The sequence below is a fragment of the Oculina patagonica genome, chromosome 8, assembly GCF_052425735.1.
Source record: "Oculina patagonica isolate OP01 chromosome 8, crgOcupat, whole genome shotgun sequence".
Lineage (NCBI taxonomy): Eukaryota > Metazoa > Cnidaria > Anthozoa > Scleractinia > Oculinidae > Oculina > Oculina patagonica.
In genome coordinates this window covers 24933919-25055814 of record NC_135765.1, presented here as the reverse complement: position 1 = coordinate 25055814, position 121896 = coordinate 24933919, and the positions used below count along the sequence as shown (strand labels likewise).

At 39.3% G+C, this 121896-nt stretch overlaps 12 protein-coding genes and 1 pseudogene across 15 annotated transcripts; 9 read left to right on the top strand and 4 right to left on the bottom strand.

Annotated features, from left to right (window-relative positions):
• Window positions 1-2378: 2378 nt before the first annotated feature.
• LOC144663539 (uncharacterized) lies at window positions 2379-15486 on the bottom strand. Of its 3 annotated transcripts, none has more exons than XM_078524520.1 (8): window positions 15405-15486; window positions 10567-11234; window positions 8492-8665; window positions 4846-7094; window positions 4392-4440; window positions 3972-4211; window positions 3729-3806; window positions 2379-3432 (listed from the first exon to the last, which is right to left on the bottom strand). In XM_078524520.1, the coding sequence occupies exons 2-8, from the start codon at window positions 11180-11182 to the stop codon at window positions 3239-3241; spliced, it is 3600 nt and encodes a 1199-aa protein (XP_078380646.1). In that variant the 5' UTR covers window positions 11183-11234; window positions 15405-15486; the 3' UTR covers window positions 2379-3238. The 3 variants fall into 3 exon arrangements, with proteins under 3 accessions (XP_078380646.1, XP_078380647.1, XP_078380648.1); XM_078524521.1 differs by having other exon boundaries at window positions 4392-4437; XM_078524522.1 differs by lacking the exons at window positions 2379-3432; window positions 3729-3806 and having other exon boundaries at window positions 4026-4211; window positions 4392-4433; window positions 4837-7094.
• Window positions 15487-23761: 8275 nt separating this feature from the next.
• Window positions 23762-25982, top strand: LOC144662263 (uncharacterized). The gene has a single exon (XM_078523033.1). It carries the CDS (start codon window positions 24075-24077, stop codon window positions 25140-25142), a length of 1068 nt encoding a protein of 355 aa, XP_078379159.1. The 5' UTR covers window positions 23762-24074; the 3' UTR covers window positions 25143-25982.
• Window positions 25983-27638: 1656 nt separating this feature from the next.
• Window positions 27639-53525, bottom strand: LOC144663542 (uncharacterized). The gene is made up of 21 exons (XM_078524524.1): window positions 53198-53525; window positions 49969-50100; window positions 49261-49395; window positions 48245-48538; window positions 47360-47662; window positions 45530-45805; window positions 43642-43920; window positions 41960-42058; window positions 40233-40349; window positions 38900-39202; window positions 36327-36458; window positions 35085-35139; window positions 34232-34410; window positions 33513-33629; window positions 32751-32938; window positions 31062-31190; window positions 30618-30706; window positions 30216-30256; window positions 29626-29725; window positions 28888-28984; window positions 27639-27935 (listed from the first exon to the last, which is right to left on the bottom strand). Exons 1-21 carry the CDS (start codon window positions 53289-53291, stop codon window positions 27768-27770), a joined length of 3327 nt encoding a protein of 1108 aa, XP_078380650.1. The 5' UTR covers window positions 53292-53525; the 3' UTR covers window positions 27639-27767.
• Window positions 51324-52390, top strand: LOC144663528 (uncharacterized). Its single transcript, XM_078524499.1, has one exon. The coding sequence runs from the start codon at window positions 51332-51334 to the stop codon at window positions 52196-52198; it is 867 nt and encodes a 288-aa protein (XP_078380625.1). The 5' UTR covers window positions 51324-51331; the 3' UTR covers window positions 52199-52390.
• A 12873-nt stretch (window positions 53526-66398) lies between the features above and the next one.
• Window positions 66399-76670, top strand: LOC144662771 (cytochrome P450 3A2-like). Its single transcript, XM_078523672.1, has 5 exons — window positions 66399-66858; window positions 71918-72123; window positions 72788-73070; window positions 73964-74252; window positions 74869-76670. Exons 1-5 carry the CDS (start codon window positions 66517-66519, stop codon window positions 75252-75254), a joined length of 1506 nt encoding a protein of 501 aa, XP_078379798.1. The 5' UTR covers window positions 66399-66516; the 3' UTR covers window positions 75255-76670.
• A 7893-nt stretch (window positions 76671-84563) lies between these two features.
• On the bottom strand, window positions 84564-86672 carry LOC144664392 (uncharacterized). Its single transcript, XM_078525503.1, has one exon. The coding sequence runs from the start codon at window positions 86502-86504 to the stop codon at window positions 84573-84575; it is 1932 nt and encodes a 643-aa protein (XP_078381629.1). The 5' UTR covers window positions 86505-86672; the 3' UTR covers window positions 84564-84572.
• A 4441-nt stretch (window positions 86673-91113) lies between these two features.
• Window positions 91114-96269, bottom strand: LOC144663519 (metabotropic glutamate receptor 3-like). Its single transcript, XM_078524489.1, has 2 exons — window positions 96235-96269; window positions 91114-93812 (listed from the first exon to the last, which is right to left on the bottom strand). Exon 2 carries the CDS (start codon window positions 93799-93801, stop codon window positions 91114-91116), a length of 2688 nt encoding a protein of 895 aa, XP_078380615.1. The 5' UTR covers window positions 93802-93812; window positions 96235-96269.
• Window positions 96270-98294: 2025 nt separating this feature from the next.
• LOC144664240 (histamine N-methyltransferase-like) lies at window positions 98295-99197 on the top strand. The gene has a single exon (XM_078525346.1). The coding sequence runs from the start codon at window positions 98295-98297 to the stop codon at window positions 99195-99197; it is 903 nt and encodes a 300-aa protein (XP_078381472.1).
• Window positions 99198-107089: 7892 nt separating this feature from the next.
• Window positions 107090-111928, top strand: LOC144664239 (uncharacterized). The gene is given in 3 exon segments (XM_078525345.1): window positions 107090-107813; window positions 107816-108360; window positions 108407-111928. Coding segments are annotated over 3 exon segments (4791 nt in total).
• Window positions 111929-112002: 74 nt separating this feature from the next.
• On the top strand, window positions 112003-112578 carry LOC144664238 (uncharacterized). Its single transcript, XM_078525344.1, has one exon. It carries the CDS (start codon window positions 112003-112005, stop codon window positions 112576-112578), a length of 576 nt encoding a protein of 191 aa, XP_078381470.1.
• Window positions 112579-113747: 1169 nt separating this feature from the next.
• Window positions 113748-114651, top strand: LOC144664237 (histamine N-methyltransferase-like). The gene is made up of 2 exons (XM_078525343.1): window positions 113748-113850; window positions 113933-114651. Exons 1-2 carry the CDS (start codon window positions 113748-113750, stop codon window positions 114649-114651), a joined length of 822 nt encoding a protein of 273 aa, XP_078381469.1.
• Window positions 114652-117176: 2525 nt separating this feature from the next.
• Window positions 117177-117641, top strand: LOC144664236 (histamine N-methyltransferase-like). The gene has a single exon (XM_078525341.1). It carries the CDS (start codon window positions 117177-117179, stop codon window positions 117639-117641), a length of 465 nt encoding a protein of 154 aa, XP_078381467.1.
• Window positions 117642-118020: 379 nt separating this feature from the next.
• LOC144663607 (histamine N-methyltransferase-like) lies at window positions 118021-120265 on the top strand (annotated as a pseudogene). The gene is made up of 2 exons (XR_013572631.1): window positions 118021-119934; window positions 120176-120265. The product of XR_013572631.1 is annotated as a histamine N-methyltransferase-like (transcript).
• The last annotated feature ends 1631 nt before the right edge of the window (window positions 120266-121896 follow it).

Below are 121896 nucleotides of genomic sequence, written 5' to 3'. Positions count from 1 at the left end.
CTCAGACCAAAATGCAGGAATTGCCAAAAATTTAACCAACCGTGTGCGTTGTCAGTGTTGGTGAAGTCAGCGGTTGATTTTTAACAGGAACGTGTGCTATGCTGCTATTAGGTGAGCACTCGAATGTACTTACCAACGTATAATCCGCTGCAGGAAACTGTGGAGAAGGGAGGGGATGACAAAGACGTACCAAGTCGATGAAGTGGTCGCTTCGATATTTATAAACCAGTTTAGATAAAAAAATTAACTTAGCTTCAAGGCTTGGAGAATTATTTTTTTCATCTGTCAACCTTGTATTTGATGTGATATCTTTAAATAGTCAATTTCCCGAACCTCAGAGTTAAGTTAGAAGTTGGCTTATAAGTTAGGTATTGTTTTGGCTCAAAACGCAACGGCCCAAAATCTAAAAGCTTGCAAATGTGCTTCAGTCTTATCAAAACAACGAGTTATAATGATCTCGCGAGTCTACGCTTTTTCCCGTGATTTAGAATCTTGCTTTGTGATCTTAAGCAATGCCAGGCCAATACTTGACTTTTAAATTACTGCTACAGCTGCTTCTGATATAAAGACCAAAGCGTTTTTCTTTTTAATTTTGACAAATATATAAAACAACAGGTTCTTCTAACTGTTTCAGCTTCAAACAAAACTAAATATAATTCTTTCATCAATCTCCTAGTTGCCGAATATCAAATGGTTTCTGTTTAGCTGCTAGTAACATTAACATTGCTACCAATATGTAAAACTTCTAAGCGATTGTGAAATTGCTATATTCGCTATTAAAATTAAGTAGTTGCCATAAAGAGTTACTTCGATAGTTACCAAGCCGCTGGAAAATTGGGTCTAGCTCTCGCGTCTTATTGGCAAAAATGCCACCGCCAATAGAGAATGGTGGGATTTATATAGTCGGTAAAGCCCCCCTCCCCCCTCCCCCCAATACAAAAAAAAAAACAGTAAAAACTGCACGAGAGGAAAAACCTTTATTTATCCTCAGTTCATTATCGATTATCAAAATATCTTAAATGTATCAAAATGTAACCAGGAAACATCAATGCTTTATCTTTAAAAAATAATGATAATAAAAATAGCGGTAGATTTCTATATTACTGATAGCCAGTCAACCTCGTTCCCAGGGCTTTTCCCTTTCAAATCACAAAGGGAAAAACCCTGGGAACGAGGTTGATAGCCAGTCAAATTTAATGTTCTGATTGGCCGTTTTTCTATCTACTAATCTATTTTATATTCTAAACTTTACAAAAATACTCGGATGGTTCTCGACCAGCTTTGTTTATCCTCCAAAAAAATTTTAATGGTTTTGCTGAACTTCCATATGTTAATAAAATTGTAATAAGGAACGGGAATTTGCAAAGGAAATTCTTCACTTTTTGAAGGATTTTTGGACAAAGTCCTACAAAAGGTTTCTAACCGTTAGACAGCTGATAATAATGTTTTCCTTTGACGTTATCAAATCTGTAAACCGCTTCAACTCCAAACCGTTCATTTAACGGCTTAAATTATCAGTAATGTAAAAGCTAAAAAATTGATATGAAAAGTTTCATGCCTATACACAACTGCTGCTTAGGGATACAGCAATTTGTAAATTCATAACTAGCTAGTTCGAAGCTAAGTTAATCATCTGGGCTGTAGCCAGACGAAAACTCTTACCGAGGTAATATCAGAAAAAGAGAAACACTTCTTTCATATTTAACTACTTACTAGTAATGCTTTCTCTAACAAGAAAATGAAAAAAATAATATTAAAAAGTCGAGATTTTAACCGAGGAAAGTGTCTCAGTTCGTCTGTGACTAGGCACGGCCCTGACTTAACAACAAACTTTCATATTTTTTTTTTGTTTTCACTTTTTTTATGACCGCGCGACAGTTCATTTGCCTAAAATAGCCCAGCAAATTGATATTTACAATCTATTAATGGGCTCTTATACCACTTAGCATCTTGTTCGAAATTCCGTACGCATTTAAAACTAATAAAATTAAGCAAAAGCTGCTATATATTTCTCGACCTTCTGGTCCCGTACTTATTCGATTAAGCGCCCTGGGCGTTTATTAAATTTTTGGACCTTGAGACTGGGCGCTTATTCGAGGTGGGCGCTAATTAAATTTTCACCATTTTTAGCAAGTAGTACATTTATTTTGCAAGAAAACAATATATAATAACTAAATGTGAAGATGTACCAAAGCTGAATTTTAACTGTTCATTAAAAAAAAATCGGCCTTCAGGGTAGTCTTAAGTAGTACTTACTCAATTTCAATCTTAACTTCAAAAATAATCAAAATTCTTCTTGTGCCCTCTTTTAAGGGAAGTGGGGGTGGGCGCTTATTCGAGGCTGGGCGCTTATTAACTTTTCCAACCCACAGGGTGGGCGCTTATACGAGGTGGGCGCTTATACGAGGTGGGCGCTTATTCGAGTTTGGGCGCTTAATCGAATAAATACAGTACACAGTAATTGTAGAAAGTAATGACGCCAACACCAGGCGTTTCACTGTCACAAAACTATCGCCATTCTAGAACACGAGAGGAATGTAGAAACCTTGATCCGTCGAGGTAGTCTTACTGTCTTTTTCGACTTCGATGGTTCTCAATTGACCGCAGTTCCAGACCCAATGCAAATATGGCCTCCGGTACTTTTTGGTCCCCAGAAGAAACATTTGTCAACAGAATTAAATTACTTTACCGTAAAGATCAAGTCAAAGTGGATTAGTGTATGAAGTTTTAGGCTAGACAGACCAAAGGTGGCTTTTTCTATACAGTTCTTTTACATTTAAACGAGTCAAAACTTTTTTCAGAGTGGCATAATATTAAATTTTTCTTCAATTTTCAAATCAGACTAAACAAAAGAAGGCAGTGAAGGCCGTTTTTGCATGAAGACTTAGACTACACAGCCGAGTCTTGTTCTTACTACACAAACCTCCCTAGCCTAGACTGTTCACAGCCCTCTATTTTTTCGATCGAATGAGCGTGGGGAAAGAACGGCGAGAGAACTGGACGCCAGCGCAAAACGGGAGGCGCGAGGGGGTGGGGGGCGGGTAACGAAAAAAAAAAAGCTTTCCTTCGCTCGCTTCGCTCGCTCCTGCCCCCTCCCCCTTCCCGCGCTTCGTGCTCACGCTCGCTTGGCTCGCCGATTCTCTCGCTCTTTTTTGCGCTGAAAAATAGAGAGGCTGTGGGCAGTCTACCCTAGTCGGGTTCGTTCAGCGTGTTCATTAACACGTTACATGTCTTTTCTTTACAGCAGGTCGGCCAACATTTCCAGTCCACACTCGACTAGTGCATTGTACAGCGTATCCACGTTTATAAAACGTTGATGTCGAATGTGAGACAGAGCCTCTAAGCATGGATTCAGTGTCCGGTTGTCAAGGTAACGGATCTCGGCTGGAGTCAAGCCTAGTTTGTCCGCCAGTAGCATCCATTCGTCACCACCTGAAGAAAACAAACAATCTAGCCTAAGTATGAAGTCAAGATAAAATGTGTTCACTCCACATTGAATGCAAATACTTCTTTCTTAAATTATGCATTGAAGGATTACAGACAATTTCCGAGTTCTCTAAATTGCCTCAGTGTCAAAACGAGTCCTCTAAACAAAACAAAAAAGTTTTACCTGCAGGGTCATTTTCATGGAAACCAAACTCACTTTCCTATGAATAGTTTTGCTCGAGGCCTCTTTTTGAAACAGAGACAAAACACAACTCGACAGTGGCCTATTTACTGGGACTTACCACACAAGCTGAACGTAAGCACTTTCAGTTGGGGCAGGGGAATCTTCTTGACATCAAAACATTCAGGCAACAATGGACCTACAAGGAAAAGAAAGGGCTAACAAGTAAAATACATATAATCTCACAACCCAAAAACTGACCTTCACAGTCATTAGTATTCCCAAAGATTGCCGCTTCATAGGGAAAATAGCAAAAAACAAACAAAAAAAAACAAACAAACAAACAAACAAAATAAACAAACACCTGTGGTCCCAGCTGGAGTTATTTCTCTCAAATGCTTCACTACGTCGAGTCGGTTTTCACTCTTGGCTATCACAGCAAGGGAACGGATCACCCGCTTGGTTTCAGGTTCTGGATCTGCAAAAGCATCTTGGTTTAACTCCAAACTCTCCTGTAGCTGAGCGACAACACTAGACGCTTCACTAATCGACCGAAGGGACTCTAGAACCCCAGTAGAGAGAACAAGGGCCTTTGCTTCTTTCTCTATAGATAAAAAACCAACAAAAACGACATTGTCACAAACCCGAATGAACAGGAACAAATACACAACACCAGAAGAGAAACACATGTTAAAAACTATGGGTAAAAGTGTGAAATTGAACAAAATGTATAGCGATTAGGGATTTAATTGCAGGATAAGTAATAACTGATCCATAAACTTACCTTCAGTAGAAAGCAACTCTTTCGCAGCGCACCCATCAATAACTTGCTGCTAATGACAGAGCAAAATACACGTTTTAAAACACCTACATTGAATCTCTTATGACTTTCCTTACAGTTATAGAAAACAATGCGCACAAAATTAAAATAAAATGGCAAGTCAGCGCAATAATAATTATAAATTATTCACGCATCCAAGTAATTGTATTCTCAAGTAAGTCTTTGACATCCATGTACAATGAAAACAATTCAGGTAAAATAGGCCTATACACTCATAACAATGGACACGGCGTTAATTGAAATTCTTTTGTAAAGGAACACCAATATGGAGGCTGTGACGTCATTGTTGTAGGGAACTCTTAGAGTAAACTTTCTTGTAGACAGAAACATTGCGCCACAAACTTAGGGTTCATTTTTTGGACTGTACTGTAATTGTCTTTTTTTTAACTGAACTGACCTGTTCCTCCAAAAAGGCGAACCATGGTGCAATCTGCTGGAGGTTTAGTCTGGGATCTCCAGCAATGGCAGACCTGCCACAGAACTGCTGACCGCTCTGCAACTCAGCTTCTGACCAGAAGTGCAGGCACTGCTCTTGTTTGCAATCTTTGACAGCATGATCCTGACAGTAGTGTACAGAGCCTCCAGGGCAACACACTGAGCAAAGAACCTTCATCTCGCATTCCATGTTCTTTAACCAAACGAACTCCTTTGGCATACATTTCAACATCAACCCCACCTGCCTATGAACAGCACGGGCAACAATCACGTGGGGAGTGCGATCACTGAGAGTGGAAGACAGTTCTGCCATTGTCTGTAGCCTTTCAGAAAGATTAAGGACGTCATCATTTGGCCTGTGAACAACGATCTCGATGAAGGAAGAATGACATAGTAATATCACAGAACAACCTGAATCTGGGTCGATGTAAAATCTGGCAAAATTCTGGTAGAATTTTGGTTCGGATGAGGTGGGCCATTCTTTGGAACACCATTGATAAAACTGCAGCACCATTCTAGGAAACAAACCAATGGGCACTTGACTGGAATTAAATGTGAGATACAATGAGGGGACTTGGGAAGATTTTACCAGTCGGATGATGTCCTCTTCGGGATGTGTCATCAACATGGATGGGACAAGGTATTGTTTCCTCTCTTCTGAAGATGGCCAACTACACAACAGGCTGAATCTCTCCATGATTTCGATCAGGCTTTCAGAGGTTTCTTTCTGGTCATATATGGGGCCCCATACATGCTGAAGGAGTTTTTCGTCCAGAATACCCGTTTTCTCCAGTTTGAGCCACAGGTCTTTGTACTGCTTCGCTTTTCCGTCATACGGCTCAATGGTTATTACCTTCTTGAATACGTCAACTAGCCACTGAATGTCCAGAACAACCATTTTGTTTAGGCTTGGATTGTCATCGAAGTGAACAATGATCCGCTGGTCGTGCAACAACCTCACCAGTGTCATGAACTCTTCTTCGTCCGAAATTTGGCACACTTCAATGGCAACTTGCCTTGCTTCTTCCAAGGAGATCCATTTGTAACCCTCTTTAACCTTGGCTTGTACTTCCTTTTCAAACTTTAGCCATTTCAATGGAATTTCCTCGTTCACATGTGGTAGCTCTTTTGCAACAGCAAGTATTTCATTTCTCAAACGTACAACTTCTGGACACTCGACCCCACTACCCGACTTTGTGTTGTCTACGGCAAAGACACCATCGAATAGGTGCATGCTGTATGACTTTCCTTGCAGAGAGCCAAATATCTCGGCAGCTACTGTGGCAGGATCTTGACCACCATAGGGACGATCAGCATTGGTACACACTAAGAAGACTGGTGGAAGTTTCTTTGGTAGCTTCTCAGACAGATGACCAATTTGAACATAATCATCATCATCGTGACTCACTAGTGAAGCGACAGACGACATCCAGGAATCCAGGTAATCTAGGTTACTCTTCGTGGTAAAGCTGTCTTCTAATTCCTTGAAAAGCCCTCGCTTTTGAACAGGAATGGCCTTGTCATTGGGATTCCGGCTTAGGTCATAAGTCAAAAGATAGATGGCTCGAGGTGTGAGGAAGAGAGGATGTGTGACATAATAGACAGATTGTCCACCAAAATCCCACAAAATTGAATAAATTTCATCTTCTTCGCCGAGCTCGATATCTTTGGCGATGAACTTTTGGGTCAAATTTGCTAGGTCTTCTGGTATTTGGGGATTCTCATGCTCTTGTTCCAGTCTTGTGACCCTACTTGCTGTTTCGGTGCACTGACTTGAAAAAGATTGCATCATCTTAGGCTGTGCATCATTTGTTTTTTGAGTGGACTCTCCATTTTTAGCCTTGCACTTTGAGCATTTTAACATTGTTGCTACATTCTTCAAGTTACATGAAATCATTTGTGCTGCATGATGATCAAATGACAAGGCTGAGTCGGAACCCGCTGTTTGACTAGATTTTCCCTGTCTCCAAATTTCGGTTGTCACTTCAAAGTGGGAAGGGTCCACCTCTATTCCTCTGGTACTCTCTTCATTAGCATCAAACCGTTCTCCCTTTAGCGACTTTTTTAAACTGGTCTTCCCCACTCGTTCCTGTCCCACCATCATGATTGGCAACCTCCTTACAATTGTCTTTCCCTCTTTAAGAGCCTTGTTATAAATTTTCAAGGCCAGAGGACCACGAGCACGAATTTCGTGAGGGGCTTTAGTGTCACCTAAAATTACACCAAAAAAGAAACATTACTGAAACAGCTAAATCACATTTAGGAAGACTATGCATAGCCTTTCTAAAACACGGTTAAAAGTGCACGTCTTCATGAATCTAACCATGTATCAGAACTAGCTGATCTCAGTTCCGTAAAATATGGTATAATTAATAATCACTGTCGAACATTATGGCAAAGTCTGTGCCAATATTCACAAACAAGAACTGCAGTGGCTGACAATGAGTATAAGCAAACGAAAAAGCCCAAGAAAAATCATGATTGTGAAGAGATAAACAAAGGACGAGCTACCTTCCATTAGTATATACACACTCAGTGATCTTGGTGTTTCAAGCAATCTGATTGGTTCGCTATCTCGGGCTAATGAGCATTATTCACTCCCTACGGAGTGAATAATGCTTGATCCAAACTGAAACAAAATGGCCGGCGTAAACTCGCGTTTCGCCGGCGTTTCTGAATCGCAAATACTAAGAATACAAGAAGATGCTGAACCAGAAAAGACAAAAAAAGGCTAAGAAATTTGGCCTGATGGTTTTCAAAGTAAGAGAAGACTACATATTTCGCAATTTGCAGCACAATGTCCACACAACTCGAGTACTAAAACGATAAACAATTGCTTACCGTCAGTCGCTCTTCGCCCGGCATCGGCAGAAATGAATACCGCAGATTTATCGGCAGCAACATCAAGTGTTATTCAACCAAGATCCTCCACAAATATTCAGGAAAAAGTCTTTGTGCAAGAAAACATCCAGTTTTCACCACAGTTCTGCAGACATTCAGTAAGCTTATAATCCAAACTTTCAGGTGGATCCTTCGCCAACTGCTCTTTCAATTTTCAATTCAAGTGAACTTCAAAAGCTTTGATTCAACGGTCAAAATGTTTTGCAAGCAGGTTTTTGATCAGATTGCAGGTTTGAGTGGTGTTAAAGGACCATTTTGCTAGATTGTGACAAGGATTTTATCGAAGATTAACTAGATTTGCCATGTTTGAAGATTCTGTAAACTGTTTCGCGCATGTCGGTTAGTGCCGCTTATATGTACGTTTTCCACGCATGAATTGAGAGGTCAATTAAATCGACTTTAAATGGTTTCCTTCTGAAAACTTTAAGATCGCTTGTTGTTGAAATCACTTCGTGTGTATATACTAAAACAATTATTCTTTGAAATCTCGGTGAATAGCGGCAGAATATTCACCTCGATTTCAAAGAATAATTGTTAATTATTTACAGTGGCTATTGCAACTTTTTACCTTATTTTAAAGTTTTCGAATATGAATAGAGAAAGTCTGTTAAATACTCTTCTGGGTTTTAAAGATGACATAATATGGCCAACAGGGTAAGTGAGCCAAAGTAGTATAAAAGCAACAAAGCAAATAGACAAATAAACACCTGTTATTGCAGCAAAAACGTTGAGTGCCGGAACAAAACTTGCCACAGAACTTGCCAGGAAGGCCGCAGGACCTCCCACAGTAACTCCTACAACAGCACCTGCCACAGCAGCTGCAGCAACACTTGTCACAATATACCAAGGAAACCAAGGCGCAGGCGTTCCAATCCATTCATCTGTGGACAGAAAGAAGATGAAACATCTATAGATTGAGACAAAAAAAAGGGTTTAACTAAAATACCGTTTTAATAGATTAAACGCCCCCTCTGGCATTTATTTCGAACTTAGCCTGGTGGTCCGTTGTTTATTTGACTCCTAGAGTTTATTTAAGTCCGTTGCTTATTAAGCAAGGGTTTCATACAAAACATATAAACATATATCTGGCTAATATACCTACAGCTTAATTTATTTCAAGCTGCGTGCACCTAAAAACTTCATACGAAAATTTCTCGAAAACGTTCTTATAGAAATTCTTCAAATTTCACAGACCTTGTGAAAACTATGTCAAGTCCAAGATCTAGAAGCCTTTTTCAAAATAATCCCTCTATTACAAGAAAATCGGTCTTTTGTAAAATGGGAGACGTCATTATGCTGCTATGGTTACTCCGATTTCGATGAAACTTATATCATTTGAAGCATTCATCTTGCTTTAGTACAGCTGTATTAATTGATTTTCAGTTGTATTGTTTACGGTGGCATACAAGTCGCTCAAAGTTGAAAGGTATCGTCACTCAAAAAACCCATTGAGCCACCTTAAACACCTAAAGGGCCTATTTTAAACTCCACCTTGGAGACCCAACGTTTATTCGATACCCGGCGTTTAATTAAGAAAATACGGACATGTAGGTACGATATTAGCACTATTTTAGCGTCCTCGCGACAGCTGAGGTAAATACATCAACACAGGGATAATATTATGAAGCTAACTTCGACAATCAGCTGTGTAACAATTTCTATGCAACCGATTCTGTGGAAACGTTCTCGCAAGTCTTGAAGTCTACGAACTTATTCAACATAACCTATCGGGGCTTGGAGATTTTTTAACAAAGCGAACTTTTTGGACAGTTTTGAGGTTTCTGGTCAGTTATGAGCTAAATCTGCTCTAAACTACTCAAAACGGTGTCTACAACATAAAAGCATGTCTTTCTTTCCACCAGCATCGAATTTTCGGACATTTTTTTGTTCGGCATGGGCATAAACCGCTTAGGCCTTTGCTTTTGTTCTGTTTTTACAAATTCGCTTTACATTTTTTTCTTTTTTGCTACGGTTGTTGGCCTTTCACCGGGTTTGTTTTCAGTTCAAGCATTCCAGAGAAAACATCATTCAAACAGGAAATTTTTCCCATGGAACAGCCAAGCGTGCTTTTAAAATAAGGAAAATTTTCCTTCGAGTTTTTCACTGAAATTTCTAAGCATTTCCGTGTGTATTTTAAGTTCAATTAACCTAGTCATTATGATCTGGGATCATTGGAAAGATCTTTTCCTTATGCAGAGATTGAGCATAAGTGATGCCCTTTTTTGGTCAAAGATGATAACGTCAGAAGTGAAACGAAGGGGAATGTTCGTCATGGCTGGTTTTGGCCAGCACATGCGCCAATGGGATTATTAAAACAAAATAATAATACTTTCTCGTCCAATAAAAATATTCACTTTAAAGTTTCGAATTCTTTATTTTTAACTTTAAAAAAAATTACCAGAAACTACGCAAATCGGTTAGTGCCTACACGTACTGTAATAACAAAATCAACTTTTATTGATATATAGGCAGCTTCTTCTCCACTAAAAATTGTCATTCGAATGCAACCTTTGACAGCTGTAATTATCAAACCTTTCCTGTAGTTGACTTTATTCCTATGCATAACAAAGACCAAACCCAATATTGTTAGTTATACCAATTGCCATTTATTGCATGTACAGAAATACATTCCTGGACCTTTACTTGAAGAAATGGGAAACAAATTCCAGGCCTTTACCAGAACCCTGCAAGTTAATTGCAAAAAAAAATCCAGGAATTCACAGCCAACAATTCAAACACTTTCATCTAAAATGCATGTTTATATCTTTTTTTTTCTACTTACCCCAGTTTTTATAAATAATAATAACCATATCAGAAGTTCTTCTTCTTATCCAGAAGCAGTGTTCATTGACATAATTATCCACCTCTGGGACTTTTATTGGGTCTTGGAAAAGCTCATCAATGAAAATCTTCCACTGGCTCCTCTTTTCAGGGCTGATGCTTGCAGCAATTCTCAAGAAAGCCTCACTAATTTCTCTCCAAAGGTAGTTAAACCTTGCATCTGTCATTTCCTTGTCACAAAAAGATGTGCAATAACATTCTATTCGAGCTAAAACTTCTTCAAAACTTTCACCATGAGGCATATTATACCAACCAGTATCGGGAGGAGTTAGGCCACAAATTGTCCTTAACAGGTTAGAAATTAACCACAGGTAAACATCTCCAGAACTTATATGTTTTGCAAGTTTCAGTGAGTCTTGCAAGTTTAGTAATTTTAACAGCTTGGTTCTGATGTCAGGATCGTTTAATATCCATGCAAGATCTTCCGGCTCGTAAATAGAATCAAACTTTTCCCATAGGAGCTCTGTGCCTTTGTATATCAGAAGTCGAGCTAAACACTGACGTGTTTCAGCACGTGTTTTTAAGGATGTCCTTTGTGTGCCTGAGGAGGACTGCATGGCAGTTGTTTTAAATTATGTGAGTGTGAAGATAGTACAGGGGCTGCTCTATCTGTAAAAAGAAAAAAATTAAAATAAATAGAATAAATAAATAAATAAATAAATAAAAAAATAATATTCTGATGCTAAGTCCAGGGCTTTTTCTTTATTCTACAGGCGTTTTGGTGAGGTTATTTTCTGGGGGGGGGGGGGGGGGGGGGAGGCATATAACCAGAATTAACGAGAATTTCGCATTTGAAAAATGTTTGCCTTACATCTGAAAGGGCTGTGGAATGTGAAAAATATATCGGATACATACTACTAATAATGGAGCTATGCCACACTGCAAAACTCTTTAAACAAAATTTCCACATGCAGTTGTTACTAAATGGACATCACAAATCCACATAAAATGCAAACAAGCTTCCAATAGATGGCTTATAATCAGATGAAGTAATATCTTGGTAAAATCTAATTATTATATAGGCCAACAGGCAACAGGCTAAAATGTAAATTTGGACGTGTGGGAGATGCAAGGAGCTAATCTTTACAGAGGGGACTACAGTACAATACTAGTCAGTACATTTATTTACACTGTACACAATACTATAACTACCTTGTTATGGTCACACAAAAACACAATATAAGCAAAGTACAGATTGAGATTAAAGTGAATATGGTACAAAACCTTGACCCCTGTTTTGAAAGTTGTCCATGGGCTACAGTCAACTCCCTCTAAGACAGACATCATTGGGTCCTGCTCCAACTGTAATGTCCATCTTAGAGAGGTTACCAGCTTATAGTGAGTCTAGGAAACGTGACACCAGACATTCTGAGATAATTTAGTTAAACCTATATGCACAATAAACACATGTCTGCATTGAGTCTGTTTAAAAGTTGTTTACTTAAGCAAGACCTACAAACATGAATGAAAAAAATTATTTACTGGCTTTTCAATAGTTTACTGCTTCTGAGAAGTAAGCAGTACAGTACATGCTACAGACTGGAAGATGTTTAATATATATAATCATTTGTTCAAGCAAACTGTGTATGGCTTCTAGTCCAAAAAATGACAGTCACTGTACACCGGCTTTGTAAACATCAAACAATACATGTACTAATTTAAACACAATAATATACTAGATAATATTAACAATTAAAAAAAACCTAGTATAATTTGTTCAAGCAAACGTCAAGAGCTTCTACCGTTTTTAATGAGTATGTTTATAAATTATAATACGCTGGTTTAACAAACTAATCTGAAAAAAAAAATGAAACGTTTCAAGGTCAATGCAAATTTAAACATTCAGCAACAAAAAAAGAATGAAATGCTCAAGTCATTACAAGCTGTTTCTGCAATCAGACCAATATTTTAATTATGAAGGTGCTCGTGACGGGTAACCCAAGATTTAAAATATTAAATTAACTATTGGTGATGTTAAGTATTCTGTTATAATTAATTGACAAACCAATTATCAATGAAAATCGATGTCAATTAATAATAAGCAATTGAAAATTAATTAATGGATTACTGGTCATAAATGATGAGTCAATGACAAACATTTAATATGCTTCTTTTCACTGATTAGTAATCGATAACCTATATATATAATATTATCATCAATATGTGGGAGGTGCGGTGGCCTAATGGTTAGCACACTCGCCTCCGAGTCGAACGGCCCGGGTTCGAGGCCTGGCCGGGGCACTGCGTTGTGTTCTTGGGCAAGACACTTTACTCTCACAGTGCCTCTCTCCACCCAGGTGTATAAATGAGTACCGGCGAATTTACTGCTGGGGGGTAACCCTGCGATGGACTAGCATCCCATCCAGGGGGGAGTAGCAATACTCTCAGTCGCTTAATGCTACGGAAACCGGGATAAGCTCCGGCCTGTATGGGCCACTAGGCTCGAAGCAAACTTAACCTTTTTTATGTTAATTGTTATTCATAATCATCCATTGTCATCACCAGGAGCGTAGCTACTAGCCTATAGACCCATAGGCTACAAATTTTTCAGTCTACTTAAATACATTTGGTGTATTTTTTAAATGTACAATGGAAAAAATTCAAGCTGATCCACTTTCAAGCTAAAATATAAAGCAACTTTAAACATATATTAGCATTACTCCCCTTTTCTGATGAGATCAAGGCCCATCAAGTAAGAGTCTTCGGGGTTTAAGCCAGGGGACAAGCAAATGCACATGGTGTTAAAGAGATCATGTCTGTTATTAAATGCTAGGATGTAATTAGGAGCTGTCGAAACACAAACAGTCACTAAAATGTCTGAAGGAGTAAAAGCACTTCCATTTAGGTCAAGGATCTTGATCTCAAAACCTTCCCTAGTGTATTCCCCCCTTTCAACCTTTCTTGCAAGAAGCAATTGGCCTGGCCTTTAAAAAGCTGGCTATGCCTCAAATCACATTGCAATTTAACCAAAATGTAATATTCATAAAAGACATGATATGCTTCTCGTGGTGTCTACTGAAGGTTAACATGATATCAAAAATTATGTGACTCAAAATCTCGCCGATCTTATTCAATGCCTTACGAAAGTGAAAGTTACAACATGAGCAAATTCCATGACACAAACGTAATCTTGTTTACTTTAAATTCTAATCCCCTAAAAAATATTTTTCTTTCATAGCATGAATATTTAGTAATTTCTTTAAGTCATACAATTAAAAAAGGACATTTCATGCTAAACATGCTTAGTAAGACCAAACTCAGTATTCGTTAAGTTTCCATTAAAAGCTGATTTATAGCTTGTAAACATTGCGTGACTGGAGTCTGGCAAAGTGGAGGTTTGGGTCTGGTCAACGACAAAACTAAAACTAAAAAATTATAAACTATGTGCAAAGCAAAAACCGCGCAGCACTGTTAATTAAGGATAACAAATTTGACATGGGATTGTTTTGGTTTTTGTTGGAAGCCCTAGGGATTTTTTTGGGTCTTGATTCCCCCCCATTCGATCATCCCTGTCACTTGAGATCTGGCGAGTCCCCCCCCCCCCCCTTGGATATCTCCCTTCTTGGGAAATACACTTTGAAATTATTGAATTTACCGTAAATGATCTAATAAACGCCCACTCTCAAATAAACACCTGTATCTTATAAACGCCTCCCCTGAAGTGTAAAGTTTGTATTAGATGCCCCCCCCCCCTGTAATAAACCCCCCGTGTCTAATAGATGCCCCCCTCCAAGAATCACCTCAAAAAACAAGGAAATACCACATGGAGTAAATTCATGCGATTTATTTAGTTTCTTGCTTGGCGCGGACATCAAAGAGGCCAACACACCAAATGGTTGACCCAGATGACGATGAAAACGTCGATATCCAATTATGAACAACATCTCTAGGCTTAACATTAGATTAGTCTCCTACTCACCAACATCGTTTTGTATCTTACTCCACTAGTAAACTACGCATCCTATTTGTTTTGTTGAGGTTCTTACAGTTAAAGTGAAATAAACGCCTCATATCTATTTAATGCCTCATCTAGGACCCTGAAAATGTAATAAGCCCCAGGCATTTATTAGATCATTTACGGTAGTACAGAAGGTTATGTTATGGCCTTGATAAACACTGTAGATTGTATTTAAGTCTTAAATGATTCTCATGCATGAAAATATTTGATTATGTCTGATCAATGACACTGCAGTCATTGTGCAAAACAACTCCCCCAAAAAAACTGTCAGTCGACTGTTGGCCATTTGTAAGTGTTAGTGAGTTACAGCAATGTTTTTGCATGCTACCTTTCATTCAGTTGAATAGTGAATTTTTGGATGCTGTACCAGTTGAGTTTTACACTGCGGAATACAGTAAAATTAAATTACTGTATTTCTGCAGAGGACATTGACCTCAGTTTCATTGAAATCACAACTACGTTTTGTTTACAATTATTTTTGTTATTGTCATGACTCACTTCGCAGCACTTGACTTGCTATTAACAACTTCTAGTTACTTAATCTCATGGTGGACCAAACGGTGTCTGACATTTGCAGACTGCAGACTGCCTATCTACTAAAAGAATTTATTGTGTTACCATTTACCATTTATATTAAGAGCTAACCGTAAACAGGCTAACCGAAGTGCTATTCTGGCTAACCGGAGTGCATACTAGGCTAACCGGAATGCACAGTAGGCTAACCTGATTGAAAGTCTGCAAGTCTGCCGCAGTCAGCAAATATCAGACAGCGTGGACCAAACAAAATCTCAACTAAAATTATATATAGGGACAGCTCTTACCTCGATCGAGTTCTTTGGAACGGAGCGGATTCGAGAACTTTCATTTACTGATCATGACTGTTTGAAGCTTACGAGGACCCGTCAGTCTGTAGATAAAATAGGTATGACATGTATTAAATAAGCTTATACATGTATCTCTACCTCTATAGTAGGAGAGTTTGCGAACAAACAAATCAGAACAAATTTTACACAACGCTGCAAATAAGACCGTACTCCATATGTATGTTTAATACGCAAAACATTGTTGATAACACGACAACATGAAAGCAAGTAAAGTAAACTAGTCTACGTAGTAGTTTGCGAAGTGTTAGAAATATTAAACCAGAGGAGCTGACAAAGCGTCAATACTCACCAAATTCCAAATGAAAATTTCTTCCGGGGAGAAGGGTCGGGAAGGGGAGCCTGAAATCTAGCTGTTCAGCGGCGAACGGCTTCTGTACTTTATGTAAAGACAAATCAATAGACCATTTGCATTATGACGTAAAAGCGCAAGGAATTCTGGTAGTTGTAGTTAGGTTCGCGGGAAATTTTGAATCGTCATCAAGCCCGCTTGCCCAAGAAAATCGTGATGGAGGTAAAGAAAATTACTCTCACCGAAGAAGACGTCCCTGTGGCTTCATTTAAAGCGGAAAAAACAACCTCTCAGTATAAAACTAAGTCCGTTAAAATGGAAAAAAGTTATGCAAGAAATTGTATGTTTGCTGGGTTGCGTTTTGTAGTGAAGTTTCAACGAGTGTTTCCTCCACTCGAGTCCGCGCGGTTATTTAATTAAATTCCTAAAACTTTTGCTTGCCAGGTATTTTCAAATAATATACGAAGACGCAATATTTTACCCTTTCTAAACATGGGGAAGTACAGTACATGATGTCTACACTCGTAAAAATCTTTGAGGCTAACCATTCGAGTCTCACAAGTAATCGTTCATCAACAAGCTTAAGATTATGGAAATAAAATTATATTTGCTCGCACGGCCCTCGCTCGGATTGAAACCACAACTGCTACTCCACGAGTTGACATTTCCAGCACAAAAACAAGAAAACTTCTTTGTTAAAGAATATTGCAATTACAGTTCAAATTTGACGAAAACAGAAATACAATTTAAAGATAAAAACAAATATTAAATATGGCATGTATTCACCTGCACAGGGTAGTTTGAAAATCCTTTATGATTGACCCTTCATGATTCATCGATGATCGGATGAAGCTCGATTGAACGAGGAAAATTATTTGACTCTTTTCTCTGTCTCGCTGTAAAAATAAATTAAACTGATCGTCCCGCCGAGCAATCATGATAAATGGTAAATTTTCTATAAAGCTTTCTTAGTGAAGAATTATTAATTCACCTGCGATCGATGAAAGCGATCGTTTGTTGAACGTCTAAAAATAGATGATGGACAAAGTCAATGGCTTGCCTTGCTTTCACTTGATTCCACACAAATTTAGTTATATCCTAGACTCGTCCCGAGTTTCAAGCAATCTGTTTCCAGTGCGCGATGCTTTGAAGCTGTGATATTAGGCTAAAATTGTTTACGGCCGCGATGAATGAATTTCTACCAAGTCAACTCCGCCACACAACGTACACTTACTTGAACACGAACAACATTTGACTGTCTTGGTTAAAACACAGAACTCAGTCAATTTTCATTCCAAAGCTATCATCCTGTTTTCTATATTTTTTACAGGGAACTGAAAAAATAAATGTATAAACACATTTCGAAGCGACAAAGAGCGTAAACTTGGCAGCTCAACTTCAGATCAAAATAAAAGTCCTGGATGTCCACCTTCACGCTTGGCTGCCCTTAGCCAATCATAAGGCAGAAATGGTTTTTTCCCGCGAACTTAACTACAACTACCAGAAGTCTTTGCGCTTTTACGTCATAATGCAAAGGGTCTATTGATTCATTGTGTCTAGATACCCGGCAGCCGGGAAGTGTTTTCAAAATACTACATACCCGGCAGTCTGAAATTATTCTAGAATTTCCACGGAAAAACCAATCCAATCCTCCTCAAAACTATAGATCTTTGCTTAGAAATGCCAAGCGATTTCAATTATAGTTTTGGCTTTGTGTTTGAGGAAATTTTCGAGCTTGGGCATACTACAAAATCTTGATTCTTCGACACTTAGAAAAAATTCGTACTCTGACTCCGGTGTCAACTCTTATAGTATAATTTCTACAAAAACTGAAGTTGAAACCCTGCGAGAGTATTCGATATTTGCTGAGAAATGCGAAGCGATTCTAAATAATGTTTTGCTTTTGTTGTGGACGAATTCTCTTGGCTTCGGCGTACTATAAAATCCTCGACTCACGGGCACGGTTGTTCAAAAGACTAGATACCCGGCAGTCAAAAATTCATGAATAATCAATACATTCAATATCCACAAAAATGATCATTGAAACCTAGCTCCCGAGAGTATTTCAGTATTTCAATTTTCGGTCGGAAATACCAAGCGAGTTTTTACAATGTCAGTTTGGTTTTGCACAAATTGTACGAACTTTATGTGACTCACGGGCACGATTTTTCAAAGACTACATACCCGGCAGTCAAAAATGCTTCCCGTTTTTCCATCAAAATTTCCATTTGAACCTGCTGAGATGTCGGTGTAGAAATACCAAGCGATTTTCCAACTTAAGGCCTCAACAATTGCCTCGGCAAAGTAGTACAAAATAGCTACAAAACGCTTGAGCGTTCGGTGACGGAAGTCCGCCACCGATGTAACTTCCGGTGTGACACTTTAGTGGCGTGACAAAGGTGGCACGTGGTGTTGGTTTTCGCGCCAAAACGAACTCTGCGAATATGTTACTTGCGAAGGGTTTCTTACCTTATTGATAAAACGTTTAACTTATCTTACAAATAACTAAGAAAACCGAGAGCTTCGTCGCTTCCAACGCTAAGCCGTTTAGCCCACAGAAGAACTTCGTCGCTTCCAACGCTGAGTTCGTTTTGGCGCGAAAACCAACACCACGTGCCACCTTTGTCACGCCACTAAAGTGTCACACCGGAAGTTACATCGGTGGCGGACTTCCGTCACCGAACGCTCAAGCGTTTTGTAGCTATTTTGTACTACTTTGCCGAGGCAATTGTTGAGGCCTTAAGTTGGAAAATCGCTTGGTATTTCTACACCGACATCTCAGCAGGTTCAAATGGAAATTTTGATGGAAAAACGGGAAGCATTTTTGACTGCCGGGTATGTAGTCTTTGAAAAATCGTGCCCGTGAGTCACATAAAGTTCGTACAATTTGTGCAAAACCAAACTGACATTGTAAAAACTCGCTTGGTATTTCCGACCGAAAATTGAAATACTGAAATACTCTCGGGAGCTAGGTTTCAATGATCATTTTTGTGGATATTGAATGTATTGATTATTCATGAATTTTTGACTGCCGGGTATCTAGTCTTTTGAACAACCGTGCCCGTGAGTCGAGGATTTTATAGTACGCCGAAGCCAAGAGAATTCGTCCACAACAAAAGCAAAACATTATTTAGAATCGCTTCGCATTTCTCAGCAAATATCGAATACCCTCGCAGGGTTTCAACTTCAGTTTTTGTAGAAATTATTCTATAAGAGTTGACACCGGAGTCAGAGTACGAATTTATTCTGTGTCGAAGAATCAAGATTTTGTAGTATGCCCAAGCTCGAAAATTTCCTCAAACACAAAGCCAAAACTATAATTGAAATCGCTTGGCATTTCTAAGCAAAGATCTATAGTTTTGAGGAGGATTGGATTGGTTTTTCCGTGGAAATTCTAGAATAATTTCAGACTGCCGGGTATGTAGTATTTTGAAAACACTTCCCGGCTGCCGGGTATCTAGACACATTATGCTTCTCTTCCGTGTTCTCATGTTTACCAAAGAAAATGCATGAAAATACAAATAGGTTTGTATAATATTACGCAAAAAAATAAACTCACGGTAAACGTTTAACGCATAAACCCTTTACGATTAGATTGATTGACTGTTTCAGGAGACACTACAGAGCCGTAGAATTGGGGTGACCCTATTCGGTGGAATGGAGGAATGATGGAACGGCACGGCGGAATGGCGGAATGGCGGAATATCCTAAAACACGGAATGACGGAATATCCTAAAACGCGGAATTAGGATATTCCGTCATTCCGCGTTTTAGGATATTCCATCATTCCGTGTTTTAGGATATTCCGCCATTCCGCCATTCCGCCGTACCGTTCCGTCATTCCGCCATTCCTCCGAATAGGGTCAATACAAAACGTTTTGAAAAACATTTTATCTTAAGAATTAAAATTAGCGATATGAAAACAGTTTTACAGATATTATTTTTCAACTAATTGTCACCGTGCCCACATATGGTAAGAAAGCCAATAGGCCTACTCTGGGACCCAAAGTCGCCGTAACTTTGGACAACTTTAGGCGATTTTAGCTTATTTTGTCCAAAATTACGGGCGATTTTGGGCGATTTAAGGCGATTTTGGGCGACTTTAGGCGACTTTGGGCGATTTTTGAGCGACTTTAGGCAATTTTAGGTGACCTATTAGGCAATTTTACGTGACCGACCTAAGTACAGTTGTGGTATACATGCACATGTGGTACACCATAAAGCATTGTAACAGAATAAAATCTATACTATTTAAAGCGACTTAGAGCGACTTTAGGCGACTTTGGGCGACTTTAGGCGATTTTGAGCGACTTTGGGCGATTTCCCAGAGTAGGCCTGCCAATGTTAGTCCTAAAGGAAAGAAAACAGCTCGAAAAAAAACAACAAACAAACAAACAGGAAGAAGGAGAAGCAACGCCAACAAATTTATTCGTGCCAAATTTAAATTAAATGAACATTGCAAATATCAGTTAAAATAAAACTAAAATGAGTGCATTACTGCCCGAAACCAGTAATGGCTAATTAAAGACTGCGCAGCCATCCTTAGTGATTACATCAATTTTTATTAAGGTCAGGTACTAAAACATAAACGTACACATACAACAACACACAAAACACACAAATAAAGACTAATGCCACATTTACAACAGCAAAGCATGTTTATTCAAACCGGCTTTAACAAAATAGAAAATAAGGAACAGAAACCTGAAAGACTGGTTTCAGGCTCATGGCTCAAGTAAGCTCTGACTTGTGCTCTCTTCGGTTCTCGGTCGTCCCTCTCCTCGTCCGGCCCGTCGTCTCCGCCGGGGTCTGTCTTTCCCCCCCCTCTCCCCGGTCCCCCCACGTGCTTTGATTGTGCTAAATTTAAAGTCGATAAACATCATTTAGCAACTTTAACTAAAAAAAAAAAACAGTTTTAAACCGTGTTTAACCAAACAGCTTTTCCTCGTCCCCCCCTTTTTTTGGGAGAGAGGGGGCGCTCCACGCGCTTCGCGCTCGTCACCAGTCACCGCGCTCGCTTTGTTACAGCGAAAATCGAGACGCCTGAGGAGGAGGCTGGCTTTTAAACGTGTTTTAGCTTACTAGGTGTGAAATGGCTATAAGTTTACCTACAGATCAGGTATAGTGAAAATTAGCTGGAAAATACAGCGTACTGACACATTAACTAAGAATTGTACTTTATAGACAGAGGTATAAATACTCCTAATGTACTAATAGCTTACAATAGCATTTGATTTGAGCTTTAATTTCCTTGAATTGTTTAAGTGGCAAAAGCTAAATAATAGCATTTCAGATTTAATAAAAGGGTGTTGTCAAACTAACACGCAAATAGTCGGGTAGGATAGCAGCTCTCGCCGCAAGGTTTACGTGAATGGCTCGCTACCAGGGCCGTTACTAGCAAGAGGCAAGTCGAGGTACTTGCCTCGCCTAGATTTTTACCAAAAATTAAAAAAATATATGTGTATATTTTCAGGGGCGGATCCAGGATTTCAAAAGGGGGGGGGGGGTGGGGTGGATGGTAGACCATTAGGGCCTAACCCTAACCCTAATCCTAACCCTAACCCTAACCCTAAGTGGCGGTAGACGGCGAAACGTGGCGTAACAACAATCAGACATGAGCGAGAGCTAATTTTTCTTTCTTTATTTATTTTCTATTTCAAATAAAGTGACATTTCGATTTTTTTTAACTAAAAAATGGGGGGGGGGGCCCCCCCCCCCCCCCCCCCCCCCCCCTGTATCCGCCCCTGATATTTTTGGGAAAATAATCTCCAGTTGAACAAGGTCATTGATTTTTCCCAAAAAAAATACGTCATGAAAAATGAGAGCTTCTAGATTTTAAAATTTTCTGGAGGACATGCCCCCAGAACCGCCTAGCATGCGCAAGATCTTGCCTCGTCTTTGGCAAAGGTCTGGTTATGGCCCTGTCGCTATCTTTCTAGAGACGGAGCAAACAACAGGAAATATGCCCCTAGCATCTCCAAAAACTAAAACAATTGCTACACTAGAGGACCAGTATAATAGCACACCACTGAGATCATCTCAGAATCTCTAAGGTCATATGGTAGCGATTATAAGATTATTTGGGAAGTTACATATCTGGTCTGGTTTTCCTTGCATCTAAGTCTGTCAAAGGAAAGATTTAAACTGGGACAGTATCCCATGCTAGCCCAAAAACCTCTAAACAGGCGTTATGTGTTTCTTATGCAAAATTCATTTTTGGTGGCATTTTTTACGAATTCCTACTGCGAAAGATTTTTTATTATATTTTTTGGGGAAAAAAGCATATCCATATATATTTATCTATATAGCTTCGTTCGATAAGTCGTTGGTCATAATTGTTTTGTTTTGAAAATATTTACATGACCCAGGGGTAGCAAGACTACATTACACACTTCTGTTTTTCTTCTCGTTTGTTATTCGATTGCCATAATAAATTTGGAGAGATGTGCTGAAAACTTTATAACGCGAACCTCATCATCTGAAGGCACTTTCACACATCCACATTTCCAAGTTTTACAGTGGAAAGAAGTACTACAGTGATGCGCTCACTCGTTCTTTTATTTCCAAAGTTTTGCAACTCGTGAATAAAAACTCGTACGTCACACTTTTTATGAAATAATATTTATTTATTGTTTAACTACACATGTAAGTTGTATAGTGTCCAGAAAGGCCCTTATCATCTGAAAATTGTTTGCAAGTAATCGTTGATATTTTGTCACTTTTGTAGATTGTCATGGTAAAAATGGCATACTATGCTTCTAGCAGTGTTCAGCATATTTTTGGAAATTATGCTAAAATTATGCTCGTGCGTTTAAATTATGCTTTCTACCATCAAAAATTGTGCTACCTGGTTTTAAAGCAAAATAACGACAGAACCCTGGGGACGAATAAATACAAAACAAGGAACAAACTCTTTAATGATAGTTTGATCTCGTTTCTTCCATTTTTTTTTTAACTTCTCCTTGCCTGAGATGTGCTTTTTGTATGCAGTGCGATTTTTGAGTTTTCTCTGGGTGGAGCCTAATGGCTCCTTGCAAGCATCGCAGAGCAGCTTACCGTTTCGAAGACAAAACCTTTGCTCTTCATGGATAAATTCCATAACAAGTTACTGCCTTCTTATTTAAATCTTTTTTTTTTTAATTCAGCTCTTAACATTCACAACTACAACAAAGTGAAGCAAATGAATCTTACTATTTGCCTCGAGTTAGAACTGTACTAAATTATGGAATTTTTTAATATTCGCTTTTAAGGACCAAAGGCATGGAACTCCCTTGAGAAAGATATAAAGTCAACCTCTTTTAGAAAATTTAAAGAATTTTTGTACAAATACTAATGTCTACTGTGATTTCTGATTTCTCTAAGGTAACGATTTTTTGGTCTTTTCACTAATAATATAATTTATCTGCTGCCTTTAGCTTTATTCATTCATTCCTGGTATAATTGTATTTCTTTTCCTATTGATTGTTAAATGTATTTGATTTATTTCTTTTTTCAGCTAGAGATGAGTGCATGTTTGTGTTTTGTTTTGTGTTTTGTATTTTCCGACTCTAATGTTAAATGCAATTTATTCTATGTAATTTGGCTTCCTAGACTTGTTAACAGCTTAGTTATTTTAGGAAGCCAACAACCTTTTAACATTAATTTTCTTTGTATGTTCATGTCTTCTTTGCCATTTTAGACCTTAGAGCTAAATTAGCTTACTATAAGCCGTACGCACAGGTTATTGAGACCAAAAAAAATCACACCGACCACAGGTTTCCGGAGCCAACAGTAAAAACAGTTTTAGAAACAGAACAAGTAAAAAAAAAAAACATTTTAAAATGAAATTACATTGCTTTTTCATTTTCTGAAAGTCATAAAGGCCAGATTATGCAAACAGTACTCGTGCCAATTTAGATTAAAGCCCAAATTATGCTCGGATTGCTTAATTATGCCATAAATTATGCTTGCACAATCGACAAAGCCTACTATTACTTTATTTTTGACAACTCGGGAAGATATTAAGCCATTTTGACTTTTCCGCAAGTTACTTTTTTTAAAGATGTTAGATTTTTTTTTGTAGATATTTTTTGTTGTTGTGAGATTTATTTTTTGTTCATTCTCATAGCTGATGTGAGGGCCCCCTGTGTAGTGTACAGAAAGGACCTTTTTATCTCAAAATTGTTTCCAAGCAATCTCCCAAGCAATCGCTGATATTCGGTGGCTATTTTATTTCTCCTTTTCAACAAAGCCGTTCAACATTTTTAACTGATGGGTTGCCCACTTGTACATTCACACTTCCACATTTCCAAGTTTTACAGTGAAACGTACCGTTCAAAATGCAGTTAAGACGTATTTTATTACTTATGGTGGCGATAAATTCAGTCATTATTGTAAGCGTCATTGTTTTTATGAAAGAAAACGAACAAAAGACGACCAGGTTTAGTAAAGAGATCGACGCTGATTCATTTGCTGAATTTGCCGACTTCAAATCAGAACTTACCAGATATAAAGCATCAAGGAAAACAGCATTAGCAACTCGAAAGCCATTTATTTATCTCACAGAAACCGAGCAATGTCTTCCTCCAAACTTGGCCGATTCCTCTCAGATTGGCAATCCCGAGACCTGCAACTGTGATGTGATAGTGCTGAGTTTCCGAGCCAAATGTACAGAAGACAAGCAATCACACGTCAGCTATTTGTTTGATCCAAATACTCATTTTGCATCAGGACGAAATGTGCTTTACTTTGCCGCAATGGAGAGAAGACCCGGCTACCATTATTACATATTTATAAACGACGACACGGTTCTCAAGTACAACAGATTTACACCTATCGCCATAAAAAAGCTGTCGCCTTTTCGAGCTGTGGAGAAGTGGTTGTTAGATTACGAGCCAGCGGTTGGAGTGTTGAACTATGTGCCTCATGATGGAGCAGGAATTGTGCTTCAAAGAAGGAGGGACTTGTGTGGTATAAAGGACACTTCTCTAGTTCTTCCTACTGTTTTCTTCGACGCCATCTTTAACGCTTTTCATCACAAAGCTGTACAACATATTCTTCCCTATCAGACACAGTATGAGCCCGAGTACATGTTTGCCAGTAATAGACACACAACAATTGTTGTCGAGGTCAAATTTGGCGGCCAAGCACTTCTGTTTGCTCCCGTCACTGCGGGCAATCCTCTTCATCGTGAATATAATAGAATTTCAAGAAACATGCTGGAAATATCACGTGAATTTATCGAGAGCATCAAGCAACAGGCCCCTTCAAAGCTAAGAAATCATGCGCTGTTCGACCAGTTGCACAAGTCTCCAAAGGACTACCTTACCATGGAGTCGCGGTCGTTCTGTGCCAACGTAACCCGCCACCAGCCTATTATTCCATACAGACATTTGCTGAGCGATTAACACTTGCCTCTTTCTCCGTGTTTTTTATTCTCCGTGCTGGGGATGAGTTGGGAATTTTGTAGACCTCTAACTTATCTTCCCTTCTTTTCACACGGATTCGACGAAATGGAAATTGACAGAACAGTTGTTTTGCAAGGTTATATATTCAAGTTTTTATCAATGGTAAAGACGAACTTAGAAACGGGATTTAGCGAGAACGTCGCCAAGATAAAATTAAATCGTTATACTTAGAAAATTAAAATAAAATAAACGAAAAGTATTACAAAGATGATAAATTTGGTGACCCCTTTTTGTTGCAAAGGCAAGGTTCTGTAAAATAAGCAACAATTTTCCTCATAATTAATCTGCACGCGAGTGGAAGTTTATCGATTATGCTAATGACAGTAAAAAGTACAGCAACCGGAAACAAACACCATTAGATAGTCAAGGTTTTTTCCATTGCAAACAATGATTCGATCAAGATGGTACCGAAAACTTGTGTCACGTCAGTTATCAGTCAATGAGAGCATCGCTCCTTTTCACTTCAAACCCCTACTATTTTAAATTATCTTTATTGATCAAGTATCATACATTTTGGGGGGCATAAGCTTTAAATACTTATTTAACTTACTCGTAATTACATAACCTTTTTTGTTTCTCTATTTGAATAATGTATGAGTTCCTTTAAAGAATCTGAAATACACAGAATATTTCAACAGCCATAGAGCTTAACTGCACTGTTCCAACTTTATCACGAGACGTTAAAATTACCATGTAAAAGTTATTTAATTTAAACCTGGGGTTGCCATGGCTTCAGTCGGGTGATAAAGAAAATGCTAGCAAAAAAAAGAAGAAAAAAAATCTAATTTAGGAAGCCATCCCCATGCGACAAGTGTAAGTAATAGAGTATGAAAATGACTCAAAAGAACATCATCCTTTAGTACTCAATATTTCAATCAACAACGTGGAGATATAAAATTAGAAGCGAACGTAATTTTTCGGTTTATTTACTAATTAGTCCATCGTTTGAGAATGGTTTCGAATTAACCCAAAATATTAAGTTCACCTCGTTGTTGGCTCAAATATTGAGTACTACTACTAGACTTTCGTACTCTACTAATGTAGGAAGAGTTTTCGTAAAAATACTTCTTAACTCAACAGAAAAACTAGGATTCAAAGAATCAAGAAAGGCAAAAGGGTCTGATTGGTTGAGGGCAGTATATTAATTCCCAAATTGCATCCCGAAATAATAATAATACTAATCTTTAATGAGGAGACTTCTTCGCACAAAAGTGGTCCAAGATTAAAACAAAAAGAAAAAACTAAAATTAAATACATTAAAAAAAGTAAAGAGGACTACAAATAAGCATTTAACAAAAACTTAAATTAAAAGATTAAAAACCTGCCGCTTAAAAATATTTAAATTGTCAGAGTCTCGTATAATCTGGCTAAGAGAATTAAAATCATTAACTGCATGAACCCGTAGGAGTACCAATTACTTTTCTTTTCTACGTTGACACAAAGTCGTCCGAAAACTTTCAAAGCTTTCGCAAAGTTTTCCGAAGATCTAGTCCAGTCCCTGAACTCTCTCTTCCACGCGCCCTTTGGTTGAACCCAGGCGCGCGAAGAGAAAGTCCTGGATAACTTGCATGCGCATGCTCAGAACGAACCAATCAGAAGCGAGGAGACTGGCGTCACTTGCTTGGGACGCGCGCTCTAGGTTAAAACTGGCTCGCTCAAATGACGAATTTACTACGCGACCGAGCGCGCGAATAAATACAAGAAAAAAACTGCATCCAAAACCAATGCAATAAACAGCTACAAAATACTAGGAATATTTGAGGAATAGCGATTTTTGTTTTGGCCGTTAGCTTTTAGCAGACACTGACTGCAAAGCTAGGCTTTTTAAAGTTATTCCGGTGATCCTGCTTTAGTACGCGGTCGCGTAGTTGAACTCGTCATCTGTGCGCGCGCGTTTCAAAAGGGCTGCCAAATATGGATTTCCCCCAATTGGGGGGGGGGGGGGGGGACTGGCGCATGCGCATGCAAGATATCCTGGACTCTCTCTTCGCGCGCCTGGGTTCAGCCCCTACAAAAGGTGCGAGGAAGAGAGAGAGTTCAGGGACTGGACTACCGAAGATCTTGAAAGTTGACCCGAAGACTTCCAAAGATTTCCAAAGTCGACCCGATGTTTCACGAAGATGTATTGAAAAAGAAAAAAAAGATCAAATTACACTCACCCAAGGGATTGTGCAATTTTGAGAACTTTACAATCATTACTCGTAGCACCGCGTAAAAGCGTCTTAAGAACGTGTTATAGTTATACAGGGAAAATTATCAATCATGTACTGTACATTTGCACACTATTGCTAGAAAAATTAATAGTAGTACGAGTAGTAGTTGATATAAACTTTTTTGTGTGATAGTTTCAATCCTATAAGATATCAAGTTTTAGGAATCTCAAAAAAAAAAATAAAAAAAATTATATCTCCCCAACCATGTAATATCCTCTATTTATATTTATATATGGCGCAGCTAATGCAAGTTGTCATTCACTTATTTTTTAGCGTTTCATGACAAAGTTTAATAAAGAAGATTACATATATGTAACATATTTGTAACACATTTGTAATTACATATATGTGACTACAGCCTGCTGTCTCGGTTTGGAACTTCTGAATCCTTTGTCGTCTCATCTTCCAATGATGTGTCCCAATTCTCAAAGGCTGTAGTCTGACTCATAGAAGCAGCCATTTCCTCAACATTTGTGTATAGGCTTGGTTCGTACTTGGACAAGTCCAAATCGACATAAAACTAAAGGAAAAATGGAACAAAACTCATTCTTTACTGTATCAGGGTCGTACCTAGCGGGGAGCAGGGGGAGGGGGGGGAGGGGGGGGGGCAGTTGCCCCCGCCAAGAAAACTAAAAAACTAAGGAAACTAAAGGAAAAAAAAAAAATAAAAAAAAATAAAAAAACCCAGTTGACCCCACCAGTAAAACTTGCCCCCGCAGACAAAAAAACCTAGGTACGGCCCTGTATATGAAATCAAATCTACTATAATTTATATACTTCCAAACTGTTTTACCTATAAGCCTAGTTGTAATTCCTTGGGATACCTAACTTAACAACAGTAACTTGACAGTTACAGAATGTTGGAAATTAGGCAGATGCTACACCATATTGTAAGGGGGGTGGGGGTATCCCTACATATTTCCCTGTTTCAATGGGGAAAAATAGCACACGTAGCGTGTCCAGTGAATTATGTCTTTGAATGTAGTTCGGTATAGTATGAGCTTCACATTATGACAAAGCGAAAAATCAAATAACAAAATTCACTAATTTAAGACATCTACCGTCGGCGAAGAAACGACGATCAAATCTAAAGTGAAAACGTAACTCAGTTTCTTTTTAACCTATAAAGTGGTTACAATGCGACATTGTAATGCGTGCGTTGTATCAAAGTTAAAGTTATTTTTTTTTGTATGGGCAGAACAACTTATTATAAGCAGTTGATAAAAATAATTATAAAGGCTGGTATATTTTTTCCTTAGTTATAGCGATATAAAGATTGAATAAAACTTTTGCAGAAGCCTAGGTCAGCTGAGCGTGCTACTTTGAATAATGAGCCATGAACTAACTGATTGCGGTAGTAGTGGTAGGTTAGTTGATATCCCTTGACGTGTAATGCCTAACGCTTTTATTCCCAGTATTAACCACGCACGGGCCATGAAGCAAGTACATTTGAAATTATACACAAAAATTACCTCGTCCTGCACAAATCTGGTTGTTATTTCGTAAAGATGGTCAAAGGACGGACGGCTGTTAGCATCTTCATTCCAACAATCCGTCATCAGTTGGAAGCTGCCGATTAAAAATATTTGGATTACGAATATGAAGTTATTTTATTCTTTTTTGATAGTAATTGTCAGCAAGGACCATCCGGACAGAATGAAGAATTAATAGATCCTTCCACGGTTACTGACGCCAAATTGGTTGGGGGGCAAACGCGACAAAATTTACAGTAAATGTATGGGAAAAATCGGGAGTTTGACGCTCGATAATTCGAGAAAGGTCGACATTCTGCAATTTCTATGAATTACAATTTAAAAAATACTAGCTGAAAAAATTAGCCGATCAAATTTGAGAATTTTACTCTCCCTAATAAAGCCGCAAATTAAGATTTTCATTTTTCATATATTTGTCTGTAAAATGGAGCCGCCGTTCGCGGGAAAATTTTGAAGCATTTGTATGAAAACCTAAAAGTACGATTTCTCGCTTCTAAGTAAACCGACCCCCTTCAAATTTAATCGGTTAACTCTTTTAGCTAGTATCTTAAGTTTGCAATTCACAAAAGTTTCAGAATGTCAACGGTCCTCGAATTATCGAGCGTCAAACTCCCGATTTTCCCCATACATTTACTGTAAATTTTGCCGTGTTTGCCCCCAACCAGAAACCGTGGAAGGATCTATTAATATCAAGACCAAGATTTTTTTCCCACTTACAGCTCGTCGCTAACGTGTTCTGGTTGAGGCATCCGGTATTTGTTCACTTTCAGTTCATACACGACTTTCCACTCATTCCATCCTGGATAAGGCACACCCCCTGCAAAAAAAGTTAAAAAGAGATATTTTTTTATTATCAGCCATGTCACAGAAGATATCTGCTGGGAAAATAGCAGCTTGTATATTATGACAGAGGGCACAGTAGAAAATAACTGTCGCTTGCTTTACCTGATCCGAGCCTTGAAAATGCTTAAGAGATAAGGTAAGATTACAGTGCCGTTAAAGAGATGGCTAAAGGTAAGACTACCGTGCATAAGTTGATAGGATTCGTTAGCCCAACCCCCGCGAAAGTCGGTGAATTCCATCGATAAAAACCTCAGCAGTTTAATGGAACCTCTTTTAATCTTTTCCAAAACTAACCGTTTTTCACAGAACATAAAACATAACACGGAAACGAGCAAAAAAAAAAACGAAAAAAAAAAAAAAAAAAAAAAAAAACAAGCAAACATAACTCATACTCACTCAGAATTATCAATGAAAAAAAGTCCAGGTAACATTGTGTAGTAAGAGATAGTTAGGATAAAACTCACCTAAAGTAAATATCTCATACAAGACAACTCCATAAGACCACCTGTTTGTGCAATAAGACATAGAAAATTCACCTTTACGAGTACAGCGTTTTTCTATTAATTACTTTTGTTCAACCAAAACCCACCTACATGACATCCACTTTAAACCCATTGGAACAAAAAGATAATTAACTTTTTAACAGCATAGTTAAAGAATGCCAAATATCAGAAAATCTAACCAGCTCTTAGTCTCTTAAACTCAGGTCTAGGCAATGAAAAAGGCACGGACTTGGAACTTCCGATTTCAAGGATAGGAATTGAACAACAAAACTGCAATGGTTTATATTTTGGATTAATAATGTATTTGTTCTGTGACAAAACATATCCCCTCTTATAATTATTTCATACGCTAGCAATACTTACACATCGCTCTTTTCCGACACTCTTACGTCTTTGTCGTCCGTGTCATTAAACAGATGTTCAGGAGCAGTCCATTTGATTGGCAGGCGGCCCTGTCACATTAAGAAAAAAAATACGTCTACGATGGCTTCCTTATACTTATTTAGTCACGGTGACTTAATGGTTAGTTCTCTGGACGCAAGACTGAGAAAAACCAGGTTGAGTCCCTGGCCGAAACACCTGTGTGTGGCAAGACAGGCAGTGCCTCTTTCAGCCCAATAGTTAGAATTGTGTTATCTTTACTCTTTTCCGATTGGTTAATTCTCTAAAATTACAAATAAGGCAGCCATTTGATCACCCAAGTGTTTAAAGCGCAATGTAGAGCTAGTTCTGTTCAAACTGTACAGCGGGTAAGGCATTTTTATATTGATAAAATGTCTGGCTTTTGTTGTTAGCTTTAATGCTTACCTTCCTGATGGCAGTGCAGTAAAGATACTGAAATTTATCTCTTATCAGCGCCAGACCGAAGTCTGTGATTTTGCATGTCTTGTCCACCCCTACAAGTATATTTCTGGCAGCCAAATCACGATGGAGGATCTTAGAGAGCAAAGAAAACAATACAAAATATATAGAAAGAGCTATGTCACGATATTTGAAGTCATTTTTCTGATTACTTTTAAATTGAAGGAATCCTCAAAATAGAAGTTTTTAACGAAGAAAAATCTAACAGAGGAATAAAAAGTAAAACATAAACAAGGATGGTTTCGACTAATAAATCGAAGATTAAGACGGATTTTTTAGTCCACTGCGCATAATCACAAACAACGCCAAGCTATCTTACATGCAGTGCAATCCCAATTTCTCAATTCCTCGAATTCTCCAACCTTCTCATAATTCTAGCAAAACGTTGTTCGCCTTTCCTCAGTCGAACACTGCAATTTTATCTACGATTTCTCGCACTCTCTGACTACTACAGTAGAATCTCAATTTGTGAACCTCCAGGGCAAACGAAGGTAGCAGCAGCAGCAGCAGCAGCAACAGTAGGGGTAGTTTTAGTCAGAGTTTACTGTCAGTGTCAGTGTTAGTGGCAGTGGCAGTGTCAGTGTCAGTGTCAGTGGCAGTGGCAGTGGCAGTGGCAGTGGCAGTGGCAGTGGCAGTGGCAGTGGCAGTGGCAGTGGCAGTGACAGTGGCAGTGGCAGTGGCAGTGGCAGTGGAAGTGGAAGTGGCAGTGGCAGTGGCAGTGGCAGTGGCAGTGGCAGTGGCAGTGGCAGTGGCAGTGGCAGTGGCAGTGGCAGTGGCAGTGGCAGTGGCAGTGGCAGTGTCAGTGGCAGTGGCAGTGGCAGTGGCAGTGTCAGTGTTAGTGGCAGTGGCAGTGTCAGTGTCAGTGTCAGTGTCAGTGTCAGTGTCAGTGTCAGTGTCAGTGGCAGTGGCAGTGGCAGTGGCAGTGGCAGTGGAAGTGGAAGTGGAAGTGGCAGTGTCAGTGGCAGTGGCAGTGGCAGTGGCAGTGGCAGTGGCAGTGTCAGTGGCAGTGGCAGTGGCAGTGGCAGTGGCAGTGGCAGTGGCAGTGGCAGTGGCAGTGGCAGTGGCAGTGTCAGTGTTAGTGTCAGTGGCAGTGTCAGTGTTAGTGGCAGTGGCAGTGGCATTGGCAGTGACAGTGGCAGTGTTAGTGGCAGTGGCAGTGGCAGTGGCAGTGGCAGTGGCAGTGTTAGTGGCAGTGGCAGTGGCAGTGGCAGTGGCAGTGGCAGTGGCAGTGGCAGTGGCAGTGGCATTGTCAGTGTTAGTGGCAGTGGCAGTGGCAGTGGCAGTGGCAGTGGCAGTGGCAGTGGCAGTGGCAGTGGCAGTGTCAGTGTCAGTGGCGGTGTTAGTGGCAGTGGCAGTGGCAGTGGCAGTGGCAGTGGCAGTGGCAGTGGCAGTGGCAGTGGCAGTGGCAGTGGCAGTGGCAGTGGCAGTGGCAGTGGCAGTGTTAGTGGCAGTGGCAGTGGCAGTGTTAGTGGCAGTTGTAGTGGCAGTGGCAGTGTCAGTGTCAGTGGCAGTGTCAGTGGTAGAAGTAGTTATCTCTGCTACAGTACGCTATTCAAATGGAGCGCTTTTAATCCTATATAGATATAAATATTTATCTGCTAATTCGTGCGCAGGAGATGAATATCAAACACATACTTTCTTGGATGCCAAAAACCTCATGCCAGAAGAAATCTGCTGAGCAAACGAGAGCAGATCGTATGACGTCACATCCTGTTCACAGCTCTCTGGTGAACTGTAGTACTTGTCTTCCAATCCTCGACTTTTCCGCAGGTAACCAAGCAAGTCCCCGTATGGTGCATATTCCAAAATCAGCATCATAGGAGCTAGACGTAACACAAAAATAAGTTCGCTTTTAGACCTAAATGTTAAGTCCATATTTCCTTTTCTTCTTCTTTTTAAAGGCTGCATGTAATGGTATCATAGACTTGTAGTGGTAATCCCTGGAGCTAAAGGCACAATTAAGACATATGTAGGCACATCGTAGACTTCGACCTTATAGTTAAGATATAGTAGATCGTGCTATAAACTAACATTGACCAGAATTTATCCCTCCCCAAATAACTTTCATCCAATTCCATTCAAACAACAAAACACCTTTTTCATGCCAGGTGTAATGGGTGGTATAAAAAGACAAATTCTCGTTGTTGAAGATTTTTAAATTTTTCAAACTTCCGTCGCTGTAATGCAAATGTAAATCGAAAATTGTAAATGTTGCTTATGGTAGCCATACATTAAGCTTTGAGGATATCTAATGTTCAGGCATCTAACTGAAACGTACAGAGGAAAAAAAAGCCATGGAAACGAGTTGGTATTGTAAGGGAATTATTCACAATTAATTATTTATAAATGATGGTCCTGGGTAAAGTAGTCACGGAAGATGTACGTGCCCACTCTTACCAGATGTTGAAACACATGCCAGAAAGTTGACAATGTTGGAATGTCGATCTCCATCCAACGATTTCCCCAACTCGATTTCCTGTGCTAAAGAGTCCTTCTCCGGATCACAACTGTTATCTGGGCACAAAATGGTATATTAATGGAATAAGCTAGAAATAAATGCATTATTTGTTGAGAAGAGGGCAGAGGGAGGGGGAATGATACGTGTCTCAACAGTTTTAATTTGTCCAGGATGGTCGCTTTTCTCATTTCTTTTCGTAAAAGAAAAACTCCACCCTTATGACGAGTTACGTTGAATTATTTGGAATAATATGTAAATTCCAAATTTAAAGAGACTAGGAGAAATAACAATTACCAAAGAAAAGGAAAAGATTTTTGCTTTTAAATTTTCCGAGCGACATTTTAGATTTTGTGACGTGTAATTGTTGCCGCTGTTTTTTGGAAAAGAGTTTATTTTTTGTGTGAAACAATATTGAGCAACCTTTACACTTTCCCGTTTTATTACGATTAAATGTTATTTCAACCTTATGCTGTAAAATCTGAATTTTTGTTATAAGGGTGGAGGCTCTCTTTAATGAAACTGATTTGTGCTTGAAAATGATGGTGATCGAATGACTAAAATTCAGTGATGCGAACTATCAATTTGGCATTGAACACTCTCAAAAAATGTCCCGAAAATTTACTTTAATAAGGTAAAATTGTGATTTAGAAGGACTTACGCTTTAGCTTTTTTACAGCTACGGTTGTTTCTTCAGGATACCCTCTTAATCCAGAAGCCACAGCTTTCCACACTTCACCAAATGCACCACTTCCCAGGATGGTATGGAGATCAATTTGTTTCCGCGAAATTTCCCAACGTGAAGCTGTTAATGAGAGGTATCGAGTGTCTGATTCGACTCTTGAAAAGAGATAGAATAACAAGAAGAAAGTGCTTGCTTTGAATGAATTTTCATTTTTCTTATAACTAGAAAGAAACGAATATCGTCTCTTATCTGCGGACACTGTCCAAGACCAAATTAAAAACTAGGGGCCTCGACAGTTAAAACAGCTTAATTAAATGAGTCAACACCTACAAGTGTTCGATAAAGCTTTTTTTAAAAGTGGCCAGAGTTTTATATGCATGAGCTTGGTAGCAAGCGTTAGCTACGCATATCGGAGAACTTGTTTTGAAGCTTAACACTGCTGGCAACCATGATGATGGCTTAGTTGCCGACAACAGTTTCAAGACAAGGAAAAATGTACCATTTACCGCCAGCAAAACTGCCTCGTTTGTTATCGACAACTCAAGCAGTTTTCGTTTTAAAAAGGAAAACTGTTTAGTTGTCGATGACTATTTTTCTTTAAAGTTTATTATCAATAATGATCTTTTTCACATTTTCAGTGAACGATAACTAACTCACTCTCGAGTCAGTCGAGGCCAAAACAGCCGTTTTGCACAGTTTTAAAACAGAACGAATTTTCTTGAAACACGCCATAACTTCCCTAGCTTGCGTCTGAGAAACATTCAATTATCCGATTCAGGCCGAAGAAAGTGGTTGTGACCCGACACCCACAAAAACAAAAGCGTATTACCTTTCAAGTGCAAGATTGTCTGCATTTCCAAGATGAGGAGCATTGTTTCTAAGTGCTGAAAAAGAAAATAAATCAGTGCACATCAACTCGTCTGTTGTAGTTACTTCATTCTCGTGCACAAACTGTTAAAAAAATGCAACAGGAACAGGAACAGTCTTAGCTAGTTTTCCTTATAACGTAAGACAATCGGAGTCCTTGGGTAATTTAAAGGCTTAATTAAACAGATACGTTTGAGGTACGGCTTTTGAAAAATAGAAATAAAGTAATAATAAAAATAAAGATAATGTAATCGTCCGTAAGAGCTGAAATACGGATTTATTTTCCTCCGGTTGAGGGCCTTAACATTGTGCCAAGGTCTTTTTGATACTGCTTGCATGCTTTTGACGTTTGACCTGGCCTTGGTCAAATATTCCTTCTACCTCCTCCACCGGTCCCCCAAAAAATACTCGAATTAAGTAATTCAGCAGATTTAATAACAGATTGAGCATCATCTGCCAATGAGCAGTACAGTGGAAAACGAGAGTGAGCGGTTTAATTATTTAAGTAGATAGTATTAACGATGGTGGTCGAACATCTACAAGCCTTGGTTCTACTCAAATACAATGCACGTGCGATCTTGTTCTATTCACAATCAACACCTGACACTGAGAGAACTCATTAGATGCTATGGCGAGGTTCAACTAAGTAAAGGTAACATATTTAGTAAATAAACCCCTTCAGGCGGCTGGTATATTGGTGTATAATGCCCGAGGCTGAAAGATTGTCGAAAAATGAACAGTTGGCCGAGAAGCGTAGCTTCGAGGGCGACTGTGAAATTTTGAGGACAATCTTTCAGCCAAGGGCATTATCCTCCAATATACCAGCAAGCCAGAAAGGGGTTTATTTATTTTATAACCCTCCGATTAATTTCTTCATCGCGCTTTATCGCCAGTAAATTTATAGGAAAAAACTACGTAATAAACCCGGCGTAACTGTGGTTGAAACAAATGTAAGTTGATTGGTTTACGTAGTTTTATAACTGTGAATTCATGAAAAGTTAGAATTGAATAAGGTGACTTCATTCGTTTGTTTTGTGCTTGCCTACAAAATCGGGCGACGGATATCAAATCGGACGGGGTATATTCGCTGATACCCATCGTCCGATTTTGTACCACGTGATGCGTTTTGTCCAATGAGCGCGCGCGAAAATTAATCGGTGGGTTATAAGATGTCATAATTAACGTCAAGGATTTGATGTCATACCTGAAACACGCCTCCTGTGGTAAAATAAACAGACGGCGATACTTAGGCAAAGGAGGCCGGATATGATGCTCAAAGTGACCACGACAGAGTTGGTGCTTTTATCTCCAGTTTCATCTGAGTGGCCTGTGAAGTCTGTTGTAACGAAAATAGAAGTGTCTATTAGCAGATGCCAGGGGATCAGGGGCGTGTTGATAAATAGAGTAATTGAAGAGATAGTGGAATTTGTTCTTTTTTTGGCGGGGGAGGGGGACCGGTTTGAGCGGTGCGAGCACGAATTAAAATAATAAACTTTATTTAATTTAAAAATAAATATTTGTAGGTTAAAGGAGAAGTTCACCCCAGAATGGCCATTTATTTTCTTTACGCCAATAAAAAGTTAATACAAAAATATGTTATTTACCAAAATTTCAGCTTCCAACGAGCGCTAAAACCCTACGAAATCTTTCTCTAAAGTAGCCCAAAATTCGACAACTGAACGCCGCCATCTTGGAGCTAGTAATGTATGCGTGACGTCAAAGAGCTCAGCCTGAAGTTTGAATACTCGAAACTCCTTGTTTTGTTTTGTTTGTCAAAATGCCTGTTTGTGCAGCTCCATGTTTCTCAAACAGAGCTCCAAGAGATACAAAAAACCTTTCACCGTCTTTCAATATCTAAAAGAAAAAATGCTCACGAATGGATTATAAGAATGGGCAGAAACGAAAAATTCCTGGCAAAGCAGACATAAATATTTGTGTGTTCCGAAAACTATACGGAAGACTGCTTCGAAGAAGATCACAGATACAGTCTCCTGAGTGAAAATACCCACAAAAAAAGAAAAAGGCAGACGCAATACCAACCAATGTTACGATTATGCTATTTCACTTTTTACTTTATTTCAGGAAGGATTTTAAATCAACAAGAAAAACTCTCTGTTGTTGTTGTTGACTTCGTCGTATTTTCTCGATTAAACGCGGGTCCCCGATTAAACGCCGGCTTCGTATAAACGCCGGGTCAAAACTGCTAACTTTTAAATAAACCCTGGGGGCGTTTGATCGAGGTCCCGGCGATTATTTGTGGTCAAGCAAACAAGTAAATATATTCTTTTTAGTAGCACTGCTACGACAAACTGGTACGGTCTGCTACTTTGGTAATTTTTTATAATGTTCAAGGAAACGTCCGGCGTAAAATAACTAGAATGGATGCTGTAAACAAAACGAAACAGCAATGTTCGCGTTCATGTCGTCATGACTGACGCGAACAGTGGAGGAGGACGTTTATTACCGCGAAGGACATTGGCGACATTGCCGTTTATGAACTTATTGGTTGTTTATGTTCTGTTTGTCACAAATCTTGATTGCAACATGCACGTACCGTATGCAATACTGCAACATTGGTAACATGATCATCCTCGGAGACCCAGAGACAGATTGTCGAGCGGGACGACGAGAAAAATCGAGGGTCTCGAAGGATAGGTAATAATAGATCAACCTGAAAAAGTTGCAGAAAATTGCACTTCGATAATGAACTCGATCGGACCCCGATTTAACGCCGGAACACACAAATATTTGTGTCCGCTTTTGAGCAATTGTTCTTTAAATATTGAAAGACGGTGAAAACGGAAATACCTCTTTTTGTATTTCTTGGAGCTCTGTTTAAGCAAAATGGAGCTGCACAAACAGGAATTTTGACAAACAAAAGCCACTACAAAGAAACAAGGAGTTTGAAGTAATTAAAATTTTCCCGCTCAACTTCAGGCTGAGCTCTTTGACGTCACGCATACATTAACAGCTCCAAGATGGCGGCGTTCAGTTGTCGAGTTTTGGGCTACTTCAGAAAAGGATTTCGTAGGGTTTAAGCGCTCGTTAGAAGCTGAAATTTTGGTGAATAACATATCTTTGCATAAACTTTTTATTGGCGTAAAAAAAATTAATGGCTATTCTGGAGTGAACTTCTCCTTTAAAACTATCTTGGGTTACCATCTTGTAAAGGGAGTGGGGGGGGGGGGGGGGGAGGGGAGGGATACAGGCAGGTCTTGCAAAAATCGTCATTTTAAACATTATTTTTTCCAATTTTTTGAAACAGAATTGCACGATTTGTTTATTTTAACATTCTATAAGCATTCTGGATTGCTTTTGCATCAATTTACGTTATGTTTTGACTATCTAAGAAAATGTTGAAATCCAAGATGGCGGGTCCAATATGGCGGCTCTAATGACGTCATGTGACGACATATGACGTGACAGCCAATAAAAATTATACCATCTTGTAGAGTAAGCTACGAACTTTCCTCTGAGAGTAAAACAATTTCGCTACGCCTTAAAATAACAAAAACTTAGGGGAGGGGTTCCATCCACCCCTCCCCCCCTCTTGTACGATGGTGGGGGGTCTGAGTTTGCTTGTACGTCCGAGGGTTAATACTTTTAGAACCAACTGTTGTTTTTTTGCAATATTCAAGATTGTAATCAGGATGCATTTTGCATCAGATAACTGTATTAGGATACATTTTGCATCAGATGACTGACTGAGGCATCCTTAATAAACTCTTCATGTATCGTGTATAAGTAGACAGAAAAGGATGTTATAGCACCATTTACCTCTTACTTTCAGCCAGTACGACGCTTGTCGTATACCATAATAGTAATTAACAAAGCATGTATACGTCCCTTCGTCAGCAGTAGAAACATGCTTAATTGTATAGTACAGTTTATGGTGGGTACGTCTTTCATCTGTATCATATGAGAAATTGGCAACTTCCAGGATCTCTTTGGCCTTTTCTTTAGTCCAGTTTGCAGTGACGAACAGCTTGGTGTTTTCAATCTTACATGTTAACGACACTGGGTCGCCAATGCCGAAAGTCACGTTTTCTGTTGTAATGTAAACATTTGGTATCTCTGCGCCTGGGTGAAAAAGGAAGACAAATACAAAAAACAAAACAAAACAAAACAAAAACATAAACAAAAACATTTATCAAAGTCAGTACATTATCGGTACTATCGATTTTTATATTAGCAAAACCGTCCAGACGCTGCTTGCTTAACAATGACATATTGTCTTTAAAGGCCAAAAGGCATGTGTTGCATTGAAATGCAGGTTTCGGGTATTCCTGTGCCAAATAGCCTTTTTCGCAGACGCTCGTTTGGTCGTAGACGTTCTTTCGGGTATATGTAAAAAGAACGTCTAAGAATATTCTTTGTGGCGTTGGTTTCGTTCTTGGGTGGGCACGTCCTTGAGAGTTCGTTCAAAAGTTTGTTTTATTTTTTTTTTTTTCAGAAAGCTCAGCTCTTTATACGTAATAGTTGATTACAAGTTCCTTTCAAGACGACCACGTCACCATGTTTATCCAACAACAAGAGACTTGCCAATTCTTACAGGATTTCCTGATTACTGATGCTAATTCGACAAATTCAAGAAAGATCCCATTGGGGATAATACTCGAAATAGTTTTATACGGGGAGGGGGGTTGTTCCACCCTGTGGTGTAATCCCTTACCCATTCATATTCCATTTTCCACAGAAAAGGTTACTCCTTCGTGCATCTTCTATAGGAATTCGAAAGTGGTACCCCTTTCCAATCACTACAGCAGGGATACTGCATCTGTCTACTAAGTTTTTCACTTGAAGGGCCCCTTTAAAGAATCAGCCATTCGTTGGTTCTGTTGGTTTGAGATATTTCCAAAGGTTTCTTAAAATCCCTAAATAAAAGATTTTCTACGCTTTTTTTCATTTCAACTTTGGTAATCCTTACTCATTTATATACCTTTAGCATTAAAAAGAAAGTCGGGAGCGTACCGTATCGTCCACCATAGGGAGTACCCTACTCTGGGAGAAAGATATCGACCTGCTTATAAATTTTCCTTATTTCCTGCAGCAAATGGCCTTAAGTTTTCAAAAATGATTAATTAGTAATACTGTAAATTGGTAAACTCACAGAAGTTGCCATGTTCTACATGTCCTGCGGGGCAGACGCAATCATAGCCGTTGGATGTTTCATTACAGACTTTTCCATTGTCACAAGGATTGTCTGAACAGTTGCCGGCTCCTCCCCCTAAATCACATAGTGATGTGCCAATAATACAAAGGAGAAAACGATAATGGCGTTTGCAATCACATTGGAAAAATTTTTCTAGGCACAGATAAATACTAGTTTGCCCTGACACATTTTTTTTGTCTCAAAAGTCCCCAACTGAAAAACTGCTCGTCAAAAATGTCCTAGATAACTCTTCTGATTTTCTCGTTTGTTATTTTTGTTGCTAGAGACTGGCAACAAGAAGGATAAAGGTTAGACAGGTCATTCACCTAAAAAAATGTTCTGGAATGCTTCCGTTGTTATATTAAAAAAAAAAGTAACTATAATTCCTCCCAGCCGAGTTTGCGGACGTTGTTGGCAACCCCTTAGTGTATGAGGCTTACAGGCCTACAGGACTCCTACACGTTGATTTATTCTAGGCGTTTGGTCAACTAGTCAAGCACTGGGAAGAAAGACGAGCGGATAAATTAAAAGCGTTAGTTGCCGGGAGACAGGGCAAAAGAACGTCTGTAATCTGCATTTGTAGGAAACGTTTTTTCTTCTCGATTTTTCATTGTTGCCATAATCTGTTAACTCATGAGCGTTCTTGACGTTGATGAGAAATGTGGTATGGCCGGAAGCCAAACAACTGTCGTTGAGTCAGGCAGGCCTTGTAACCAATGCAAACAAAGCCCCCTTTTTAAAAAAAGAAGATTACCCACAAGTTTAAAGGGACACTTTCACCAGCTTCACTTAAAAAACGCAAGAGCCTAAAGACATATATAAAAAACGAATAGTGGTCCAATTTTGTTAGAAATCACCATGCAAGTGAACTAAAGCGATAAACAAGTGATATTATTGTGGTGTCATCAGGAACGTTAGTTCTCAACTTGAAACAATCAGGCTGATTTTTTCAAGTTTTGTCCTTGTGAACTGGTAAAACACCTAAAACTTATTATGGCCCCCTTCTTCCTTCAACAACAATTAACTTCTTATGTCTATCTTGATGTACTAGGTGCATTTCATGTTCCAGAAGACCTAATCGTCATTTTAAGTACTTTTTACTTAAAAGCATTAAAAAACCCCGTAACAATATCCCTTTTATTCTTTCGCGAAAAAAATAGGAAAATTCCTTGGATGATCGTTTGCGCCCCTCTCTCGAAACCTCAAGCCTTATGAAGAATACAGTGATCAGATCCGGATGGCGGATATCGGTATCCCGGTGATATGCTTTTAAGTCGGGTTTACACGAGCTATTTTTATGTGGCAATTTTTATATGAAAATTTTCATTTACTCGTGTAGATGAGAAAACTAGGTCGTTTTTTATGTGATAAACATATTTGTTGACAAGCTGGCGATTTAGCTTAAATGTGACAAATAAAAGCTGTCGCATACAAACATTGCTCATGTAGATTACTCGTCACATAAAATGTGACAAATATCGCGACAGCATAATTTGTGGAACCCAATCTCCCAAACTCCCACTGAGCACTATGCACGCGTATCTCTTTGCGTATCTATGCTGTCAAAGGTCATTACTGGCACACTAAATTTTGGACTGCTGACAAATAATTGTTGGGTCATCTACACTATCAAATAAAATTGTCACATAAAAATCTTAATGAATGAAAAATGACTGTTTAAGAACCTGTTGAATTTGTTGAACTGGAGTTTTCACAGGTATAGCCACCGGGAGTAGAATTACACAATGCACCATTCCCACACGGACTGCTTGAACAGTTGTCGCCTACTCCAGATTCAAAAACATAATATAGTAATTAAAGTTATGGTTATTAAAGTGTACATACAAGGCTAGTGGCTCATCAGGCCGGAGCTTATCCCAGTTTCAGTAGCATAAAGCGACTAGGTGTATTTCCACTCCCCCCCAAATGGAATGCTAGTCCATTGCAGTGTTACGCCCTCCACCCAGCATTAAAGTCGCCTTCCCCATTTATACACCTGGGTGGAGAGAGGCACTATGAGAATAAAGTGTCTTGCCCAAGAACACAACACAATGACCCCGACCAAAAAAACTCGATCAGGAGTCCAGCGCACTTAAACCAATAGGCCACCGCACCTCTCACATAATATAGAAATTGTTTTTTAGGTGCATGGACTCACTAGACTAATAAAAAATATAAAGAAAAAATATTGTATTGCGATTGGTTGAAGACATTTTAAAAGGTTTTCGAAACCGATCTGTTTGTTTTATTACTATTTTTTCGGTGGCTTCTGCCCATCTTCCCAGGGCAGTAACTAGCACGAGGCAAGACGAGGCTGCTGCGTTGTTTAGATCAGTAGCCCAAAATGAAAAACAAAATATGGGAGAATTATCGGGAGTATAATCTTCACTTGAATAAGACAGAATTTTCTGAAGAAATACCTTATGTGTTGATGTGTTGAAATAAGCCGCTTCAGAATTTTAGATTTCAAAATGTTCTGGGTGCATGATCCCAGATCCCCTAGCAAGATCTTGCCTCGTCTATGCCTAACGTCTGGATACGACCCTGCTTCCGGTATAAGAACGATAGAAGTTAGTTAAAGTACGAGTGTAACTGTCGCTTCTAAATTCGGATTAAGGAGGCTCCAAGTAGTTTTTTAAGCCATTAGGGCGGTCGTTTTGAAAATGAAAATTATCTAGAAAGCCAATGTTCGATTTTTGCCAAAATACACCATAATGATCCAACATGACCAAAATTTAATTTTTTACGGGTCACTCAGTCACAAATGTTACCACAGCAACAGTTGTCATTTTCTTTCGTTTTCAAACAAGCTTAATTTTCTCGAAATCTAGATTGACAGTTGATATTTATCTCTTGATATGTTTAAGTATAGTGGTTGACTATCTGTAGACAAAATTTCAGAAGAATCTGTAAGAGCGTTTTAAACCAATACCTATTGGAGTAAATCAAGAATGAAGTTTATTGTAACTTCTTGCAGTTTCCTTAACTTGGCTGTCGATATGTTTTAACAAATTAAAGCAAAAACTCTTTTGCTTCTAAATAATGGTCTTTGATGGTGTAAGTATTTATATTTCATTTTGAATAACTGCGTTTAAATACTACAAAACAATTTATAAGCGCCTATTTCATATTAATACCGGATTTTTCCGAAAACTTCATTCGCTTGATTTACTTGAGAACACTCTTACAGATTTTTCTAAAATTGTGCCAACAGTAAATCAATCTATTAAACTTTAACATATCAAAAACGATTACCAAGAGTAAGAATCTAGATTTCGAAAAAAATAGGCTTGTTTGAAAAACAAAGAAAACAGCAATCGCTGCTATGGTAACTGCACATTTTCAATAATTGCATAAAACTACCCACCTGCGACCTTAACAGGAAAAGTTAACTTTTGCCTTATTGCACTGTTTTCATACACCTGCAATGTCCAACAACTGTAGTTTCCTTCGTCTTCAATCGTCGTATCTTTGATAATAAGGCTGCTGTTTTCAATTTTAAGTAAGGCATTGTTGACTAAACGTCTTCCGTTTTTCCACCATATTGGCAAAACCATCGGCTGTGGAACTCCATATGTATTACAGGTAATTATTTCTCTTTCTCCCTTTTTAATGACTCTTTTTTTTCTTGTCGTCGTAGAAGGAGCTGAAAAAAGGTTGTTATATATTTATCACTTTTTTTAATTCTCGTATTAAACTACTGACCCCACTAAATACTATAATTTGACAGTATTCTTATCAAAAAACTTTTCAACCTAGCAAGCCGTTTCCAAGTCGTTAATTAGGTGTTCATGAAACAGTTCTATCCCCTGTGGCTACTAAGGTCCTTTTCGCGCGGGGAAACTATTAACTTCATATGCAGAGCAGTTGCTAAAGGATTGCGGAGGACCGTATTTCGCGGCAGGCGATTTTGGAGCGTTTTGGAACGCTTATTTGTTGATGTTATTTGAGGGGGCGCCTGGGTTTTAAAAGTATATAATTGGGAGTATGGAGACCAATGCCAGTCCCAAATCGCACGTGTAAATTTATAATCCCTAAAACTCAAAGGAACGAAAGCGAAGTTCCGATATTTTTTTTCCGATTTTTTTTTTATGAATCAGGGATAGCATAGCCTACTTTATAATCTGTAGTATGCAAGTGCCGTTTCCACGAAAAAAAGAAAAGAAAAACGCTACAGGAGAAGGTATTTCGTAAAAACGAGTTTTTACCAGCCATAACTTTACCAGCCATTTATTTTATAAGAGGGTCTCAATGGGGTTAACCGTTAGCCGTAAAACGGCCAAAAAGTTTGCCGTTAGGCGTAAAAATTGGACAATTTTAACCGTTAGCTGTAAAATATGTTAACCATAAAAAATCGGTCAGTAATTATAAATAAACCAAACTAGTTCACTTCATCTTCCCAGAATGGCCCTGAGACCTAAAATATGTTTTCCAATAATGGAAATTAATTTTTAACTTTTTGAAACAATGAAAATTAACTTTTAACTTCTGTTAACCGTTATGGAAATAGATTAACCGTTAGCTGTAAAAAAGCCAAAATTTTAACGTTAACCGTAGAAGCCATTACCCCATTGAGACCCTCTTATAACAATGCGAATTTCATAAAGAAACGATAACGTTAACCATGTGGAGGTTCTTTATCGATTGGCTTTGACTCAGATTTTATACACATATACGCAGTTTGAGTTTCGGGATTTTTCTGTTCTGATCACGTGACTTTTCAAATATGGCCGTGAGTTGAAGCACTTGACAAACTATTCAGTGGAACAAACCTATGCAAAAAGCTAATACGTAACATACTGGTAGTTGAGAGTCACCCCCCCTTAAAACCAAATTGTATTCCTTTTATTTCATATTCCTAGCCGGTCTTAACTTGATAATTTTTAAGCGACAGCGTGGCCAGGTGGGGTTGGACGCTGGTCTCGGTTCAAACCTTCTGTCCTAATACTAGCTTGAATTGTTCAAGGTCGACGTTCCGAGTTCGACTCTTTGATCACGCTTTGTAAATAACTTGACCAACTGGTCTTACCTCTGCCAGTTGGGATTTTTTACCATGTTATTGTGTTAATTTTAAAATATTTTTTTTTTTTTTTTTTTGACTGGCATGCCTGGAGAATTAGCTCTTTTGCAACTTAGTATAATAACTAAGGCCATCTGTATTGCTACTTTTTTTATATCTCACAACTATGTCAATATTTTTTGTAGGTACATTATTTTGTTGCTGTAATTTTTAAGTTCTTTTAATAGTTACATACCTTTAACGTAAATAATCAATGAGCCATACTGTTTTGTTCCATTGCAGAAGTAAACACCAGCATTGTCAAGAGTAACGCTATCAATAGTCAGGGTTGCATTATTGAGTATCGTCCATACTGACATTCGGCGGGGCGTCTGGGCCGGGCCTTCTGTGATCACTTGACCATTGATGTCATACCACCGGGGTGTAATAGAATTAAGGCTGCAAGTATAGTTCAACGGTTTGCCAAGTTGCGTTACCACAACCTCTCGAAACTTGGAGACCAGGCCACTTGCTACAGAACAAAATTGCATCCGAAAGTAAAGCAATTAGTCAATTTCCGCACTTAGCTACATGGGAACTCAACCGAGGGCTCTGGCGCTTATTTAAGACTATTTTGTCTTTTTTTAACTTAACATCTCCGCACATGCCCAAATATGACCAATAAGAATTCAGTTTCTTCTTCTGTGACGAGTCAAATTTATTTCTGAAAAAAAGATAATCTTTTTTACTCAACTATCTGAGCAATTGACCACAATAAGAACACGTTTTATATAATAAGAGATGGTTGAAAGAATGAGGCCATTTTCACAAACAAATTTATCAACGTCTAGCGAACGAGTTTCAGTTTTGATTATTGTTTGCTTTCTAAGCTTAATAGTTCTTATAAAAAATACGGCCACATTTCAAGCACCAATTTGTACACTTTATGACGTATAGCACACAGTTCACTTCATTTAAGTCAGTTCAGACAATTACCCATATTGGTAAACTCGATGTACCCCATTTACTTCCTTTCAACACATAAATATGGAAAGTACAAGGTGACAGTCATCCTTGGCTCAGAAAATCCCCTAATATATAGATTTAGGCACGCCTAAAAGCGGAGCTCCCCATTTATTTAATCTTCACTGGAGCTTACAATGTTTTCATTCTAGTGAATAAGCGGCCAAAGTACTAATGTTTATGGCGGTTTATAGGTGCAAGACAAATTTAAATAGCTCACGGTTAAACTGAATGTCAGCAGTACGACAAAAATAATAATCTTAAAGCGGGGCAAAATCATTGCTCATGGCACGAAAAATTACTTTAGAGTACAGTAAATTACCTGCTTTCTAGCAATAGAAAATAGTTTCGCGATCCTGTGATAGTTTCGCAGCAGTTTAGTAGACTCCATAATATCTATTACATTGATATAGGATAAATTCAACGTGAATCGTAGAGTCTGTCGGATTAGCTCAATCGGTAAGGTGCCGGTCTGCGGATAATCAGGAGGTCGCGAGTTAAAAACCCCAGAGGGTCAAGTTTTTTTTTTTTTTTTTTTTTTTTTTACTCCCCCGTTGCGATAAAATGGTTTGTTTATTATATCAACCCGATTTAGCTTTCAAATGCTCCTTTATGTACGATGCTGGCTTTACAGATAGACACGAAAGTCATCGATCGATTATGGCTCTCAATGTCCACTTTTTTGGCGGTCGATTACTTCTACACGTAATTTCAGCCACATTTTGTTTCATTGCTTCTTGTTTTTCTTTTCAAACCTCTTTAAATTTTACAGGCCGCCTTTATACGGCCGCCTTTATACGGCCTTCTTGCTTCACTATTTCTACCACCAAACTATGGCGGCCATGTTGCGCGACTCCGTACGCCATACGCCGTACGGACGCGCCCGCGAACCATGCCGCTATCCATGTTGACCATGAAAACTCAGATGCAAGGTTTTCCTGCATTTGTGCTTTTTTTCTTATTTTATTGTGCTTTTTTATGGGTATGGGGCTCCGCTAAGGAGCTCCGCTAAAATGAATATCGTTAGAGGTTTAAATAAATAGCAATAAGCTAAGCTACTTACTTGGATCACAAGTGACACTTGCTATAGGCTCTGTATTTGCTTTGCATGGAGCCGTGTAGTTCATAAAACAGTAGCTCAACGAAGTTTCTTTACCAGAGCACCTGATCGATTGAATACACGTATTTCTGGCAGCAAGCACACTGCCATTATTAGAGAACGGAGCTATGGCTGCCTTGAAACCCAACTCACGACAAACGACATCGGCGGCTTTCATATTCCACCCATGAACTGATATTGTTTGCAGCGTTTCGTTGTGTGTAACCTGAATTATTCCAGCGTAGGAACCATCAAGTGAGACAGGGACTAGTAGCAAAGAGATCGAGTTTATTCGCAACAAAACCAATCTATCGAACTATCAATTAATCAGTTTAAAAAAGGGCTGGCAATTCAACTATAGTACCAAACCGTTTAATCGGCCTTGCAATTTTTTTTTATTAGTTTTTTTTTTAGTTTTAGCTGATTAGATCCTCTACATTAAGAGGATCCGGTACTTCTATTTTGTCACGGTGGTCCTTGCAAATTCACGTTCGTTTTCAATGGCAATTAAAGCGTCCGAGAAGTGGGCTGTATGTTTCTATATATAAGAAATAGATTTTCGTGACTATGGAAAGTTTAATGAAAAATGAATTAAAAAGTGCGATGCAGTGCCATATGAATCAAATGGAATCCAGTAAAATACCTTTTTCCATCCCAAAGGTATTTTAGTTTTCCTAAAAGTTATAATCGTTAAGACAAACTTAAATTAGGGCGTGTCTCATAAAGATGTAAAAGGCATTCCTCATAATTATTTCACAGTTATCAAAGTGACATTAAATTGAGGTATACACGGCATTTTTTAGCTAGTTTTTAAAGAGCGTAAGTTTGCTACAAACTCTTTATCTTTACCTTTGCAAACAGCAACAGCTTCGTTTGTGTTATTGCAGCTCGTTGATATTTCTCTTTCGAAAGTATCACATGTCTTGTTATGCCCCGGATTCAAGACACATGAATCGTTGTCAACATTTTTGTTGCCCTCAAGAGCAGCTTCGGCTGATGGAAAGCCTTGAATACGGCACACTTCATGAGCCATGTTAATGTCCCATGCTGGATCACAAAAGGGCTCCCAGGTTTTGGCTATGTTGATCTCGAGTTTGACCTTGGCCCAGTAATAAGCAAAATGTAAAATGCGTATCTTGTGAGCTACAACAGTAGAAAGACGAGGAAAGAAAAGAAGTTAACTTGAATTCATTTTGGTCGTTCTAGCTTTACTACAGTTAAATGGGCTCTGTCACGGATTTCAACAGCTTTTTTGAGCAGCCAGATTTTATATTTGTGTCGTAGGAAACGTAAAAATAATAGCCCATTTCAGTTAACTGCTATATTAGAGCATAAAACTATTAACAAGCGCTCTTTACATGACGCCGATCGAGACCACAAAAAACGCTGTCAAAAGTGAGGCGTTTTCACAGCATGAAAACATAACTTTACCGTGGAGTAAAGCTCAAATAAGGCTGGCGTTAATTTGGAATTTATTCAGCTATACGCTGACTTTACATTTTTTACAAGCTGACCAAGTATAAAGAGTTGGATAACCGACTTTACACCAGATTTAACCACCCTTAATTTAATGTAAATCCCAATTATCATGCTGTGTTTGAAAACAGTACGATATTGTTGGTGGTCCAAAAAAAGGTGAATCAGCATCGTTTTGAAAATTATTTTGGCGCGAAATCGACTCACTCGCACGGAGTCATGACACAAACATGAGGTCTTGAAACCGTGTCTGTGTAAACGATGCCCTAAAAAAATCAGTTCTTATATAAGAAAAAGATAGCTTTAGAGGCACCGCTTTAGATGAGGGTAAAAGGATTCGCCAGGCATTTGCTTATAATAAGATTCAAAAGACTAAAATGCCTACTGACCTGTGCAATTTTGGCTTTTTGGGCAGTTTCGAATCTCCAGTGTGTAATCACCACAATGATAAAGACACCGTCTCATTTGAATCTTGGCATTACATCTACCAAAACACTCTGTCCAATTTGTCCACTGAGGAGGCGCTGGAGTTGCTGCAATGAATTGTTTTAGTATGAAATATATTTAATTTCTTCCAGCGTTACCTGCCGGCTATGAAAAAAGTAACTTTACATACAACATTTTCAAGTTCTTTTAACTGTTTAGCTTGAATTATTTAGAAATTTCTACATTTAGTACTTCATGCTACCAACTGTCTGTCTAGAAAAACAGGGCATAATTATAGATTATCTGATGGCTTACATCAAGTGCAGGTGAGGCAATGCGACGGTCTATTATAGCGGGGGGTCGTACAGTTCGCAAACCGCCATATTTTTTTCTTCCAAGACCGCAAATTGCTTCCGTTTTCTCCTAAGAACCAATACTGCCATAATTTCTTGGAATGTAAACCGCAAGGTAACTGAATAAGATAGTACTCTTTTATTGCTAGTTCATGGACCTCGACTTCGTAACGGTCCATAAACACGCAAAAAAGGAAGATGAATACGATTGTACCTGCAAACCGACACTCAAAATTGGCTTAAATTGCAAAACTGCCAGAGTATAATAGACTCTCTTATGTCGCAAACTAAGTTTATTTTGTGACACGACATCATTACCTGTTGGTATTGCAAATTGACAAAAGTACCCAGCAAAGTCTTTGGGGCAAGTGCAGTAAGCGTTGCCATTTGAGTCGGTAGAACAGTTTCCTCCATGCTGGCAAGGATTATTTGAACAGTCGCCGTTTAAACCTATCAATGTTTTAAAAGAACTTGCAATAATTATTTTCTAAAAATACGATAACAACAACTCCAATGTGTAGGTTTAGTCTTTTATGAACGCGATAAACATTAAAATCTCTCTTTTTAAGTGGCACAAAAGAATTAAGAACGTATGCAACTAGCTTGCACTTTTGCATGTGGTATGTCCCGGGAAGAAAGAAATCGTGCACATGAAATATTACATTTCAACAGTATATATTAAAATTGGGGAAAAAAAAAGAAAGTTGTAAAAAAAAAATAAATAAAATAAAAAACAACCAGAAATTTTTTTTTTTTTTCTGAGTTTTTTTTTTTTTTCCCTTCCCCTCCGTTTTTTTTTTTTTTATAAAATTTTTTTTAAAAATATGGGGGCAAAACCACCCTTTTTACACTAAAAAAAAAAAAAAAAACCTTTCATTATAATATATTTTATTATACACGCCACCATGCCCCCCTCTTCCACCCACACCCCCCTCACCTTTTCTTTAAACCCCAACCGGACAACGTTAATTGAAATACTTATAAAGGTAATATACAACTAAATAAATACCCATCTGAATAGAGAAAATAGTACTCGCAGAGCCTACAATGTAGGAATAAAAAAGCAATTGTTCTTTAAATGGTAGCTTTTTAAAATTGAAATTAGGTATCAGCATGCCGATGGCACAAATACTTAAATTTATTATAATTGTTCAAAAACTTTACACGATGCCCATTTATTGCAAGATAATCATTGGTATCCGACTTCCACGCATAACATATAATCCTTCGATATACGAAGGCTGCACAAACCACAGTGTTTCTACCTGTAAAATGCATATCGTTGACAAATTGTTCAATAATAAAACAATTATCCTGCTCAACCTTTGGAGTATCGTCTCATTTTTACCGACTCAGCCTACGATGTCGTCGGCTAAGTATCAGGCGATATTCCATAGAATGGCTTTTGAGGCGTAACCTCAATGAAACACATGAATATTTCGTAAAAAGCGGAAACAGTATTTACGACTTAAATAACTTTCGCCTGCATCATTGAAACATCTGTTTCTTTCTTTCTTTTTCAGGTACTTGCATTATTAATTATTAATAAATTTTTATTGTACCACCCAACATGGAAAGAAATATTCTCTATTAGAAAGGAAATAAATAATGCAATATACAGTTAAAAATGATTTCATTACTTTATACTGCACCACTGGCTGACATTCTACGACATCACGAAATGCAATTTCACTTCTACGCTGACGATACTCAGCTATATATCTCTTTTTCAACAAACAACGATGTCGAATTAACCAATACAATCGGAAAAATCGAGGAATGTTTGTCTGATCTTGACAAGTGGATGTCTATTAACAAGCTAAAACTGAATAAGGACAAAACTGAACTTCTCTACCTTTACTCGAAGCACAATCCGCAGCAGTCTCTACCTCCAATCCGTTTTGGTCAAGATATAATTCAGCCATCTCAATTTGCCAGAAACATCGGTGTGATATTTGACAGAACCATGACTATGCTTCCACATATCAGTTCTATTTGTAAATCTGCCTCTTATCATCTTCGCAACATCTCCCGTATAAGGAAATACTTATCCACGAAAACAACCGAGATCTTGGTCCATGCTTTTGTATCGTCCAAACTCGACCACTGCAACTCTCTCTTGTATAATGTGCCGAAGTACGCTTTAAAAAAGCTCCAGTCTGTTCAGAACGCCGCTGCTCGACTTATCACTTGTTCCCGAAAATACGACCACATCACTCCAATACTAAAAGAACTACACTGGCTTCCTGTTTCTGAACGCATTAAATTCAAGATTCTGCTACTTACCTTCAAAGCTCTCCATCAACAATCTCCTATCTACATTCAAGATTTGCTAACGTACTACCAACCTTCAAGAACCCTCCGATCATCACACTCTTCACGTCTCAACCCTGTCAAATTCCACCTCAAGTCCTATGGGTCTCGAGCTTTTTTTGTTTCCTCGCCTGAACTTTGGAACAGTTTGCCTGTTTTTATCCGCTCGTGTGACAATTTAAGTTCTTTTAAATCAAAACTCAAAACGTTTCTTTTTAAAACTTATTACTCTTAGCGATTTTTACTTTTTATTACTTTTAATGCAAGTTTTTAATTTTAAGATTTATTCAGCTAATTTTAACAAAATTTTTATTGATTTTATTATATATATATATATATATATATTTTTTAAACATTTGTAAAGCGCCTAGAGCAGGCCTGGATAGGCGCTATAAAAATATATTTTTTATTATTATTATTATTATTATTATTATTATTATTATTATTATTATTTTATTTACAAAATTCTCCCATTTGATTGGTTGATAATCGGCGACCATTAATTTTTCTTACCACGTTGACATTTCTTCCAAGAACCATAAAATATATGGAACCGTGTTATAACACGCTAAGATAATGAACTGCGAAAAAAAAATGACTGTTGCTTTTGCGAATTCGTCCAGTTAGAAATATGCGAAGACATTTTTCTGTGTAGTGAAAAAATAACCTGCTTGTCTATTTAATTTAGTTTCTTGGCAAATAACTAGGCCTCATAATAAAATGTAACGTATAAATTTATAAAATATATATATAAGAAAGAAAAGAAATAAAGCAAAAGAAAATTAGTAAATAAAACTATAATAATTTCATAACAAGCTGTCTATAAATGTTGTAACTGTACTATCGTTTTTTTGGTACGAGAACGCGATTCTTTAAGTATTTTGTGCTACCCCCGTAATTATTTTTTGTTTTTATATTCAGTTTTATTATTGTAATGCTCAAAATGGGCAGTTTGTCGAACCTATATGGGTGAGGTATGGATGTCGAGATGACAGGCTCGGGGCCTTTTTTCAAAGGAAAGTTGGAGTAATAAAATTGATGGTAGTTAAATCCACAGCACTATATCAAGTTGGACTATAAATGAAGCCAGATTAATTTGTTAAAATAGAGAAAAACAGTGTAAAGCAACATTGTTATCCTTTGGAGAACGAAAAAAACATTTAATAATGAAGATACGTGCATGTGGCGTATTTGATGTTACATAAATTCAAGAAGAAGTGTTATGTATTCATACCTACTGCGGTTGCAATCGTCGTGGCTACCTGAGAATCTCCGAAAGAAAATCTTGCTGCAACAATACATAGTTGCAAGAAAAGGGACCAATGCATTTTTGCGACTTTAACGGAATCGCAGTGTTATGCTTAATGAACCTTCGGGCCACTTTTTTCCTATTTGCATGCAAATATAGCTCAGTTCATTGTGAGGCTTGGTAAACCTGTAGAGACTTAATTATATGTAATGCAAATAGAATATTGAAAAACATAGATAAAAATGTAGTTCATCAGTTATTATGTAAACAACGAGAGGGCAGCTAGAGTAGTTTTAATGAATTATTTAAGAATCATTGTATGTTCCTTTTAAGAGGCTCTTGTGTAGTACATTCAATTTCCTTTTTTTGACTTTTAATGAAAGTGGTTTTTAAAACAAATTTAATACCTTACTCTTTCCAATTTTCGCTATGTTGGCTTTGCCTTTTGTTTGAATGTCTTTCATGAAAAATAACGTGACAAATTTTTATTAAATGAGAGCTTTGCCTCCAGTGTGGAAGATTTGTGCATGGTTGATTAGAAGCATTTGGATCTTTTTGATTTCATTGTTTCATTATACTAGAGAAAAAAATGTCAACCACCTCCTTGCCAATATTTGCTAATACCTACAGGCCAAGGAATATTGCGCTTATTTTATTGGACAGTGTTGTAGCCGGACAATTATCGAAAATTCGAGTCTGAAAATACGTAAACAAAACTCACTTAGCTTCTTTAATTTGAACCATCACCCGGGCATCACGTGAATCTCACATGTGCATTCCTAACAATACCTATAATAAAGTATACAGTAAACTCAGAATGGTCTGTGTGGGGAGGATAGGGGTGGTATTCCCGTATATAAGCTATATTAGCGACGTGATACCCTAATAGGTATGGTTTTAGAGCCGTAAAAAATAAGGGTTTTAATTTTGAGCATTTCGGTCTTAAATGGAATACGGTCATTGCACTCAAATCAGAGAAGAAACGTTTTTTGGACGTGTAATCTGATCTTCATATAATAATCTATAAAACGGTGTCTCAGATTTTTCTTTTCTTGTTCCATCCATTTTTTATGAATTTTTAATCCCAAAGAAGCCCTAAAAACGTGATTTTAAAGTGAAAAAAAAAATTAATAGAGTACTAAGTAAAGAAAAATCTGAGACACTGATCTTAAGACCAATATTTGTAAATCAAATTCCACATAAAAGTTTGGGGCTCTCGCGTAAATGTGTTCTATAATATATAACAAAGACATTTTTTTCTCAATAAAACCAATCTTAAAAAAGATCCTTCAAAAGGTTCCTTAAAGAGTTCGTCTTTTTCCACTTGCCAAGCGCCGCTTGAAACGGATTCAAATGTTTTCGAAAAGAATAACAATTCATCCGCCGTTAAATTGAATCCATTCGCCACAATCGTCTGAGTTCCTTCACAGGAACACAAACAAGCCACTACTAAAATCGTAAACTTTTCTTGATTGCCGTAGATGTCCACGTATTCGATCATCTGAAGAAAATGTCGACTTGAGTTTCGAGTCTGTTCGAGTGGAGGATGACGCAAACATTTTCCGTGGCAAGAAGGATACGGATTATTTTTTTTTTCGAAATCGTCTCAACAGGAACATAAGCACGCCACTGCTTAAATCGTAAACTTTACTTGATTGCCGGAGATGTCTATGTATTCGAGTCCGCTACTGCAACTGTTCTTGGCTTGGAAAATGGATCACTGCTCAAGGGACGCGTGCATATGCCCAAGTATTCCAGTTTTAAGCAGTACGGACCATCTGTAGAAAATGTCCACTCGTGATTCGAGTAAAGGATATGTTAAGACGCGTCACTGATCCGACGCAAACATTTTCCGTGGCAAGAAGCGATACAGATCTTCAGTCCCAAAGAGATCCAGTTCGTAAATTTCAGCTTCTTTGAGGCATACTTCCCTCGATTCCACCAATCGCACACAAATATTTCTTCTTCGACCTTTGTGGCGACCGTTTTTATTGACTCCGCAAAGACGAATTTGTATGTATTTGTATGTAGCAGTACGCAGGATGGTGGAGTCGTCAGCATGTCCCCATGCGGCGTGTTGTGGGTTGCAACAAAATGCTCTTCGAGGCATCTGGCAGTGTCAAAGAACGCTAAAAATTTTTCGAATTACATTCCTATCTAAGGAAAATGCTTCTTATAAAACCACTTATTTAGCCGGGCTCTGCATACCGAGGACAAGTGTGAAAGCAATTAAATACGTGCAATCCAAGATGGCGGATATCGAGTATCGTGCTTCGTGCTTCAAGTAGGACCAGTTCCCCATTTGCCATGGCAACGAAACACGGCATAGATACAAAACATGGTCCTGGGACCCAAAATTGCCGAAAATAATATTAAAAAAGTTATTTTATGACCATTTTTTTGACGTTTGTTGAGTATTCAACCAAACAGCGGGCTTCAATTTAATCCGGTTTATAACTTAAAATCATCATCTCTCTGCGTTCCGTGCATTTGAAGTGTCTACTTCTTGCCAGTCCCGGGGGGGGGGGGGTACTCCATATAACGGCCTATACGGGGAGGCTCCGCCCGAAAGGGGTACCTTTTTTTGGCTTCAGGTATATAAAAGGGTGGCGATTTCACAAGTTTAGGTATATGAAAGGATATGAAAATCCGTCATTTAGGCTTTTTAACCCTCGGACGTACAAGCAAACTCACACCCCCACCATCGTACAAGGGGGGGGGGGATCCGCCATCTTGGATTTCAACATTTTCTTAGAAAGTCAGAAAATAACGGAAATTGATGCGAAATCAAGCCAGAATGCTTACCGAATGTAAAAATAAACACATCTTGCACCTGTGTTTTAAAAAACTGGAAACAATTAAGAAAAATGGTAAAAATGACGATTTTTCGCAAGACCTGCTTGTATTTATGACGTTGCCATGGCAACGTCAAATACCATAGACACATGGTTGACATATCAAAATTTCCGCAAAGGATGAATGAACAGCTACCGAAAGTTTCAGCATTGTAAAGTAAATCGTTTTTTCAAAAATTGGAAAAAACCTTATGGGGGGGGGGAAGGGTGGCATCCACCCCCCCCCGAAAAACGTCCTGTTCTAAGGCTATGTCACGTCTTTTAGGTATATGAAAGGGGTACCTTTTTTCAGTAAAAGGTATACGAAAGGGGTACAATTTTTGTCAAAATGGTATATAAAAGGGTAAGGGGTAAGAGCTTGGGGCGGAGCCTCCCCGTATAAAACTTTTTTGAGTGCCTCCCCCCCCCCGGGTTGCCAGTACGCGGATCATTACTTAAAAGGCAATGACGCAGGGGAGCTTCAAGACTTAGAAACCACTGCAGTATGGTAAATATCTTCAAATGTTGATTTGCTTTATAAAAATCGTTTAGCTGATTTCAGGAGACTAGAATTCACAACTTAGAAATTTCGTGTTTTGTTATGCCATGACGAGCTTAAGTCGAGAATGAAATTCGCAGCATGCATTCATTCAAGGCATTATTATTCGCAAATTATTTCTGTCATCAACATGTAGTCCGTGGTGCGATTATTTATTTCCTTCTAAGTATTCTTACGTAACGAAAGAGAATGCCGTACTGACTCGAGCGCTCTCGCTACACAATAAAGCATTAATGATAAAGATGAGAGCTGTAAAACTTGGAAAACCGTGAAATAATAAATAAAAATGGAATGAAAAATGCCTCAAAAACCATAAGAGAATGGTTCATGCTGGCTAAGTGTGGATCAAGTGATCATCAGGTACAAACGGTTAGGTTTCGTTTCGCGGGAAACTCGCATGGCAGCAAATTATTAGGATCTTTAGCTACTCGATGTTGAATTAACCTTCGATTTTGGGAGATGAAATGCTGCTCAAGTCGGAGTTTTTGCTTTTCAAGAATGGATCGAATGGATCGATCGAAAAAAGGCTTGTTACGGCAAAGTCGGAAATTGCGAAATACAGCGACTTGACACTGAACGAGTGTACACCGTCAATCGAAAACGGCTCTGCCTTTTTAAATGTCTCGAGATCTCGTAGATGGTAAGGATTCTCTCTGCGTACTCGAAATGAATTTTATGTCTTCAGTGGTATTTTAACAAGAAGGCCCAAAATCGTCATTTCCAGTGACTTGTGTAAAACATTATTGCACTCTTTTTTTTATAAGAATCAAGTTTATAAGAATATCGAGGCTGAAATTGGCGAACTTTCATGAATATTTTAAGAATAAACCTGAGGCTGAGATTTTGAAAAAAATATAGTTTTGAGTTGAAGATTTGTAAATACAATACAATTAAATATGTTTTAAGTTGAAACAAAATCAGGTATTTTCATTTCCGTCACTTTATCTCTGTGAGGAATGTTTGTTTAAAGTAACTGATAACCTTCTCGGGGTGGAATTTTCCAAAAGTGTAAAAAGCTACAATGAGATAGCCCACTCTTCTGGTTTTCTTTTTTTTTTAAAAAATTATGTCAGTACGAATTTTTCTATTTTTCTATTATTGTGTTTTGCGTGACTTAAATGTTTTAAAATCCCCAAATGTGCTATGACATGTCAACACTTCGGACCTCCGGTGAGTTTCACGCGGGAATACATCCGGGGATGCTCAAATTACGTAATTTGTTCGCGAATAGTTTGTGGTTCATTCGTGGTCAACGCGAGGAGAAATGTTAGGCGAATTTGTCGAGAAATGACCATGAAATGATCAGAAAAGCGGAAACGTGAGAGTTCACCCTGGGTTGAAGGTAATAAAAAGCCAGGGCCTAAGAAAGCGAACAAAGATTCAATCGATGAAGCGAAAAAATTTTAGCTCGCTGCCAGCGACAAGGGTTTGTGGTATTTTTGGAACGGCCTTTACCCCTTTGCCTAGTTGCTTTCAAATTCCACGCGCCCGATTTCGTTTTTGGCATTATGACCACGGATAACAAATACAATGGCTGTAGATTGAGCGGCGAATAACTTTTCCCGTGAATTCGAGACTGTTTTGTACCAAGCGACATCAGGGGGCTGTATGTGGAATTTTTATTGATCGACGGCATGGCTGCATTCACACCCGCGTTGACAAGGTGTGAAAACTAGTAAAATATTTTCGGCCCGAAAACTCGGGATTTATTTTTCGTGAATAACCTCTCTTCAAACGAATTGATAGGGTATGTAGATTTGTCGGATTTTTAAGAAATTTAGCCGAAATGATCGTGAGATATTGGTGCACAAAAGTGTGTCGGGCATTTTGAATATTCGAAATATTTTCCTGTGACACCTCTTTGCGTGACGCAAAACGAAAAATTTTCCTATTGGCCAACTTCAACTGCGTGGGAGGCTTACTTCAGAGCCTATTTTCTCAGAAACCAATAGAAAGATCCAAAATGCCCGACACACTTTGATAGCCTATCATGTGCTGAGTGATATGGTGCAGTTTGTTTTGATGTAAGAGATAACACGGATGCGGGTAATTCGGCGAAGCGAACATCGATAATTTCAAGATTGACGGCTCACGCGTGCTGATTAAAGCAATAAATTTCCAATATTTTTATATATTTGGATTCTACATTTCATAACCTTTCTAAAGATATATAGTTATCCATGGTTTCACGAAAATGACGCGCGTGCCAAACATTTTCCGAACGGCACCCTAAAAGGTTATCAGTAAACGGCCAGGCTGCAATCAAAAGCAATGGTACATATGTACAATGTAACACGATACCGATCTGGACACCAAACACTTGTAATTGATTACCCAATACTTGCTAAAAAGAAAGTGTCAAACGATGTTTCCTAAGAATGTTTATAAGAATATTTCAGCCTAAAATCGGCAGAAAAATAAGAATATTCAGCCTGGGTCGGAAAAACTGTATTCTTATAAAAAAAAGAGTGTATTCAATTATTTTGGACATGGAGTAATAATTAGGATGAATCCACGTGATGGCATTTTGTCGAAAAGATCCAAAGTGTTTACTTCAAGTCTTAAAGTGGCCTGTTTTGCTTGATCTGGAGTAGAAATAACCTTTAGTCTACGTGTTGGTATTTCAACACAAGGGCCAAAAATGGACATTTTCAGTGGCTCGTGTAGCACTTTCTTATTCGATTTTTTTTGACCTGGAGTGGAAGTTGGGATGAATCAACGAAAGGCATTTTCCCAAAAAAGAGACAAAGTGTGCATTTCAAGTTTAAATCTGGCCGGTTTTGCAGGATCTGGAGTGAAAATAACCTTTATTCTACGTGGTGTTAATTCAACACAATGGCCCAAAATCGACATTTTCTGTGGCTCATGCAATACTTTCGTAAACGAATTTTTTGGACCTGAAGTGCAATTTTGAATGAATCCACGTGATGGCATTTTTCCAACAAGACACAAACTGTACAGTTCAAGTCTCAAACTGGTCCGTTTTCTTTGATCGGGAGTAAAAATAACCTTTAAACTACGTGGTGGTATTTCAACACAAGTGCCCAAAATTGACATTTTGAGTGACTCATGTAGCACTTTCTTAATCGATTTTTTTTTGGATCGGGAGTGCAATTTAGGATGATTCCACGTGATGGCATCTTTCCAAACTGAGACAAACTGAACTTTCCATGTATCAAACTTGTCGGTTTTGCAGGATCTGGAGTGAAAATAAGCTTTAATCTACGTGGTGGTTTTTCAACACAAGGGCCCAAAATCCACATTTTCAGTGACTCGTGCAACACTTTCTTAATCGATTTTTTGGTCATGGAGTAATAATTAGGATGAATCCACGTGATGGCGTTTTGTCAAAAAGATCCAAAGTGTACACTTCAAGTCTTAAAGTGCCCTGTTTTGCTTGATCTAGAGTAAAAATAACCTTTAATCTACGTGTTGGTATTTCAACACAAGGGCCTAAAATCGACACTTTTAGTGGCTCATGTAGCACTTTCTTAATGGTTTTTTTTTGGACCGGGAGTGAAATTTAGGATGAATCCACGTGATGGCATTTTTCCTAAAAGACACAAACTGTACATTTCAAGTCTCAAAGTGGTCGGTTTTCCAGGATCTGGAGTGAAAATGACCTATCTACGTGGTGGTATTTCAACACAAGGTTCTAAAATCCACATTTTCAGTGGCTCGTGCAGCACTTTCTTATTCGATTTTTTTTTTGGACCGGGTTTGCAATTTAGGATCAATACACGTGATGGCCTCTTCCCAAATGAGACAAACTGAACTTTTCATGTCTCAAACTGTCGGTTTTGCAGGATCTGGAGTGAATATAACCTTTAATCTACGTTGTGGTTTTTTAACACAAGGGCCCAAAATCGACATTTTCAGTGGCTCGTGCAACACTTTGTTAATCGATTTTTTTTTGGACCTGGAGTAATAATAAGATATCGATAAATCCACGTGATGGCATTTTGTCAAAAAGACCCAATCTGTACAAATTCAAAGTGGCCTGTTTTGCTCGATCTGGAGTAAAAATAACCTTTAATCTACGTGTTGGTATTTCAACAAAAGGACCAAAATTTGGACATTTTCAGTGGCGCGTGAAGCACTTTCTTATTCGATTTTTTTTTGACCTGGAGTAGAAATTGGGATGAATCCACGTGATGGCATTTTTCACAAAAGACACAAACTGTTTAAAACTGGCCGGTTTTGCAGGATCTGGAGTGAAAATAACCTTTATTCTACGTGGTGTTAATTCAACACAATGGCCCAAAATCGACATTTTCTGTGGCTCATGCAATACTTTCGTAAACGAATTTTTTGGACCTGAAGTGCAATTTTGAATGAATCCACGTGATGGCATTTTTCCAACAAGACACAAACTGTACAGTTCAAGTCTCAAACTGGTCCGTTTTCGTTGATCGGGAGTAAAAATAACCTTTAAACTACGTGGTGGTATTTCAACACAAGTGCCCAAAATTGACATTTTGAGTGACTCATGTAGCACTTTCTTAATCGATTTTTTTTGGATCGGGAGTGCAATTTAGGATGATTCCACGTGATGGCATCTTTCCAAACTGAGACAAACTGAACTTTCCATGTATCAAACTTGTCGGTTTTGCAGGATCTGGAGTGAAAATAAGCTTTAATCTACGTGGTGGCTTTTCAACACAAGGGCCCAAAATCCACATTTTCAGTGACTCGTGCAACACTTTCTTAATCGATTTTTTGGTCATGGAGTAATAATTAGGATGAATCCACGTGATGGCGTTTTGTCAAAAAGATCCAAAGTGTACACTTCAAGTCTTAAAGTGCCCTGTTTTGCTTGATCTAGAGTAAAAATAACCTTTGATCTACGTGTTGGTATTTCAACACAAGGGCCTAAAATCGACACTTTTAGTGGCTCATGTAGCACTTTCTTAATGGTTTTTTTTTGGACCGGGAGTGAAATTTAGGATGAATCCACGTGATGGCATTTTTCCTAAAAGACACAAACTGTACATTTCAAGTCTCAAAGTGGTCGGTTTTCCAGGATCTGGAGTGAAAATGACCTATAATCTACGTGGTGGTATTTCAACACAAGGTTCTAAAATCCACATTTTCAGTGGCTCGTGCAGCACTTTCTTATTCGATTTTTTTTTGGACCGGGTTTGCAATTTAGGATCAATACACGTGATGGCCTCTTCCCAAATGAGACAAACTGAACTTTTCATGTCTCAAACTGTCGGTTTTGCAGGATCTGGAGTGAATATAAGCTTTAATCTACGTTGTGATTTTTTTAACACAAGGGCCCAAAATCGACATTTTCAGTGGCTCGTGCAACACTTTGTTAATCGATTTTTTTTTGGACCTGGAGTAATAATAAGATATCGATAAATCCACGTGGTGGCATTTTGTCAAAAAAGACCCAATCTGTACAAATTCAAAGTGGCCTGTTTTGCTCGATCTGGAGTAAAAATAACCTTTAATCTACGTGTTGGTATTTCAACAAAAGGACCAAAATTTGGACATTTTCAGTGGCGCGTGAAGCACTTTCTTATTCGATTTTTTTTTTGACCTGGAGTAGAAATTGGGATGAATCCACGTGATGGCATTTTTCAAAAAAGACACAAACTGTTTAAAACTGGACCGTTTTGCAGGATCTGGAGTGAAAATAACCTTTAATCTACTTGGTGTTATTTCAACACAATGGCCCAAAATCGACATTTTCTGTTGCTCATGTAACACTTTCTTAATCGATTTTTTTGGAACTGGCGTGAAATTTAGGATGAATGCACATGATGGCATTTTTCCTAAGAGACACAAACTGTACATTTCAAGTCTCAAACTGGTCGGTTTTTCAGGATCTGAAGTGAAAATGACCTTTAAGCTACAAAATCCACATTTTCAGTGGCTCGTGCAGCCCTTCCTTATTCGATTTCTTTTTGGACCTTAGTGAAACTTAGGATGAATCCACGTGATGGCATTTTTCCAAAAAGAAACAAACTGTACATTTTAAGTTTTAATCCGACCGGTTTTTTTGGATCTGGTGTGAAAAAAGGCATTACACCACGTGGAGATATTTTAACGCATGGGGGTCTAAAATCGTCATTTTCAGTGGCTCATGTAGCACTTTCTTAATCGATTTTTTTGGATCAGGCGTTAACTTTAGGATTAATCCACGTGATGGCATTTTTCCAAACAGAGACAAGCTGTACATTTCAAGTCTCAAACTGGCCGGTTTTGCAGGATCTGGAGTGGAAATAAGGTTTAATCTAAGTGGCGGTATCTGAACACGGGAACCCCAAATCGTCATTTTTATGGCTCATGTAGCACTTTCCCATTTGATTCCTTTAAACCTGGAGTTCAATTTAGGATGAATCCACGTGATGGCATTTTTTTCCAAAAAGAGACATACTGAACTTTCGATGTCTCAAACTGGTCGGTTTTGCAGGATCTGGAGTGAAAATAAGCTTTAATCTACGTTGTGGTATTTCAACCCAAGGGCCCAAATCCACATTTTCAGTGGCTCGTGCACCAATTTATAAATCGATTCTTTTTTGCCTGGAGTAGTAATTAGGATAAATCCACGTGATGGCTTTTTGTCAAAAAGATCCAAAGTTTACCCTTCAAGTCTTAAAGTGGCCCGTTTTGCTTGATATGGAGTAAAAATAACCTTTAATCTACGTGGTGGTTTTTCAACACAAGGGCCCAAAATGGACATTTTCAGTGGCTCGTGTAGCACTTTCTTATTCGATTTTTTTTTGGATCTGGAGTGAAACGTAGGATAAATCCACGTGAAGGCATTTTTCCAAGAAGAAACAAGCTGTACATTTTAAGTCTCAAACTGGCCGGTTTTGCAGGATCTGGCGTGAAAATAGGCTATGGTCAACGTTATGGTATTTTAACGCATGGGGTCAAAATCGTCATTTTTAGTGGCTCATGTAGCACTTTCTTATTCAACTCCTTAAAACCGGGAGTGCAATTTAGGATGAATCCACGTGATGGAATTTTTCCAAAAAGAAACAAACTGAACTATTCGTGTCTCAAATTGGTTGCTTTTGTAGGATCTGGAGTGAAAATAAGATTTAATCTTCGTGGTGGTATTTCAACACAAGGGCCCAAATTCCACATTTTCAGTGGCTCATGCACATCTTTCTTAATCGATTTTTTTGGACATGGGGTCATAATTAGGGTGAACCCACGTGATGGCTTTTTGTCAAAAAGATCCAAAGTGTTCACCTCAAGTCTTAAAGTGGCCTTTTTTGCTTGATCTAGAGTAAAAATAACCTTTAATCTACGTGGTGGTATTTCAACACAAGGGCCCAAAATGGACATTTTCAGTGGCTCGTGTAGCACTTTCTTATTCGATTTTCTTAGACCTGGAGTGGAAATTGGGATGAATCCACGTGATGGCATTTTTTCCAAGAAGACACAAACTGTTCATTTTAAGTTTCAATCTGGCCGGTTTTGTTGAATCTGGAGTGAAAATAGGCTTTAATCCACGTGGTGGTATTTTAACGCATGGGGTCTAAGATCGTCATTTTCAATGGCTCATGAAGCACTTTCTAAATCGATTTTTTTGGACCGGGAGTGCAATTTAAGATGAATCCACGTGATGGCATTTTTCCAAAAAGACTCGAACTGTACATATTAAGGGCCTCTTCATATGATCCCGGTTGACCGGGCTGGCCCAGTTACCGAGATATCGGCTTACTCTTATTTTCTTTGTAAAATGTTAACGTTTGATGTGTTCCTATGAGAAGGCGGGCCAGCCCGGTTACCGATATTTCGGTTCCTGTAAACGAGATCTCGGCAACCTGGCAAAAAAAATTCCCATATGAACACTCCAGACAGGCCGCCGGGACGCAACTTTTTTTGAAAAAAAAGAAAGCTTCCGTTTCGTAATTGGGCGGTCAAAATGGCATAATTTTGCCTTGTATCTATTTCCACTTTAGAAATATGCGGATTAGCTTTATAACTAAAGTTACAAGGGTCGATAAAGCTACGATTGTCGCAAGAGATGCATTTTCATGTGTCGCAATCTTTGGTTTCGTTTCTTGAATTTTATCCCCGTCAACCGGGCTAAAATTTTCCATATGAACAGACGTCAAAATCTGTCCTGGTAACGAGACAACCCGTTAACCGGGCTCATGTAAAGAGGCCCTAAGTCTCAAACTGGCTGGATTTGCTAGATCTGGAGTGAAAATAAGCTTTTTTCGACGTGGTGCTACTTCAACAAAACGGCCCAAAATCATCATTTTAGTGTCTCATGTAGCACTTTTTTCTTCGATTCTTTTGAAAAAAGAGTAAAAATTAGAATGAATCCACGTGATGGCATTTTTCCAAAAACACCAGAACTGTTCATATCAAGTCTCAAACTTTCTGGATTTACTAGATCTGGAGTTAAAATAAGCTTTAATCTACGTGGTGGTATTTCAACACAAGAGCTCAAATTCGCCATTGTCAGTTGTTCATGTAGAAATTACTAGGGTTACTCCTTTATAAGGGCTTATCGTGGACGTGCGGCAGGATAGGGTATGGGTTTCCGGCTTTTTTTCTTGAACGTGGTTTATATTTCATCCCTTTAGTCTTAAACGGAGTATCTTAATTTACATGGTACAATGTTAAACAGGGTATAGCTCTCTTGGGTAGAGGTGTTAATTTATGCAAACTTGGCTTCAAGCGCCACAAGACAAATTTTCACAAATTCTTCCCTATTGCTGACTTACGTAGATTTCAGTATTGATACTTAGCTTAAAACACGATTACAACAAAGCCAGTGAGGTACTTGTTTATGTCGCCGGAGTATCAAAAATTGGCATTATGTCTTAGACAAGGTGGGAAAATCCTTAAACCTTAACGGGTGATCGACTTAATCCAAAACCTTAACGGGTCCTTTCTTGCACAAGACGGTAATATATGTTTAATTGTAATTGCAATTGGACAGATTAATCGGCGGTGTGATCTCTGGTAGGTATTTTCTTTGACTCCTAACCATTAACTTTTCAGTAAGGTGCGTAGCTCAACTAATGGTGTTAAACTTCGGACCGGTTTGTTGCTTTGTCTCCGAGTCGTAAGAAGGAGAATGAGTCACACTATATCGCCAGGCACGATAATGGACGATTTGAATTTAACAACCGGGCGTCCTTAGAATATTTACTTCCATCCTTATTAGGAAAACTGTAATGATAACATCTGACAAGTGTGCTATCGGCAAGAGATGAAACTCGCTAAAATGGCCAACTTTTTTTCAACTTTTGATATGAATACTTAATTTAAGGCTCATGTTTTCCAAAGGTAATGAAATTGGCAACAATGCGCGTGTATCCTATCAAAGTAAAACGTTACCCTTTTCCCCTCCACAAAACCCTTCCCCCGGCCTTAACCCCCGATTCCCCGACGCATAAAAAGTTTGGCGTCTTATTTGCTTGAGCCATCTTGCGTCACCTGTCGAATCGGATGCTGTTTATTGTGTCATTAAGGAAATAATATGTTGCAAGAATACTCAAATTTTATAAAAGCTTTACAAGTGTTTCAAATTTTACATCACCCATATAAACGTTCCGGCTGGTGCAAATTATGCAAATTACCGCTTCCTAATTTGCATTGGGTCGTCGATCGTAGCTTAGCTAAGGATACTGTATTTTTCAACGTTATGAATTTGTCTTAAGCGTATGGTACCTATAGATACTAGCCTAACGAAATATTTACATAACTCTAAATGATTCGTTCACTAGAATCGATTAATAATTTTGCGTGACTTCCATATGATCACCCTCAGTGATTCACTCAAGACTCATTTGCATTGCATCATTGTTGACATCACTATTCCCGAAATATAATCTCGCTGATGCTGCATTTTAGCTTCAATTTTCTGCATATAACTGAGAACCCGGGTTGATAATTCAGTTATTATCACCGAACATCCAAAGGCATAGATGGATTTCGTAACGGAATTAGTCGGAATTTTCAACGAACACTGGTTTACGTTCGCCATTGCTTCGATCGTTGGTATTGTATTATTTCACTTTGGAACAAAACATTCTCGTCAGCTCAAACCTTACAGTCATCTACCAGGACCCAAACCCTGGCCGTTTTTAAACCGTTTGCCGGATACAATCAAGTCTAAAGGAGAAATTTATGTCACCTTCGACCGGTATTACAAGAAGTATGGAAAACTCTTTGTTATGAGCAGCACGACAATTTCCTTCGTTGTATCAGACCCAGAGATGATTAAACAGATCTTGGTGAAAGATTTCGATTCATTTATCGACAGACCGGTACGTACATGATTTCTGAGTTATATTTGTATATAGTTTTCTACCTCTATTATTCATCTTTGTTTATTATAATCATTTTTCTCTCGTTTGTTGGTAGCCATTCATCAAGGGAAGTTTATTCCTGCTTATATTTGGCTCTCCTCGGAACCTACAATTTTGTCTTTCTATTCTGTGCAATTACTTTTGCTTAGAAACTGCTTTTGCAATGGATTTGGAGGCGTCGAAAGTTGTCACACCACTCACGCACGTACAGCAAACGTGCGTGACTGCTGTCAATAATTTGGACGCCTCCTAAGTCCAAAGAAGACAAAGAAAGCGTGCGTGACTGCTGTCAGAACTTGGACGTGTCCAAGTCCATAGCAAGCCTGCGTGACTGCTCTCACAACTTTGGTCGCGTCCAAGTCCGGAATTTTGAAAGCTTCTTTTTAGTTCTTTTGTTAGTTTTCAGTTTATTAATAATTCGGTTTGCAAGCAGAAACCACCGTCATGGCTGGAAAGGAACTGAAAATAGATAAAGAGGCCTAAACTTGGGTGTTAAGGGTGCGTTTCTTTGGGAAAATCCAAAATTGGATCATTGATCTCAGATCAAACGGATACTTTGCGCCCAAAGAAACGAAGAATCCGAAAACGGATTTTTTGCCATGACAACCCCGTAAACACATTTCGCCCAGAACATAAAATATCAGCACAAATTTATTTTTCGTCGAATGTATCCTAGCTAAAATAATTTAGGCATACAAAATCTTTTACAAAAACCACACGTCGAAGTAGATCTTCTTTAGTGTTAAGCACAATGTGGCGAGAAAGCATCTGAGAGCGAAGAATGATTGCGAAATGATCAGTGCAAATTACACTCGTGACAATTTCAAAAGGATACAACTTCCGTAGGCACACACTGGCTGTTCTAGAAACCTGTATCCCGTTTAAAATGATACTACATACCTATCTGAAGCTACCGTTTCCTTTTATCGTGAAATATTTTTGTATTTTGATCGAAATAACCGCCTAAAACTTTCCGTATGGCAGTGTTTACAAAGAGCGAACCTGTATTTTCACAGCAAAGACCGCTGGACCAAGGTACTTTTTTCGAATCCTTTCCCAAAGAAACGCACGGATCATGAATCCTAAAAATCCGGATTCAGATATGATCTGATGTATCCACTCGAAGTGTGGATTCTTCAGATCATTGATCCAAGATTAATCCATTTTCGCATATAGGTAAAGAAACGCAAAATCCGTTTTTGGATCAAGAATCCGGATTTGGATTTTTCCCAAAGAAACGCATCCTTAAGCAATTCTTTTATAATTAATGACGTCACGCAAGAAACTATACTCTCGTGTCAACTGCTTATTTTTTATCCGATTTAATGTGCTCTTTCAAGTAGCGGGGATGGTTAAAATTTTGGAAGTTTAATATAAATTATCGAAATAAGAAAAGTCATTCGGTTTCGTATTCTTGTCACAATTTTCAAATCAATTCAGTCTTGTTTGTCAGTCGGTATCAGCTCTTGTTGTTCACAGCGTGACGTTGGAGAAGTAGGAATAGTGAAATTGGGGATTACGGAATGGGGCGATAGCGATGGAAATGCATGAAAACGAGAAAATGAAACGTTTACTATAAATCAAAGGGCACTTAGAGCCAGCTCATTCTTCTGCCTCTTTCGGGGGGGGGGGGGTGGGAAGGGTAGGGTTTGGGAGTGGTGGTGGTTAATGGAAATGTACTGGTACAGTTCACTTAAGTCAATTACAGTCCCGTGTAAAGTCAAAATCAGATACGCATGTGAAAAGAAATGAAATCACAATTTCACAACTTCTAAAAATGGTGCAACGTGAATCAAGTTGCCGAGCTGTTTAGACCTTAGGGACCCTAAACGTATTTTCACGTATTTTAACACGCGCTGACACAAGCGATCAAATCCATTGAGGCAGCCGGAAGTAATTTTACATGGCCCCATTCCCCGCTACGTAAAAGTCCACAAGCAGTTATTTAAAAAAGAAATAGTATTTCGTTTCCGGATCGCGGTACGGTAAGCATAATAAAAATATAAATAATAGGAAGAGAAGATTCTAGGTCGAGAATCAGTATTACGCGGAAAGGAATTGCGAAACAGTCAAGTTTTTTGCATGCATGCACATTCCTTTACCCTTCCGTGCCAGGAAAAACGAGACATCCGAAGACATCCAGTCTTGTTTGCTCTTCTTAGCGCTATTATTGATGGAAAATGTAAAGTCAACAACAACATAGACAGAAAAGCTAGAATGTTTACATAACAATTAAACACGGAAAGGGCTTTCACAATATTTTTCACCAATACATCGCTTCTTGACAAATATAATTTCGATATTTGAAGAACATGTTTTTACTGCTAAAACGTGTGGAGATTGTGGTTACGAGCTTTCTTCTGGTTGGATAGTGTGTAAATAGTTCATATCTTCCACGAAGCTCAGATACACATGTGAAAAGAAATGAAATGAATATTTGTTACCGTTTTAAATTACTGAATTGCGTTTTGAATAACCTTTCTGTCAGCACGCATCCTCCGGGCAGTGACAATCATTGTTCATGGATTGAGCAGCGAATGAAATTTGAGAGAAAGATGCGCACGAACACGTCGTGTAAAACGGATGACGTGAGTCACGGGAAATGAGATTACTACAAAGAGAGTTGACGTGGCTTTATTTTTGGTTCATTGTACACATAGAGAAATGCGTGCGGGTGAACATCAACTGCGTAACGTCATAAGTTAATTTTTGAATGGCTCTTTATCGTTTTACTTGGACGTGTCCAGGGTTCTTAGAAAGAGGAAATTCAATAAAAACTATACATTTGATACATTTTCGTTCTCGGAAATATTAGCTGTCAAGCTACTCTAAATTCGAGTTTAAATAAAGTTTTATTATTATTATTATTATTATTATTATTTCGGCGACGTGCGCAGATCGTGCATTTCTAAAAAAGAGAGTTGACGTAACTTAAGGTTTATTTTTGGTTCATTGTACACGTACAGAAATGCGTGCAGGGACGCGTGCGGGTGAACATCAGCTGCGTCACGTCACGAGCCAAAACCAACTCTACTTCAAACATACCAAAAAAATTCCATTGATTCTATATTTTAGATCGCTCTTTATACTTTCTGTTGGACATAGACAGATTGGGGTCAGGGCCGAGGACATGTTGAGGGGTCTCAGAAAAGAAAAAAAAAAATGAAAATATATATTTGATAATTTTTTGTAATAACGACACGTGCGGGTTGTAGTCGTAGTTGACGTAGCTTTAGTTTTGGTTCATTGTAGACCAGTAGTTCCGAAATTGTCATTTGATGTTAATTTATTTATTACACAAAACAATGATTTCACTTCTTTTCACATTTGCATCTGAGCTTCACTGAAGTTATTTTTGGCGTTACTAAGGGGGCAGGGGTAGCATATAAAATTACTTCCGTTCTACCAGTAGTTCCGAAATTGTCATTTGATGTTAATTTATTTATTACACTATACAATGATTTCATTTCTTTTCACATTTGCATCTGAGCTTCACTGAAGTTATTTTTTGGCGTTACTAAGGGGGCAGGGGTAGCATATAAAATTACTTCCGTTCTACAACTTCCGTCCACACAATTTTTGTACACGCAGACTTCCGTCAACATATGTTTCACTTCCGGTCCACACAATTTTTGTACACGCAGACTTCCGTCAACATCTGTATCACTTCCGGTCCACACAATTTTTGTACACGCAGACTTCCGTCAACATTTGTATCACTCTATTACTCATTCTGGAGAATGAGCTAAAAATAGGGCCCTAATGGATCCGTGTGTTCTGCTGGTATAACGTATCAACATTGATAACTGTCTTCCGTTTTTCGGCTAACACCAAGATAATTCGTCACGCAAATTATAAAGTCATTTGAAACCTTTAAAAGAAGTAACCCTTGTGCATGCAAAGCAACATGCCAGCTACCGCTGCGTACGTCACAAACCACAATAAGGCCTGTTTCAGCGCGTATAAATAGCAAACGTGCATAAACAATCCAATACATATTTTTTTTTTTTTGTCGATAGCTCGTTATGGCGTATACAGGGTGGGATCTTTGGTAATTTTTTTATTTCACGTTAGCTAACGGGCGGTGCGGGTTTATTTTCTTACTCCACGGAAAAAAAGGCTGATAGCGTATTCGTCGTCGTTTAATAGCAACCGCTGTGTGCGTCACGAGCCACAACTCTGAAAGCAGCCCAAAACCGTCGTACACACACGTACAAATCTGGGCTCCTCACTGTTACACTCTATTGTTACAAATTGTCCATTTAAAAACACTTTTTGTATCAGAAACCAATATTTTTTTATTTTTGTTTATTTTTATCATACAGACTAGTTGATTGTTAAGATATCAAATTTAAATGATAGATATATAGAGGATAATACATGGTTGCGCCGAGATCTGAAATTTATCTTCGAGTGAGCATAATAGCAGCAGAACACGAAAACACTACTACACATCCCTTAGTCCAATAAATGTAAGAATACTCTGGCTATTAAAGAAAACAGCAACAACAACAATAAAAAGTTCATTTTGTGGAACATAATGGGCAAGCAAAGAATGTTTTGTTTATCGACCTGCTTCAGTTTTTTACCCATCGACATGCTTGTTCAGAACAGTTTTTGGCCTTGTCCAAACTTATGTGTTCTCCTTTAAAAGGCATACTTAGTCTTTCCATACTAATCCGTGTTCAACACCACCGAAAATGGAGCAGTTCCTAAACGATCTCCAGCGTGAATACCTTCGAAAACGCCATTTTTCTGTTGCAGTGTGAAAAGCGAAAAATATGCTTTTTGAAAACGTTGACGTCACGATGATCATCGATCAAGTAATGTGCGCATACTCAAACAGGACCCTGGGATGTTTCGTTATAACACAAGGTTGTGTCATTATGTGTATATGCACAGTCAAACGACAACAACGAGCCAAATTTCTGTTTAACATGGCTTATGATCCTGTATGAAAAACAGAATTCTGCAGGACAACTTACATCAGTAACATCTTGTTTTTGTTTCATTTTAGGATTTGCTCGAGTTTCCTCCACCGCTGAACAGTCTACTTAGTGTCGTTAAGGGAGAAAAATGGCGACGTATCCGCAGTACGCTGTCGCCTTCTTTCAGTGCTTTGAAAATGAAGCGGATGGTGCCTCTAATGAACCAGGCGTGTGACACGTTTATGAAGAAACTGGAGAAAGTGGCCGATCAGGATGAAAGCGTCGATATTAATGAGTAAATTCACTTCGCTCATATTTACCACAGTTACTACTATATTATCCGCGACGATGAAGAATGGTGAAGAGAACAGACTGACTGAATGGTTGATTTCTTATTTACTAGTACTTGCTTGTCAGCTGACAGACAGACAGACAGACATACAGACATACAGACAGACAGTCAGACGGACGACAGACAGACAGGCAGGCAGGCAGGCAGGCAGGCAGGCAGACAGACAGACAGACAGACAGACAGACAGACAGACAGACAGACAGACAGACAGACAGACAGTCGAACGAATCGACAAATGACTGACCGCCGAGCGACCGACTGACCAACCAATCGACGGTAAAATGTATAGATAGGTAACAACCGACTTTGCTTTCTTGTGTACCAACAACCCTCTGCTTAATATAAAACACAACGAGGTAAAAAACGTGTAGAGATGGTCAAAATTACTAAATCGAATTGCACTGATCGAGCAATCTATTGCTTGGTTGCTTACTTGCTTAACTGATTGTGGTCTTTAATGCTCAGTAAAAGAGTTAAAATGGACGTTTCTCTCTATCACAACTGCCTTTGCAACCTAAAATTAATAACGGTACATGGGCCAAATCTCCTTAAAGCACGTTCAGCACGTAAAACATAAGACATACTTCTTTTGTTGTTTCTCTCGAAGGTATATACGAACATTGACCTTTGACATAATCTTGTCAACTGCCTTTGGTGTCCAATCAGAATGTCAAACTAATCCAGATGATCCTACGATGGTCCAAGTCCGTGATGCTCTTCGGTTCGGCCCGGTTGCGCTGACAATAATTGCTCTAGGTCTACTCCTTCCATATGGTACCAAATTGATAAAACTGTTATCTCCGTGGCTGTTTAAAAATTTTCAAGGCGTTAAGAATGTCGCGGACCAAGTTATAAAGACATCAAAGGAAAAAGCAGAGGGTACGGAAAAGGTAGAACCATCTCTTAATTTCGGCTGACTATTTTGCTGGTACTCCAACAAGTATTGAGGATAAACCTGTCTCCCCTTAAGCTCGTAGTAAGGATGGTTTTATAACATATCTTTTGGATAGATATGTGCCATCACGGCCATTACGGGTCTTCTAGGGGTCTTCTGCATGTTCTTCTGTGCAATTCTAAGTATGGCGATAGATCCTTTCCTGTCTGTGCCCCGGCACTTTGAAACGGTCTACCCGACCATCTGAGACTGACAGTAGACTATAAATACTTTAATGCGGATCTTAAGACTTATTTATTTTGAAACTGTAAAGCGCCTTAGAACTTTTATCTTTTGCGGCATCAAAGCCATCGCGTTCCTACGTTTGCGGCAAGGAAAGGCGTAGGTACTAGTTAGGTAACGGGGTGTAATTATCAACCAAGTTATCATTTATCAATTACTCTAGAGCGCTCGTTGCATATGAAATGGTAGATAACTAACAACGCGCGTATCGCCGAGTTGGCGATAACGATCTCATATCCAACAAGCGTGAGTGGAATGATTTTTTTATTAAAATCGCCCAAATAATTGTAATATTTTAGCTCCCAAGCTGTTTTCGTTGATGCGAATTGGCTACCAAATTTGTGGTCAATGGTATATGAGCTCATATACCATTGGCTCTCGACCAATCAAAACGCAGGAACTGCAATATACCATTGCTAGTTTTTAATAGTTCTCAATATCCACTGCATGGCTATGTCATTGACATAACCTGGCCCTTGGGAATGGTGTTACATATATCAATGCATGTTAAATGTAACTCTCACAGGTTGGAAGTATTGGCATGCCCTTCCTTTTTGACATTGATTTCGTCTGAAAGTTCTCTTTTCTGTTCTCTTTTTCATTTAGAATTTGCTCGAGCTCATGTTAAACGCTGAGACAAGAGGCAAAGGGCTCAGTGACGATGAAATTGCTGCCCAGTCCATCGGTTTCTTGCTAGCCGGCTCTGACACGACAAGCGTCACCCTAAGCCTAACGTGTTTCTTTATAGCTGCCAACCCCGAGGTACAGAAAAAGCTTCATCAAGAGATTGACAGCGTGTGTACTGACGAAGAGGAGATGCCGTCCTACGACACAGTCAAGGATCTGCCCTATCTTGACATGGTCATTGCCGAAACACTCCGACTCCATCCTGTTGGTAAGTATCAACACAGCTGACTTAGTGTTGATTTATTTTTCCACCCCTAGTAGTGTCACGTAAGACCTTTTCACGGTACATCATTTAAATGCGACAGAGACATCGTTGCATACGAAACCGCAAACAATTCGACTCGATACTCACAAACTAACTTTCAAGTGTGGATTTCAGCTGCAATTTTAAGTTACTTTCCTGATATTGTGAATTTGTGGAGTGCTTCGCATTGTAGTACAGTGCAAACCCTGCCTTATACAATCACGCAGTTAAAACGACCCATTCGTCGTTACAGCCAATTCCTGGGCCTCAACAATATTTCCGTCAAGAGACCCCCTAAAAACGCTCATAAAAACGCGCGGACAACTTCAAACCCAGTTACTTATATATAATTCAAACCCAGCATGAACAATAATGTTAGTACTTATAGGGTTGAAGTTTGCAAAAACATGGCAACAGTATTGGCTGTATTGTGTTCGCAAAGTATTGAGGTAAAATGTAGAGACGCCATCTTTTTTTCCATACGGTGGGTTGTATTCAGGGATCGTGGTAACGGGGTTCCAAAGTGAAGTAGTATTGTTACTTTTAACTTCATACTGAAACGAATTATTTTCCGTTTTAGTTCCTTTTCTCTTTCGCACGTGTACAAAGGACTGTAAGGTGAAAGACCTGATGATTCCAAAAGGAGGACTCGTCTTCATCCCAATATACAGTATTCATCGGGATCCCACAATCTGGCACAACCCAGAAAAATACGATCCAGAGAGATTTACCCCTGAAATGAAGCGTTCACGTGACCCCTACTTGTATCTGCCATTTGGAACCGGCCCTCGGAACTGCATCGGGCTGAGGTTTGCACAGATGGAAATGAAGCTTTTGCTGGCAAGGATCCTGAAGAAATACAGCCTTGAGTTGGCAACAGACACAGTGATCCCGCCTCGTGTAAAGCAAAACATCACTCTTGTAATTGATGGTGGGGTTAATCTGAAAGTAAAATCACGCTTCTAATGTGACTGTAGCTGACTTTAAATCCTTCAAGCCATGATTTCAACATACGAACACGTCCTTACACTTCATAACATGTTACATAAAGTTTACTTGGCGTTCATTTGAACCCGGCGTTTATTCAGGACGGGCGTTTATTTAAATGAAATGATAATTTTTTACCGTTTTTAATAGCCAATGGACGGCAATTTAATATTGCGCATAGTATAATCCAACGTATGGTAATTTCAGTAAGCTTTTTTAAGAAATAAGGTTAAAAGTGGGCCTTCAATTTTCGAAGAAACACATGAGTTTAGGAAAAGTTAAATTTTTTTACGTACAAAACTAGAATGCAATTCAAATGGTATGTAAAGGACAGGAGTCGCTGCCTGTTCTTTATATAATGCAATGCAATGCGATCAGTTTATTAAGGAGTCCATAAAAGGTTATTTCATCCTTAATTTAGAATGCTTCACTCGTTTAAGGTTACTACACGCTACTATAGCTCATGATTCCACTATGAATGATGTAATCGTACAGTAAAAGTACTGATAGCCGGTTATTGTACTGATATACCATAAAATTCTGGTTATAAGCCCCCCTGGTTATAGGCTCATCTACCTGGAAACAACAACAAAAAATATATCCCGTTATAAGCCCCTCTCTGCCGGATGACAGTACTGAGCAGAGCTTAATGTTGCTTTAATTTATTATGACTTTGTAACTTAAAAACGTATTTTGAACAACACTGCTGTGGCTCGTTTCGAAACGTTTTATTTAGTCCGTTTATAAGTCCCCATCCCCCCCCCCCGGATATGAGCCCCTCCTTTATAAGTCCACCCAAAACCCCTTACGAAGTTGTATAATGCCAGGGCTTATAACCTGAATTTTACGGTAGTGGTATTAACATTCAGTAAAATATGGTATACAACAATTTGCAAGAAATCTAATTTACATTTTTATTATCTGACTTTTTTGGACCTCCGTTGAGACAATTAAGACCTATTAAATGTACGTGTTGCAATTAATTTTTAGTTACTTCAACTTGTGTTCAACGTTCAGTGTAACATTCACTCTTCAGTGACTCTTTACTTAGCTGATGCAATAATCGAAAGATCGTCAGTATAGGAATAGTGACCTTAAAACTGTAATTTTCATTCACATTTCTTAACATACTCGTCATTTACAGTCTCGTCTCTCTTGTATACGGACGGCGAAAGATTGTCCAATTGGGAAATCTGACTGTTCGGCACCCTTTTACACGCCAAAATTAAACTGCAGCTGTTGCCTGTGAATAGTAAATAAAAGAAACAAGATTGCTGGCTTTCTTGTTAAAGTTCACAAACATCGAAAGGCCTCAGTGACCGACCTTATGACACGAGGTAAAAATTTTACGTCCTCAGAATAACACGACGGATGAAAATAAAATCTAGTTTCTCGCCAAACTAGCGCACGTTTTTTTCGAACATATTTCAGTGCAAAGTTCAGAGTTTCGCTTCCTATTGTTTACAAACAGGCGAAGGGCTGGTAAGCAAAGGTTGTTCTTTCTTTATCATTTTCGTTTTTCTTTATTAGCCGACATCTAGTTGCAGGAATAAATTTGTCCTATTTTTTTTTTAACTATCAGTATAGAAAAATATGTTTCTTTTTATTAAATAAGCGCATGCCGTGCTAAGATAATATTTCCCCAAAGTTTCTCTTGCTAATGACCGAGCGAAATAAGGTCAGTAATAGAAAAACCGAAAGCGATATTACCTGAAGTGGAAACATGTTCGAGTTACCGGGGGCTCGAGTTATAAGGAATGAACTTTTATTCAGAGATTAAAACAAACTCGATTCTTTTTCTTTGCTGACGTTATTTCTTTCCGACAGGCTCTGAACATGCATGAATTCTTCTTCTGCTGGCGTCGATGGATGTGAAGACTTCACGTTACCAAAGGTGCCTCAACATTTGCCCCTCTCTGGTCACATTTGGCTTGTTTTTATAATCGTTGTCAATCTGCTGTCATTTTCATTAACCGTATTGTTGAATGTTTTGGTTATCATTGTGGTGAAAACGCAAAGACGACTCAGGTCCAATGCCAACTTTTTGCTTGCCTGTTTAGCAGTGACAGACTTCATGGTCGGACTGACAATCCAGCCTCTCCGCATCTATACGGATACCATTGCATTAAAAGGTCAGACAACGAGTGGCTTCTGTATTCTGTCAAAATTGAAGGAAATGCTTTTCTTTATTTTCTGGTTTGCATCGTTATTCCATTTAGTTTTGATCAGCGGAGAGAGATACTTTGCCATAAAGCGATCCTCCAAGTTTTCTCAAAGGTCTTTGAGCTTTCATGACAATCTACTTCGATCCAAGAAAAACTTTTAGTGAGCTCACTATTATAAACTCCTTGATTAAAATAAAAATGGTAGCTTACCTAAGCGATAAAATTAAATAAGTACAACAGATCACTACAAATTAAACCACCATAGCCAGTCATTGCGTCTGTTTCTTACACAAACATAACTATTAGAACTTTTTTTTACCATCGAGTCAGTAAACTCTCTAGTCAATAAGTCTTATGGATGGTTTTGTGCACTTTCGACCTTTGTCTGCTCAAACTGTTTGTTCAGACCATTCGTGTGCTTATGCACATGTTGGGCTGTTCACTCGGCGGTTCATTCTGATCGTTGTTGCAGTTTTTCATCCGCAACTTACATAAACACTAAAAGCCGAAATATTAAAACATGCTGAGTTCCGAAACTTTTTGGTTTTAATATCATAAATGGCATCCCACAGCGTTGGAACTATTCCTTCGCTTGAAATAATCAAACAACAACGAGCCAATACTGACAATGCTGGGTATATGCATTGTGGCAAGTATTCCTACAATCGTCGTCTGTCAAGTGGTTGTTTATCGCGAGGTCCGTCGACGCGAGGAGCAAATCATTTCTCATCAAGTGTCCTCGGAGGCCAGAGAACAATTTAAGAAAGAGAAGAAAGCGCTGAAAATAACAACCATGATAATATCGGCAGTTTCTGTATGCTACGTACCGTCACTGATCAGTAAATTTGTTCTGGAAAAATTGCTGGACAATGCAACATCGGTCACTATTGAATTTCAAGTTCTTTCAGTTTGGACGGCAGTATCAATTTTTAATTCCCTGGTCAATCCGTTGATTTACACTGTTAGAAAACAAAAGGTTCGAGTGGCTTTCATTCAGTTTCTGTTAAGGAAAACTCTTCAACAAGCAGAGGAAATTGAAAAAAGGCTTTTTGGATCACCGCGTTCTCAAGAAGGATAACAGAGAGATCGTCCAACACAAGGCCGAGGTAATAAGGAATTGGCTGAAGCTGTTGAGATGGACAATGTTACCCCACATGTCCCAATAGAGGGAATCGCACTGCAAAATGAAGATGTTGAAGCTCAAGAATCGTGTCACATTGCAATTTTTTGGGGCAGAACAACAAGGAGAAGTGATGGTGCAACACAAGTGATGGTGCAACACAAGGCCGGGGTAATGAGGGGTTGGCTGAGGCTGTCGAGATTGACGTTGTTGTTCCACATATCCCAAGAGTGGGATTCTTACTGCAAGATGAAGAGTCTAAAGCTCAAGAATCGCGCGACATTGCAATTCCTGAGGCAGAACAACAACGAGAAGAGTCCATTCCACTGAGAAAACGACGACAGAAAAATTGTGGGATTTTTACTGCAAAATGATGAGGCTGAAGCTCAAGAATCGCACAACATTGCAATTTCGGAGGCAAAACAACAACGAGAAGAGTCGATTCCAAGAGAAAACGACGACAGAAAAATTGTGGGATTTTTACTGCAAACTGAATGATGAGGCTGAAGATCAAGAATCGAACAACATTGCAATTTTGGAAAAAGTGTGGGATTCTTACTGCAAAATGAAGAAGTTGAAGCTCAAGAATCGCGCAACATTGCATTTCCTGAGGCACAACAATGAGGAGAAGAGTCGAGTCCAATAGAAAATGACGACAGAAAGGAAAGCGAGGAAGACTTCAACGATACAACTCAAGATGGAGAATCTGCCTCTACAGTGATGACCTCGAACACGTGCACACACACAACCCGTGCTCAGGCTAGGAGGACAAATATGACAAACTGCCCTGTGTTATTTTACGTTTTTAAGTACTTCTGTAGCCAAGGTTTGCACCATCCCTGGTTGAGAAAACTTCGTCAAGCTCCTTCTAGATTAATCACTGTTTGAAAAAGTATGTATGTGAATATCTAATTATGTAACCTTTATTAGATAAAAATCAACTGAGACTGTAAACTCCAAATTCAAATTTTAGAGCCGTTATTTTCCTTAGATTATAGTACTTGGCCTAAAGACGACTAGCCCTGCTGGTTGAAATATTGGCCAATAAATTTTGCATTTCTGCCGTAGTGCAAAAGGTGTGGAAGGGGGGGGGGGGGGTGGGGAGGAATTTAGCGAAAGAGAATTGAATTCAAGCTCGCCTCACTTCCATGTCGGAATCTATGAAGAAATATCCTAGATGACGGGAAGTTCTCCAACCGACCGCTGGGAGATGATTATGTCCCAGGGTACATAAAATCATTTACTTCTTGAAAAAATATCCTGTTGTACCCTGACGGTCTTTCGAAAAGACGATTGACCATTTCAAAGTACGTAACTTTTACATTTTCACTCTCTTAAAAGCCAATGAAAAATACAGCAAGTCTCGCAATCACGAAATGCTCGGACTTGTACCACGGTGAGGCATAAATTAGTTAGTTTTTTAGAAGGATAAGAGCTTGAAACATAATCCTACACGACGGCCAGTAAAACGACTATCATGATGGAAGTCCATCATCTCCCAATAATCCTGGTAAATTTAAGAAGAGTCGATGTTCAACAATCAGGGAAATAAAGCCTTATAACTTAAAGGCCGAGACACAATAGGCGAAAAATCGCTGCAACATGTCACGGGGACAAGTCGCTGCAACATGTCACCTCGTGTGACATGGTGCATTTTTGTGAAAAGCTTTCTCTCTGCGCGATCAATCGCACGAATTCACACTGGTTTAAATTCATGCGACTGATCGCAGCGACAAAATGTGCGAAAGCAGCGAATTCGACGAATTGACGAGTAGGTAAAGCGGGTAGAAATTACAGCGTTTGTACGGGAATCCGACGGTAAATATCTTTAACAAAAATTGTATTCTGGGCAACTTATGAATTGTAAAGTTAAGATACTAAGCAAAAGTTTTTATTCATCAAGTTTGAAGGATGTAGCGGGGCTAGAAAGTATTCAGTTACGTTTTTATTTTCCCATACATTTGTCTATATTTTTCCCGCAAACCGCGTCCACTCACCGAACCGGAACGTAAATCTGCAGAGAAAATACAGACAAATGTATGGGAAATTAAAAACGTAACTCAATGCTTTCTAGCCCAGCTATATCCTTCAAACTCGGCGAATAAAAACTTTTGCCTAGTATCTTAACTTTATAATTCCTAAGTAATCCAGAGTAAATTTTTGTAAAAGATATTTGCCGTCGGATTCCCATAAAAACAATGTAATTTCTTTACCCGCTTTGCCTTCCCATCAAGATGGCGTCAAAAACCGTGATAAGGCCTATTACCTGGAGTCAAATATTTCCCTGTCCGGCCCCTCCCAGTAACTCAAAAAGTTCTCACTTTATTTGCCACATCAATTAATTTCAACGCGTACAATCGAATTTTTCCGCGTTTTTGAAAAATTAGCGGAAATTTCTCTAGTCGGTATGAACTATCTAGGGATTTGGTAGGTATTAAAGGAGTAGTTGTATGCTAATTTCTTCATCTTGGTGTTCTTCTCTGGAGGCGACTGAATTTTATTCGTGTTGGTAGTTAGTTTTAGTCTTCGTTGATCGTATGGGAGAACAAGAAGGAGCTAGTGCCTCTATTTCGCCGGAACTAAGTGCCATTTTAGATCACAGAGAAATCGATATTAACGGCAGTCAACACTCAAATTCAAGTCTTCAGACCAATTTGCTTAAAGCACAGTCAGATTTACGGCCCAGATTGCGTCGGATCTCAACCGACAACTACGTCTTTAAGAAGAAAGGAAAGTTGTGAACAATTCACCTTGAGCCCTTGAAAGTGGAAATTTCCTAATACAAGGAAGAGCTGAATAGAGGTATTTCTTTGATTATACATTAATAGACAGAAGATAATTAAATTGGCGGATAAACCTGAATTCGGTTGGGCGACAGTCAAAATGTCGACACGGATGATTTGGCTCGGCGAGGCCGACGCCTCAGAGATTAAAAAAGGGAAAAAAGGCCTGGTGTTAGGATTAAATCATTCAAGAAAGAAGAGATAAATCGCCCAAAATTTCCTCTACTCGCCTTCAACTTTTACGCTCCTGGCGGTTCTCTCTCTTTCCTTCACTTCTTATTCGTCCCCAATCGTCTCCTTTCTCTTTTTGTTTCGTGCGGTACGTGTTTGTCATTCAACACTAAAATAATTCTCTTCAGCATCTTGATTATGAGCGTCAATATCGGGCGTCCTTCGTCATCTACTTTTTCGGTCTTCTACTTTTCTTTTCCTTCCATTTCGTTAATTACCCTTCTCGGGACTTTCGCTTTTCGTGGTTGTTAGAAGTCATTTTCCCTTCATTTCTTTTACTTGCCTTTTATTATTTTATCTCTCTTTCTTTTCCCTTCTTTCTCTTTCTTTCTTCCATCCTTCGTACTGTCAATTGTTCTTCACATCTGTCTATCAATGGGGGCGCTGCCGTGTCTCCATCGGGGTCTTTCGTCCACTTTCTTCTGTTACTTTTCTTGGGCCTATCTGGTTAGTCGTGCTATACGGGTTTTCTTTCCTGAGCGATCAACTATCTCCATGTTTTCTTCATTCTCTTCCCTTCGTGCTTCCCTACCTCCTGGGATCACCTTTTTACTCCCCTGATCGCAATCTTTTTTCATATTACTTTTAGCGTTTCACATCTACGCTCCTGTCCCGCCGCCTTCACACACTCTCCACGTCCCACTTCCCTTCTCGCACTTCCCCTTCTTGGCCGCTCGCTCGGGGTCTTGTCTCGGCGGGGGTTCTGCGGTCCCCTTTTCTTTTCCGTGCTCGCCGTGTGCGGGGGGTTTTTTTGCTTGCTCTCTCCGTCTGTCGGTGCTTGTTCTTTTTTTTTTTGCGGTCTCTTGCGGGCTCTTTTCGGGGGGGGGTCGGTGCGGATTTCTGTCGGTTGTGTTGGTGGTGGGTGGTTTTTCTCTTGTGTTCTCTCTGGGCGACTTTTTTTTTTTTTTTTTTTTCTTTTCGTGCGTTTTTGCGTGTCCTTTGTTTTTTTTGTTTTTTAGGGGTTTGTCTCTGTGACAATATTTATTTTTTTCGGGGTTGCGCCCGTGAATGGGACCATCTGTGCCCAAATTTTAGGGGCCTTTTTGTGCGCCCGCGAGTGGGGACCATCTGTGCCCGAATATGTTAGGGGCTTTTTTTTTGTGCCCGGAGAATGGGCCATCTGTGCCCAAATTTTTGGGCCTTTTTGTGCGCCTGAGGATTATGGGACCATCTGTGCCTGTTGTCAGGGGCCTTTTTTGCGCCCGAGATGAATGGGACCATCTGTGCCCAATTTGCGGCTTTTTTGTGCGCCCGAGGATTATGGGACCATCTGTGCCAAAATTTGCCTTTTTTGCGCCCGTGAGATGAGACGTCTTGCCCAAATATTTTAGTGTTTTTTGTGCGCCCGTGGATTTTGGGACTATCTTTGTTCAATGTTTAGAAAAATGAGCGGCCTTTTTTTTTTTTTTCTCCCAGAGGTGGGGCCTTCGGCCCGACAGGGTGGGCCTAAGAAGTTCAAGACTATGATCATGTTTCCTGAAGGTAGGGCCTCTGCGCCCAAGGGTCGGGTATAGGACCTTCTGTGTCCGTCCGGGACGTAAGTTATATTTGCGTCTGATGAGTTTTGGACCATCTGTGCATGATATTTTTTGGCTATTTTTTGCGCCCAGAAGTTGGGTTATTTTGCCTGTTTATGTTTTTTGTTCTTTTTCTATTTTTTTTTCTGGTTATTTTTGCGTGGTGTTTGATCATTTTTATTTCTTTTTTGTTGGTTGTTGTTCTTTTTCTTTTGTGTGTCTCTGTGGCTTTCCTCCGGCGGTCGCGGCGGTGGTCATCCCTGCCGGTTTCAGGTGGGCTCGTCCAATTTTTTTCCACTCCACCAACTCTTCCTTTGCAGTCTACCTTCTCTTTCCTGTCGTTCTCCTTCGTCTTAAGTTGGCAGTTGCCGACGTCTCTCTCCCTAGTCTTCTTGGTCAGCGCTTCCCAATCCTGAAACCGAAAACGAAGAGGACCCATCGCTCCGGAAATGATAAGGCGCTTGTTATTCAGATTTCGATAGTGTCCTTCTTTGTGGGATCTGGAACAGGAGCTCTAAGTCTTATAGGTTATGCTGAATTTTTTCGTTTCTTGGCTTTACGCCATAGAGCTTGTGACATAAAGTTCTTCCTACTTTTGTGTCCATATTTCTGTCGTCCAAGACAGACGAATTCCGTGGGGGCTAGGATTACAATCGCGAGATCAGACCGGAAAAACTTGTCCTGTGAGGCCTTAGAGAAATATCGCTGCCGCAATTTCTTGGTTCCTTTTGCTCTCTCTCTCGGTCCACTTTTCGGCACCAAGGCTAGTCCTGCTACTGCCAGGGGATCATGGACGCTTTTAGGACATCACTGACGTTTCCTGATAAGTCTTCACAGTCTTAGGACCGGAGGAGCCCCTGCCGCCAATGCAGGGATTGTTGATAGACTCTTTAGGACACGGTCGTTAGCAAAGTGAAAATGCTAAAGATGGATACGTTAAAGATAATTTTGAATCTTTGATCTCGTTCGAATATTAGTATTTGCGAGCCCAGCAGGTCGGAGAGTACTATCCATAGGGCTGGGGTTTTTCCTCTGCGTTACCGCTCGGGCGCGGTGGGTTTTTTCATCCTATGGACGCTCGTTGGTACTTTCCTAGTTTGTTTTTGTAGGTTCTTAAGATATTTGACTCCTTGTACTTCTGCAGTCAATAATCCGTGCGGCCTCCAGTGAGCACACAATAGCAAATAAGTTGTGTTTATGGTTTTTTGTTTTACTATTGCGCACGGGTGGATTATATTGAGTGAATTTAGACGAGAGTTCCAAAATAACTTAATTACAGAGTCTGGCACAAACAGGGACAGCGGAACAATTTTCCAAGTGGGGGGGGGGGGGGGGGCTGACTAGTGACTTGAAGTGGGGGGGGGGGGTTAAAAGACTCTTCTCTTAGTAAGTCTTTTTTTTTTCGGAAATTCTGAGGGGGCTAAAGCCCCCCCCCCCCCCCCCCAGCCACCCAAGCTCCGCCGTCACTGACAAAGGGTTGTTTAGGGTAAAGAAAATATTGTAGACCAAAGCCTTTCAAAATAATGACCTTCCTCTGGGTTAGGATGGTTATCTAGGAATGATACAGCCTTAATGTAAAAGCTTTTTGGATGCTTCTTGATCATGTCCCGCGTTGCAGCGAAACAACCTCCGGGGCAAAAATAAACGAAACTTGGTGGAGGAAAGCCAAACAGTTCCGTGAAAAAATCCCGCAAAGTCAAATTAGCACGACGCATTTCACCACTTCTCAATATCTTAAGCCACTTGCTTGAGTAGCGAATTTCTTCCCACGACGTAAAACGTCTGGGTTTTTGACAAGTAATGTTCAGTGATGTCATGCTTTTTATTTCATAAACGTAATCCATTGGAGGTCTTGTAAAGAATCTACAAGGAAGATGCCTGTTGTCTGCCTGTAGGAAAATAGTTGTCTCTGGCAAGTTGTCATAATTGTTTATGATGTGGTGCAGGTAAGTGTGACTTTCCCGGCCAACGTTAGGTAACCTATCCCAGGCATGCAGTTGTACGGGCGGAGGCTGAAGATCGTTGCCCTTGTGATAGACATGAGCGTTACTGGCTATCGGTGTAATCCAATCAAGATTTTCGTTATAATGAGCAATCACAAATTCGTAAGAAAAAACCCGACCAGTGTTTCGCCTGGAATTTACAAGGCTTGGGTCAAAGTAAGTTTCCTCTGGAATTCCTCTCAGCATTCTGTCGACGACTTCAACACCTTGCATGAACGAGTGGTCTTGGTTTGAAACTTCATATCGCCAACCTCCAAACCGACCACGTGAGTAGATGCCTTTAGACTCCAACCAAGGCTGGACTTTGTCCAGAATCGTTTCTCTGTTGAGAGTAGGAACCGGATACCCGTGTTCCAGCCGTCGATAGTATTTTGAAACAATCATGTCTGATGTAATGAATCCATAATCTATCAATGCTTGAAAAGTCGCATTAATTAAATTGTCCTTTCTCCAGTATTCTGAATTGGAGTTTTGTTTAGGTTCTGCCGCCTCACACATGAGTGACCACTGTTTTCTAGGCTCTGGAACGTGATCGTCTGAGTAGCTAGAGAATACTGTTAGCCGATAGAATGGAGAGTCTGCATCAGGAAAGTACACCCAAGACTTGTGTGAAAGCATCGGTGGAGGTTGACCAGCAAGGCCTATACCTATAACATGAGTGCGTGAATAAACTAGCTGGGATGCCAATTTCTTCATCTTCCCTAGAGACTCGTCCCTACCAGTTATCATATTGACAAATATGTCGAGCGGTGCTGTAGATATTACAGTGTCAAACGTATATTCCTGCACTAATTTAACCGGTGTGGCCCTCTCGACCGTTACAGACCTTGTGTCGATATTCAGCTCTATGACTTTATTATAGAACTTAAACCACTTAACAGGAAGCCGGTCAGCAATGGCTTGCCATATTCCACCAGTTCCTTTATACTTCGGATATCGAAAGAAGTTATTAGGTCCCCATGCTGAATCTTTCGGTGAGGTTTCATTGCCATACATTTCAATCTTATGCTTTATCTCACTAATATTAGGAACTGCAACACGCTCGCCAACCCAGGCAAAGTTCATTTCAGAAGGATCAACCGTCCAAATTTTTCTATTGTACTTTCTCATAAATACTTCGCAAAGACCAACACCAAAGTTAAGGACAAGCCACTGGTCGAAATTAACAGGCTTTCCTTTTGTCACATTATTTGCTGCAACGTCCTCAAGCCCCGATAGGCACTTTTGCTGGTCCACTCTGTCCATAACCTCGATATTGTTTTGAACGGGGTAGGGGATAAATCTTCTAATGCCATCGGATCCCTTCATGAAGGCATACGCAGCTCGTTCTCTCCTATTCCAACTCTTAACAGTCCTGTTAAGGGTGTCATCAAAGTAATCGTAGTGTGAAAATATCACATGTCCTCCCATGTCCCAGAGGAATCCTTGATCATCTCTCTCAGATGAAGCAAGCCCACCTGGCTTGCCATTTTGTTCGAGGATAGCAATCGTTAGGTTAGGAAACTTTTTGTTCAGCTCAAAAACTCTTTGAGCAGCGCCTAGGGCTGTTGGACCTGAACCAATGATGATAATGTCGTATTTGTACTCATCGTTACTCTCGGTGGCAAACTTCATGTTGGGAAAAATTTGAGGATAACCTGAAACCAATAAATAACCAAAATGTAAATTTTCAAGGTCACATAAATATCAAAATATATTAAAAAAATAAACTATTTTTTTTTTTTACCAAAGAGTGTAGACCCTCCCCACGGTACAGGACAGGATTACTTTTCTTTCTCCAGGTATTCCCCGCCCCAATTCCTTTTATAAGGTTATACAAATATAAGTGTGTGTGATTGGGGGGGGGGGGGGGGGGTACCTCATGTTGATTGGTTGAGACTGGGGAGCGTCTTTTATTGATTTCCTTTTAGTCGACAACAACTTGCTTGCCTTCGATTTGCCAGGTGGCAAGACTGCTCTATCTTGTCGTTTCGACATTTGAATGTTCCTAAGCTAGGTGTTATCTACTCACGAAACACAGAACTATGAAACCTTAGGTAGAATATAATGTAGGTACAGAATTGTTGGATTTTCAAATTGTAGATAATGTCGATTCGTTTAGAACCTCGTATTGTACGAGGAATGCATTTGTGACTAATGCATTTAGATTATTTACCTACAACGTTCGCACTGATCACCGTAAATAGAACTTGGAAACGAACATTTGAATCCAGTCCTCTTTGTTCGCATTGAACAGAAACTGCGGGGTTTGTAGAGGTTCTCCGACAAAATAGGTGAAGTAGGTTAAAGTAGCTAGATTATACCATTAACATCATTCGCTTTCACTTAAAATCTCTTTTGATAACGTCTAGATTGTTATCACGTCTAAAAATGGAAAAATACCATTAAGATATCCGTTTCGTAAAAGTGAGGCACATATCCCGTTCATCTGGGACATCTCAAAAGACTTTATTTACTAAAGAATCCACGGAATCGATACCAAAAATTTGTATAGGGTTTCATGTTTTTTATGTCTTAAATTTATGTAAAGAATGGCTTTGAAGTTGTTCAACCAGAGTTATTTTTCCTGAAAAGCACGCGTAGATAGAGGCAAACCACCGAAACAAACAAGACCGCTAATTATGAAGATACATGTATGTCTTATTTCAGGACGAACGAACGAGAATAAACTTGCACGGTTGTGTCGTTAACTGATACGACATATCCGATCGGAGAGCCCTCACAAAGACGAAAGAAACCACCATCTGTCTACTCTGCAGATACATGTTTAAAATTAATTTTTAGCAATCATATCTTCGATCATATCAAGCCGAAGATGTTGCTTTCCGGAACAAACAAGGAAAATCTCTTCAGGTTAATTTGATTTTTTCAAAGACGCTGACCAACAAACCCCGCTTAGCTATTTCAGTTTTCCGATTGTATTTAGAGGTTCGGCTCATGTAAGGCTTGTTGTACAAACTGGTCTTTAAGAGTAAAGCAGTTCTTTGAAATAGAGCAAAGGAAAACTCGAAAGGATCTACCTACACGAACATTTTAGGTCTGTCCGGATCGAGAGCCCCCAGGCTCGTTTGCGAAAAAATGGCACGGTAAAAAGGATTCTTTCTGGCTTCCTTCTTATCCTGGAAACGGCTGAGTGGGCGTTTTGAGCGATCTGTTTAGTGGCTGATCAAGTTTATTGCTTTAAATATTTTGGCAAAGTTTTCAAAATTAAAGACTTTGTTCATTTGACAAATTTAAAAATTTAGGAATTCGATGTCCGTGCAGAGACAGTCATTAATATTGGTTCGTTCGCGCACAGGGAGCCCGAGCACTTTTTTAAGCTTTATCATATACTGTTTAAAAAAACAAAATTAATTACCTGACTATAATTTTTAGAAAGAAAAGGACACATTTGATTTTGACATGTCACATGTCGAAAAGTTTCGGTTTTTCAACGACCATCTTCAGTTGTGAGGAAACTTTACACCGTAAGTTTTACTCACAAGTGAAGATGGTCGTTAAACAACAAGTTACATTTAAAATGCAATTTGTTAATGCAAAAATGGTGATAATACATATTCAAAAAATAATAGAAAATACCAAAAAAATGGAAAAGACGAACGAAAGGGGCTTTACCTGGTTGCATTTTTTATCTTTAGTCGTTTTCTGCTGTAGTCTTTCAAATATTGTAATGTTTATAATAAAAATTTTTCATTGAAATTAGCGGTAATATTAATTACATTATGTAAGGTTATATGTTCCAGTATAAGAAGTACGTATTCCATTATACTCAGAAGTTTACTTACCTTCCGAGCTATTTGTTTTCACTGTTCCAAACCAATTCTTGTATACCGTGTAGAACAAAAAAACGGCAAGGCAGGCAAGCAATCTTTTTAGTTTCTTTCGTGTCCTATACTTCATCGTTCTGTTACACTCAAGCAGTATGCTCTAAATAGAAACCCACATGAGTTCCATTTGCATAAATACAATACATCTATAAGTCAGTTCACCGCTGTACGCCTATAAAGGTACAAGTTTTTTCTTTTCGTTTTCTTGGTAAGTCAACCAAGACCCACTCAGACGAATCCTTAGCCAGACTTAGCAAGACGCTGTTGAATCACTACCCTTATGCTTTTGTTTCCTTGCTCTATTTATGTTTCGAGGCTCTATTTATGTTGTCTTGCTTGTTGTTGTTGTTTTCGTTTTTAAATTTTACGTCACTGATGAGTTTCACGGGTTTTTACACCAAGGATGAGCTAAGCAAATGCCACTGACCACATACTTTTTCTCAAGCCGAGAAATATATCTGGTCTCTCACTTCCTTAAAGCCATTGTAAAGGTTATTTAAATAAAATTTATCTAATAACTAAATGTTCGTTTCTCATTATAGTTGTTTAAAATAGAAACTCACAGCTTCCCAGTATCGGTAGAGCGACTCCATTTGTATTTTCTACGCATTCAAGTTGACCGCCCAATGTTTTTGTTTTCATGACTCGTAACAGTTTTTTTTTAATTGCTGCATGTTGCATTCGCTGCCGCATTTTTTAACGCCCATGACAACTTATCTCCGGTCACTGGAGGCAACTGTTGTTTTGCGGAGCCAGTTGATCAACCTGTAAACAGTTGTTTACGAAACCAGACAATTTACCTGTAGTAGATCAAAGTTGTCCACAGAGCCAGAAAATGTACCTGTCACTGATTTGTAAATAAGGAAACGACACTCCATGCAAACATTTCGTGAACAGTTGCCAAATTGAAACTTAAATCTTTCATGGAATGCTCTTCAGCCAATTGATTTCACTGTGTTCAATATGCTTTACAGACAATTATGTTTTTGCGTCTGTTTGCAGTTTGATTCATTTGTTGTAAAAAGAGCGCGGGAGGGAAAATTATTAAGGTCCGGAATGTTTAGTGATTTAACTTTTCCTAATAAACAATTGAGAGCAATTCCCTGAGGGACCTTTCATTTATTAGATGAGGGAATGGGTGTGGGGCTGCTAAAAATATGGCTTCAAACGGGGCAAGTTGGCAGCCGACGAGAAGGTAATGGTGTGAAAAAGAGACGGTGGGTGGGGTTCAAAAATGGGCTTAAGTTTTGTAGTGATGGACTAAGTGGAAATGCAAATGGACTTACTGATTGCGTGTAACAAACAACACAACAGCAGCTGCAATTGCCCCTAACGTACATGGGCGGGGGAGAGGGGGAGGGCTAAGGGGGTGGATGCCAAACTTCCCGATGAGGTTTCTCCGTAATTTTAAAGAGATGTTTTACTTTCAGTAGCTGTTCGTGCATCCCTTGCGTAGATTTTGCTACGTCACCACTATGATGCGTGACTTTTCCATCAGCATTCTTGCTTGACTTTGCATTAATTTCCGTTATTTTCCGTTCTTCTTATTAATGAAGTCACAGCCAACAAAAATTATGTCATCTTGTAGAGAAGGCTAAGAACTGTCAACCCAGTGGAAAATAGTTTCGTTGCGCGTTAATAGAACGAGAAACCTGGGGAGGTGTTCCATCCACGTCCTTCCACCCCTCCCCCCTCTTGTACCACGGTGGGGTATCAATTTGCTTGAACTTCCAAGGGCTTATATTCCAAGCTGTCTTCAATTTCATCCTAAAGGGAGCTCAGCGATCGCTTTAACTGCTTTGTATGGATATTTTTACCGAATTTTCTTAGAATCCATGGCTTTGCCAATTTAAACGAATTTACTTTCCTCATTCAGAAATAAGTGGCTTGAGGATGTCGTACAGGGTCATCAATCTTGACTGCTTTGATCACGAGTTTTTGCCTCGCGATCCACGGCCTAAGAATATTGAGGGCTGTAAACAGCTTAGCATAGTTCACTGTGTTAACTGAATTTATCTTACGATTTAGATGCCGCCGCAGCAGAATGCTTTCAGTTTACCACTCATTTTAAACTGAGACTTCGAATAGAACTTCGTTGACTGATTTTCTACAACCTATCACTTTTTGACCTTATTTTTAATTTAATGGTATAGATTATATTTTTTTTATGATATGGCAGTGAAAAACAGCAATTAGTTTGTCAAGCTACTGACAGACGCAAATTCCAAGTGCATGTGTTCTTGGTTGCTTGTCTGTGCGGGAGAAATGCCGTTTTTACCCTTAAAGAAACTGCTGAACGAGTAATCTGACACTTGGCAACTAACAGCCTCGTGGGTATTCTTTTCAGGCTGGCGTGAAATAACGTAAATTTTTGGGCCGAACATGCAGGCTAGCAACCCATAGGAGCTTAAAAGAGTCATCGCACATGTCAAGTTTGTGGCATAGGAACCCTTGAGGCCGATATCCAGAGGATAGTATGCTACAGACGAAAGCAGTAAAATGTACATAGAAAAACCAATATATCTCGCTTCGTTAAAATTTTCTGGGAGTGTTCTTGCTTTGAAGGCATAGAACGTGCAAACAACTGCAAGAAACGATGTATAAACAGTAATTGCGATCTGAAGTGTCATTCCAACAGATGATTGGTGCAGAGAACATGACAGAAGAATTGTGCCTTCCAGTGGCTGTATGATTCGTTCTTGACGTGGTGAATCTAACGCAATCCAGAGCGATAGAAACAGACCTGGTATCGAGATAAGTGCCAGAACAAGAAATGTTTGACTTTTTGTTGATAGAATAAACTTTTTGAATCTTTCTGCGATTACATTTATTCGAAATGCACTAAGTATCTTCATTGTTTTAAGTATCAAGGTGGAAATGAATGTCACGAGCACCGTGGACCGCCAGCAGTGAACCAAACTGCACGTGAAGTTTGTTGGTTTGGCAAGTGACAAAATCGACACAGAAAAGGAAAGCGCAATGGCGACCATAAGAATAAAACTCAATTCACGGTTTGCTGCTTTTACCAAAGGTGTTGCTCGATGTTTGTAAAGGATGAAACTGCAAATGGCGACGAGAACAAGTCCGAATGTGGCAAAAAATATCACAAGAACAGAAGTTAAGCTTGACCACTGTAATTTAACTTCTGGAAGATCCAGGCATTTTGACCTTACTTCATCCGGCATTTGTCCTAGTGGGCACTCAGTGCAGTTAACGTCATTCACTTGGGTGCTAACGGCTCCAGCCGGGCATTTGATGCACTCCCAACAACAAGGGGTCGTAAGTGACAGAAATGTGCCGGGTTGACAGTCGTCATGGCAGAATGACCTTGGGGGAACGGTTTGACTAGACATTGTATTCCACTTGATAATGGTATCATTCAACTGAAGTTTTTGCTTTCGGCCTTTTTCCCACGAGCCGATGACGCGCTTTACAGTATGATGTGCATTGGACAGTGCACCGCTGACCTGAAAATGGACGATATCATAGGAAGATGTTACTGGATCACCAAATTGGTCAAAACTGACTCGCCCGGTTAAACCTTTGAAATCAACACCGCGAAGATACTTCTCGAGTTCTTCTGGGTCTATGGTAGGTTGAGCTTTTACGCATACTTCTCCAGAATTTCTACTTTTTAATGAAGAACATTTTTCCATGTTCTGAAGGGCGTTTGCAACAGCAGAAACAGCGTCCAACACATAGGGGATGTAGGTGTCGTATAAAGTGCGGAGAGCCCTTTCCATACAGACATTCCGGTCATAGCGCCCAGCTATTGAAGAGCAGCTATACTGATTCTCGCTCTGCCAAAATTCTTTCCACCAGGGAACTTTACTTCTTGAAGATGACCTAAAATTTCCCTTAAGCAAGAAGTTCTTGAATTCCTGATTGTCTAAATATCGCGGCTGAACACCAAGCGATCCATTAAGAATTTTTTGATCACTGTTTTTTAATCCGACAAACGCATCATCTTCTGTCGCCAAAGCATCACTTAGAATCCACGTGCGGTCAAAAAGCTTCTGTTTCACTGCTTCTTTCAGAAAACGCCGCCCATATCCACCGAAAAGCCACAACACTACGACTCGAATGTTTGGGTAACTTTTAAGCTTGGCGACGGCTCTTGTTAACTTTGTATTGTACTCTTGTCTGGGTATATATTCGGCAAAGGAAATACAAAACGCTTTCCTCCTTTCAGCTTCAGATTCTAATTCCCAGACTCCATTTCGACCGTAAGAGTCGTCCATCGCCACCGCAGCAATGTAGCTCCAGTTAAAATGCTGTATGATATCGGCCATGGCGCTTGCCTGCTGTCCGTCCGGAGGGGCTGTACGGAAGAAATGGCGGTACTGTGGCGAGCTTAACTCGTTGCTTGTTGCCGAGTGGCTGATGACTGGAATACCAGCCACTTGCAAAAGGCTGGCCACCAGAACGGCGCTTCCTGAGTCTGTTGGACCAATAACTGCTGCTATCGACGTAGGTTTATTCTGCGTTCTGGCATTCTCCTTCACACAACATGAACAGCTAGCGTTTTGGAATTCCTTCACCATATCATTTCGTCGGACAAAATCGTAAGTGTGATCCATCGCCTTTGCAGCGCTTTCACAGTAGTCCCGGATGTCGTATCCTAGAGTTATGTTTGGAAGCAGATTGGTATTTCTGTTGATTTTATCGATAGCAAATATCATCGCCTCTACATGCCCAAGGCCCATGGGGAAAAAGTCACCGCATTTGCCATCTTCTGTAGTGTAGTGTAAAAGAAAGAGACCTCCGAGAGTGATGTCACCTGGCTGGTAGTATCGGTAAGTTCCTGTTACTCCTGAGAAGAATAGCGCACAGTAAAACAAAGTCACGTAGAACCACAACGGAGTAGCCATTCTAACCATCTACTATGCACCTGGAAAACAATGATATACCAAATGTGTAGTTATGTAGGCGAAAGCCACTTTCTCTGTACGGAATAACGTACAGACCTGAGACTTGAACATGTAGTTTATATAGTAGTTTTCTACACCTTAATATTCTTGATCTTTTTACTTTATTTGGATTTATTTTTTCGCGGCGTGACAGTGGCGTGACAGTAAAAACCACCTATAATATAATTTTGAAACATTGCTATTTATGACATTTTTCTTTTATCTCGAAGGGTAGTTCATAAAATCCTTAATGTTTTCTTTGGTAAAACCGTATATCAAATATTTGCTCTCCGTGGTGGAGGGTACAAAAAACTCATTTTTTAAGAATTAAAAACAGAGTAAATGTTTTAGTAAAAATTGTGTTTGTCAGTATTTTCCGAAGGAGTCATTTTTATTTCCTGGTGGTGGAAATAGAATTTATTTATCCAAAAGAAAGAGGAAAAGGGGTTTTAAGATGAAACTATTTTAGAAAATTGATTGCAAGAAAGGAGACCACCGTTAATGAAAAGAAGGTCTTCGAAACGGACATTAATTTTTTCGAACCAGCTTTTATAAAATAGTGCTTAACCATCGATTTTATGTTGCAATTGTTCCACATTATATTTCGTTGTGGGTGAAAGTGTCTTTTGCATGCGCTAAAAAACATGTTTTACACTTTGCCAAAGTTTGAAGACTGGGGGTGATTAATTTGCAGAGAATTGACATCGTAGTTTCAATGTGTCAGAAAATGACAGCTTTCCCCAAGATATTTCATCGCGACCTTAGGGATAATCGTCTTATCCAAGCAACCTTTTAAGCCTCGCTCAAAATGTTATAGTCAGTCATATTGAGATTGCCGTGTTTTTTTCGCACCTTTGATAGTTGGCTTTATATTTCTTCTCTTCCAACTATTAAGTCTTTGACTTACAGGTTCGAATTTTTCTTCACATAATTCTGAATTCGACTCATTGGGATCTATGCTTTCATGTTTGCTTGATTTCGATTTATTATTAATGTCTCAAAGAAGTCAGAGCATTAAGGTCATTTAAATGTCTGATTTCATCCATGAATTTAAATGTTAAAGTTCGTTTCAGCTCATCTCAGTGTTTCTTCATTGTTCCTCAATCGGTTCTATAGAACCGATTGCAGCTTTTCCCATGATGACGTCATGACAGAGACAGCAGATCTGATAGCCGCCAGGTTGACAACCTTCTATCGCTTTACATAATTAAATGAAACTTTCTTTCCCTCTTAAATTCAAACACAAGCTGCGGCAAGCTTAAACGAGCTGAAACCGCCAGTCATAAATAAGAAACGCTTGTGATAGATCTTGGTGATAAGAACAATTTCTCGTAACAGTTAAGACTAACTAAAAACCGCGATAGTCGTGCAAAAGCATCATTAATATTTCAATCTGAATAATAAAAACTGTTTCAGTACCCTTTTATTTGTATAAGGAAAGCCATATGCTAGAAAATAATTCGAATTCTCAAGGGAAGTAACCGGCATATTTCTATGAATTTATTTGCCTTTAGCCGGTTCTACCCCGCGGTTAAAACTGAACTGTTCATGTGTGGAACCAGGGCAAGATTTGAGTGACATTCCACATTTTTTTTTTTTCATCCTTTTAAGGTGGTCGAAACTAATATTGGGAATGACTGATAAGATAATGAATTAAAGCGCATCATGTGAAGTTCAAATGCGCGTACATCTCTTTCACGTCTCCCAGACACACGGAGCTCGCCCTACTCTTCGTAGTGTGTGTTCTCGTCCCCGTACTGAAGACAGGGCGGACTCGGTCGTCCTTTCCGGAGACTGAATGTCTCCATTTCAGATGTAACAGGCAGCACATTTCTCTTATTTAACCCTGAGTGTTGGTCCGGTCGGGGTTCGACCCGACCTCCCGCACAGCAGTCCGGCGCTCTACCAACTAAGCTAACCAGGTGGCGGTTTGACTAACTAGTGATCAAGTGTGAACCTGGATGGAAATGATCGTTTGACAATCTGCAGCTATTTTGAGTTTCATCAGTGACAGTCCGAAACGAGAAATAACCTATATTACAACGAAACGACTCTCAATTTCCGTCCTTAAACGACAAGCACAACACAATATAATAGACCGACTACATCCTTGCATCTATGCGGAAGCTTGTAAAAGGGTTCTTTCCTTCAACTTTTTTGTTTGGCCACAGGCATGGGGATGGAAAAAATTTAAAATCTACGAACAAAAATATCTTTGCGACTGTGTGGATGAAAGAACTCTACATAACGAGCAAGCAAGCAGAACCATGGAGGTGACGCATTCAGCTGCCTCGCTTTGTTGCATTTACGTTTCTCCAAAAAAAGTGCTTTAGGTTTCAGCATTTCAGTGTTTTAGTTTCTCATTCGAATTTCACAATAAGATAAATTATGATGAATTCTTACCGTTTAACCTTTCTTTACTCCTCATTTTTCTCAGCTCACTGCCAAGATCGCGTTTACGTACGAACATATCAATAAAATTGATTTTTTTACTGTACAAAATTATCTTTAATTACGCAACCATTTGCTTTATAGCGAATGATTCGTTGACACAAGTAAGAAGAAAATGAACTTTCATTGTTGTCTATGTCAGCGGTAAGTAAATATCTACTCTAACTTTTTTTAATTATGTTACGTCCATTGATAAGTGCTTTTAAGAAAAAATAATATCAATACAAAAGCCGAGAGCTCTCGGTTTTTTTTTTCCATTGTTGTATCGCACTAAAGGAAAACCCCTAAAGTATAAGATACTAAGCTATTTCAATATAAAATCAAAGTGCTTAGAAGAGTGTTCCAGCGAATTTCTATTCACTCTCGAGTAAATAGCAAATCATGTTTTAGAGCCAGTTTCCATAAATGACAAATGAAGTCCGCAATGTTAGTTTAGGGTCCTTTGTATTGCTGCTGAGCCCATCCCCATTAAATCTTTCGTTTTCGATCGCCGCCTTTCTTGTAAAAGTAAGTCGGTCGGACGGGTAAAAAAGAAAAGCCCAGAAAAATTATCGACAAATCAAGAAGATTATGCCTTTCCCAAGTGCCTTTTTGCAACGCCGCCATCAGTCTAGAAGGCGGCCGATACTGTAATTTGGAAGCATCCCCTTTCAGCCTTAAATTACCTCGGAAAATTGAAACCGGCTAATGTACTTTTTTTTTCTTTTTTTTTCCAGGTGTGAAGTGATAATTACGGTCCCTGGCATTGCATATTCTAAAATTGACTCTGCATTTGAAAAAAAAAACCACGGGTTTTTCTGTTTTGTTTTAATACGAATTAAGATAACTTGCAATTTGGTTTCATTAAGTTGTTTGTTTTTGGTTGCTGCGTTTGTTTGTTTTGCCTTTCACTACTATCGAGCTTCGTACTTCCTGGGAAAAAAAGGAGGATGCTTGTCGTCTTGCTACAGAACGCATGTTTTTAGCCTTCGAGGTATGGTTTAAGGTTGCACTTGAAGAAATGAAAAAAAAAAAAAACGTCAAGGAAAGCTTTGAGCCACGCAAAAAAGCAAGAGAGTTAGAAGATAGCCCGGGTTTACAAGCAAAAATTCGCAGGTAGGGTAACCCTACTACCCCGGGTCAACTTACACCAGTTACGCTTCAGTTAACCTTGTAAAATTTTGTCGTAAGAAGCTGTTATTCGAAAATAATTCCGTTCCAGTGCAAAAATACGACAAATTGTGAATGAACACGATGTTTCTTTGTCACAATTCGCTGTTTTTGTCGGTATTTTAAAACATATTTAGCTTCTTGGAGCCAAAATAAAGTTGTTTCGGGTAGGTGAGTTATCCCTAGCAGAGCGTTTACAAGGCGCTAGGGTTACCCTGGCGCTAGGGTAACCCTAGCTGCCTTGTAAACACGTCGATGAAAAAAAGAATAAATGTGGGAGCGCTAGGGTAACCCTCCTGCTAGGGTAACCCTAACACTAGGGTTACCCTACCTGCTTGTAAACAGGCCCTAAGATTGGATTTATTCAAATACTCCGACGAGCACCTTCGTCCCCTCCCCGGGCTCTTGCAAGCTAAATGTAACTCACCTATCAAAGCACCAACTACACTTATTAACGATACCTCATAAGTTGACTGTCGCTCGTAGAACAACCATCCTAGCTGAGGGCTAAACGTAGGGGTTGTTAGTTGAAGAAAACGGAGCAAAAATTTTAGCACGTCAAAATTTTCGCTACATTGCACGTAATGGAAGACACTTGCGAAGAATTAAAATATTAAACTTTTTTCGATGGCGACCGAGTTCTCGCAAGCCACCTTCCTGGTTTGTGTCATAAGGCAAAATTCTTACCTCAAAGCTTATATTTTGTTCCTTAAGCCGTAGCACGGTTCCGGCGGAAACGCTATAAACTTTCTTGATCAACTTCATACAAGCGTGACAATGCCACAAAGCGTGACCATGACGTAATATCATCTAAACCCTTGGTGCGTGATAGTGAAGCCCGTATCACTCAAAATCACGACAAAATGGAGTCGCGGCCACTGTCTTCCTCACACGATGCCTATTTAAACGCTTTCCAAGCGTACATAGCAAACTCTACTGTGCGAGAAACGATGAAAAATTACTCTTGCGAAGCAGCAGACCATATCATGCAGAACCTGACGGACAGCGTCAAAAATTCTCCAATCTTTCGCGTTCTTGGTGTCGGCAGCGGAGATGGCAAGCACGACATTGAAATTCTTAAAATTGTAGCTGGATGTCTTCGCTCATCACACGTGGAGAAACCCTTGATACACACATGTATCGTGGAGCCTAGTTCACCGTTAATTGCAGATTTTCAGAGATCTGTATCGCCATTACCCGAGTCCTTGGGAAGTCTGGCCGACGTTTCGTTCGAATGGCGAGAAACACGCTTCGAAGATTTCATCTGTAGTTCTCTGTCACGCGAAAGCGAGCATTACCACTTGGCTCATTTTATTTGCTCCTTATATTATATGGATGCAGAGGAATCACTTAGGAACTGCTTCAAGGAGTTGGCGGATGGTGGTGCCATGTTTTATCTGATCGCTGGAGAAAACTCTTATTTCACCAAGCTAGCACACCATTTTGTAGGCAAGCTGAAACACCTTTCAATGTCTAAATTCTACACAGGAAAGGACGTTGCAGCTATAGCCGAACGGAACAAGTGGAAGTATGAAGAATTACCCAAGGTGCAATACGAGGTGGACATCACCAGCTGCTTCGAGAAATCCTCGCAGACTGGCAGCTTGTTGCTCGATTTTCTGACGCACCAGATCGATTTCCAAGGGACCGCTGGCCAAATGCTGTACAATGAAGTGATGGATTATTTGACTGAATCGTGCACCTCAGATAGCAACGGAAGAAAGATACTAACTACAGAATTTGCCATTGTTATAATCTACAAATGAAACAGCATTTACTACATTCCTCCGTGATAAATACACTCCGTTGTATTATTTTCTGTAATTTGTTTTACCTCTTTCATTATTGCATCACGGTAGAAATTGTACTAAACAGTAATTTGAATATTTTAGCATAATTTCGAGATCTTAAAACTTGTAACGCAAACTTTTTGTTCGTTCAAACGACCCTTCTTCATCAGTTAACTTCAAAGGATTCTAGTAAATTGTTGAACGTTTAAAGAACATCTTTCGAGCCGTTTAAGTTTTTTACAAAAGCGCTCAACGTTTTACCTTCCAGAAAATGATAACAGAGTAATTGTTGAGAAAAATCAACAAAACTTTGACGACGTCAAACGTCAAAACATATGCGTTAAAAGTTTTTTTTTAAGGTGATAAATGTGGTATTCATCTGTTGGTCTTTTTACTATCATTATCAAAAGACACCGTTGAAAATGTTTTTGTGATTTACTCGAAATAAGACATACATTTTTTGTTTCATTCTTGTATACTGTTTGGCAATACTCTATATTTTATGGTATTAGTATGATCCGCTTTGACTGATTTCGAGGTTTTTTGTAAATCGTTGCCATGGCAATGTTGATATCACAAAGTGCATTACACCAAAATTCAATCTAAGAGCAATAACTGCTGTAATTTTTATGTAATTATGTACGGGAAGATAAATAAAAAGCTGAAGTAAAATACTAGCTTTGGTCAAGATAAAAACTGTATTGAGACATGATCTTGAGGTCGTGAAAAATCTTGTTTATTAGCAAACTTTTTTGAGGAGGTGTCATATTATAAAGCTTTTAATTCTCAAAATTTGGTTCATTGATATCTCTAAAGCATATCTGGGATATTGGGGAATTATGGAATTTTAACATAGTTCTCGTTTTACTGGTAGATCCGCCGTTTACTGTGTTGTTTCAAGCTCTGAATGTTGAAACTGCAGAAAATGAGCATGCGTCTATTGTGTCCACGTTTTAAGCCAAGGGAGCGTTGCAAATTAAGTGACCGTATACTCTGGTGATAAATCATAGCCTCTTGTGTCATGACAAAATCAGATTTCGCGATATCAAGATATTTTTTTTTTTTTTTTTTGTATTTTATTTTTTTTTAGAAATTACAATGACAATAATACATACAAGAACCTAATGACAATGCTACAGACACAAACGAATTACAATATTAAACAAGCCTTGCACAACGTGACTTAAACTTAGTACAAATTGAAAGGACCAAATAAAAACAAAAAAACAAAAACAAAAACAAACAAACTGCCTCCGACAGCGGGTACAGATACAGGTAATTTTTGGTTAATTTACTACAATAAGAATAAGAAAAAGAAAAAGAAAGGGTGACAATTAAAAAGGATTTAATTAGACATTAAACCTAAGGTGATAATAGAGGGAGAAGAGGCTCCCACTTCGTATAATGGTAATTTAGATTATTGTTCTCTCTCGCAATGAAACGTTCCAGTTTGTAAGTATTCTTAATACGTTCTAATAAAAGTCTTGGTGATAAAAATTTGTCATTTAATTTGAAAAGATACAGGAGATATTTGCCTTCAAGAATGATATAGTTCATCAAAGAACTGTGAGTTTCTTTATTACTTATTCCAAATAAAACATCTGTGATCTCGAAGTCCTTAGAGACTTTTAATTGGTCTCTAAACAAGTTCACAACTTCATTCCAGAACATCCTAACTCGTGGACAATAGAAAAAGAAGTGTTCTATAGTTTCTATGTCCACTTTACATAGGTAACATAATGGGGAGTCGACTATTTTGAATTTATGAAGCGACTTGTTTGTGTAGAGAATCCTATTTAATATTTTGTACTGAAATTCGCGTAGTTTTGTACTCAAGGTTACTTGGAATGGTAAAAGGAATATGTCTTTCCAGTTTAATTGAAAAGACTCGGTATTAAAAAGATCTTCGTATTTCTTTATGGCAGCGGGCGCACGTACAATTTTAGAGATCAGGCTGCTATACAAAGATTTTGATTGCAATTTTTCTACTTCGTTTTCTTCGTTGTTAATTTTGATATGAAAAGTGGAGAGATTTAGTGGATGTGTGTGAAAAGGTATAAGACCTCTGTTTGCGTATAAAGTATTTCGCCAATGTAATGGAAGAGCCTTGTATATACTGAACAGTAAGAAAGTGTCTATGGGTGAAAGAGCCGATCGCAAAGGTTCTTTTTTAAACACAAGCTCCCCCGCACAGTCGTAGAGCTCGCCAACTTTATATAAACCATGTTCACGTATTTTGGCGCTGAAGACAGATTTACCTTCAATACAGATGTACTTGTTGTTCCATATTACTTCATTAGAAATTTCTTCCAGTGTAGAGGGATCTGTTTTATTCATAGAGGACCATAGGATTAGACATTCCTTATAGAAGATCGGAGTAACTACCGATAGCCTTTCAAAGTCAAAATTGCAATGAAATAGGAATTTGCCTCCCACCCTTTTAAGATACGTATCTAAAAAAAATTTCCAGCCTGCGGTGTACGGATCTAAATATCTTTTTATACATATTATTCTCTGTGCAGAGATCATTGACCCGATATCAGGCATGTTTAGACCTCCTTTCTCAACTGGATTAATAAGCACCGTTCGTTTTATTTTATCTTTACCTTTCCATACGAACGAGTAGATGAGCGAATTTAGTTTTTTAATAAAATCTTTTTTACAAGAAACCAAAGCTGCGCGGTATAGGATTTTTGGAATAACGAACGATTTGATTACTTGTATTCTGCCGATAATTGTGAGGCCTCTCCAACTCCAACCTTGCAGAAATTCTTTGACACTTTTTTCAATTGACTCGAAGTTTCTTTTATCAAACAATAGGTGGTCGTTAGTAAAACAGACACCGAGAATCTTAACAACGTCTTTAATCTCTTCCACACCGAAATCCTGGGGGTGTAGCACCATATTACCTAGTGGAAGGATTTCAGTTTTTTCGTGGTTCATTTTTAAACCAGCGTATATGCCGAAAAGCTTGACAGTGTTCATGAGAACAAAGAAAGAGGCTCTGTCACGAACAAACGATGTCATATCGTCCGCAAAAATTGTTAGTTTTAATTCGTTTCCATCGACGGATATACCCTTTATCTGTTTATTATTGCGGATGTTGACTGCCAAGGTCTCAAGAGCGATAATAAAAAGAAATGGGGAAAGTGGGTCTCCCTGGCGAACATCAAGATATGCTGGTACAGTTGAATCCCGATAACTGGAACCTTCAGGGGAAATCACAAGAGGTTCGAGATTTCGGGAGTTCGTGTTATCGAAGGTCAAGTTAGTGAGAAAAAGACCTGGAGGTGAATCGAAAAAGGTTCGAGTTATCGAGATTCAACTGTAGTTATGAGATAGTAAAAATGTAATTAAAATTTAACGTCTATCAACTTTATTGGTCTCAAAATTTTACGTAAAGAAAAGGACCAAAAAGGAATAGCGCGAACGGGAAAATAGTTACCCATGCGACGCGCAACCCTAAAAACTAAAAAGAATGGCACTAGGCTTTGCAACGTTCCATCTTCATTTTGCAAGGTTGTTTTGAAATTCCACACATATATGCGCGATGGGAACCTTGCAAACAAACAAATAAATAAATAAATAAATAAATAAAATAGATACATTTGAATCAACTAAATTTAACTCCATTGTGAATCATTCCCTGAAATTCTTTACCCAAGCTGAAAACGTGGACATCACAAAATTGCAGGCTATACCTCTTCCGAAAAACCATCCGAGTCGATAACGATTCAATCACCTCAACGTGCGCTATTAAAGGCTTTGAATCTAATTATGATAATTTAATTGCTACGTTCCAGCGCACTGGACACACACTAAAAACAAAAGCGTTAATTTTACTAATGCAAATAACTTCAATAAGTATATATATTATCATGAACTGGTATATTTCGTTTGTTGTCGGCTTCAGTTGTTGCAGGTCGTACGCACTCACGATGAGATTAAGGGTCTTGCGCGACCTTGTAAGTTCCCTATTCAAAATGGAGCCGCGGCCACTGTCTTCGTCACAGAGCTTTTCAAGTGAATCTATCAAACTCTAATGTGCGAGAAGTAAAGAAAAGTTACTATTGTGAAGCAGTAAACCATATCATGCAGAACTTGACGGACAGCGTAAAAAATTCGCGAATCTATCGCGTTCTTGGTGTAGGCAGCGGAGATGGCATTGAAATTCTGAAGGTTGTCGCTGCAAGTCTTCGTTCGTCACTCGGGGAGAAACCCTCGATACACAATTAATTGCAGATTTTCAGAGATCTGTATCGCCATTACCCGAGTCCTTGGCAAGTCTGGCCGATGTTTCGTTCGAATGGCGAGAAACACGCTTCGAAGATTTCATCTGTAATTCTGTGCCACGCGAAAGCGAGCATTACCACATGGCTCATTTTATTTGCTCCTTGTATTATATGCATGGATGCAGAGGAATCCCTTAGGAACTGCTTCAAGGAGTTGGCTGATGGTGGTGCCATGTTTTATCTGGTCGCTGGTGAAAACTCTTATTTTACCAAGCTAGCACACCAGTTTCAAGACAAGTTGAAACATCTTTCAATGTCTAACTTTTACCCCGGGGGGGCTACTCAAAAACGTTTTGTTCGGGGAGGCTCCGCCCCGAGGTCCAACCCCTTACCCTTTTATATACCATTTTGACAGAAAAGACACCCCTTTCGTATACCTTTTACTGAAAAAGGGTACCCTTTTAATATACCTAAAAGACATGGCATAGGCCTGAAACAGGAAGTCTGGATGTCATTTTTATGCAGCGTTTCATAAATTTAAATCATACAGCGTTAAGGTGCGTCTGTTCGAAATAATTTAATTGAAGGCCCTTTTAAAAACCTAAATGACCGATATCCCTACCCTTTCATATACCTACACTTGTGAAATCCCTACCCTTTTATATACCTGAAGCATGAAAAAGGTACCCCTTTCGGGCGGAGCCTCCCCGTATAGGCCATTATAGGGAGTGCCCCCCGGGACTTTTACACAGGAAAAGACGTTGCAGCTATTTCCGAACAGAACAACTGAAAGTATGAAGAATTACACAAGGTACAATACGAGGTGGACATCACCAGCTGCTTCGACAAATCCTCGCAGACTGGCAGCTTGTTGCTTGATTTTTTGACGCACCAGATCGATTTCCAAGTAGGCCTTTCTCGATTATGCTAGCATTTTTTTCGACATTTTTTGGGAAAACGAGCATTTTTTTTTCGTTTTTTCTTGAAAAAGAATTGCTAGCATTTCTGTCATTTTTCATGACTGTGATCCAGATTTCAGCACTCAGAACTCAGACGGAAAATAAATAATCCTAAAGTTTCACAATTTTAATTACTTAATTTGATTGTTTTCTGTCTGTTTCGACTGTTTGTGCGTTGTGTTACTTGTGTACTTGTGTTGTGTTACTTGTGTGTGTACACCAACGGAAAAAAAGGTATGGGTGGTCAGCAGGTAACTCTTTCTTTTGCTCAGCCAAGATAGCGTCGGCCACGAACTTGCAAGATAGACCATGGTAGTGCTTCAAATATGACTGTTTAGTTGCTGTTGGCTGGAAAAGTTTTAATTCTGACCCAAGTTTTATAAACAAACAATTATTAAGTATCACCTGTTGTTAATAAGAGCATATAATGTAAGAGTTTGTACGTTTTATCGGAAATTTAACAAAGCATTATTTGGAATTCAAGTGGCATTTTTTAAAGAAATCGGGCATTATTTTAGCATTTTTTTGGCTTTATGCGAGAATTTCTAGTAGCATTAAATGCCAGTTTTACTAGCATAATCGAGAAAGGCCTATTTCCAAGGGACCGCTGGCCAGGTGCTGTACAATGAAGTGATGGATTATTTGACTGAATCGTCCACCTCAGATAGCCACGGAAGAAAGATACTAACTACAGAATTCGCTATTGTTATAATCTACAAATGAAACAGCATTTGCTATATTTATCCGCGATAAATACACTCAGTTGTATATATTTTTTTTTGCATTTCGTTTTTACTTTAACATTATTGCATCGTGCAAGAAAGTGAAGTAAACAGTGATTTGAATATTTTTACATAATTTTGCGATCTTAAATTAAAAATTATAACACAATGTTTTTGCTGTTCAAACGACCCCTCTTAATAGGTTAACTTGAAAGAATTCTAGTAAATTTTTGAACGTTTCAAGAAAATCAATCCGGCCGTTTGAGATTTTTACAAAGACAGAGTAATTGTTGAGAAAAAAAATCCCGTTTTCAGGATCGCAAGAAAGGAAATCAACAAAACTTTGACGAAGTCAAACGTCAAAACATAAACTTTAAAACATGTTTTGGCCTTATAGGTTATATTAAGGTAATTTTATCAAAGTGGTGTTTATCTGTCGGTCCATTTACTATTATTATCAAAAGACACCGTTGAAAGTGTTTTTTGTGATTTACTCGAAATTAAACATTTCTTTTTTTCATTCTTGTATACTTTTTTGGCAATACTCTATATTTTAAGATATTGGTATAATCCGGATTTTTGTATGAAATTCGAATCGTACAAATTTCAAGTCTGGCTGATTTTGAGGTTTTCTTTGTATCGTTGCCATGGCAATGTCCATGTAACTAAAAATGCATTTCACGGTACCGACGGAAGATGAGTAAAAAGCTAAAGTAAAATGCTAGGTGTGGTCTGGATAAAAACTGTTTGGAGACACATGACCTTGACGTCGTGCAATAATCTTGCTTATAAGCAAAATTTCTTGAGTAGCTGCCATATTATAAAGCTTTTAATTCTCAGAATTTTGTGCATTGATTTCTCTAAAGCATGTCGTCTGGGATATTGGGGAATGATGGAATTATAACGCGGTTGTCGTTTTATTGATAGATTGCTGTTTGCTGTGACGTTTTTAAGCCCTCAATGTTGAAACTGCAGAAAATACATCTATCGCGTCCACGGTTAGAGCCAAAAGAGCGTAGTAAATTTGACAGTTTACGTTGTAGTAAACATTATAAACTTGGAAAGTCTTTGGAAGAGGTAAAATCTTCAATTTTGTGTCGGTCCACGTTGTCGCGGATATACTGAATTTGTGAAAATGATTTCCAAGGGAGTTAAATTTTATAGTTGACTCAAATGTATCTATTTTTATTTAGTTCTTTCTTTCTTTATTTTTTGCTTGTTCATTTATTTTAATTTATTTGAATGTTTATTTGTCTGTTTATGTTTTTTTGTGCACACATTGTGGTTGACGTGGCTGCATTGCAGTTTGTTGGTCCCTCAGCATTAACATTAACATCTTATTTCTAAACCTACACATCCATATCTCTGCAGACACTCTCCACATTCCCATTTTACTCATTAGTCTCTATCAGTGGAGAGGGAACCCATCTATATGGGATTCCTTATATCAACACCAAAAAAGCCACAAAGGTTGCTAGTGAAACTACCTACTGATAACTGATGAAATAAAAATAAAAGGAACATAAAATTGCCTTTGGGTTATTAGATGGGCGGCCATGGCGTTTTTGAATGCTAAAACAGCTTCAAGTTCAATAATTTCATTAGGAAGTGCATGACAGACGCAGAATTTCAAACTGCCCTTCAAAAAGAAGATTGGACGTTGCAAAGCCTAGTTTTTGCATTCTTACTCTCTTAGAAGCCAAAAACTACTAGCACTTCCTGATATCACAAAATCTGCTTTTGTCATGGCACAAAAGAGGATATGATTTATCACAAGGTTATACAGTTGTTGTAAACAGTTTCATATAATTTATGTAAATTTATTAATGTAGTCAAATTAGGCGATCACGTGGTTTATATATTGCACCATATTGTAATATCGATTCGACGACGAATAAACATGTCTTGTTGTGTTCACTAAATGGCGCCCAACGTGGGGCAACTTTTCAATTGCAATGCCTCCAAAAAAGACTAAATCGAAGAAAACACCCGACAAACCAAGTACATCGAGTATGCAAGCGACTACATCGAATTTGGAACGACTGCGAGTTATCCGTGAAGGACACCGACGACAAGTATCGAAACTGGATGAAGAATTAACCAAAATATTGCAAGGCGAAGACAAGGATTACGAACGGCTCAGTGTTATGAGACAACTCTTGGGTGGAAAACAAGAGTCGCTAATCGAAATGGACCAAGAAATATTATCTGTATGCGAGGTTACAACGATTGATAAAGAAATCGAAGAGTCAGAAGAAATTACTGCCTCAATTATTCGTCTGAAGTGCAAAATTGAGAATGCGAGCAAGGTAAACATGCCAAGTCAGCAACACGTGGGATCACCTCAAACGACTGCACAGCCAGTGAATCAAAATGCAGTACGTACGAGATTACCGAAGTTGTATCTTCCGAAGTTTAAAGGAGATGTAACCAAGTGGAATACCTTCTGGGATTCGTTTCAATCGGCGGTACATCGTAACGAAGGGATTTCCAACATCGACAAGTTCAACTATCTCAATTCTGTCCTTGAAGGGGCCGCCGCTCGAGCTATCCAGGGTCTTACCTTAACCGAAGCAAACTACGACGCAGCAATCAAATTATTACAAGAGCGTTTCGGTCGTCCCCAACAAATTATCAGCGCACATATGGATCAGCTTCTCAAGGTTTCGCCGTGTTCTAATGCCTTCGATACGTCTACGATCAAATTTGTGTTCATTCCCGCGGTTTGGCGTCGCTCGGCGTAACTTCGGATCAATACGGAAGCCTCTTAATTCCTGTCATTATGTCTAAGTTGCCACCTGAGATCCGATTGCAGATAGCCAGGAACTCTAAGGATTCTGTGTGGAAAATTGAGGAGTTGCTAAACGTGATAAAGGTTGAAGTCGAAGCGCGGGAAGCAAGCGAGATGACCATGGCGAAAACAAGCGAAGGCGGGAAATCTCAATCGCCCGGCCGTGATTCAAAATTTCGAAATCAAACGCCAACTGCGAATTCACTCGTCTCTCAGCAAGGTGGGAGCTTCAAAATCAAATGTGCCTATTGTCGAAACGAGCATTATTCTGCATCATGCGGCGTGGTACGAGATACAGCTCAACGAAGAAGTATTTTGGAACGAGATAAACGATGCTTCAATTGTTTGCGTTTTGATCACGAAACGAAGGAGTGCACGAATCCAAAAAAAATGTCGACACTGCCAACAGCGGCATCATCAGTCGATTTGTTCCACGCTTGACCAAGGAAAACCGAAAGAAGTTTCAGCCTAAGAAATGAAGACAACGACAACAGTGAGCAACAAGGCAAAGGGAACTGTGCTCTTGCAAACAGCTAAAGCCGTGGCTGTTAACGATGTCAATTCTAAAACTGCACGTGTCAGAATTCTTCTGGACACTGGAAGTCAACGCACCTACGTCACAAACCGATTGAAATCAAGGCTTAATCTGTCCCCTGTGAAGTCAGAAACATTGCATCTTAACACTTTTGGAGACGAAAGATACACAAAGCAACAATGTGATGTCGTCAGCTTGCGGTTACAAGGATCTCAAGGAGAAATCGAAATATCTGCGCTATGTTTCCCAAAGATTTGCTCGGCGGTGTCAGCTAAAGTTAACATTGACAATCACACACATCTACAAGGTCTCGAGCTTGCTGACATCAGCATCGCTGAAACAGGTCAACAGGACATAGATGTGCTAATTGGATCCGATTATTACTTCGATATTGTGTCTGGGGATGTCATTCGTGGCAGCAGTGGTCCTGTAGCAGTTAGCAGCATGTTCGGATGGGTCTTGTCTGGTCCCACAAGTGCTGAAGAATCAAGAGAGAAGTTTACAACTACAAATCTCATCATAGAGAGACCAGAATTGATGACCATGAGCCCATGTGACATTCATAGTGAGAACGATGAGTTATGTAACGCCTTGCAGAAATTCTGGGACACTGAATCGTTAGGAGTACGAGAGGAACCACCTGCCTCACAGTCAGATGGTAAAGAGTTCCTGGAGAGCATTCATTTCGATGAGACGGAAGGAAGATACGAAGTAGGTCTGCCGTGGAAAGAAAGTCTTGTTCCTGCTTCAAACGAGTACGAATTGTGTGTTACAAGATTGAGACAGCTGCACTCGCGACTGAAGAAAAACAAGGAACTGTTAAAAGATTATGACAATGTGATCAAGGATCAAATCAATTCAGCGATTATCGAAGCCGTACCAGAACTTGACGACGACCAAGCTCCAATGCATTTCTTACCTCATCATGGCGTAATTCGCTCAGACCGGAAAACTACGAAATTGAGAGTTGTATTTGATGGTTCAGCCAAATCTGACAAGTCAACTGCCTCCATTAACGAGTGTTTAGAGAAAGGACCGAACTTAGTGCCACACCAATTTGATATTGTGGTTAAGTTTCGAGGTTACCCATTTGCTGTAGTAGCTGACATCGAAAAGGCCTTCCATCAGATACAGATCAACCCAGAAGACAGAAGAATGCTGAGGTTTCTATGGTTCGATGATATCGAGAAAGATTGTCCGCAAATCAAGCAATTCCAGTTTCGAAGGCTTGTGTTTGGCTTAACTCCAAGTCCAGCTATCCTGGCAAGTACCATAAAACACCATCTGTCTAAGTATGAAGAAAAGGAACCAGAAGTAACATCTTTGTTAAGTTCAAGCCTTTACGTTGATGATCTGGCAGGAGGAGTGTTTCGCGAAAATGAAACTGTGAACTTGTATGACAAAGCACAGGAAATCATGAAAGATGGAGGATTCTCACTGCGCAAGTGGAATTCTAACTGTCAGTCATTCCGCGAGAAAATCAAGCAGGACGAAGAAAGAAAAGGCCAGTCAGTTATGGAAGCCCCTGCCGAAGAAAGCGAAACTGCACAAAATCTCAAGAGAGAAGAGTCAGCCAGTGCCAAAGATGTTAAACCGGAAACCGAACAATTTGTGAAGATACTCGGGATTTATTGGGATGTGATCCGAGACGAATTTCATTATGACCTCTCTGAGCTATTCGAGTATGCAGAAGCCCTTCCAGCTACCAAACGATCTGTACTGAAACTGTCAGCTAAAATCTTTGATCCAATTGGACTGTTAACTCCGTTTACAATCAGCATGAAGGTCCTCTTCCAATGTCTATGTGTCGAGAAGGTCAACTGGGATGAAAGCTTGGAAGGAGAGGCTTTGGCAAAGTGGAAAACGTTCATTAATGACCTAAATGCTCTGAAGAACATCCGAGTTCCCCGATGTTATGCCAATTATTCACCGACGCAGTCAACCGTATGCTCATATCAGATCCATGGATTTTCAGATGCGTCGGAAAGAGCCTATGCAGCAGTCGTGTACCTGAGAACCGAATTCAGCAATGGTGAAACACAAGTCAGCATCATGACATCCAAGACGAGAGTAGCCCCAATCAAACGTCAGTCAATTCCCAGGTTGGAACTGCTAGGAGCTTCATTGCTAGCCCAGCTAGTTCATTCAACGCAGCAAACGATACAATCCGTTCTCCCCATTGAAGGAACATTTCTATGGACTGATTCATTCACCACGCTGTGTTGGATCAAAAATGCTAAAGCATGGAAACCTTACGTACAACACCGGGTCAGCAAAATACGAGAACTATCTAACGAAGCCAACTGGAACTTCTGTCCCGGAGAGTTGAACCCGGCTGATCTCCCATCACGAGGATGTGGAGGAGAGCAATTAGCACAAAACCAGACATGGTGGAATGGGCCCAAGTTTCTGAGGTTATCAAGAGATCATTGGCCCGAGTCGCCTCAAACAAGTGCATTGTCTGAGAACAAAGATGCCCTTCAAGAAGTCGTAAAGAACCCCGTAAGTGTCACGCATTCTCTGGTCACGACAGAGTCGGAAGACCATTCAGTCAATCTCAGTCAAGTTATTGACATTGAACGATACAGCAGTGTAACACGATTATTACGCGTGACAGCCTACATATTACGGTTCATACGTAATGCTAAGAAGAGTGTATCAAACCGTGAAACTCCCAAGTCACCGGAACAGTCATCGAGAAAGGAACTTAATGCTCAAGAGTTAAATCAAGCTGAAATGCTGTGGATCAAGACTGTACAGACAGCCTCATTTGCCAAAGAACTCGAATTTCTGCAAAGCAAAAGAGGAACATTCCCACCTGTCTACGTCACGCAATTTAACTTGTTCCTTAACGACCAACAAATCATCAGATGTAAGGGAAGAGTAAGCAATGCACCGCTCTCTGAAGAAAGCAAGAATCCAATCTTACTTCCATCTAAGCACCCACTTACTAATCTCATCATCCAGGATGTGCATTCCAAGATTAAACACAGTGGCATCAGGGATACCTTAACCACTATTCGAGAGAGATTCTGGGTACCAAGAGGTCGAGAAGCTGTGAAGAGAATTCTACGAAAGTGTGTCACCTGTAGAAGGGTAGAAGGGGCTCCATATAGACCACCACCAACTCCAGATTTACCAATGGAACGAGTCTCTGGACCCGCCGTTTGCCCATACAGGATTGGACTTCATAGGACCGCTGTACATACACAATGGAAAGTCTTCAAAGGAAAAGGGCTCCGACAAAGTGTACATTTGCTTATTCACTTGTGCATCCACAAGAGCGATTCATTTGGAACTGACACCTTCTTTGAGTGTCGAATCATTTCTCTTAGCCTTTCGGAGGTTCGTAAATCGCCAGGGATTACCAGTCACCCTCCTGTCGGACAACGCCAAGACCTTCAGATCCGCATCCAAAGATATAAGGAAGATCATACAATCAGACGAGGTTATGCGATACTTAACTGACAATCGCATCACATGGAACTTTATCATTGGGCGAGCCCCTTGGTGGGGGGGGGGGGGGGGGGGTTTGGGAACGCATGGTTAAAGTTGTGAAGCAACCCTTAAAGAAAACAGTGGGACGCACTACATTGAACTACGATGAGTTACAAACCATAATGGTGGAGATCCAGGCAATCGTAAATGCTCGACCGTTAACGTATGTCTATGATGATGAAGAGTCCATTTCAACTCCACTTACGCCCTCCCATCTAATTACTGGCAGACGAATTACCTATGAACCCAGTAACCAGCATTTCCAAGTTGTTAGTGTCAACCAAACCTTGACAAAGCGAGCTAAACATCACCAACGACTGCTACAGCAGTTTACCAAAAGGTGGCAACACGAGTATCTTTTGAGTCTACGAGAACGTGCTAATGAGAGATGCAAGAAACAAAACAAGGAGAGCCCAATCTCAGTAGGTGACATAGTAATCGTGAAGTCTGATCTAAAGAAAAGAACATTTTGGAAACTGGGAAAGATTCAAGAACTGCTACCAGGCAGAGATGGGCAGATTCGATCAGCCAAAGTCAAAGTTGCTGGCAAGGGAGAGCGAAAGCCACAAGTATTACGTAGAGTGATACAGGACCTAATTCCTGTTGAAGTTTCTGAGTGAACATTGGAGTGAAAACATGCAATGAAATTGTGTCATTTCGAACAGTGAACGAAAAAGTTGTGACATTTATCGAACTGTGGACTTTTGAGATTTAGACTGTTGAGTGAAACGTTTTATCACTAAGTCGTGATGCAACCCCGGGGAGTGTTGTAAACAGTTTCATATAATTTATGTAAATTTATTAATGTAGTCAAATTAGGCGATCACGTGGTTTATATATTGCACCATATTGTAATATCGATTCGACGACGAATAAACATGTCTTGTTGTGTTCACTAAAACAGTCACTATTTAAAACTTTGAATCTAATTATGATAATTCGATACGTTCCAGCGCATTGGACACAAAGAACAATAGCGTTTATTTTACTTTTTCAAATAACTTCAAGAAGTATATTATCATGAATATTTCGATTGTTATCGGTTTCAGTTGTCACAGTTCGGGGACACTCATGATTAGAGCAAGGGTCCTACGCGACCTTGTAAGTTCGCTATTCAAAATGGAGCCGCGGCCACTGTTCTTCACACGGTAAAATACACTTATTAACAATACCCTATAATATAGCAAATGGTTTTAATCCAGTAGTATCAGTAGGTCGTATTGTGTGATAGTCCGGGTGAGAGTAGTTCTGGGAGGAACTGTTGATGGTGACTGACGTTTCGACAACCTGAGCGGAAGTCATCTTCAGACTTTGAAGATGACTTCCGCTCAGGTTGTCGAAACGTCAGTCAACATCAACAGTTCCTCCCAGAACTACTCTCACCCGGACTATCACACTTTACGACCTAGTATCCTATTAGTTCACTGTCGTTCGTAGAAAACCATCCAAGTACTAAACGAACTTTTACTTAAAGAAGACGGAGCACAAATTGAGTACGACAAAACTTTTGCTACAGATTAAAGGGAGTACACCTGACAAGAAATAAATTAAAACTTCTTTCGATGGCGACCGAGTTGTCGCACGCCACGCTCCTGGTTTGTGTCATAAGGCACAATTCGTACCTCTAAGTTTATAGGAGGTCTTTATATTTTGTTCTCTAACCGCTGGCATGGTTCCGGTGGTGTAAACTTTCCCGCAAGCGTGACAATGCCAATAAAGCGTGACCGTGACGTTATATCATATAAACCCTTGGTGCGTGACAGTGAAGCCAGTATCACTCAACGACAAAATGGAGTCGAAGCCACTGTCTTCTTCACACGATGCCAATTTAAACGCATTCCAAGCGTACATATCAAACTCTACTCTACGAGAAACGGTGAAAAGTTACTCTTGTAAAGCAGCAGACCATATCATGCAGAACCTGACGAACAGCGTCAAAAATTCTCAAATCTTTCGCGTTCTTGGTGTCGGCAGCGGAAATTGGCAAGCACGACGTTGAAATTCTCAAAGTTGTAGCTAGAAGTCTTTGCTCATCGCACGTGGAGAAACCCTCGATACACACATGCATCGTGGAGCCCAGTTCACCGTTAATTGCAGATTTTCAGAGATCTGTGTCGCCATTACCTGAGTCCTTGGCAAGTCTGGCCGACGTTTCGTTCGAATGGCGAGAAACACGCTTCAAAGATTTCATCTGTAATTCTCTGCCACTCGACAGCGAGTATTACCACATGACTCATTTTATTTGCTCCTTGTATTATATGGATGCAGAAAACTCCCTTAGAAGCTGCTTCAAGCAGTTAACTGATGGTGGTGCGATGTTTTGTCTCGTCATTGGAGAAGAATCTTTCTTCACCAAGCTGCCACACAGGTTTAAAGGCAAGTTGAAATATTTTCCAATGTCTGACTTTCGCACTGGAAAAGACGTTGCAGCTATAGCCGAACGGAACAACTGGAAGTATGAAGAATTTCCCAAGGTGCAATACGAGATTGACGTGACAAGCTGCTTCGACAAATCCTCGCAGACTGGCAGCTTTTTGCTCGATTTTTTGACGCAACAGATCGATTTCCAAGGAACCGCTGGCCGAGTGCTGTACAATGAAATGATGGAGTATTTGACTGAGTCATCCATCTCCGATAGCAGTGGAAGAAAGATACTAAGCACTGAACTTGCTATTGTTGCAATCTACAAATGATACAGCGTTTACTTCATTCCCCCGTGATAATTCACACCGTGGCATTGTTTTCTGTAATTCGTTTCTGCCTGCCATTAATATGCACCTGTCAATGTCAAGTCCGAGGGTGGGGGGGGGGGGGGGGCAACCCAGGGTAGGGATTTTTGACATCTAAAATGGTCTTCTGGGTTAGAAATTTAAGAGGAGTGAAATGTGACATTCACTAGGTGCCCAGGGTTGGGGAATTTGACTCTGGCTTCCAAAATAAATCCCCTGGGTGTGCCCACCCACCTCCCGCCCTGGGGTTTAACATTAACAGGTGCATTACATCAGAGAAAGTAGAAACCCGATTTTTCGAACCCTAAGGAAGGCTCGGGACATCGGGAGTAAAACTACAGAGAAGTACTATCCAAGGGAAACCAAAATTGGTTCGAAAAATCGGGAGCTTTGAAAACCCAAAGTTTCGAGAAAACGGTATTCTAAAGTGATTTGAGTATTTTAATACACAGTGATTTGAATAATTTAGCATAATTTTGTAAACCTTGAACTTGTAGTGCAAATATTTTGCGGCTCAATCGATCCCTCTGTATCGTTTAACTTGAAAGTGTTCCAGTGACTCAATGTTAGTACAACTTTGCAACAAAATTATTTACTATTTTGGGTCATTGGTATAGCCTCTTTCTATGAGTTCAAATCTGGATCGCACAAAATTCATGTTTCACCGGATTTGGAGGTTTTCTGTTCATCATTCAAATCGAAATAATTATAGATTTCCCAATACGTTGTACAAAACTTCAGTCTAAAAGGAACAACTAGTGTAATTATGATGTCATACCGATTAAGGTCATTATGGGAAAATAATTAAAAAGCTGATTAAAAATGTTAGGTATGGTCCCCATTGATAAATGTATAAGCAATAGACAGTTTTATTCATGCAACGATTTCTCTAAAACATATCTGGGATGTTGAGGAATGACGGAATTATAACATGGTTGTCGTTTTATTTGTAGATTACCGTTTGCTGTAATTAAAGGCGGGACACACTAGGCGACAATTCGTTGCAACACGTCGCGGCGACAAGTTGCCTCGTGTGACATGGTGCATTCTTGCGACAATCTATGTCGCTGAGAGAGAATTTTGTCGCTGCGATGTGTCGCACGAATTCAAACCAGTTTGAATTCGTGGGACACATTGCACATGTCATTGCAGCGACATGAGCGATAGCAGCGTTGTCGCATCGTGTGTATACACAAAAGTCTGCGACAAGTCGCTGCGGCAAAATATAAATTAACCAATGAGAGAGCGTCATGTATTTTTGCCATATAAAATTGGAAAACTAGTCACATTTCCACTCTTCAAAATTCGCTGTGTGTGCAACGAACAAGCGCCTAGCTTATCACAGCGACTTGTTTTGAAGTAGTACACACGGAGCGACTTGTAGCAGAGACCTGTCGCTGCGACTTGTCGCCTAGTGTGTCCCGACCTTTAATGATAAACCGCAGAAAATGCGTCTTTGTGTCCACGTTTTTAGCCAGAGGAACGTAACAAACACAGTACGTGATTCTATATCCTAGTGATAAATCATAGGCTAACTTTGTGTCAAGATAAAAGCAGATTTTGCGATACAAGACTTACTAGTAGTTACTGGCTTCTAAGAGAGTAAAAATACACTGAACTAGGCTTTGCAACTTTCCATCTTCCTTTTGAAAGGCAGCCTTGAAATTCCACTTCACTGATGATACAATAGAGTAAAAACCAATTGAGTTTAACTCTCTTGAAAATCATTTCCTAAAGTTCTATATCCGTGACGAAAACGCGAACATCGCACAATTCCAGGTTTTGCCTCTTCTGAAGACCATCGAAGTATCCACATCTTGCGCTTTCAAACGTTTAGAATCTAATTAATTGTGATAATTTAATTGCTACGTTCCAGTGTACTGGACACGAACTAAAAACAATAGCGTTAATTTTACTTATGCAAATAACTTCAAAAAGTATATTATCATGAATGAATATTCGGTTTGTTGTCGGCTTCAGTTGTTGCAGGTGGGCACACTCAGTCACGATGAGAGCAAGGGTTCTGCGCGACCTTGTAAGTTCCCTTCAAAATGGAGCCGCGGCCACTGTCTTCTTCACACGAAGCCTATTTTAAAGCTTTTCAAGTGAATCTATCAAACTCTAATGTGCGAGAAGTAAAGAAAGCTTTCTCTTGTGAAGCAGTAGACCATATCATGCAGAACTTGACTGACAGCGTCAAAAATTCTCGAATCTTTCGTGTTCTTGGTGTAGGGAGCGGAGATGGCACGCAAGACATTGAAATTCTGAAAGTTGTCGCTGCAAGTCTTAGCCCATCACTCGAGAAGAAACCCTCGATACACACATGCATTGTGGAGCCTAGTTCACAATTAATTACAGATTTTCAGAGATCTGTATCGCCATTACCAGAGTCCTTGGGAAGTCTGGCGGATGTTTCGTTTGAATGGCAAAAAACAGGCTTCGAGGATTTCATCTGTAGTTCTCTGCAAGGCGAAAGCGAGCACTACCACATGGCTCATTTTATTTGCTCCTTGTATTACGTGGATCCAGAGGCCTCGCTCACGAACTGCTTCAAACTTTTAGGTGATGGTGGTGCAATGTTTTGTATGGTCGCTGGAGAAGACTCTTTCTACGCCAAGCTATCACACAAGTTAAAAGGCAAATTGAAATGTCTTCCAGAGTCTTATTTCTTCACCGCAAAAGACGTTGCAGCTATAGCCGAACAGCACAACTGGACGTATGAAGAATTTCCCAAGGTGCAATACGAGATAGATGTCACCAGTTGCTTCGACAAATCTTCGCAGACTGGCAGCTTGTTGCTCGATTTTTTGACGCACCAGATCGATTTCCAAGGAACCGCTGGCCGAGTGCTGTACAATGAAATGATGGAGTATTTAACTGAATATTCCATCTCCGATAGCAACGGGAGAAAAATACTTCACGGTGAACATGCTATTAACATAATCTACAAATAATACACGGTGGCATCGCTCTACGAGTCACGCCGTGCTTCATTTATTGCAAAAAACTTCATTTTTTTTTTTGCAATGAGGTCCACTACCTGGATAACGCTCTTTCACGGTAGACCCGAGTTCAACTCCTTGGCTAAGTGTACGTGTGAATAGCCATCTAGGTCGCCACCGGCCAGTGTTTTTTTTAACTCATTATGTTTAAGTTGTAGCCTGTACGACCCGGTCCCACGCATAAGCAGTTGTGGTAAATCATTTACTGCTGGAAATCAAGGGTAAACAAATGAAAGCAAGCTACGGTAATCAGTAAACGTTAAATAAATAATAAACAAATGAGTGAATAAAACAAAATATTTATATTACACTTTGTCTCATTGCATTCCCCACAAATCGTACTTTTCGGTAGTCACGCCCTTTTTCTGATGAACTGCACGCAAACCTCCCGGTCCCTGTATCCCCCCGGGCATGAAATTGCGTGACCGTGACTTTAAAACCCTTGATGCGAGATATTGAATGCCATATCACCTAAGGTATTCAAAATGGAGCCGCGGCCGCTGTCTTCTTCACATGAAGCTTATTTTAACGCTTTTCAAGTGAAATTATCAAACTCTACTCTACGAGAAACGGTGAAAAATTACTCTTGTAAAGCAGTAGACCATGTCATGCAGAACCTGACGGACAGCGTCAAAAAGTCTCCAATCTTTCGCGTTCTTGGTGTAGGTAGCGGAGATGGCAAGCACGACATTGAAATTCTTAAAATTGTAGCTAGATGTCTTCGCTCATCACACGTGGAGAAACCCTCGATCCACACATGCATCGTGGAGCCTAGTTCACCGTTAATTGCAGATTTTCAGAAATGTATCGCCATGTATCGCCATTACCCGAGTCCTTGGCAAGTCTTGCCGACATTTCGTTCGAATGGCGAGAAACACGCTTCGAAGATTTCATCTGTAATTCTCTGTCACGCGAAAGCGAGCACTACCACATGGCTCATTTTATTTGCTCATTATATTATATGGATGCAGTGGAATCCCTTAGAAACTGCTTCAAGCAGTTAGCAATTGGTGGTGCAATGTTTTGTATGGTCGCTGGAGAAGGCTCTTTCTTCACCAAGCTGTCGCACAAGTTTGAAGGCAAGTTGAAATGTCTTCCAGAGTCTGAATTCTACACTGGAAAGGACGTTGCAGCTATTGCCAAACGGAACAAATGGAAATATGAAGAATTTCCCAAGGTACAATACGAGATGGACATTACCAGCTGCTTCGACAAATCCTCGCAGACTGGCAAAGTCCTGCTCGACTACTTGACGCACCAGATCGATTTCGAAGGGACCGCTGATCGAATGCTGTTTAATGAAGTGATGGAGTATTTGACTGAATCATCCATCTCCGATAGCAGCGGAAGAAAGATACTTAACTCAGAACTTGCGATTGTCATAATCTACAAATAATTCACGGGTTGATATGAGTCACGCTATACTTTCTACACTCTTTTTTTTTTCATAGGCCATCCCAATAAAATGTTTCGTTTCCCATCGCCCGACCGACCCATTTTTTTCGAAAAGTAAAAAAAAAAAAAAAAAAAAATTCCAGATTCACTAGTTAAAGAAGCAAGTACTTCAATTTACAAGAACACGATCTTGTTTTATTAACAACGATTGGTATATGATGTCTTTGTCTTTACTAAATATCGATACTACGTTATTTAAAGACTGTTTAGACATTTGATAAGGAATAACGAACGAAAAGACCACGTTTTCGAGTTGACTTTGTAATCAGGCTTTCTTACTTAGCAGCCCGGCCTTCTCTGGAACCCAAGTGTTTTTTCTTTTTTTTTTTTTTTTTTGCCCGACCGACCGACCCATCATCACAAAAGACGGGGCGATGGGAAACGAAACATTTTATTGGGATGGCCATAAGAACCATTTTAAACACTGAAATTTGCCCCAAAATTTAGGAAAGTGTATGGGCTGTAATAAGAACTTCCTCAGGCTCAGGCAAATTTTACGCGATTTTCTATAAAAAGTAGTATATTTTTTGCAGATAGCCTATAAACACACTGAAGTTCGGTCAAAAGGTTGAAAAGAATAATTAAAATAATTGGTATGTTAATGCCAACCTGAATTCTTGTCTTGACCCCGCGCATGACTAAACACATACTTTTCAACAAAAGGGCGTACAGCGAGCATTTCAACATAATGATGGGCTTAAAAATGATCAACTATGACTTATTTTTTGTGGGATTGGTTCAAAATCATAGATTACTACTGGCCAGGGCCGCTTGCGTCCTGGGCCGGGTAGTTCGAAAGCCGATTAACACTAACCCAGGATTAAAAGTTTATCGAGGGTTCAATTTTTCGTGGATAAAAGTGTTTTTATTGCTTATGTTTTGTGGAGCTTGAGATTAGTCGATGTCAAAAATGGAGGACAGAAAATATAAACAGAAAACCTCAATGAGAAGTTAAAAAACTGAAATCAAACTTCACACTAATCCTGGATTAGCTTAATCGTGCTTTGAACAACCCGGCCCTGAAGTGTAAGATGGATTATCATCTTTGTTTAGTTTGTTTGTCTTTTTCATTCTACTGTTACTGATAGCAGGTTAGTATTTTGTTTACCATTGCTATTGTTATATCACGGCTGTGACGAAATCAATTTAAACGTTACTTTTGGCTTCTTGTTTTCTAATTTAGCGCTAGAGTCACTTCGTATCTTAAATTTTTATCTTATTTTTTTTTTTTTTTAAATCGCTTATGTAATTCGCGATTTCATTTGTAGTGCATTTATACCTTAGTTTGTCTTCTTACAGGTCCAGGTTTAAAGAATGGATAACTCTAGCGCTGGATAAATCGCTATCCAGTGGAAGATTGTAATAATGTATTTATTCGATTAAGCGCCCAACCTCGAATAAGAGCCCACCTCGAATAAGCGCCCACCCTGAAGGTAGGAAAAGTAATTAAGCGCCCAGCCTCGAATAAGCTCCCAACCTCGAATAAGCGCCCAACTTCGAATAAGCGCCCACCCTGTATGCAGGAAAAGTTAATAAGCGCCCAGCCTCGAATAAGCGCCCACCCTGAAGGTAGGAAAAGTTAATAAGCGCCCAGCCTCGAATAAGCGCCCACCCTGAAGGTAGGAAAAGTTAATAAGCGCCCAGCCTCGAATAAGCGCCCACCCTGAAGGTAGGAAAAGTTAATAAGCGCCCAGCCTCGAAGAAACGCCCACCCTACGGTAGGAAAAGTTAATAAGCGCCCACCTCGAATAAGCGCCTACCCTGAAGGTAGGAAAAGTAATTAAGCGCCCAGCCTCGAATAAGCGCCCACCCTGAAGGTAGGAAAAGTAATTAAGCGCCCAGCCTCGAATAAGCGCCCACCCTGAAGGTAGGAAAAGTTAATAAGCGCCCACCTCGAATAAGCGCCCACCCTGAAGGTAGGAAAAGTAATTAAGCGCCCAGCCTCGAATAAGCGCCCACCCTGAAGGTAGGAAAAGTAATTAAGCGCCCAGCCTCGAATAAGCGCCCACCCTGAAGGTAGGAAAAGTTAATAAGCGCCCAGCCTCGAATAAGCGCCCACCCTGAAGGTAGGAAAAGTTAATAAGCGCCCAGCCTCGAATAAGCGCCCACCCTGAAGGTAGGAAAAGTTAATTAGCGCCCACCTCGAATAAGCGCCCACCCTGAAGGTAGGAAAAGTAATTAAGCGCCCAGCCTCGAATAAGCGCCCACCCTGAAGGTAGGAAAAGTAATTAAGCGCCCATCCTCGAATAAGCGCCCATCCTGAAGGTAGGAAAAGTAATTAAGCGCCCAGCCTCGAATAAGCGCCTACCCTGGAGGTAGGAAAAGTAATTAAGCGCCCAGCCTCGAATAAGCGCCCACCGTGAAGGTAGGAAAAGTTAATAAGCGCCCAGCCTCGAATAAGCGCCCACCCCCACCACACAAAAAGGTGAAGTGTAGAAGAGGAGTTAAAATTGACTAAGTTCTACTAAGAGACTTCCCCAAAAACCGATTTTTTTCTTAGTATTTTACAGAAACTTTAATGAACAGTAAAAATTCTGCTTTGGTACATTTTCACGTTTTGTTACTATTTATTGTTTCGTTACAAAATAAACTTACTACTTGCTGAAAATGGTGAAAATTTAATAAGCGCCCAGCCTCGAATGAGCGCCTACCTCGAATAAGCGTCCACTCTCAAGGTCCAAAAATTTAATAAGCGGCCAGGGCGCTTAATCGAATAGATACGGTATGTTTTTTTAACATTTCCATATCTCCT

Excerpts from the sequence above, each read along its gene's own strand:
- LOC144664238 (XM_078525344.1), top strand. The coding sequence starts at position 112,003 with ATGGTTAAAGTTGTGAAGCAACCCTTAAAGAAAACAGTGGGACGCACT.
- LOC144663519 (XM_078524489.1), bottom strand. The coding sequence starts at position 93,801 with ATGGTTAGAATGGCTACTCCGTTGTGGTTCTACGTGACTTTGTTTTAC.
- LOC144664240 (XM_078525346.1), top strand. The coding sequence starts at position 98,295 with ATGGAGTCGCGGCCACTGTCTTCCTCACACGATGCCTATTTAAACGCT.
- LOC144663528 (XM_078524499.1), top strand. The coding sequence starts at position 51,332 with ATGCAATTTCACTTCTACGCTGACGATACTCAGCTATATATCTCTTTT.
- LOC144662263 (XM_078523033.1), top strand. The coding sequence starts at position 24,075 with ATGCAGTTAAGACGTATTTTATTACTTATGGTGGCGATAAATTCAGTC.
- LOC144663539 (XM_078524520.1), bottom strand. The coding sequence starts at position 11,182 with ATGCAGTCCTCCTCAGGCACACAAAGGACATCCTTAAAAACACGTGCT. Across the intron at positions 4,441-4,845 it reads TCGCCTTTTTGGAGGAACAG|CAGCAAGTTATTGATGGGTG; the intron begins GTCAGTTCAGTT and ends CTCTGTCATTAG. Across the intron at positions 4,212-4,391 it reads AGAGTTGCTTTCTACTGAAG|AGAAAGAAGCAAAGGCCCTT; the intron begins GTAAGTTTATGG and ends TTTTATCTATAG.
- LOC144664237 (XM_078525343.1), top strand. The coding sequence starts at position 113,748 with ATGGAGTCGAAGCCACTGTCTTCTTCACACGATGCCAATTTAAACGCA. Across the intron at positions 113,851-113,932 it reads AACGGTGAAAAGTTACTCTT|CGGAAATTGGCAAGCACGAC; the intron begins GTAAAGCAGCAG and ends TGGTGTCGGCAG.
- LOC144662771 (XM_078523672.1), top strand. The coding sequence starts at position 66,517 with ATGGATTTCGTAACGGAATTAGTCGGAATTTTCAACGAACACTGGTTT. Across the intron at positions 66,859-71,917 it reads ATTCATTTATCGACAGACCG|GATTTGCTCGAGTTTCCTCC; the intron begins GTACGTACATGA and ends GTTTCATTTTAG. Across the intron at positions 73,071-73,963 it reads AAGCAGAGGGTACGGAAAAG|AATTTGCTCGAGCTCATGTT; the intron begins GTAGAACCATCT and ends TTTTTCATTTAG.
- LOC144664392 (XM_078525503.1), bottom strand. The coding sequence starts at position 86,504 with ATGGGAGGACATGTGATATTTTCACACTACGATTACTTTGATGACACC.
- LOC144663542 (XM_078524524.1), bottom strand. The coding sequence starts at position 53,291 with ATGCATTGGTCCCTTTTCTTGCAACTATGTATTGTTGCAGCAAGATTT. Across the intron at positions 35,140-36,326 it reads CCACAGGAGGCGTGTTTCAG|CACTTAGAAACAATGCTCCT; the intron begins GTATGACATCAA and ends TTTCTTTTTCAG. Across the intron at positions 34,411-35,084 it reads GACAATCTTGCACTTGAAAG|AGTCGAATCAGACACTCGAT; the intron begins GTAATACGCTTT and ends TCTCTTTTCAAG.
- LOC144664236 (XM_078525341.1), top strand. The coding sequence starts at position 117,177 with ATGGCTCATTTTATTTGCTCCTTGTATTACGTGGATCCAGAGGCCTCG.